Below are 144,179 nucleotides of genomic sequence, written 5' to 3'. Positions count from 1 at the left end.
AACGAAGACCAAAGTATTGCAAATGCCATTTCAAAAAATAATAATGTCGATTGGACAAGTTCATCGAAACATCGGGTACGAAAAACGGGACTTGGCACACTTTGATACAAAGGTGTGGCGACAAAAGTCGAGTTAATCAAATGTCACGGAATTCGTTGCTAGTTTGATTATTTAATTATTTGTTTGGTCGTGCATAACGATCCATAAGAATAGAATACGTGACATATTATGTTGGGTGGTAAGAGCAAAGGCAGCAATTTCTAAAATATTTATTTTTATTTATAGTCAATCTACCATTGCGTTAGAAAATACGTAACGAAGTAAACACAATCAATAAATATTTAAATATTTGTACGCGAAATTAAGAAAATTTAGCACAACATAATCTTTAATGATCTATCGGAATACTTCTACTTATTTTGTTGTCATGTCTGATTCCAGACTTTAGCGACCATCCTGTTGATTAGTTTAACTTATCCTTCCTTACGAAACACTTCTGCTGTAATTCCCGTCCATATGTGTATATTTTACATTTAAAACATCTTCCTCCGATCCATTTTTTACCGCCAATTTTACCCATTATTCAGGTATCATGTGAACGAGCTACTCCATTTTATTTTATTTTCCCCAGTTTTATGGTTGAGAGGAGATCTCGATCACGTCTAATCATTAGGAAAATTCGGTTTATCGATATTTATTTATAGGCCACTTTTTAAGCAATCTAATTGCCACTATACAGGGATTTTTGAAAGTCATCAACGGTCTTAGCAAATATTTCATCAGCATAACGAATGTTAGTAATTGTCTCCTCATTTTTTTTTTTATTTTCTAATAACCCTATAGTGCTTTTTTGAATATAGTTTCAGAGTACAAATTTAAAAAAGGAGGAGAAACAACACATCCTTGTCTGACACCTTTCTGTATTGGATTAATTTTGGTTTGATCTCCCTCAACGTTTATTATTGCTGATTGATTGCAATACAGATTTTTGAGAAGTCTTACATATCTGTCATCTAGCTAGATAGAACTTAATTCTTCTATAAAATGATTATACTTTCTAAAAATCTATAAAGCAAATGTAAACTAGTATACAAACTTCATTACGTCTCTAAAGTAGCGTTTTCATGTAGAAGAGCGCTTTTTGTGTACATGGGCCAACCTTTTCCAAACGTGTGTAAATTCTTCCTTGTTTAATTTTTAACATAATTTTTAGCCACTGACTCATTAATCTCTGCATGCTGTTAGTCACTGTATAGGTTTAAATTGTTCCTTTTTGATAAGAAAATAAATTTCGATCGCAACCAGTCGCATGGTAATTTTCCAGAGAATATATTCTATTGTGATATTTTATGAAAATGTTTCAATTTTCTTTGTTCGGATTTTTCAAAATTCTTTGAGTTTTGAATTTTTATGGTTAGTTCTTATTTGTAATAGCTTCTATGTGGTCCTCAAATAATAATTTACTATGTACTTGGTCCAAATATTTTTTCCTTTGTGTCTTTCAGGAGTGGCAATATTTGCTGTTTTATTCGTAGGTCGTAGAATATCAGTTTTACTAATATTTACTTCAAACACATGATCATTTATTAGGTATTGGCCAAGCTTTCAACAACAAAAAAAAGATTACTAATGGAAACTATAGTCCTAATAATTTTTTATTTATTTTTATCTTGAGAATAAATCTTTTATCACGCGTTAAAAGCGCCATAAACTAAATTTAATTAGTTTACGATACGGTAGTAAGTAGTAAGGCAAAGAGAGATTCACTAAAAGCATTATTAAATGCATCACAACAACCATTCTGAAAAACGGCAGTCTTATCGCTGTCGTTACACTTAGAAATTTATTCATCAATATTATACATTATTTATATTTTTTGAGACAAAAATTATTATATTTTTTTTAATTTTAAAATATACGTAAAAAAGATTAACATAGTAAAAAAACAGCTTTACATAATATCGATATACTTTACATATTTATTGAATTTTTTACCCTTTTCTCTACATTTTAAATAAGCTTAAAATATGTAGTGTTTATATGAATATATTTATGAAATTGTAGAAAATCATATTTTTCTATAAATAATTTTAAAGATATTATTTTATTTATTACAAATCTGATCATTATGAATTGTCCCAAGCAGATTGCCCCAATGCGTCATGATGGTTTTTATAGCATAGGACCAAATCTGACGGAGGCCAAAGATATTTATATACATATATTTTAAGTACATTTAGAAAAAAATATAAACTCATTTTTAGGTTTTTAACATTTATTTTCAGTGCTCAATTTATTGTCGATATTTCATCTTGCTTTCGTTATACTCATTTTTTTATTGCTTTTTGGTTTTATTATATTTGTTCACATATGAGAATATTATAAGATTTTAATAATAAGTTGGACATAATTCATTGCTTTTCTGTTTTTACGAGGGACTGGCGTATCGCTAATTCTTAAATCATTGATGATTTTTATGACCACAGCATACAACCTATATTTTGCATGTGTGCATATAAAATAAAATATAATGAAACATGTATATTTAACCATAAAGTAGAATAGAGCCTATGTATATATTTAATTAAATGGGGAGTAAAACAAATACATAATAAAATCACAAACATTGTATCGTTTAGAATGTAACGGCAATAAAGATCGAAACGACTTATTTTAATGTCTCTATTAATATTTTTTTAATTACTGATAATGATTTATTAAATGCCTTCGTTAAAAGCGATTTAACCCTTTAACAATGTTTTCTGGCTTCGCATAAAGTATAGTGTAATAAAATTGTTTATGAGTCCATGATTTATGACTTGTTTAAAATTGGCAAATAAGTTTCTTGTAGCCAATTTTGTAATATGCAAAGGGCTACCACACATTTTCCAATAGTTGAGACAGAGAAAAATCCATATTCAAAATTTTAGGTATGTCCCTTTTATATCGCAACATTGTTGGCGATTTTTCATTACAGTTTTTAACATCACTGCTCTCAAACTGTAGCTCACCATTCTTATTGACATTAACGTCCTTTATGTGGACAGGATAATTTATTGTTCAGTAAATATTTCTATAGACGACAGTGTTCCAATTAAAACGTAATATGGGCAAAGCTAAATCAATTTGGCGATTAACCGAGCCGTTATTTGTTTGCTTACAATTTAACCTTTGTTCGGATGCAAAACTCGAGCAGGATGTTGTAATTGTTCTTATGGAGATGTAATAAAGTCTCGTTTTGCATAATCGATGCATGGGTATCGAAGGATAACGAGAATGATGCCTTTATTTGCATTTAAAGGCATCCTCCGACCAATTCGAGAGATTGACTCGAATGTATTGTTTTCAGTCATAAATTAACATATAAATGTAGATTATTACTATACAACTATTATATGAGAAATAAAATGTAACGTATTAAAGCATAAACATACAAATAAAGTTTGTCCTTTAATTCTTAATTAAATGTTAATTTTTTTATTATATTATAGATACTTTGGCGTAAAATTTTAATGACAGCGACGACTCGTCATTTGTAAAAAAATATAGCGCCGAAGCTTTTAATGCCTCTTGCAATTTGCGTAGCGTAACAAAACTTCATAATGGCCACCTTTGAGATAATTATGATCTTATCTCACCGTAAATGATTGCATTTTACATCGCACTGTCAATGTTTTGGGGCCTTAATAGGCGGGGTCATCCATTACGACCATTACTCCAGAAAAAAAAACACCCAATATTACAACAACCACAATTAAATCGCGATTAGTGGCTGTCGTTTCGGTGAAGGTGCATCGATGCAAAAAAACGCCTCAGGTCTTAAACTTTCACGGATTATCATGTCTTAATGAGGACAATTGCAAATTTTCTGCAGTACAGTAGTAGTAGCATTGTTTTGTCGTTTGTAACCGGCTACTTCCGGCGCCAGTTGGGGGTCCCGGCGGTCGTAAATAAAATTATAAGGGCCACCTGAGACTGAGACCTCTGATATCTCGGTTCGATATAGAGGCACTGAGACGAGCGGAACCAAAGGGAGTTATTGTACAACACTAATAAGATTGATTTAAAATTATTGGCAAGATGTTAAGCAATGTATTAATGTTAGTGCAGTAGACTTGTTTTTAAAGAAACAGCTGCTAGTTGTCTTAGCTGCGGTACGAGTGACACCGAGCACAAATTTTTAAGTTAATTTAATCCTGCTGTGTAAAATTTATACATTCTAAAGTTAATATTGCTGTAAAATATATTTTTAATAGCAGTCTTATTTTAGCTATACCAAGTGATGTGTAGTGATTATGGCTTATGAGGCAATATTTCATAAACAATCGTGCAATGTATGGTTGCGCATTTTCATGTAATAAAATTTAACCTTTTCGATTGCTCATTGCGGGAACGACACGTTGCAGTTCTTGGCAGGTTTTTATTGATTTATTGACAACAACTCTAACCTTTAATTATTTTGCTAGAATTTAAAAAATATTGAATCTTACAGAGCGTGGATAATTAGGTAGTTAATTAAAGTTTTGATAAATTTCGATTTTGGCTTTATTTTAGTTAAATCCTTGTACGTAATTATTTGTGTTAATTATTTATTTTATTAATTTATTTAACTAATATATCTAATTGTTTATACCCTAAGCAAATATATTCACAACATACATATAAAATATAACATAGAAATTAACCGAACATAAAAAAAATACTTTATTATTATAATTTATTTCTTAATACACTAAGGTGTACCTTTATTCCATTTAGTAAACCATTCACATAACATCTTTATTTTTGCAAATTGTCTTAGGAATATTAAGATACAAATCCACACCTCCGTATAATATTCCCCTGGCCGTACTTATTAAATTATCCCATTTATAGTAATAAATCTATGTTCATCTTTGTTTCTTATTAAATAAACCGACCCCAAATAATGACTCTGAACTAAACTACAGTTGAGTTTTATTATCAGGCAGATATTATTTATTATGAGCTAGAAATATTTTATGTTGCTTTAAAGCAAGAGTTAGTTTATTTTAAAAAAGCCAGATCGTAAAAATATTTTAGGCTCGGCGGGCCAAAAAGCAAAATTGAATCGAGCTGCAAAAATTACATTTTTTTTTAAATTTCAAACGAAGTGAAAGTTTCATATATTATTACTTTTTTTTATTGTAATTGTAGTTTTAAGTTTATTTCGCTTCGAATTATATTATTTTTTGTAGCAAATAATATTTTTCATAACCATTTACCATACGAAAAAAATAGATAAGAGCAAGTTTTTTCATTGAAAATATTTTAATTGCTCCTTAAGTTCAAAAATCTCAAATAAACTTCACAAATACTAAGCTATCAAACTGTTGTATATTAAATAAGTCAGAATATTTTACTTGCATTTCCAAAAAATACGTCATAGTTAAGTTTATGAGAGCGAATACAGTTCACTATTGGGAAAACGCGTTCAATAACATATAATAGATTGAGATGTTTCCCATAAAGTACATATGATAAATAATTTTCACTAGCTTCGTATTTTTTTCAACTAAATCTTAAACTATTTCACGTATATTTTATCCAATCGAATGTAACACGTTTTAGCCTACTTCCCTTTAGAATATACTTTGTTAAAGCTGTATCAATTTATTAAAAAATTCGCATGAAATTCATGGAAGCAAATTATTTAGTCACTTTTTACAATGGGTTGATTACACGAGATAATGTAAAAATGTGGTTCAAACTATCTTATTAACTATCTGTTGTCAAAAGCCTTTAAAATTATGTATTTACTGTTACTATTTTAATCTTATTCTATAATTATACAAATTATTGACTAGTTTTCAAAAGGTTTTTGTTATAAGTTTTTTTAAATCTAATCTTAGCTTGTGGTGCAGATTAAAATAATCAAAAACAGCCAAAGTTGCCTGACTCCTCCCTTAACAATTAAAAAAATATTTGTAACGGCGTTTTTATGCTTTCATAAAATTTGCTTGGCATTAAATTTTAAAGCGTTTTAAATTAAACTGTTATTGTATTACTTAATTTTGTGCTCTCAAAACGTTATGGGTGGCTCTGAATTATGCTTTTATTTGGGCGTTATTAAATGTATAATAATGCCCTCGTTTTAAATTAAAAGATCTTTAAAAAAAAAAATTCTACAAATACTCTTCGCATTTTGTTCGAAAAGAACTGTAAATTACAATAAATATTATCAGCTCCTATTTTTTTATTTTTATTTTGAAAATAAATCTTCTATTACGCGTTAAAAGCGCCATAAACTAAATTTCATTGGTCTTTACATATACTGCGTTAAATTGTAAGGCAGTAAGAGATTCATTATTAAATGCATCACAACGACCATTAAAATGCAATGTATATTGACAAGAGACAATTTGTTAGTTGCTAAAACTCAAACCTGTTTCGCAAAATATTTCAGTAAAAAAACAGACGGTGGCAACAGTGCAAATCTCCTTTAAGCAGACTATGTGTATAAAAGCACATCCATTCGGAACTCGCTTCCGTCAACACTTCTTAAGAATTTTCACCGGAGCTTCCAATTTTAAACATATATGATTTTGATTTCGCACAATTTCAAAATTAAATAAAGCTGCACCAATGATTGACATTTAGTGATTGATATAGCAGCCGCATCTCTCTTCACGTAAAACTTTATACAGCTAGCTACGACGTCCGGAATTCAAAGTTCAACCCGATCTTAGGAGATGACTTGATTCTTGAGACACAGGCAAGGCTACATCTTTACGTATATGTATCAATAATTATTTAACATATAAATAAATTGACAATTTTTTTTGCATATTGCTGTTTTATAATAAATACGCAAAATTTACAGTCTGACACCCAGGTTTCAATACTCACATAAACAATATATCATATCTAATTAAACATAAAAATGCTTGAAAATGTTTAAAGTATTAAAATATGAAGCTAAAAGTGTTTATTGAATTTAAATATGAATCTCTAATTTAATACTTTTTCCTAACTTAGTTTGTTTGTCAATATTTAAAATGTTGATTATTGCGCAAACAAAAATTTCGCACAGGAAAATTTCACACAGCAAAAATTCTGAACATAAATGATTTTTTGTATGTCAAATATATTTTTAATTTGATTCCAAGGGTTTTATATTTTTCTTTATATTTTAAGTAAATATTTGTATAATTATCTGAAATGCAAGTATATCATACCAATGTAATTTAGTAATATAATTTTAAAATATTTTTAAAACATGATATTTTTAAATTGTTAAATAATATTGACATCTTTAATTTATACAGACATTATTTTTTTAATGATTTTGACGTATTCCTAAATATACATATAATTATTAGATATGACAGGAATTATCGCTTTTTGAAGATTTTGCTGTAAGCAATTTTAATTTGCGCAATAATCACCGAACTGTATAGATGTATATTCGTATAATTGAATAAATTTGTATATATTTTTTTCTAGATATTATTGTATGCTAATGATTTAAAACAGACAGCACTTATTGTTTTGAATCAATTTTTTTCTTTAAAAACTCTTGACTCTCGAATTAAAAATTCATTTAAATAAACCTTTAAATTTTATTATTTTGGCTAGATAACAACGTTTGCGTTTTAAAATACTCACCCATTGTCTTGGTAAATAAAAATAATTAAATAGTAATAAACCAAAATGTTGTAATTGGTTCAATATTATTTTTTATTAAATTAAAAAAAAAATATATGTAAATATTATACATTCAGATAAAATTTAACATAAGGTATAACAAACTATGTAGCAAATTTTGCGTCTATGTTTTTTTTACTGTTGACTACCAAAGATCATAAAATTCGATAATTGAACTTCAAATATGTTATTATAACGCCCAACCAATGGCAAATTTATGGTGATATCGCGCTCAGATAAACTTTTAAAAAAAAGTAACGTCGAATAATCTGATCAGATACGCGCCGGATTATAAACGACCGATTGGAAGTGTTGAAAGCGTGAATTTTGATATGAAATATACTGCGAATCGAAAGAGGGAATATAAATGTAAATTGGTTAAATGTGTTTCTTAAATTGCTCACAATAAAAACATTTTCTTATGAAGAGTGTGCATTTTTTTGTCGTATGTTGATAGGTTCACACGAGTAGTGGTATCGACGTTTTTATATGTATCTCACATATCGAATTCGACCCTTCGACTTTCCATTATCCGGAACGGTCTGGTCTACCCGAGCGTAACAATAGACTCCTTAAATTATAGATCTAGTACATGTAAATTTATTTGTAATCACCAATCATACTCACTGGACCGACTTGCTACTTGAATTCTGGTTGGAGTGCATTCATAGTGCCATGGCAGTAAATTATTTTAATCTTGCTCCTTAAAAAAATATCGTAAGAATATTTTAGGCATACTTATAATTAAATAATAACGACGATTTTCTTTACTACATTAACAATTTTCCGCAGATATACTACAGATTTACAGTTATGTCTTAAACTCATTTGTCGATGCACATCTCTATTTTTTCTATGAAATATGGAAAATAGCGCTCGTTTTTAAGTATTTCATGCATATATTGAAGTAGTTCATATTTGCCATACTTAAATAGGTCTAATGGATGTGGTGATATTTTAAAACACATCTCATTCAACTTTTGGATGATCATAATCAACCCAATTATAATTTTTTATAATGTATTATTTTAAGAACATCTCTAACGTTGCTAGTGTATTAGTTCTCATATTATATTTCTCATTTATAAAATAGTTCTCTAAGAGTTCAATCATGTCTAATATACTTATTAAATTAAATTCTGCCAAGAGATTTAGAACATATCCCACCACCCCAGCATCCCCAGGCAGTCTCACAGCCGAATCTAATATCTCAGAATACAACACATCAAATGGTTATTAAGTTCTAAGATCGAGCGCGTTCGTCGAAGCATCATCACACGAGGCGTGCTGTGTTTATGACGGGGCACCTTTTATTGGGTGTCATATAATGTACGGTTGTTATTAATACTGATTAGTCATTACCTGCGCCACGAATCACCTGTACTGATCTTTTGGATCCCTTTTGTGCTTATTATTTCAACCACTAACTAGATCCGCCTCGGGTGATACCACAGTGAAATGGAATGGTTAAGCAAGGAATGTGAAGTTGTGCAAATTGTATATAAGTACTGATGGAAAAAAGGTCCGGATATAAGTTTTATCGGTTTTTAATTGATTCAGATGAATTTGTTAATGTTTAAAACTGGTTTAAGATATTATATATTGTGCAAATTTAATTTAATTTTAATAAGAAGTGGACATAAATGGATATGGCATATTTTTTTCGATAACACCTTTTCAAATCATTAGGGCATTTATTTTGAAATATTTTTTACAATAATTAAACTAGTCTGAATGCAATGGGAAACATATTTTTAGGACTCCTGTCAGAGTTATACAATTAAAGAATTAAAAAAATACCTATTATATGAAAGAAAATTAACAATAGTAGAAGTTATTTTGTGAAATATTCTTTCTCGTGGTAAAAACTTGTCTTGCCTAACTCTTGATATACCTTAATTAATAGGTTTTTTTTAAGGATTTTTTCGTACAAAACTTAATGTTAATTAAAAAATTAGCTTTGACTCAAACTTGCTTCGGATGCAAACGTATTTATTTTTCTAAGAATAAACATAATAATTTAAGTGGTAAGCTTTTTATCCAAAATTTCCTTTTTGAATATGAAATCTAGCAATTTACTATATTTGCAAAATCCATAGATCTTTTTAATGTCATTTTTGTTGTTAAAGACAGATTAAAGAAAATATTAATCAGGGCAATGTGTTTGAATAAGCCTTACAAAAACTAATACAATATTTTTTTAAGGACCTAGAGAAATAATATTGGAGTAGAAGACACTGAAAACTATTTTTTTTTAATAAATCAGATTTAAATAAAAAATTAGCATAATATATTTGGAATAATTCTACATTTTCCGAAATATTGTATTTTTGTATTTTTGACAAAAATCATCTAAAATTTGATTAAATGTTTCACGCAGATTTATTTTTTATGAAAAACTATAGTAAGAAAATACTAATATATCAAATTCAATGATCAGTACAAATAGCCAAACTCATAAAAAAATTAAATTTGTACAAAAATAATTTTTGTAAATTTAAACTGGCATACAGATTTAAGACAATTAATATATATGATTTTGTATAATTTTTTCATATTTTCTGAAAGCTTAAATGTAGCAATGAATATTGGCACATGTTTAAAAATACCTTGAAAATAATAAATTATATTGAAAATATATTTTAATGATAGTTTAAATTTGACTAATTTATGTTATTATTAAAATAACTTAAATAAGTAGATTTTTGTATAAATTCAATCAGAATCAAATTTATTAATTTAATGAGATTTTATATTATTTATTTCACTTTTATTATTTATCTTTTACAACCAAATTATGAAATTAATCATAAGCTCAGTAATATTAAGATAAAGTTATTTATTAATTTTTAACAACCTGTTTTATTTTAAAGAAAAAAAATATTTGTATAAAATTGTCTTTAAATTTTGATTTCATTAGATAATTTTTTATTATCTCGTTTTTAAGAAATCGTTCACAAATTGTTTTGCGAAAATTTTTTTACTTTAAAGATATAACTAATTTTTTCTTTGACATAATATGCAAAACATATATTTTATTATATGTAGATAATAGATAATTTATTAGAACATAGTTTTATTGTCTTCCAATCATGATATATTTTTATTTTAATCTAAAAATTAAGAGTTAATGATATTTAATTTTTTTATAAATATTTTTTAAATACATAGTAGGAGGTTTTTAAATTTTTAATTTTTAATTTAAGCATACTTGATTCATTCATACTTGAAAAATTTAAAAAATAATATTCAAACGAATTTTAATTAAAGATATATTTTAATATATAATTAAGTTATGAGCTTTAAATTATATTATTGAAATTAAGTCGAAATAAAAATGTTTTGAACAAATAAATTGCTAGAAATATATTGATTTATAATTTAAAATTAGGTTGATTATTACATGACAAAATATCTCATTTTTGTAGGAAAAACTAATCAAAACAATTATTATATGTTTTAGTAGTAAAATTTAATAAATTATTTTTCCAAAAAAAATATTTACGTATTATCATTTTAAAGAAACACTTATTTATGAACTAAAATAAACGATAATCACTATAATAACTTAGTTTTTAAAAATTTAAACCTTCGTGAATTTAATCTATAGACATATGCTAAGATTTAGGTCTATATAATATATTTATATATTATATAGTATTTTATTTTATATTTTGCTAGAATATATTTAAATATTATGAGATAAATTGAAAAATATAGAATCTATAGTATTTTTTATTAGTGTGAATTTTTTTATATAAATTATATTATTTTATATAAAATTTGATTGATTCTTTTAATGACAAAAAAAGGAAATATAATGCTGAATTATATTCAAACTATAAATTGTGATATATTACGTTACAAATTATTAAGTTTTTAGCGCAAGTTTATTTTAATGGATCTTTAAAGAAAAAAAAGTTGCTATACATTTTTTTTAAAGTGTAATTTTACATATGCCAGAATGTTGCGCTTTTGTAGCAAAAAAGAATTCACAATTTTACTAAATGCATTTTGCGAAATCTTGAAAAATACATTATTTATAAAATATTTTATTGATACATAAAATTATACAAATAAATAATATTATTGAGGAAACTCTATTTATTTTCTACAAATATATATTTTTACCTAAACGTTCTTTCATAGTGAACCTATTATTATTTATTTCTACAAAATTCAAGTACATATAACGTATTCTTGTGAGATAAATTTGCACTTTTATAGGATATTATTACCAAATATAATATTTTTAAGGGTTGACCAAAATTAATTCATAAAATATGTGGCAATAATAATTGTTAAATATAATTTTAACAGGAAATAGCTATTATAAAATTACAAAAAAATTGTGAAGCACTAATATGTTAACTAATTATTAACATGTTTATCTTTTCAAAAGAAAAATAATTATATTAGCTTCATACTATATTGTTGTCGTTATTTTATACAATAATATTTCATTTAAAAATTCTTGGAAATAAGAAAAACTATATCAATCAAATCAAATCTCTAGGTGCGAATCGTTAATTAGTAGAGTATTAATTAAACCGCCATTGAAATGTTGTTAATGATACGAAGCGGTTCAACGGGTAGTCTCGCTGTAATTGAATCGGTTTAATCGTGTTATGGCAAAAAACTGCTGCTCTCTTTTCATTCTTTTTGACGGACCGCAAATGCCGTTCCTTCTTCTATCTGTGTTTATTATCAACTTTTGAAACTGAAGCGGTGGGCAGATGCAGACAACAAGGAGCAAATGCTTTGTGCAAGTCAGTGAGTTCCTATTAATGCGTAGTTGATTAGGGCACAGCAGGGTGTCTTCGATGGGTGCTAACATCGTTCTTGACTTGGATGATATTGGAAACTTGGTAGGTGCTTTAGATTTTCAAAAGTTAACTACTTTATCTTAGAGAATAAGTTTTTGCCATTGAATCATAAATCGTCTGTATCAATATTTTGAAAATATTGCGTAAACCCATGATGTTTTTAATTCCCATCGTGTCTGTTATTACTATAGTTACAATTTCGACGAATCACCTCTGATTAGCTCTTTTCAATTTGACGGATTAGATAGTACAAAAAAAACATTCAAAACTAAAAATAAAATAAAACCGTATTTTTATAAACAAAATTAATTGATTTCTCATATAATTTGACATTTTCTTTAAGAGCTTTTGAAAATAAAAATAAAAGTTATACTGTAAAGTAAAAAAAAGTAGTGTTTTATCTAAAATAATATGTATTTTATGGTTATGTATTTTTCTATAATTTTATGATCGAATCTTTTTGAGAGATCGACAAGCGTGTGGTTTTAAAGCATAATTTTTAACATCTTGACAGCTATCATTGCAAAGTTTTAACCATTTTCAAAGTACAATCATAGTACCCTAATTTTCAAAAAAATGTTATAACATAACAATTAAACAAGAAAATATGTTCTAAAGCACCGTCAATAGATTTATTTTAATTGCATCAATATAAACAAATTCAGCAAAAAGTTTATATAAGGGCTCTCCCTCAAGGGCTCTAATTCTTTTTTGGTTCGATAAGTACCCTGAAGCAGTCCATTAGGTTCGGTGGCCGACGCTCTATTACAAAGCGTTGTTGGTGTAATACAAAAGCACAGTCACCTGTCTTGTTACACTTTTGATTAATTTCCAATCGATTGTGTTTTGTATCACACGAGCGCTCTCTGGCTTTCCTCGCCTCCTACGACTTAACGCGCAATGATTAATGAACGATTCTTTGAACCACTGTGGAACCAGTGGCGCCGAAATCATATAATAATAAAATGTGTAACTACCAGCGGTTTTATTTAAATAAAAATCGATGAAAGATGCAGTATTAAGTTATTACTTGTACATACATAAATCACTTTATAAAAGTGAAGCTCAAAATCGTATTTAAAAAAATATGAGACTTTGCTTTCTATATATTTATAAAAGTTCATTATACTTATATTTGCCACATGAGCTATAAAATATAATAGAAAAAAGCGTTAAAAATATTAAGGGTTAGCTCAACAAATGTATAACTTATTGAGTATTTAAAAATATCGGTTTTTTGGTGGGAGTATGGGAGATCAAACATCGCGTATTGAATTCGCTTTTAAGATCAAAATCAAAAGAATATTTTTTTAAATTATATAATTCTTTAAGAGCATAATTTAAAATATTTTTTCTACTATGTAACTCTTTGATGTTCAAGGTATATTAATATAAAATACAATTGCACTTACTATAGTTTGTCTTCATTGACGATTAGCGTTACCTGTAATTGGTGCTCTCTTTGATACGTTTTCTAGGACGAAACTATAACCAATTAGTGAAAAGGTTTATCCAAACCAATGTACTGCAAATCCTTACTTATTAAACACAACCTCTATAATAAGGTAAAAATGTTTTTGTGTGCGAAACCATTGTGGTCGCTTCACGATCATTACAAAATTATACGTATAACATTACTATTTGGTGTACGAGTCAATAATATCGACGATATAAATTAAAGTACTTAACAGTTTAGTAGTTTTTAACGCTAATGGTTATTTTTAGTCTTCGTGAAGTCCCTCTTTAAATTTAGGGTGTTCTAAGATTATGTTTTCTTGTGTTTTTGTTGAGAAAAATACCTTTGATTGTCGTTTTCTACTATCCATGTACGTAAATATATTTCAAGCAGGTTCTTCAGAAACAATACACAAATGGCAAATAGTCAACGGAAAATATCAATAGAATAAAAACACAATAAAATATTTGCTTTATTTATTTAATAATTATTATTAAAAAACAAATAAAAAATCTATTATCTCCTCTTTATTGTTAGTTATGTAATTTTTTTCAAGGCAGCAGGCTTTAAAGGCTATACTATTCCGTTCTTTTTAAAGTGAAACTATGACTTTCAAAGAATTGAACCAAATACTAGAAAACTCAATAATTTTTTTTAAATCAAAATGCCGATGTTAATTAAATAAAAATACTGTTTACATTATAAAATTATTTACCCTTTACTTTTCTGTGCCTTTAAGTATTACTATTTATAAAAATATTCAGGAAAAATGTAATTTAACCTGAAACAAATATTCTACATTTTTATATTAGAAATGCAATTTATTTCTTCTTTAGTATATGATACTTAAATTCTCTCATTCACAGCAAAAAACAATTTATAAAATTTTGGCAGTCAACGTGTTAAAAAAAATTGTGCAATTGTGTAAAAAAAAATATATTGAAAACATAAAAACTATTTTTTCTATAATTTGTTTAATTAGTGTCTTCAGTAAATAACGTTTGATGGCACACCAAATATACAAAAAAAATCGGTGAAGATTGTGTTAAAATATTTAAAATATTTATTGGTTTAAATTTAAAAAAAAAAAATTTTAGTAATTTCTTTAAAAAACACTATGAAGCATATATTTTAAACTTTAAAATATATGCTTCATAGTGTTTTTTAAAGAAATTACCAAAATTCTTTTTTTTACAAATTGTGTCATATCTTATTTTTCACTGACGTCAAAAGTATAAGATTAATACACAATGCTAATAACTGTCCTTTAAACTTTATACTATTTACTAGAATTTACTTGCCTTCGATAAATAAATGTTAAGATTTTTTTGCCAAGTCATTAAATTTAGTTTTTAAAAAAGGTAACTTAAAAAAAAATGTTTTCATAAAAAATATTTTTGTGTCGTAAAAAACTTAATGTTAGGTTAAATGCACATTGACTTTAAATATCCGTTTATATTAATTATAAAATAAAATGAAAAGTTGAGAGCAAAAAAAGATTGCCTCTGTGATTTTTTTCTAATGAGTTTAGTAGTCGTAAGCTAATCTATAATATTTATATTAAATATTTATTATTCACTTTTACATGTTTCGTCTATTCAATTAGTTGTATTTTATTGCGTAACGTATTTGACATATCTCACTATGTAAAGTAAAGTTTAAATATATTTCTATTAATATTATTTAAGAAATAGCAATGGTAGTAAAAATGTTAGGATTGTGTTAATTCGTATTCTTATTAAAATTACCATTTTTATGATTTTAAAAATCTTTTAGAACAAGTTTATTTATTACGCTGACGCACGTGACGATTGGAGATTCAGACGAATTAAAAGCCACTTATCTAAAAAAATACATTTAGTGTCTATATAAACCCAAAGTCAGTGTGATGTACTTTCATGGGCTTTTTTCAAGGCCCAAATATTTGTATCGACTCGAGAGTAAAAAAGGACCAAGTGCCTAATTTATCTCAAAACGAGTATTTAAGTACGAACATAATGTACTTAACACACTTTTCTTCTGAATACACTTTCATCCGTATTTTATGTTAAAATCGTACCGAAATCACAAATTTTTAGCTGATTAAGTTATAAACGTTATACCAAAGCATTATATTGAAAAATATAACACACAACAACATAGTTTGTTTATTGCCCCCAAATCATCACATTAGCCTGAGACTTGAGAGAAGGAAAGGTCTAAGTAGTTTTCATACCTCAGAAATATAATGTATTTACCAAATCATCTGTTTGTATTAACTTCCATTGGGAAATTTCATTTATAATTTCAACCCAATGACAAAAAAACAAATACCCAGTAACAATATTGCTAAATCATTGTTATAGAAAATGTAATAGACAACAGCATATAATCCATAGTTTAGGTTCCAAATCATTGCATTGGACTGATGGTTGAGATTAGGAAAGAGCAAAAGCGCCTTATTTTTCTCCTGAAGGTTTCCTGAATGTATTTATGAAACATTCTTTTGAATAACTTATTCAAAACTTAGGACACGCCTGACCTTACCCAAAATTGCACTAAGAGTATCGACAAAGACAATATAAAAAGACCGAGAAAACAGATGCTTTACACTTCACGTTAATTCTGATGCTAAGACGTTTCGAATCCAAAAATTAAACCAATTTTTGGATTCTATTTAAGACTGACTTCTTGTTTTTACGGTCCACTTTTAATAATATATCCATGTATTGTACACTTTCTTTACATTTAGTTTTGCGAACAGAATGTTAGAATTACTTATTTTACGTTGTTACTTTTAGTCAAAATTAAGTGTTGTGTTCAAAGATTATTATAGCATATGTATCATATATTAATAGCAAATTGGCAATAATATTTTTTTAATTGAAAGTATAAAACCATAGCAAACTTTATTCTAAACATATTTTATTATCTAGTAATTTGTCATTCAAAAGCGAAAAATAGTTGTTTTTTATATGATTGATAATAATATCAATCGTATGAGAGAGATTTTTTTGATTACTAATAACAGTAGCAACACAGAATGGCTTAAAATATATCAAATTATATCGTTTAAGATAACTTGTTAAACGTTATTTTTGTATTAAATAAAAAAATGTAATGTATACAATCTTCATGTGACGTCAATGGTCATTATTTGAATTTTCCTATGTCTCTATATCTCCGACGCTCATAAATTTAATCCTAACCAGAATTACAACTACTGAAAACCATGTAACCGCGCTTCAATAAATATACATACTAAAATTTATGTAAATATTTGAACGTCTCAATTTTTGCATATTGATCAATCTGCAGCCAATACACTTTTAATGAATTCAACACATGAATCACATCACACGTATCAATGAGTAATCAATGGCTCCGCGTTATCTTTACGTCTCGACTGACTATTGAAAAAAAAAACAAGTTTCACGCCTTCACATAAAAACATATAATACAACAACACACAACAAACAGAATTTATCGAAAATTTCCAACGCATTAATTAATCGCTCAGACAAAATCGCTTAACTGGTTCTGTTACGATCGTTTCCGACGCCGTTAAAATTAATTAACCCGATGGTTAGTAAACCTTATTAATTAACACCTGTGGAATTAGCAGATACTCAAGGAGCTTTTGCCATTTTTTTCCTCAATGAATTAATGGTTTTGTGCCCATTGTAATAAACGAGCCGAGTCGATTGTAGCGGGCTACCATTCGGTTAGTCGAAGCAGGAATCCGTTTAACATTCCTAATCGAATGGCCCTTATGATTTCGATTAACTCGATTATTATATTTTAACAGGTTCCGTATGACTAAGCAGTATCGGCCCCGGCTACAAAACCGAAAGGTGTTAAATAATAGTTTTGTGCTTAAATGATTGATTAATGACTGGGATATTTTTTTGCGCTGAGTATAGTAACGATAAACATTCGGGTGTATGTGTATGTTCATACGTATTGTGTGTAATTAATTAGTAATATATGTATTTATGAGTTTAAGTCTTAGGTTTTTATTCGTTGTATATCAACTAGCATCGTACTCGTTCAAAATATAACCAACAATAAAGCATATATCTAAAAGTTAACCTAACCTAATTTTCTAACGATGCTGTGGCAATTTTAAAAAATATTTTTTTTCTTTATAAGAATGTTTTAAATACCACATTATTCTTAGAATATAAATCTGTTCTAACCTTTATGATAACACTGTTTACTTTGATTTTTTAAGACAATGTTTGTAGATGTTAGTTATGGGTGCGTCCGTAAGCTCTAAGCGTTTCCGAAATATGTTCAACTCTGGATTCCAGGCGTCAAGCTGGATCAGGGGATGCAAAGAGAGAAGCGGTGGTTGCGGTGATCTCCGATGGTCTGAATTTAAATCAGTTTTTTCTTTGCAGTTTTTACGAGCTTAATGGGTTCAAATTTGAAAGCTCTTTGAAAACTAAACTCTAAAATGTGAGTGTCAGTGTCTGAGGAAGTGATCATTGATTGCTAGCGTTTGCGTATTTATACCCTTGGCCCCATCCATACAAGATCCACCAATTACAAAAGGGTGGCTGCTAAGTTTTTTTTTTAACGCACGTGACGATCGGAAATTTGTACGTATTAAATACTACTTTAAAATAGATTTATGCAAATGATAGTCTGGGTAATAATTTTGCAAAGAATTCGAAGAAGATATTTACATCTGAAATATTATTAATATTTTTTTTTTCAATAACCAGATTAGTTTTTATTTGGCAAAATTTTAATAAAAAACAGATTTTAAGATATAATAACGCATTACCTTTTTATACCTTTTCTTAGCTTTCAAAATGAAGCATGCTAATGCATTGCGATTTTTAAAGTGTTTTTATATCTAACTTTGCTAAAAACAATCTGTAATAGTTATTTTTCTATATTTTGTGTATGGAAGAAGTGGAATTTATGATAAAGCTTATTTTAATTTTGCATTTAATTTATATGTCAATATTTTTTAGCATTGATCTAATAATAATTTAATAAATTGTAAACCAAATATCAAATCATGTGTACTGAAAATTTGTTTTTGTAAACTTGTGGCAAATGTTCTCATTTAACAAAATAAAAAACTTTCGGCTAGTCACGTTAGGAGTTTTTTTTAAGAACCTTTCCCTTCAACAAGCGCTAGTGATATAAATGGTTTTAAGCTATGCCTCAGAACAGTAGAAAGTGAATCGCCAATTAAAAACCGTTTGATAGGCCCTCAATAGAGGCCTATTAGCAGGTCAGCGCAGCAGCGAGGTAATCTTGTCTTTAGCCGGGCGTCCCCCGTCATTTACCCGTAGACGCCAAGCTCGTGATTTTGCCTTTATATCTTTGTGGTCTCAAAACATTATTTATTTTAATCAGGAAAAAGTTGCAGAAGGCCATATCTGGTTAATACAATACTTGTAATATCACGACAGTTTTTTTGTCGAAAAATTATGAATTTGTAGTGATATGCAAGTCGTGGTGCAACAAACAATAGTTCTTCTTTTTAGATTTCATTAAGTAAACGGCGTTAGATCGCAGGATAATACTGTTTGTTCTGGTGATAAAATATATTTAAAAAACTGTAGCTTCCTATGCAGAGAAAGCGGTAAGAAGAACCTTACTATTTGACCGAACTTTACCTGCTTTTTTTAACATGCTTTTTTCATTGAATCGTCTCTAGTTATGACGCAATAGATAATTTTTAATTTACAATTATACCATAGGGCTATCGATACGTAATTTTACAAAACAGTTCATATTTATTTATGAAAAAAATATTTATTTAAATTAGCGTTTGACCTCGTTATAAGAGCCTTAATTGATTCGAGCAGAGGCCCTCTTAATAAAATACTCACCAGTCCAAAACGAGATAATTTCGTAAAGCGATTATCGCTGGCGCTAACTGACCAAACTGACTAATAGCTGACCACTGGAATGACGTGTGACATCACGCGACCGAATTTCGTCTTAATTGCCCTGCCGTCCCAACCCGGCCCTGCGTCGCCTCATTAGTATTCCGGGCAAATGAGGCTGGGCGATAAATTTTATGGGCGCGGACGAATCTCTTGTTAGTTCGGTGTACGAAAACAATTATCGACCCGACGATGGTCCGTGTCTTAATTAGAAAAGTTTCTACTACGATAACGTAAAACGAAAGACCGATATGGAACAGAAAAATAAATAGATTAGAATCTGAATACGGATAAACTCTTTAATGGTCGTTAAAAAGACCAGTAATTAGAATACGATTTTATTTTGTTGTCAAAACCAAAAAAATCCGAGTAACCTTTTCGAGCGTGCTGCGCTACGACATTAAGGGTTTGAAAAAAAATATATGATGGTATAATTATTCAGTCGAATTCAATTCTAATATGCGGTCTATAAAATATAATGGTATGAGTAGATTTGTATGAATAATAAATATGACGCCTAAATCTATAAAAAAACATAATTCAGGCACGGTTGTTTTATATTACCTCGGGACCAGATTTTATTTCAGACTGCATTCTGAAAGGATGCAAGTCTGGTATTTTACAGCCTCTAAAATTTATATTTAATTTAATTTTGAGATCCTCTTGTTTTCCAGAATTGTGGAAATGTTCAAAAGTCACTCCGATTCATAAAAAGGGTCCCAAATCTTCGATTGACAATTACAGGCCAATAGCTTTGATCTCATCACCTGCAAAATTATTTGAAATTGTTTTGCATAAATACATTTTTAATCATTGCAGGTGTATGCTTCTCGACCAACAACATGATTTCCGTAAATCTCGATCCACTGTCACTAATCTAATGGTTTTGTCTAACTATGTTTCAAAATCATTGAACTCTGGTGTACAAGTGGACATCGTATACACAACGTATACGTTTTGAAAAAGCATTTGATGAAGTTAACCATGCTTTACTTGTAAAAAAGTTATCTAATTTCGGATTTTCTGAAGATCTCATAAATCTATTCTCAAATTACTTGACCAATAGATATCAATTCGTTAAGTATAATAACTCCTTTTCAGAACGATATAAGACCCCTACTGGTATACCTCAAGGATCCAATTTGGATCCATTGTTGTTTTTATTGTTCATTAATGACATAGAAACAGCAATAGAGCATTCTGATTTTTTATTATATGCAGATGACTTGAAAATTTACAAGAAAATGCATTCGATTTCTGATTCCCTCGACCTACAGGAGGATCTCAACTCTATATGGAAATGGGCTTGCTATTACCAATTGCCTTTCAGTGTAAAGAAATGTTACACAATTTCATTTTCAAGGTCATTAACGCCGGCAAAATATTCATACCATCTAGGCGGATATTTTTTGGAAAGGTTTTCTTCAACTAAGGATTTAGGAGTGACTTTCGAAGAACGTTGGAAATTTAGCCAGCACATTGCAGAGACTCATAGCAAATCCTTTAAAATGCTCGGTTTTATCTTGAGAAATGCGCGTTACTTCAGGAATACTTTAGTATTGCGCACTCTTTATTATACTCTAGTCCGCAGCATACTAGAAACTAGCTCCATCATTTGGATCCCAGGCGTAATGAATCAATGTAATGAATTGAAGCTGGAAAAAGTACAACGTAAATTTCTTCGATATTTATACTTGAAGGAATACGGGTATTATCCGTTCTAGTTTCCCAGTGCTTTTATTTTAGGAGCCCTGGGATAAGTTTCTTTGTCGACTCTCAGAAGTGTTTATGTAATTAAACACTTCTGGAAATTGCTCAAGGGCATCGTAGACAATCCTTCAGTGCTCGAGCAGCTTCAAATGTGGGCTCCTGAAGGTGGTTATAGTTCTCGGTCGCGTCCACTATTCTTGCCTGTTAAGTCTAGAACTGGAGCACTTGCCAACTCTTCTCTGGCCAAGGCTATTTATCTGCTCAATTCTGTCCATAGTAATATTGACATTTTCTCTTGCACATATGGAGTTTTGGTTCAGTTCGTATGGGACAATGCACACCTGTTGAGGTGATTTGTGTCTGTTGTTTTGTCTTGTTTATATTTGTATGTATTATGATGTATTAGTACTTTTGTCAGGTCACGATGGTTATAATTTTAATAAATAAATAAATAATAAAAAATAAAATAAAACTTTCTCAAAGTTTTTAAGTTCTTTTACTTTTAATTTGGGCTTTAAAATAAATTTAATCTGATAAAAAAAATATATTTTTTACAGTGAAGTTATGTTTGGCGTTTTAGTACATATATTTTAAATTTTGGATTTATTTTGTATTTTTTGTAAAAAGTATATTTTCAAGAAAAAAATACGATCTTTCTAATCATTTAAGTTACTATAGGTTTTGATTTTAATTAATACTACGTAAAAATATTCTAACATATTAAGGAGACGACGCAAATAAGATTTGCCTATAATTATTCATGTCTGGAATTCTCGATGGATCTTACAAAGTAGTACTGAAGAAAATCTACTTATATTATTACTCCAAAGTCGGACTGACGATTGTATGTATTATTTTCCTCAAATTTTTTCCTTTTTAACTTTAATTGACAGATTAGTTAATTATTTATAATATTTAAAAACTAAGTTTTTAAATTAGTCAATATCTTACCTTCACATTATTTAGAATCAAAATCTATAATTTTTTTTAATTTTTAAACATATTCTTTCAAACTCATGTAAAAATACTTCTTCACGCTTGTAAATCGATCTTTGGGTCCATGTCTAAGCGATGCCTCGAATAAATACAATCGTCAGAGCAGACATATGGTTATGTTGACCCGTTGTGAAATGTTTACATAAATTAAAGCACCCGTGAGCATTTTTGCTGTGTGAGTCCTACGCTCGCGGCCGAAGGCTTTATGGGTCGACGGATGATGCTTAATATATTCTACGAGTATAGGCTTTGCATGGTAGGCGAGGAAACATATTTATAACTTCATTTGTAATGACACCTCATACGAGACACGGCTTCTATATTTTAACACCTTCGCGGCCGAGGCGTAGCAATGTGTATGTCATGAAATATCATTTTGGAACTCGACACTTTGACTTGATTGTTTATGTGTTTTGCTTCTGCTCCAATGTAAGTAGTTTATGATGAGGTAATTCATTTTTTACGACTTAATTATAATATTGGATTACAAATGATGAATATGTCGATGGTTATCTTAAAATATTTATTTCATCTAAGCGTGTTTTTTTGTTAGGAAGTTCCATTTATTAGGATTATACATGTATACTCAATATAAATATTAATCAAATATATTTCGATTTGTCCTGGATAAATTTCATTTTAGTATTTTCGCATTGCCAATTCGCAGCTGATAATTGTTATCTAGTATTAAAGCTATAAGACTTATTTAGTTACAAATTGCAAAAAAAAACAGTTTTTAAAAAATTGGCGCTGGATATATTCTCAAAGGCTCTGTCGAGCTATCAAAAATATGTCGGTGAGCTACCACTATTTTACAAATTTTCATTTGTCGGCCATGCATATGTAACAATATTTTTCTCAGATAAAAATTCACTACCCATATAGCTTTATTTTGGGATGTGCCCGTGCACGTGTTGGTCGTAAGTGGCCAGTAGGCTGCCCACGCTGTTTGGCCACCGTCCATAACTTTGCACTCACCGGCGACATTATTTACTGTTAATGGGAAATTAAATTTGCCAATTCGCAGCGACATTTTAATCAACGTTTTAGGCGTGTCGGGATTGTTTTACAACTCACTCTGGGCGGACTCATCACCATATTTAATTCCGACACTCAACCTTGATATGCGCAAATAGTGCGTTAAATTAAGCAAGCTTTGCATTTTAATGGGAGTGCTTAAACGATACGTGATATGCATTTAAAGGATGCTTGAAAAGTTTAGTTACTTTTTATTTTGCAACACCAGTAATTTAAATGAGTTCTTTTTCGTCGCTTTTTCATTGCACTAGACTGAATATATTTATGAAATTATAATCATGTTTTAATTCTTCATACATTTTACTAATTTTAATTGAAGTGAGCTAATAGTATTTTTCATTAATATTAATAATTTAACTCGGTTATTTAAGCAATCGTAGACAGTTTGTGACATATGGTGGCCGATTGTCGAAAGAATATTTTACCCCTTCGGGGGCTCCTCAAGGATCCAATCTGGGACCTCTGCTTTTTGTGTTATTTAATAATGACATAAATACAGCAATTACAAATTCAAGTTTTCTTCTGTTGATGATTTAAAATTATATAAATGCATTCAATCTGTTGTGGACTCCTTCTCTCTACAAAGTGATTTAGACTCTCTTTGGAGATGGGCTTCCGTTAACCGTCTGCCCTTTAGTGTCGGAAAGTGCCATACTGTGTCATTTTCTCGATCCCATTTGCCATCAGCTTATTTCTACCATTTCGATGGTGATATTTTGACTTGAGAAACTTCGACTAAAGACCTCGGAATCACTTTCGAGAGCAAATGGAGGTTCTCTCTACACATACACAACGTCTGTGATAAATCTTCCAAGATGCTCGGCTTTGTTATGAGGAATGCCTTTCACTTTGACGATCCGTCAGTTATTCGCATCCTCTATGACACCTTAGTTCGTAGCATTCTTGAATCGGGATCTATTTTTTTGGAATACCTGAAAAGCCAAATATTCCATTTTAGTGAAAAAAATTCAAAAAAGGTATTTAAGATACCTTTACAAAAGCAGATTTGGTTATTATCCGTACAAATATCCCGGCGCCTTTCTTTTAGGAGCGTTGGGATACGATTCGCTGAGTTCTCGCAGAATGCTGTATGTCGCTAAGCATTTTTTTAAATTACTAAAAGGTGCTGTCGACAATCCAGTTATTCTCAAGGAATTCCAGTTTTGGGTTCCGGAACATTTTCGAGAATCACGATCGCGTCCTCTTTTGCTGAACGTTAGGGCTAGGACGTCCGCAATTGCCAACTCGCCTATAGCTGTAGCCATCCGGCTCCATAATACGCTGGCATTACATATTGACCTGTTTAATGTTAGCTACGAGGAGCTGATCCAGTTTGTATCATTTAATTTTGATATTTTATATTTTTTTGTTATTATATTGTTATATTTATGTATATATACGCTTTTGGTTTATAAATTTAAAATTTGTTTTCGACCATCGTGGTGCATTGGGGTAACCTGTTAGGCCACGATGGTCTTAATTTAATCTAAAAAAAAATAAAAATTTAATCCTAGTGACGGAAATACAACACAAATGAACATTCTATACATAAACAATTAGTATTTTTTTGATTATGATATTGACATGTAAAGAAAAAATCCCATCGGATGCCTCTTCAGGTTTAATTTTACAAAATCTAATTTTTTTTTTATACTGATTTACTACTTTACACGTGACGTGTATTTGTTCATTATTTAATATTTTCTTAATTATATATTAAGGTCGGTATGTATTACGTTATTAGGAACATACCAGGGAGCGTCGACTATCATTCGTAGAACCTTGTTTTGGAATCTCTGGATTATGGCGATGGTGGAAACGCAGGCAATACCCCAAATCCTGTATGTCCATACTGGTTTGATAATTGACTTGTACATTAATAACTTGTTTTCCAGTGTCATCAGAGATATTCTTCCCATTATCCAGTGCATTTTTTGAAGGTAAATTCCAAGTTGGTTCCTTTTAATAAAGTTATGTTTCGGTCCAGATATACTATAATAGTATTTGATCTTTTCTTTTTGTTGTAATATTTGATCATTTAGCGAAACATTTGAGGAGGTCTTTTTATTCAATGTGAACGTTACATAGGTTGATTTTGTCGTGTTTACTTTCATACTCTAAGATTTCATCCATTGTTCAATTTCATGAAGGTCTCTCTGGAGGTTTTCTGACGCTTTCAATGGGTCATGAAAGAGGCGATCACAGCTGTACTATCATCCGCGAATGTCGCTATTGTTGCTGAACCTATCTTTGAGAGCTCAACTGTATAAATTAGGTAGAGTACTGGTCTTAATACACTTCCCTGTGGAATTCCGGATTTAATTCTTTCAGCTCCGTGTACTCCGCGTTGACTTTCATGCGGAAGTAACTATCTCTTATGTAAGATTCTAATATTTTATAATTTGGTTCGGCGGGTTTACTTTTATCTTATAGAGCAGTCCTTCGTGCCAGAATAGTTCTAAAATCCTAATGATATCTATGAACGCAGCGGTGCAGATTTCCGATTTTATTGAATATTTTTTCTCTAAATCTCTCGATAAACCACATTTTTTCTCAGTGACTACACGTCTTACCTTATTGTATTTTCCAATTATATTCCATAAGGATTAATCATAATATTAAAAACTATTCAAGCACTCCTCTCACATGCACCTGAGCAACAAACCGAGCAACTATTAAGCTCGACATAAAAATATAAACAGTTCAAAACCCCATCTCCTCCGTTCCAGGATCATGCGTCCGACTTAATCAATTCGAATTGACTTTCTGTATGAAACGGCCGATTTAAATTGAATTTCAGGGGCATTGCGCTAGTGAGAGCCATCAAACGTCTTTGTAGAATTTATTTGTACGGTTATTGGTAGCCCAGTGACCCTCCTCGGGGCGTGATATTCCCGCCCTTAGGCATTCTTCGGACTCACTCGGGCATAAATCGGGTGTCGGGACTCAGATTGCTAATAAAAAGTTATCGCCCGATTACCATAACCGGTGGATAAGAGGTGTTTGCCAATAAATAAACAATGGCCCCGGGTGAGCGCATTGGCACGAGGTGAATCTGGCCTTTGGGATGAGCCAGTAATTGTTTCAACAATGTGTGTACCCTTCAAATTTCACTTTTCAATGATTCAAAGGAGCTAATTGAGATTATATATGTAACAATTTTAACAATTTCCTTAGGTTTTAATTTACTTCTCTTATTATTCGTTTATTTTTTAATCTTCTAACAGATTAATTATAATGTAAGCGTTTGTTATAAAAGAGTTACCTTATAAAAGACACGCCTTTTAAATTCAGACAACACATTATTAAAACCTTAAAATGTTTGGTTTTACAGCTATACTATACTATAAAAAGTTGTATAATTTTGTTTCAACTCCTTAAAGTTAAATATTTTTTTGCACTATTAGTGAATTTAGTGTTTAAGGTTTATATTTCCATATAAATATAAATAGGTTTAAATCAATATGATTTTACTTCAGACTTAATATGATTTATAAAAAATGGTTAAATAATGTTAAAATTTATTAAAATAAAACCATATATAGTAGAACTAATATTTTTTAGGTTTTAGAATAGCTTACATTTTAAATGTATATACGGGTCAAATAAATATTTTTTTACAATTTTTACCATTATAATATACGTTTGTGTTAACTGTATAATAAAAATAAAAAAAAAAGTTTGGATTTGTATTTCTCAATTAATATTTTATTTTATCTCTTTGTTGCTCAAAAAAATATTAATCTGAGAACACTAATAAAGACTTTTTCTTTTCTACTATACAACTTAGTTTTAAAAATTTGGTTAGCTGAATATTTTAATTTTAATGTATGGTATTTATTCCTATTACACTTTTTATATTAATTTAAAAATAATCTTTTGAAATAGTATTTTAAATGGTTTATTATTTTCAATAAATATTTATTGTATTCGAAATATAATCTTAAGCTTAATTTGTTCCTTTAAATACCAACCTGTTCCTTGTTTTCTGAAAATAATGTGTTTTAATTGAAATTTAATGATTTAATAAACCTGAAAAATAATGTGTATAAATATTTTAATTATTTTAGAAAATACCTAATGATATATTTTTAACCGATATATTTTTATTAATATTCTGTTTTATATACATACATATTAGAATATACACTACTCAATTTACATATTTTTTATGTGTATATTATATGTTTCTAGCATTTTTTAAATTTTGTATGTAGATATAAATGTTGCAAATTTTAAATAATATTTCTAAATCACCTAAAAATTAACAATAAATAAAATATTTTTACTCCAATATTTTTAATTTTTCGCATAAAAAATCATTTAATAAGAAACTTATTGATTTTAAAGCTATTTTTGTTGAAATTACAGATTTTAAAAACACTAAAAAAAATATATTTTTTCTTTACATTGATTTACTTTAATAATTTGTTAAGTTAAGCTTAATATATTATTTTTCTCAATTAAAATATATGTTATTTATCAACATTTTTTAAATTTAAAGTATTGATTTTTCCGATTTTTAAGTGTTATTGAAAATAAAAAAATACATATAACAATTTTACCTCTAAATTTTCTTTAAATAACTAAATCATAATGTATTTATTTTTATCTTAACTTGTTGCTTGAAATACCATTATTAATTTGTTGTTTAATAGTAAATCTAAAAACAATGAAAAATCCTTACTTTTGAATAGTTGCTGAGGCAATTATTTTTTATTATTCATACTATAATATATGTACTATTTATACTTTTAATTTAGTTTATATACTATGTTTGAGTAGTAAAATATTGTATATCAATATAACCATTGTTTATTTTTTATTAAAATTATAAAATAATTTTTAAAAGGTACCAAAAATTAACACTTTCATCTATATATTTAGAAATTTTCACATCAAAATTAAAATTCGTTTTTTAAAATTACTATTACAGCAAAAAAAATTTTTTTTTTACAGTTTAAAAATCAATGAAATTTAGTAAATTGATTTGAAGTTTTTATATTTTTTACCCATAAAAATATTGGTAATACAAAAAAACTTTTAAAGAACAGATAAGAATATTCAGCTTTTGTCAAAGAAAAATATTTATTGATTGCAATAATTTTTTTATTAACTAAAGAAAATTTGTCACGCGTATTTTTGAAACGATCAAAGTTAAACAAATATTAGTTTTAATTCTCATGACAATGGCAAAACCTATATTTTTTAACTTTAAAAGGAATAAAGTACTTTTTAAGGTTCAATATAAAATAAGAGTGATTAACATCTCTGTCATTGAATTTGAATGAAAAAATCGTAATTTCAGAAATAAAAAATAATATGAAACGGTAAATAAAGAAAATAGTCAAATAAAAAGTCGAAAACTTGACTTTCTATTTAATTAAAAATTGTTATTACTTCTTCTTAAAACAATTTTATTGAAATAAAATATTTATTTATATTTTTTTTCCTCTTTTAAAGTTATATTTTAAATCATTTAATTGTAACATTGATAGTACACATATTTTAATTTATAATTTGAGCATTGGCTAATAATCAGCATTCTTTTAATATTGATACAGAAAAAGGTATTAGTCTACTTTCTATTTCTGTAAAATAATATTATTATATATAAAAATAAAAATATATTATCGAAATGGATGTTTTGGTCGTTAGTCGTATGCTTAACTAAGCACCTAAAATAGATTAACATTATCTTAAATATATTTTTTCATCTCCTCATAGCTATCGCCGACACACGTCCTTATGTTTGGCAAGCTCGATAAAAAGCTAGATGGCTCGTGTAAGAGGAGCGTTCTCAAAGGCCAAAGGCCCTGGACGCGACGGTCAAGAATAAGGGGCGTGATCGTGACTTTCTAAGGCGCTCTAAAGCATAATTTAAATATTACTATTTCTATCGCGGCTCACTTCATACGTTACACACAATACATAATTATTCAAAACAAGTGACATGTGAAATTATCATATTTTGGCAGTTATTATATTTTTGTTGTAAAAAGATTAAAAAATACTGTAGTGTTACAAAACCTGTAACTAAAGTATGTACATATATAACCTGTCGCTGATATTCCATTTTAACCGCGTCTAAGAATGTTGGTTTTTAAGTGATTGTGCACAACCTGGATCATTGACTTATTTGTCTCAAAAGTTATGTAACCTATGTGTTTTGGTTTTATCTCAAGTATTTTACGGCAAGGCAGAGGATTTTTTTAATAATGTGCGTGTATATCGACGAGCGTATGAAAGTCACTGCTTTATGGTTCGGCTTATCTGAGTTGAGCGCCAGTCTGTGGCCGATTGGTCCCAAATTTATTATTATTCCAATGAGAGAAGTAATATGCGGTAAAACAATTTCGTGGGCTTTAAAACGGAAAAGGCGTTTTATTGACAAGCCTCAGGCGGGAAGAGAAGTAAATTATCACATCACAGATTGAGGGCCGACCTTAATTGGGAATTGTCCGAACGAATGAGCAGCCATTATTTAATTTATTGGCGTCATAAAGCTGGTAACAAGCAAGGGTCAAACACTCAATGTGTAACGGACAGGCGTAGATAGCATCTAGCCGAGGAGCAATGTCCAATCTTATTGGAGGAAGAAAAAAGAAGAGAAAAACACGATTGCCTAACCACGCAATTGAATATAATCCAGTTCATTTCGTCGGTTCGGTGCCTTCCAATTTATTACTTTTTAATAAATCACCGGTAAACAATTTATATGTATATTTTTTGTGTTACTCGACGACTGCTCTATGAGCGCTTTGAAAATTGATCTTGATCGTAAATAATTTCCAATGATATTGTCGAGGGGCATTTATCTTTTGATGACAACCAAATTATCAAAAACATTGACATGTTTTTTAAAAACTAACTAGTGGATTTAAAATTGTAGTGTGATTTATATCGACAAATATAATAACATATGCAGTGAATCGCTAGATTTTGATTAAAGAAACTGAATGATTATAAAATTTGTTACACTTCTCCAATTGTATTAACTACTTAATGTATCATCGATAATATGTTTATTTCTTTATTTATTTAAAGTAAATTTAAGCCATCGTGCTCTAATAGGCTGCCAAAAAATATTGTATTATTACAATACGCAAAAAACAGCATATTCAGGAGTAAGATATTCTTCTTAAATCATACAAATATAACTGTTTCTACTTTATATCAATATTACATGATGAAGTTAATATATGGCATTTAGTATGTTTTTTTTCCAAATAAATTTAGCTATTTTTATTAAAAAGATTTTGTCGTTTTATGATGTAATATTAAATTGATTTAATTATTGATGTAACATTAAGTGATATTTTTTTTCAAAAAATAAGGTTTTATTAAAATGAGATACAAAGTCTATTTTTACTGTGGTTTAATTAAGATGAGTAGCTTTATCTAATAACAATACTTCTTTCTGTAGCACTATCTTACTTTATTACATATAATTTTTAAATATCATTTGTGCTACGTGTTCCTTTTATTGTATTACCAAATACCATTAATTAGTTGGGATTCCGTTCAATACCTCTCCATCATTAGTCCTCCAATCAACAGTAGGTATATCCTATTTTACATTTATTTTTATTTTTATTTTACATTTGTGCAAATGATACCGCGCGATTGTGTCGACGCGTATATGACGCTGCGCGATTATGTCAGCGCGCTTATGTCGGAGCGCTTGAGTATCGTATCGAGTATCGTATATTTTGCAGTCGATTTCATAATCGCGTTTAACTTAAAACCTATTTACTACCTAATCAAGTTTATGGATTTATACCCACTAAAAGTGAAACACACATTTTACAACCGTAAATATAATGCAGAAGAAGATTTTCGTAACATATCTGTAGATAATGACTACAGCTTAATTAGTCGATCGCGCTAAAGCGTCAATGAGCCTTGTAAAACGAACCGATTCGGTTCTACTGGTCGTAGTTAAGGTTTTAATTAATTTAGCTATTTAAATTCAGTTTGGCCTCTAATGTGGCGCACCGGCCTTAAGTACACGCAATCCGGGCTCGGGTCTGTGTCACAAGGAATTTTGATGGGTGATAAAATCTGGTTTCGATTAGCGCGAGCTTTTTATGTCTCACTTAAGTGGTGAGCGCGAACGCCGTATCGGGAATGACCATAATCAACGCGGAAGAATAATATTTATACCATTTAAAGTAGGTGAGTATACTTATGTATATGTAATCTTGTCATTTTTATGGTGTTTTAGAGCATTTTGGTCTATCTGTTGTGGATTATTATAGCTTTTACTTATGCATTTATGGATCAGTAGTGAGCAATAAAATATCAATCGAGCGATACAAAAGCAGTTTTAGAACACAAATCATATCAAACGGCGGCGCTACTTAATTGTTTTATTTTTTATATTAATATATAAATATTTAAATGCAAAGCTATTTATATTTAAACCTATGCGTGTTTATACAAAGTTTTTTAAAACTGTAACGGACAGTTTGATTTAGAGCAATCGCAGCTTGAGTCAGGTTTTTTGATTTTCGCCCCTTACCAATCCTTCAATAAGGTTACGACTAGCATATGACTATTATCTGAAAGACCTGAGTTCTAATTTAATATGGACCTTAATGTTTTTTAATTTTTATCATATCTGGGAGATTATATAAATATAATTTCAATTAACGAACACAAATTATGTTTACATAGATATTCTTAATCTCAAGGATAAATATCGTTTTGATTAATTAAAATCGAGCTAGGTCATACATATTAGGTATTAATAATTCTTTAATAATAAGCTCATAGAAAATATCTTATAAATATTGTATTAAAAGTATATTAAATTTTTTACATAACACATACTATTTCATTATTGTATCATAAATCTTGATAAATATCGTTGTCTTATTTTAAATTAAAGACTGCTTTTAAAAAGTCTGTTTGATTAATTATGAATCTGATCGATCATCACAGATTAGGTTTTCTTAGATTTTTTAATCTCACGATTGTATATCGTATTGATTAGATGAAATCGAGCTAAGTCGTATTTAAAGTTCAATAGTGATGAGCTACTTTGCAGGCGTTTGTCGTTTTCAGTTGATTATTTTTTTTTAATTATGTTTATATTTTAATATAAATTGTATATTATATATGTGTGTACAATTACATATTTCTATCGTAAAAAATTGGGAATAACTGATAATAATTAATTTTTAATTAAGATATGTATTATCTATTAATTTTATAAACAATACAAATTTAAAATGTTTATAAACAATAACAATTTTTTATTTAAATTGTATAGATCTGATTTAGCACGACAACAGTCTGATTCTTTGTGGTTGATGAATCAAGTGGGTGTGTGTGTTCATTACACCTGAGGCTTAACTATTGTTTGCATTTACTTCGAGATGCAAGGCATTCTTATTTAAATAAATCTTTTTTTACGTCAAAAAGAGTAAATATAACTTAATAAAATCATGCTAAAAAAAATATTTTTGAAAGAAAATTATATTTACATTTTTGAACACATTTTGAAATCCTAGGATTTCAAACTTTTATTTCACAAGATTTAAGATTTTGCTAGATTTAATTATTATATGTAGAAATTTTTATAACATGAATAAAAAATGTTCTTAAAATATTACCGAGTAATATTTACAATTTCTCTATTTAGACCTTTTTTTAAATTAAAAAATTATCAACACAAATAAAAATCTAATAAAAATAGCTCCAAAAATATTTTTTAAAAAAAATTATAATTTTAACTTGACACATTCCAAGATTTTAAACTTTTTTATATTTTATTATTTCGTAGTTTTTTAGATATAGTCAATGAATTACTTAATAAATTTATAAATATATTCAATAAATCTAATAGCTTGCAATATATTAGTGTATTAGGTATCCCTACAATAAAAAATGTCACTTTTACTTTCTGTTGTACATTAAAATTGATTTTTCGATTCGTTTTTTATGCTTGGAGTTGCGATTATCCCTAAAAATTTTTTTTTGAAACTTATTTAATTATCATTTTATTTATTATATATAAAAAGTTGTAGTATTAGTTTTTGAATTTATTCAATGAAATTTATATATTTAAAGAAAAGTATATAATTAATGGTAACACGTTAACTGCCATAGTGTTCTCCGGTGCCCGTCACACAAGTATGACATCACGCCATAGTGTGCGCTGGTGACCGGCGCAGTTGTGTTTTGTTTGTGCCATCGGTTATTTTAATTGTAGAATCAATAAAAAAATGTGCGCTATAAATATTTATTTTTATTTTATTTTTTCTGGCTGTTTATGTGTTAAGATTAGAGATTGCAAAATATTTTCTTATTTAATAATTCTTATTATTTCTACTCGCATTAAAAAAATTTTTTTTAATATTTGACACAATTTATAGATACAATGAAATGTTTAATTTAATAACTGCTATTTTTAAAAAAACGTGCTGATGTTTAATTGAAATTTATTAATGCTTTGATTTATTAGTATGTTGCAGTTAGATTCGATATTTTTTAAATTCATAATTATTGCCTGTGTAATGTGTTTTAGAATATTTTTTTTATGAATTGCAAGATTGAAAGATTTCCTTTAAATTAATAAATTATTTAAATTGTTAAATAATAAATTACAAATTTATATAGTAATGTGAAAATTACTTTAAATGATTGCCTTAATTATTAGTATTGTCCTAAATTTCTCGCTGGAATGAAAATGGCATTTCAGCTGCATTTATTATTTTTAACCGAATATATAGCTGGTTGTTGACATTCTTGACATTCACGCAGTGAAATAACGTTTTACAATATTTTTCTACTATTTTTTAACTTAATTGTATAACAATTAACTAGAGGATATATATTTTTGAATAATAGATTATTTTTTTTAATATTAATTTTTTTTTATTTTTTATTTAATTTTTTTTTATGGCATTATTTTATCTAAAAAAATCTGGCCTAATGTCATATTTGATTCGATGTTGTATTTAAATGACTTAAATAATAGCATAGTAAGAGGCTACAGGTTCAAATCCCGGCAGTAAACTCAAATTTTTTCATAGGGGCTTAACCACCTGCACATTTTTAAATTATTTTAAGGTAACTCTAACTACCATTTGAATAGTTTAAATGAGAGATCAAAAGTTTTGATATTCAGAACATACAATACGTATATTTACACAACAATAAGATCTCATAAACAAACAATTATTAATAATTAATTTTATTTCTCGGACCACCTTATTGCACATTCATAAATAGCGCTAAAAAGGGTGTGTCAAACAATGCATTCTATCCTATGCATATTATATTTTTATACCTTTTAGTAACCAATCTCTGGAGTGACCATCTGGACTGTTTTTCTTTTAAGGCATAGACACATTTCGTGGGTGTGTCCAAGAATTAATGCAATTGTCTCGCAAATATCTTAATTTGCAATTTTTCAAAGCTGTAGTTTGTCAAAGTCACAAAAACACATAATGATAAGCTCAGCCACAGCTGACAATAATACAACTCAACACGCCACTGATGACTTTTCAACTTCCATGACCTCCCATTAAACTACTCTGTGATAGTTACATGTTTTTTATTGTATATATTGATTAAAACAATATAATATACACAAAATAGATGTCACCGACTCCCAGACTTATTTGTGTAATTGACTTACCTAGTTGGTTGACATTGGGCTGTAACGTTTTTTCATTCACCAGATTTTTATAATCAAAATTGTTAGCTTGACTCATTTTACATATAAACAAGCATTAAAAAAATCCACCGTCACCTGAATGACACTAAATCGTCACTTTGCGTAGATAAATTCAATTGATTAATGCCTCCGTCGACTGGGGCCGTTAATCACTGGCAAGAATGCCGATTTTTATGTGGATTTAAGCGTTCGCTCCTGCTGCTCTCTGTCGATATTGCTCAACGATTATACACGACGCTTTTTTGAAACAAAAGTGTTCGCGCCTTAAGTGGGCGCCTTTTTCGAAAAACAGGTTCAGGCCACGCAACTGCTCACTTCCCATACGGGTTTGTATGGTCATCGTCATCGCCTTTTATACCATACAACAGTGATTTCCAACCGGGGTTCCGCGAAACGTGGTGGTTCTATGTCATGTGCAGCGTTCCACCAATGAGTCTATCAAACTTGAATGGCATCTCTACCGTACACATTACAATTGCTTATGCTTTGGCCGCATCATTGTCTTTAAAGATTGTCACAATATAAATAAAGACATTAATGAACTTTTTTCAGAGATTCATGAAATTGACTTACTAGCTACAGTATCAAAAATGTAACTTTTAAAATGAATAAGAAGTTCCCAAATTTATTTTTAAAAAGTTAAATTTGATGACTTGAAATTATATTTCATATTTGTGTGCATTATGGAAAAGCTCTTAAATGTTTATTCTGTTTTAATTATAATATATCATTAAAATAAATGTATAGAAAATTATAAATAAAAGTTGTTCTAAATATATTTTGATTTTTATAAAATATTATGATTAATTACCTTTTATTTCAATGATATTATAAAATCTGGTAATTTAAATTGAGTTGTACCTTTTTAAGCTTATACGAAATTGTCTGAGCTATTATTTAAAAAGGTTGAAAATCACTGACATACACACAAATGTATGAAAACCCTGATGATCTTCAACCGGGCAATAAAATCCCAAGGTGTGACCACGAGTGTTTCATTAAAGCGGACTTTATTGGGACTAAACTGAGCCTAATCAGAAAAAGAAGGGTCAAGTTGTGGACGAGGTGTAGTACTATAGCAAGATGGTGGGATTATTTTCTTTATTTTATACTCATGCCTTTGACAGCCGTGGAGCTGAAATGAGCAAACAAGTGGTTAATCGGCAGATAACCGACCGGATTCAAGTAAAGTTATTTGCGAGCTTTACGAAGGCTTAAACTGTAAATTATCACTATAATGTATACTATTTAGAATAATAAATCTGCAAATAATATTTTTCATTTTAAATCAGATATTTTTATGCATATTGTACCCGTAAAAAATTTAAAAAAGTAATGTAGTATACTCGAAAATTAAATTTATTTAGAATAATTATTATTATGCATCGCAAAAATAAAAATATTTTAATGCTAAGTAATTTATTTATTATTTTTATTTTTTTTTAATTTCAAGCAACTCAATTAAAAATATTTACAAATATTTCAGCATTAAATTGAGAACGCTTTGACGCTTTATATTTACACGAAGCATTCAAAGCCAATAAAAATTTACACCATAAATGAGTTTCTTTCCACCGAATACTTACCGAAAAAGCAATACGTATGTTAATAAGGAGCACACACATATTCATAACAGCATAAAATAATAAAAATAAAGTAAGTTATCGAGTGGAGTGAAAAGTTCGCGTTTTTTAAAGCGCGCCTTAATAGAGCCATTGCGGAAAATTGTCATCCGTGGATCTTGGTATGCGAAACGCAGGCAGCAGCGTTTCTCAAAATGAAATAAAATCGCGGGCCGGTTAAAGACGAGTAATAAAACCGATAATAAAATTATCTTATTTATGTCCCTGCGCGTGACGGCGAGCCGCGAGAATATAAGAGAGCCAATACAAATGCCATTCGCGTGTCCTGTGCCACCAAATAAAGTTGTTTAGGTTAATTATTTGTTTTCGAGATCTTGCTCTTTATCTCACTGTTATGACCGTACGGTGGACTCAACAGAAAGTCGATGGGAAATACAGTAAAACTATTTAAACATAACTAGTAGAATTTTGTAAGCTCAAAATTTAAAAAATAATTGTTAATATTGGGAAATGGCAAGAGCAAAAGTATGAATCCTTTAAAATAGTAATGATGGTTTCTCAAATTTTGTAGTTAAGCATTTTTTTTAAAGACAATTTTATTCAGCGCCTTTTACTGGAAATGTGGTAAATGTGGTATTTTTTCTCAGCTATCCTGTAACCGAAGTCGTAAAGCTTATTGTGGCAATCAATACTATATAAAGTCGATTATAATGAAAGGTCAAGTCGCTATAATTTAATGATTCCATTTAGTTATAAAAAATCAAAGTTCTTCATTAAAATAAAAATGAAATATTAATGTATTTGTGATTAATTATACCATTTCAAAAACTAGTAAGAAGCCTATTTTTTAGGTTTAATTTTTTTTTAAAAAAGTATAAAATAATCTGTTTAATTTGTGCAATAATTAATAATAAAAAATAATAATAATCTTAAATAAAAATAATGCACCTGATTTCTATATTATCAATTTGTATATTTTCAGATTTGTTGCAGCATTCTGTCAGCAGTAGTGTTCAATCTCTGCAGTCAACTATTTGCAGTAAGTCCCTCTTTTTACTTAAAATATTTTTAAGGTCCTCGTTATTCCTCTTCTCACTTTAAATACTAAAAAAAAAAATTAACCCAATAGTTTCCTTGTCATAATATGTATATATTATACGCTTTAGTATAATTCGAAAGTATTTGTCATTATAACAACAACTCTAGGTATCTTTTTATTTTGATTTGAATTATCACCTTTTTCATTGAATTACAGTTCTTCATCATTAAATACTTAAGGAATAGATCTAAAAATTTAATACTATTTAAGGTATCTAATAGATATGTTTGAATCGTATAGCAGTGGCGTAGCTAGAGTATGTGCCGCCCAGGGCGATCCTTAAAATTGCCGCCCCCCCCCCATACATTTTTTGCAGATTCATAAAATCAGCATTTCTTAAAACAATAAATTAGTATTTGTGGATTTATACATGTTTTAGTGCATTCAGGGTTAAGAACCGCACTAGACGATCCCATGCGAATATGCCGCCCCCAAGCAAGTGCCACCCGGGGCGGCCCGCCCCCTCCGCTCCCCCATAGCTACGCCACTGTCTTATGGTAAAATTTAAAAGACATAATTATCATATTTTTTACTGAAATTTAAAGTTTAGTTTATTTTCTTACATCTATGTTTATTAGTCTTATTAAATTTGTTTTAAAAATCTAGCAATTACGCTATGTAAATAATAAATTATTTATGTTTTTAAAAAGCTCTAAGTGCTAAATATAATATAGATAGCTGATATTTCTACTTCTATGAACACATGAAAACTTTCAGTCTTCGTCATATTCAATATGAAGCTATCTGAAAAATATACCATTTCATGCACGGCTTTTAATTTTGATAGCTTTAATTACGTATTTTTATGAGCGATTAGTCTTTTGGAAATATAAAATTTTACATCAACTTACTTTAGCATTTTATTAATGCCAACTCTTTTTTTTTGTGTCTCAGTGTCAAACCGGCAACGTCACAATGAGCGCGGACAAATGGGCGTGCGTCAAAAGAACGCTGCATTATAAGCGCTGCGTAATAAGAGCGTTTACCAAAGTAGCGCTTAAAACATTAATCGCTTAATTAACAAAAATATATTATCTAATATTCGTACTTAGCCGACATTCACGATAAAGTGTAGTTGTCTAAAATAAATGAAAAAAGGTCTGGCGGGCCATATACCTGCCCTATAACTTCATTGCAAGCCGAGTCGAAAATTATTTGTCAATTTAATAAAACATTACAGAACAAATCTAATGATAAATTTAAATTCAATGTTTCATTTTAGTACAAAATATATGTATATGGGGAACTATACTTTAATAATTATTAAATTTTAAAGTTTTCATTGACTAATTATATTAATCGTCATTACGCTCTGGCCCATAAAATACTAATCTCGTGAATTTTTATTCCTTGTAAATTTCTCACTATTTACATATGTTTTTTATACTTAAATCCTAGAATATTCATTACTTGATTTTGTCCAAGTATTTTTGCGCTCTTATGACGTGCTCTCTTTTGTCTAACGCTCATTTGACGCACGCTATTTTGTTACAGCGCTACTTTGATAAACGCTCTTATGATGCAGCGCTTATAATGCAGCGCTCATATGACGGCGCTCATTTGATGCACGCTCTTTTGACCGGCTGCCTATCAAACCATATCAACAACAAGAACTTATATAGAGGCGTAACTAAGTTTTTGAAGTTATTTTGAATTTTTAAATACTGCTTTAGTTTTAAAATTGTTTAATAATGCTAACTTAATAACTAAAAATAAGTAGTCTTTTTAGAACAAAAATTTAATAAGTAGCACAAACCTAAAATATATATATATATAATTAATGTGCAGACATACACACAAAAATTGGCTTACTCTCATTTTTAGTAAAATATATGTTGATATAAAATAAAATATATTCACCAACAAAGTATATCATTTGGGTAATAAAAGTGTATATTTGCAACTAACTTCGTTACTAACTGTTTTTTCTCAAGTTAAATTCTTTATTAGTTTATTAACAAACATTATCTTTTAACAGTTTGGCATATAAAGTTTTTTTGCAACAATATTTTGTGATCAAACTATATCAATATTTTTTCGATTTCGCACTTATTTCGATAGCTCATATTTTTCCGTTTTGCTATTATTATTTGTGATGCATATTCTAATTGTAATCCAGACGATTCTCTTATTCTGAAAAAGACGAAACAAAAAAGGGTTGTATTTAGAATAGGGTGCACTATATTAGTGCAAGTGTTAAGGAAGTATTTAGGCGAGAATGCTACATTTTTTTATAATATAAGTGATAGAAACGTTTATATGAGGGTATTGAAAACGTTAAAGAGGACCTAGCACATTCACGGTCATTTTACCATATCCGTTTCCTATTAGTTTTAAGCTATTTACGTAATAAAAATAACATTAAAAGGATTTTTTTTTAGATCATAGATCAAAGAAAAATATCCGAGTGAGATGAAGACTCTATCAATTAGTGCATTCCACAAATGTTTTGCGTATTGGAAAAGACGCTGTTGTATACTTGATGAGCATTTCAAAGGCACTTCGCCAATTTGTCTCAATCCGTATATAGGCGAAGGCGTCACTTTTGCGCCGCGCACTACGCGATAATCCAGCCTCATTTGTACTTGGCCAATAAGCATCGGCCGCGTATCGGCGCATTTTGTGAGTGACGATGGCCGATTATCTGACATGTCAGCGAGGCGAGAAGCCGATGGCCGGCCCTAATTATTTCTGTCAAACAGGGCCCAGGGCCGGAGCCCTTCGCTGCTCGCTAACGGCCTGCGAGATTTATGGCCGCATCGTCAGCGAGTCACCAGCAAGCCTTGTTTCTTGTTTTGAACGCGTTAAGATAACGCCTCTGTGATTGTCCAGTGGCGGAGGTAAAGAGGTGCAATGATCTTTATTAAATTAAAAATAATGCTCATATCCTTATACTCACTCTATAGTATATTCAAGAATTTTTCGATGGAGTTTTGCTCTATTTTGTACCAAATTATGTTTTTCTTATATTGTAGTAGTTTGAATTCATTAGAGGAAAAATTGCCTATAAAATACATTACTCTTGCTCTTTTAAAACATACAAAATTACTTAATAAAATTATAAAAAGCTTTAAAAATATTAAATAATAAAAGTATTTGCATGTATAGAATATGAATAGTTTCGTAGAATCTACATTTACTTAGTAATATAATTTGACAATTCAGTAGAGAAATGTGTCTTTTTGCTGTTATTTTTAAGGACAGTTGTGTTATAAAAGAAACTGTAGAATTAAAAGTCTTTGCCCTAAAAAAAAGGAGGCGTCAAAGTAAATACGCATGTTGAGATATCTGGCAATAGTTTAGAAGCATTATCTGTTTCTATGAGCTGTATTCAACATCAATAATTGGCTGCAATGATGTTTTTAAAAGTCGTAATGACTTGCAATAATAGCTTATAAAATTTATAGGCTTATTTGAACTCAAGATAAGTGAGTTTACGCAGATTATTGACCAATACGACTCTTAGAAGATCGAGAAAAGAGCCGTTTTTCATTTTTATGTCAGGCCAAGTTTTTTTGGGCAGTCATAGGAATAAAAATAAAATTGAAAATATTTAATATAAATTTACAGTAATTTTATCAAAAAGTGTCTAAATATTTTTATATAATAATTCTTCCATTTATAAAAGTGCTATATTTTTTTATTGTAATATAATACAACTATATTTTTTTTAGTATGCCTCTTCTAACATATACTGTTTTTTTTTGTTCTTATCGAGTATGTTACTTTCCATGTAACTTTTCCTTGTCATGTCATTTTAATATCACCTGTTGTCTCTTATACATCGCAAAATTTTCTCCTTCTTGATCTTGATTTCTTAAGAAATATTAGCTCTATTTTTTCTATATTTATCAATACAATATGTGCGTTTTTAATCGAGTTTATCGATTAAATCCACATTAGTGTACTACCTAATTGTTATTGTGTACACAATAACGTTTTCTTAGAAAGAGATACTTTATTTCTAGTACAATTCTTAACGATATAGGTTTGTTATGATAATATTCATTGCTATAAATTATAAACGCACCTGTATATAAAAAATAATTAAACGCGTAAAGAAAACGCAAATATCTTGTTTCAAAATCATTTTATTTTTAAAGATATGTATTGTTTCAAGGAAAGTCTTCCCTTTCGTGCTAAATTTTTTTTTCATTTTTTTTAAAAAATTTTCGCATTCTTTAGTCACTATTATTTACTAAGAAATATAGAAAAAAAATATTCAAAAAAAAGTAATTAGAATTTACTGGCATCTATACTTCCCACTGACACTTGGTAGAGTATAGTTCGGGACAAACAAGAAGGTGAAACGTGTTAGTGTTGGTGAATCTGTGAGGATATCCGTACTAGTCCTTCTTGATTGGTTTGTATACATGTATTTGCAACGAAAATAATGATTTATTGTCGTAAAATGCATTGTATTGGTTGACGAGTTGTCGTTTGGGCGAAACTTAACTTAGGACGAGGCGGTCAATTGTTTTGTAAAGAAAATACAGAGTGTTTAGAAAGTATGTAGATATGGCGGAATACAATAAGAAGCGTATTTTAAGGTAGTGCCTAAAATACGCATAACAGTTATGCAGCAGGTAGTCGCCGTGACAAAACTGGGGATCAACCCAGCTTACAAAATTGTTCAGAATTACAAAACTAACGAAAACCAAATAGTTTTAATAAATCAGTGATAAGAAGATGTATTCACAATAAATAAAAGAATTTAAATTAAAAAATAACATAAATAAAAATTAACAGAAATATTTAAATTTTCAATGAAAAGCGAAATATCTTTTTTTATATTCTAATTTTTAAGTTTATTTTACGATTTTGTAAAAACAACAATAATCTAAAATTATTTATTAAACGCTTTTCTCTAAGTATTAGTAGGTAAAAAATAATATAAAATAAATTAATAAAAAACTGTTAAACACTCGATATACACCCTGTGACTAATACAGACGCATTTCACCTTCTTGCTTGTCCCGGACTATACTTATTGTGCATAAAGAAGAAAAACTTTTTTTTTTTAAGAAATTAATTTATTTTAAGTAAAAGAACAATATTATTAAGGTAAAAATAAAAATGAAATCATTTCTTATGAAAAGGATCAAAATATGTACACATGCATTTAGTATGTTTCGCCTTCTTTTTACTCTACAAAGTCTACACCTTCTATAAGTTTCACTTTTTAGAGGCATATGTTTACCTACAGATTCTAGGGGTATATTCTCTAGTACTCAGGCATTATTAGCCAAAAAACTTGATGGTCTGCCACGGCGTTTCAGCGAATAAAACTTGCCGATCAACTGATTTGCTAGAGATATCCTAAAGGCTAATTCTAAATTCAGATCAAATCACCCCTAATCTATGTAACACACAGTAAAAAAAATGTCTTTATAACTCAAATCGACGGTCAAAATCTTTATTGTCCTTAAAATTTTAAAGTTTTGTTACAAATTCAGCTTATCTCACACACGACACTCGAAATAATATAACCCGTGTTATTTTAAACTCAACTGCCACTTTTAAGTTCAATCGATGAAGTAGGTAAATGTTTTATTGTAATACCCAATAATAATTCTAGATGGCAGTAGTGAATAAAATTGGGAAACGTAATTCCCACTGATCTTTTTAGGGCAATTTCGAAAGTGGGAAACCGTATTCCCACTGGGCACGAAAGGGTTAAATGCAATAAGTGACTCATCGACCCTAATATTTTTTCCTGGTATGTAAATAGGCATTTCTTTTTTTATTTAATTTACGGTTTGAAGTAATATAAAAAAAATAATATTACAAAATTAATGATTTTTTTAATTAAATAAAACATTTTTCCGTACTAATTACTCTATAAAATTGAGTTTAAATGCTTAATTTTCTAAAAAAATAAATGTTTAGGTTTTGTATTGATACCCTGATTTAAGAGAAAAAAAATTGAATTTATTTAGAATTTATTTCAATCCAATGTTACAATTACAATTAAAAATAAAACTTTTCCTTCTATTTTAAAGTAATATAATTATAAATTAAAGTTTCATCGAAGTGTGATGTGGTTTTTACCACCGCGAGCCGCCACTGTCTCGCAAGGCCACTTAGATGCGATACCGTCCTACATATTGCAGGACACTGGCCCATTCAACACGGTATAAAGAGATCGAGCTCTACAAGAGTCCAGCGTTCGCAGTAAAAACCAAACTTTGTCACAGATACCACTTTATCGATACCCTTTTATCGGCCCGGTTCGTACCGGTCTAATTCGAAACCTTTTCTTTTAATTTTTTTTATTTTCGATTTATTACCGATTCGTAACATTTACCGAATAATCGTTAAACTTTTACAATTATACGTATATGTGTATTTACGATCGGTGGACATGAGTGTGGGATACAGAACTAAAATGACATAAAGACAAGGGGAAAAAAGATAACCGGAACCGGGCCGGCAGCGATAGAGGAGAATAAATTGATCTTGCCCATTCGACGATAAAAATGAGCGTAAAACGGATTGATGGATAGGAGCTGCGAATGTTTCCGGTTTATTGGATTTTGGGATCGTGGGATAAATTATGCGTCTATTGGTTTCATAGTAATAATTTTATATATACGATTATTTTATCTTTATTTTTAAGCAAATATATGTATTCAGGTTATTGTTAAAACATCTTCTAAAATTTCTCTAGAATTTAAACCATGACTTTAATTTTTGGCAATTTTTATTCTAAGAAATATATAAATACATATTTCAATAAACTTATCAACGAAAACGTATTCAACAAAGCCTCTAAGATTTTAGGATTTAATATGGAGCTCAAGTGCAGTGTGCTCATTGTATAATCATCAAGTGGACAGTACTTTTGAACATGCTTCTTTGGTCCAATTGCCAAATAATGCAAGCGACTCACTTTTAATAAATTATTTTTTTTATTATTAAAATATAAATATTTTCCATTTTTATTTTCCACAATTTTTTTATGGAATATGATTCCATTGAGTCGCATTGACAAGTTTATTTGAGAAAGTTTTGGACAACCAATGAGCTATCTAGCTATCTGTTAAATCTGGATACATTGTGATCTGTCCATTTATGTTTATATTACAAATATTTGTATACATACAAAGCTTTTTTGTGCAGTGCATAAATAAAAATGTGGTGATTTGGCAAGTTCGCATTTTTTAAATATCTAATTATGTTCAATGTAATTTTCTATTAAAGAAATTGGTACTATTGAATATCAATGGTAATCCCATCACCTTTTAAAGTCAACATTGAAAAATTGGTCCATCGAACCCAGGAGCGTGGGATGGTGGGAAACGGGGTGCCAGTTACATCGAAAACCGCATCGGACCCCTATTCAAATTTATTGTTATTGTTGGCGAACGTTGTATCGGACAACTTTATCAAGCTCGACAACAGTGAGATGCCGGACGCTAAAAGAGCAAAAGAGAAACACCAAACAAGAATATCTCCATCTCGTTCGCTGAGAAACTAGCAATTTGTTAATGATATCCGCCTACCTCTCCACGGAGCGTGCAGTTAGCGCTTCGCGCTCTTTTGTTCTTTGCTTCGTGTTTTCTATCTTATATTATTTTATTCCATGTTTTGATCGCGATTGACTCATATTTATTGCCATCTCTCGCGCACATGATTCGAGCGCTTTTTATGATCATTCGTATATGACCCTTTGATGATTATATGGCGAGAGTCGTTTAGTTTTAATAAAACTTTATGACCTGGATAATGAGGCTTTGATTCAAATAATTTATGTTTAATATATGATGCAAATGAGCTGGTGAAGATGTTTTACCAGTTTTATTGAGCTTTTTAATAAATATTTTAAATCAACATGTTTAACAATAGCCAAGCATAACATAAGTTTTATATCTATATTTCTTCAAATCTTCAAATAAAAATATTTTGAGTTTTTTTTGTACTGTTTCTGATGACAAACATTTTTTTTGTATTAGGATTAAATTTATTAATTTATATAAAAATATGCTAGAGACTATGATTTTTATAATATTAACTTTTAGAAGAAGTTATGCTCAAAGTGATTTCACCATTGCAATCCAAATGCATCTATGAATAATTTGTAAATAATTTAAAAATTAAAATTTTTATTTAAATCTAAAGATATAACATTCTCTCACCTTTCGTTTATTTTTAAATTTACTTAGCATTACATGTTGTAGGCTTTGATTCAGAATATTCTGGTAGCCGTCTTGTCACATCATCTCCATTTATTTTATTTTTGGTTTAGAAAGTGTTGCACCAATCAAAATTATGTATCATTAAAAATGTGTTGAGAGCCATTGGTATTACGTGAATTACTATAGTGAACAATTATGTAAATACTATTAACAAGGCATGGAGTGAATGTTTTTTTTTCCCTGCTAGTTATCTCAACACCTGTAGGATGTACAGTATATACTCTTAATAAGTAATACAAAAATATTTGATACAAACCTAATTTTTGTGTTTAAAAAACTATTCCGCTGTAAATTAATTTAAATAAAAATATTTGTCTGTCAATTGCTATTAGTCCTATACATTGATAATACAGTAAGAACCATAATGCCATTTAATTATCGATTATAAATAATAAACGTTGAAGGCTCGTATAACTACTTAAATGCAGTGTGAATATACACATATGTTATTTATTCAAATTAGAACCATTAAACGCTTCTTGGAGCGGATACGCTCGCGCAAGAAAGTCGTTAGTTTTGTGACAAAACACATTTTCGTGCCCGACAATGATTGTTGGTTTTTGATTAATTAATTGATACGACACTGTAAATTCATTTATATCGCTGAGACGCGTGATTAATCAAATACCGGTATATCCACGAAGCAATAACGATGTTTTAAACGGTCTCAAACATATATACATATATTCAATTAAAATTAATTTAATATTACATTTAAAGTAAAAAAATAAAAAATAAAATAGTTAAAATTTAAAAAGCACAAAGCTTACTTTAACCCTATGGACGCGTCAATCAAAAATATTAAAATAATATTTTAAGTATATTCACCAAAATAAGTTTTTCTTGAAAATATTTTTTTAATAAAAGAGATTATTAAGTATTTTAATTTTAATTAATTATTTAGATAAGTACGGTTTTATTTTGAGAGTATTTTTTAATATTTAATAACTGTTGGAAAAGTGTATTACTAGTGTTACTCCTTATTTATAAGCTGCATAAGCTTATATGCTACTAGTAGCTCGCAATCTTCTACTTGATTTTACTTTTAGTTATTTTATTACTATTTATTACATAAAGAAAACCATGATGTGTGAACGCCAATAACACAATAAAAGATTATAAATGTATTATAAAGGTGAAATGCCGTTTTGTTGCCTCGTTCACGATTGACTCTTTATTGGTTTATGATCCAATTAAAACCCGATCAAGAGTTAAACTCGCTCTGTGCGCATGCGTAACGCCTTGTTAACTTTCAACCGTTTTAATTCCGATAAAATCGTCGTTTTTGACTTCTAAAGATTTTTATTATTGTATAATAATTCAACTTGTTAGACGAATTTATATATTTTAAAGAAAAAGTATATAAATGTGCATAGCTAAATAAATATTAAAAATCTAGTGACTAAAAATACTGCAAGCTAAAATGTTTAATTTATTAAGATTAAATATTTGGCAAAAAAAAATTATCATGTCATTTTAAGATTTTTCCTTAACTACAGTCAGTACCTTATTTATATTTTTCTTTAACTACAGTCATTTATCTTTCAATTATGAATTTTTTTGGTTTATATAATAATGCAAAGAATACACTCTTGTGTATTATCTGTATCCTTATATACATACACTATTTTTGGAAGGTAAATTAAAAAAAGCAAACACGCAATCGGATATCATAGAAATGCTTGGAAACAAAGCCGTTGAAAAACAAAGACATTTAAAGTTTAGGTTTCCGCAGCAGTTCTTTAGTTAGTCATCCTGCATAAATATTTATGACAGAAATGATATCACGTCATATTTCCGTCGGAAAAATGCGCCGAATGCAAATACGCACCAGCAGATGTTTTCTTTACGGCGATGACTTTGGAAATGTATAGTATATAGGTGCCCACTTGTATCGGTGTTTTTCTTTAGTCTTTGATTGATGACAAGCCGACAGAACAAAACGACGGTCGCGAAAGGGGGAAGTCTGGTATAAGGATTTTTTTTTATTTTATAATTTATTGATGCGCGGTTAACCGGCACTTTGGCAATGAAACGTGAAAAACTTGGCAAAACTATATTTATAGAATGGCGCGTGTCTTTTATATCATAAAAAAATATTAAGTCGTTCTTATTGATACAAATGAAAATTAATGCAAATTGTTCGCGTTGATTAAATCAAACAAAATTGATCGACCACATTAAAAAATCTATAAAAAACAATCTGAAGAATGTTAATTATGAAAATCATTATCATGTGACTACTTAGGACTCAAACCAATAACCTTCAGATTATTACACTGGTCTATTGTACTGTCCATGAAAAATAATACCATAACGTAAAAATGTTCACAACCGCCATCCATCGTCATCTCAAAACTTTTTCTTCAACACCTGCCGATTGAAAAATGAGATTGCATCACTTCCTCTTTCGTCTTCCTGTTTCTCTTTCAATTTTTTACCTCAATCCCATACACAATCATCAATATCGTCGAAAATTCATAAGCAACGCGATAAAAAGCCATTTCCTTCGATTATTGTCATAATGTTCACTAAGTGGGAGTATCCGCAAAGGTTTTCGGAGACCACCGAAAAAATCTTGCGGACGTGAGCGTGTAGGAATTAATTAAAAGTACGGTAATATCGCCATAAGAGGAAACAAAGGGTAAAAAATCGCGTGAAGCAATGATGATGCAATTATTTAGAGTTAATTGGTGGAATGCCCTGCCGCATCCGATCATCGTTGCAATCAGAACGAAGAATTCCACGGTCAGGCACTGATCAATATTCCGCGTGGGTCTGGTGGTCAAATATGGAAGTGAGGAAACCGGTCATTAACACAACAGACAAAAACCCTTTACGATATAAATGTACACATAGGGCTGCTATATTTTCTCAACCAAAATCAGGACTAAATAACGCTCTACCTTGAAGGATGGCTCTTGATGAAAATATCATGCCAACTTCTTTTATTCCTTTTAATCTGACAATATTACAAACTTTTAATGAGAACATTTACCGAAAATAATCGTACTTGTATTTAAGCAGTGATCATCCACCAACTTATCAAAATGACGTTTCACGAATTTCCTTCCCTTGTTTTCATCTCTACTAATTTAGATTTTCATGATGCATACATAATTCTATGTTTTTATTTCAATAGCATTTTTTTGTGATAACTTTGATGAACTCTTTATTTCTGTTAATATTTTAATTTTTTTTACACGATATTTATTCGTGATAATTAAAAAAACAGGGTAAATCAAATCTGTAATGATCAATTAAAATAAAAAATATGTTTAAAATAATCCACAAGGTATTTAAAAATATTAGGGTTCATATGGAATTTGAACATAGGTGTTTTAGGTATTAATCATCGACTTACCACTAGTTCATTAGAAAAATTGGTTTTTCTGCATCAATAATGAAATTTTAGCTTCATATCGCAAACTTATATATTAGAAATTATTTTTTGGCACTAAGCTAAAATACTGTTGCTTTCATGCACGTGCTTAGTATAGTGATTATATTGTGATACTTTTGACTTAGTAGCTTTTATTAATAAATTAAACTTTTTCAAAATAGAATAAATACGAATTTCTAAAAAAATATAAGAACATTATTCATATTTGTTTTGACTTAGGCATAAATCAATAGTTATTGACAAATATTTGTTTTGTGTATTTGACTCACACAAATATAAATGTCTTTACAAATTCAAGTAACAATATGATGTCATATTCTCAACGTTCGCAGCATTTTACAGTACTTCAAATCAGAACGGCAAATAGTTTAGGTTCATATTTGCATATAAACTAATAATAATATATGATCCTTTGATTGCCGAAATTTAATATTGCATTTTGCTACTTGAAAAATAATTACAAGATCTAATTTTATCATTAAGAATCAGATTATAAGGTTATTTGGTTTTTACTTCAAAAATCTCTCACAAACATTATTCACATCTGTTTTTACTTAAGCATAAAGCTATGTTTATTGCCAAACCATTTGATTCACACATATATAAAAGTAATTTTAAAAATTTAGGCATAAATAATATGTTACATTCTCAACGTTCGCAGCATTTTATATGGACGATTAAAGGAATGGTAAAATGTATTGTTTATATTAGGTATAAATACCGTTATTTTAATTTAAAAAAAATACTTTAAACCAGAACGACGAAAAGTTTTAGTTTACATTTGCCTTTAAACCAATAAAAATATATGGCCTTAACCCTTTAATTGCCCAAATCTACTTCAGTAAAAATTACCGAATATATCTTTAAATATCATCAGATACATTTAAAATGATTTTTAAGTATTATCTTTAGGGGATTCTTACATTTTCACTAACATATATTTTGTATTTTATTGTAATACATTGATATTTATATAGTAAGCTCGAATAGCTCGGTAGTCAAAGGGCTAAGTGGCTTAGAATTTATATAATATTGTCTTTATTTGAATCGGCACAATTTTTTCTTTCATTAATATTTTAAAAATTCAAGGCTTAAATTATTTTGTTATTGAAAATAAAATAGTAAGTTTTATTGAAATATATTATTTAATAATCTTTGGTCAGGAGTATATTAATTAAATTGTTTATTTAATTAAAGGTATGCTTAAGTACCATTAAAATAAAATATTTGCATATGTAGTTAAATATTTACTGTCATTTTTATAAATAATATAATCCTGACTTATATTTTTGTGTTTTTAAGTAAACAATTAAATATTTTTTTAAAAGAAAAGTAACAATAAAATAATGTAAATAACCCAATAATCAGCTTTTGCAAAAATATATTTTTAAGAAATAGATAGAATAAAACCATTAGTTTTCTGTGAGGATTCAGATAGTTAATAACTTTAATTTTAAAAAATCTCAATGTTAAAGATTACGTTATTTTTAAATAATTTTTCATATTATTTTTAATATAAATAGTACGTTTTTAACATGATGGTTGTTCATTTATCATAAAAATAATACTTACTATTTTTTATACTGTAGACTTTGATGTTTGATGACAAGAAAATGATGTAGTTTTTAACTGTCATATTGCAATATTTTTAAACATTGCAAGCAATTTAATAATTTTAACTCTCACTGCTTTTTAATAAAATTAAAATTATTCATTTAAAAATAACACCTTTATACTTTTCATTTTCTTTTTACATATCCTATTATTAAATCTGATGCAAAAAATAATGAAAAATATGTATTTTAAATTAAAAATTATGTTTTAGAAATACTATTAAACAAATCTTTTGAAGATATTTAAAAAAAATTAACAATATCAATATTTGTACAATCTTAAATATCATTTGATAAAAGCTTTTACTTTACTCTGCCTGGGATTTGGAAATCATCTATGACATTTATATTTTAAATAGTTGTGTGGCCTTAAAAATTCTAGATCTAATAAACTGATAAAATTTGATAACATCTATGCTCACCAAACTAGAGTATTCGTGGCTCTAAAAAACTAATAAGAGTATTGTTGTATACTTATTTTATTTAAATCCGCAATGTTGATTGTTGCTTTATTAATTAAAAAAATAATAATTAAAAGTCAGTCTTATTTTGTGAATTATTTATTCATTAACTATTCGTGTTTCGCTATTCATGTATATATATTTATGTTTGCAAATAAAAAAATATATATAATATAATAAATACACAATTAAAGCGAACGTATAATAACGTAAATTATATTTATCAATTTAACATAATGTTTATACAAAATTATTTCAAAATAAAAAAATGGACGGACATATGATAATAGTAGTATATATTCACATTTTTACAACAACAAATAATATTTACATAATAGTGTACAGGAACATTTCATATGTTTGCGTACATTAAGCGTTATTACGACATACAACAATCTTTGTGACCTTAACAATGTAAAACGTCAGAATTGATCAAATTTGTTCTAAACATACACGTGAGCTTATCACACTATAACACTTGTTCGAATACTGATTTGAAAACACTGTCAACGATCGTGTTTGGTCAACTGTAGCGGCTGACAACTTTGAGACTGTTCAACAGTTCTTTCGTCTGCCTCGACGGGCGAATGCGATCTGGATCTGTCGTATCTTCTGTCATAGTTATTCCTCTCCCTAGATCTCGCTTCTTCGCAATCCGACTCATCGTTGACGTTGATCTCTTCGTCCGAGTCCGACGAGGTGTATCCTCTCGATAGGTGGTCAGATCTGGCGAAGAGGTGCGATGCCGAATGAGGTATCAGGGCTTTGAAAGCGCTGTTCTCGCCTCCCATCTGAAGCAGAGAGTTAGCTTGGGAGCCAGGGGCGGAAACGTGGGGGACTGCGGCCGGGGACTGCGCCCTCGCGTGCGGTGAGCCCCTCTTCAGGAGGCTCATGCGCTGGTGTCTCCGCCACTTGGCGCGTCTGTTGGAAAACCAAACCTGTCAGTCAATATGCGAATTAGTTTGGTTGTATGGCGTTTTGCTAATAAATGGTGGGTAGGGATGTGGACGTGGGTCAAAAAGCTAATGTTTGGTACGTAATAGATGAGATAATCACCTGAACTCGGGCTTCGGATAAAGAGGTCTTGGAGGCCAGTCGCTCTCTGGTAGACACGCATGGGTAGTGCGATTTTTCGAATTCTTTCTCTAGTTCTTCAAGCTGGTCGGGGCTGAAAGTGGTCCTGTTCCTTCGGAACTTGGGTTGTTCTCCGTCTAAAGATCCTGTGTCGTCACCGTCTACATCTGTTCAAAAATAATATAATATGAAACCTAAGCAAACTTTGACCTAATATAAAATACATTTAAATTATTGCTTATGATATGTAATATATTAAGCAGTTCATATAAACATGTTTTTAATCTGAATTTTTACTTTTTGACTAATATTAGTCAAATATTCCGAGTAAGAAATGTTACAAAAATTTTTGTCAGGATTATATTTGTATAGTATTTAATTATATATGTTACAGTATTAGTTATATTTATATGATCATTTATGTGAAATTAAATTTTATCAGTAAATATATTTCTACTGGCAAAAATATTATTTAACTGATGTGCGCTAGTGAAATTATATACTTATAATTATATTCTTAGCGGTCATTAAACTCAGTTTGACAAAATTTAGGTTAGCTTTAGGTTTAAACAGCAAATAGATTCTTTGCAGCTGTCAAATTAAGTTACAAAAACCGTATAGTGAACCGCTAGTGAAATTTTAAATTAATTGATTGATACATTATCTCCGGTTTTGTTAATGAAATTGTATTTCTACTAGTGAAAATATAAAAATACACTTTCACTATAATTATTTTTTATTGAAAAATATATTTTTTTCGTAATGGGCGATATATAATTTTTACCCAATAATTACTTGCATATATTTAATTGGTTAAATGTTTGACTACTAATATGTTTTCTTTTGGCACATACAGTTTTGATTAATGAAAATAATTTTAATAAATATTTAAAATGTGGATAAAATTTGTATGTTATTATATAAAATAACATATTAAGATACTTTTTCTAGCGATTCTCATACAAAAAACATAAAATCGAGTACAAACGATTGAAAATCTTATTGCGTAAATTATTAAAAGCATTATATTCCAATATAATTATTTATAAAAAACGGGACTAGTTCTATTTGTGTAATATTTAAAAATAGTTCTATGTGTGTAATATTTAAGGGTAACTGTTTATTTACTAATTGCTATTTTATTAAAAAAAAATGAGAGAATTTATTAGCAAAAAAAAATTGAGAGTTTTAAAATTAACGAATAAGTATTCATTGATATATATCACGTTATTTATAATTTGTAGTAAAACTTTAAGTCTTAACTAAAGCTAAGATATAATATGATTTACGATTAGCAATAGAATTAATATAAGCAGTTATAACAAAAATACTTATGACTACCAATAAGAGCAGATTTTATGTGACACAATAATATTATTTTCTAGTAGTAGTTTTTGTAGCGATTTTTGTACAAAAATTTGTTAAAAATTATTTTAATAAATGACATTTTAATTAGAAACTAAATAAGTCTTATTTAAAAAAATCATATAAATAAACTTTTAGGCAAAAAAAAATAATCAAATTTAAGCTTCGAGAAAAACTAAAAAAAAAATTAGAAATGATGAAAATAATCTTATGGTAGATAATACATAAAAAATTAAATTAAAAATACATTTTATTTATTTCTACAATTTTTTTTATTATTTTTAATGGATTTAAATATATATACTTTGCATCATTGACGATAAAAATGTGATTTTTAAAATAAAAACATGATTTTTAAACCCTGATGTTTATTTGATAATTAGTCATTTTGTTAATGTCATATAACAAAATTAATATTTGTTGTTAAATTTATATCTTGATAAATAGAATTTCTCACTTTGCACAAAATAATTGAAAACAACTATAACAAAGATTTTTTTGTAACTATAGACTACAAAACCATATTTTATGCATCACTATATTATAAGTTGTATAATTTTTTTATATATACAAGTGATTCACTGATAAAATTTCTATACAAAAAAAATCAAGCACTAAAATCAGTTTCATTATTGTTAAATTTGGTTCGCTTCATAATGTGTTATAATTAATAATAAAAATAAGATTTTTAGAGACGGAAATCAGTTGCATAGCTAATTTATATGAGGAGAAATTTATTTGCAAAATAATATTTAAGTACAAAAAAACATTCAGGCAAAAACTGGTAGTAATATTAAAATCAAATTACTCACTTTGTGATTAAAATAATGACAAAAATATCAGCTCTAAGTTATCTACAGATTTTTTGCATTACAACAATATTAAATAGCATTATTTTGTAAAACTCGAAAATAGTTCGTTATAATTATTGAAAATAAATATTACGTAGCTGATTTCTATGTAGACTTGCCTGTTTATTTACTAAACAGTGTTTTTGTCAAAAATAATTTTGTTAAATCCCAAAATTTTAACTTAGTAGCAGTAAAACTCGTATTTTTATTTAATTCCCAATAAATAAAAATTCATAGTTTGCGATATAAATAACAAGAACCACTTTAAAGAATTATTTTTTTGCTGATTACTTTCCACAGAAGTATCATTACAATAGCAAATATTAAAATGTTGTAAGACATAAAATGAAAATAGGCAAAAATTTACTAGAAAGTCATAATTAAATATGTTTTTTGAAACCAAGTTTTTGCATTATTTTGCGACGAATAAAATATCAGAAATAAAACAGGATCATATTAGAAAAAATTTCTTTACGCAGGCATTAAACATTTTTTTTAAATAAGTAAAATAATTATGCTTATATCAGCGTCTCAATTTATGCAAAATATTTTTGGATTAACTAAAAAATAAAGTATAAGTTAATTATCCATATTTTGATTCTCAATGTATTATGTTATATGTAGAAATCGATAGTTCTTTTACTAAATATAAATATATTTAAAAAGTTTTTAAATTATGTGTATATAATGCTTTTAAAATAATATTAAAGTCTATGGTTTTGGAATAACATAATTCATTTTTGATGGATCTATTGCTTACCTATGAGTCCTCTTCCCGGCGAAGTCAAGAATCCTCCAGTTACATCATGGTGTAAATGATGTTGAGTAGAACCAGGTGGACTAGGGGGTGTTCTATGCAGTGGTGGTAAAGCAGGACCCCAAGCAGCAGCAGCTCCCCATGGGAAAGCAGCACCATACGGAGGAGGTGGAGCGTAAAGTCCATAACCAGCAGCTCTAGCAAACTCTGCGGCAGCTCTCTCAGCAGCTCTGTTTCTCAAAATTCGATTGATTGAAGAAACGCTCGGGGCCGTGGCGTTGGTGCAAACACCTACAACAAAAATATTAATCCTTTACAAAGCTGCCGACACTCATAGTTACAATCCGTCATCGAACGTTTGACAGGTCAAGGGTTTCCTGGAAACTGGGCGGCTTTCAACGTGATCGTCTCGAAGAGTTCAACGAATCCTGATCAATTAACGTCTCACGGATCTGTTCTATGTAAGGGTTATGATTCCAGGAAACTGGGAAGCGCCGGTCCCTGTGATCAGATAGAAAATCTGACAGGAGGCGCTCTATGAGCGCTCCCGTTATGAGCTTTCAATTTTGACGTGGACGTGTTAACGTGCGAGCTTTTGAAATAATGACCCGTTACTTTGTATCACTTATGAAGGGTGTGCACGTGTGATATTTATATTTTTTATTCTATGTCTATTTTATAAAAAAAAATAATGTTAATATACTATCATTGGATATGGCTTAAGAATAATTTAAGTTAAACCACATTATTTAAATCGGCAATGAAGGGCAATCACCTTTTTTTTAGTCGATAGACCGATTCATTTCCGTATCATCACGCAATTGTCGATTGACACGCCAAATTGCTATTGTTCGATCGAAATCGAACACGTAATTAAGTCGAGCTTTTAATTTCGAGAGTTCAGTTTTAAACGAGCGAAATTAATTTAGTTTCCACAATCGATCACAATCGACAATTTCCACGAAACGCTTCCTATGGCCACAAAGACCTTTTTCATGGGTCGTAATTAATCTGCGTGACTTTTAACAAATTTTCAACGGGCATCGGCGGTTAACGTGTTGATTATTTTTATTATTATTAATTACCGCAACAATTGAACCACGCGTGTATATTTTTTACAAGTGCATTATGTTTTAGGCATATGCTTAAAAGTGTCAAAAGGAATATAAAAATATATAAGGAAGTAATTTTAGATTTTAATTTATGTTTTATACTAATTTTTCCTATACTTACGTTTTGTAAATATACTTTTAAAGTCAAAAATTAAATATTTACAGTAAAAATTATTAGAGGAATAGATGTTTTTTAGATGGTTTTAATAGAGCCATAGATAATATAATATTAAAATATTTTTTCAATTAATTAAATAATATGTATTATAATATACGTAAATATAGATATGAATCCATGAATTATCATAATGTACTTTGTTTTATAATATTTTTAACTTTTAACACCGCAAAAAATCAACAATGCACATTTTTTTAAGTTCATAAAACGCTTTACGCCTAATTAAAGCCAACCCAATTCAAGGTAGATCAATTTGAAAACCACAAAATCTTCATAAGCGTGTTTTTTGCTTCAACATTCGCCATTTTGGTCGATTCGTTTTCGCAAATCGAGTGAAACGAACAATCGCCAAGAGATGGATGTTTTTTACTGTCGCCATTGTTTTTTGCGCCTAATATGTTATATATAACAACAACGAAAAAAACACATATCGAATTCACAGGTTGGGTTATTTGAACAAAAGGTTGATTTTTTCCATTCAGTTTTTAAATCGGACAGGTAGATGTATAAAAAAAGGATGCCTTCCGTGCAAGGATCATCGTCCCGGCGAAACAAGGTATTTATATTACCTTTTCGGGTCGGAAGAACAATAAAAGAGTGTTTATCTACCATCTACATTTTATTTCACACGTGATCCGTAAAACACAATCAATCACAAGTCATCAACTCTTGTCAATATCCATTGTAGAGATATGCCTCTATAAGAAAAGAGCAAACAACGTATTATGTTGTATTGTATGTTTTTAAATAAACCCTTCTATGATTACGCAACCTATATTTTAATTAAAAATAACGCATTGTTATCATTGAAAATTGTATAAATTTAATACAAAATATCAAATTACTAGTAACATTATATTATAAATACATAATAAACTTATTTTTATTATGATAAAGTGATAATAAGTGCCTGTAATAAAATTGACCATTTTAAATAATTAGAATATTATTATATTCATTATTAATCTTTAGTTGTAACATGTCAGGCACTGGCCCAATGCATTACCACTCTTCAATTACAAACAACCACTAAGTAAATAATTAAATTAATATTTATTAAATATTATTACAGCATACAATTAATTTATGTAAATCTGCATGAACTTGTAGTATTTTAATTTCAATTATTCATTACAATATTCATCCGTGAGCTTAGTAAAATCGAGGAAAAATTAATCTGTAACGATCGATCTGAATTATAATTATATAATAATCACTAATTCTGATTTCTAAGACACGAATGAAATTGCAATGCACTAGAATTTATAATATTAGTCATCGACTGGTTGAGACTGGAATATTAGTCAGCCACTGGTCTAATTTGCTATTTATTTTGCAAGGCTTGCACTTTTTTATGTATATAATTATTAATCTAATACGTAAAGGTAAGCGCTGATTTTAAATATCATTAGACTGTCCTTTATCTACTGAGCTTTTTTAGCTTAAAACCTCAATATCGATATTTCCCAAAAGAATTGATTCATTCAAAAATAATGGCGTAGGTTTTGGCGATTCTCATTAAAACACAAAAGCCAAATATCAAATTTCAGTAACCAAAGTGAATACGATTGTTAAAAGTTCCCTTTTTTTAATTTTCAACTATTCACAAAAAGATTTATTCAATTCTTACATTCAATATATTTATAAAAAGTGGTTAAATTATTGATTTATCGATTTATAAAATCGAAATATTATTTGAACACATATTATATATCAAAATTAAGGGTTGATAAATGGCTATAAAAACTATATGCAGACTCAAATATTTTATGCGGATTTTTACTTTCTATATAATAAATTAATGCAAATTTGCTTTTTTAATTTTTAACTATTCACAAATATACTAATTTACTCAAAATATTTTTAGAACGTAGTTAGAGCATTGCATTAACGTACTAAAATATTATTTTATTACATTTTATATATCAATATTAAGTTATAAAAACTATACGCATACTCGAATATTTTATACGAATTTTTAAATTCTGTATAATAAATTAATGACTATATTTATTTTTAATCGTTTACAAATTTCTAGAATGTGGTTAGAGCATTGCAATAACGCTTTATACTATATAAGCATTTAAAATCATATTTAAACATATATTATGTAGAAAAATTGAGCTACTAAAGGGTTGATAAATGGGTATATTAGCTATATGCAGACTCAAATATTTTATACAAATTTTTACTTCTGTATAATAAATTAATGAAAATGGTTGTACAAATTTTGCGTTTTTTAAATTTTAACTGTTCACAAGTATACTCATTGCTTTAACATATTTCTTAAAAGTAGTTAGCGCATCGCATTAACGGATTTTAATATATTAACATTCCTAATATTATTTAAATGCATATTATATATTAAAATTTAGCTAATAAATGTTTGATAAATGGTTAATAAAACTATACACATGCTCAATTATTTATACTGAATAATAAACTATTTACAAATATACTTATTGATATTTTAAAATTGACTCAATATATTTTTAAGGAGTTGTTAAAGTATTGCATTTGAAATATTACTTCGCTACGATACCATCGTTTTTTCTTGTTGATCCAAATCTTTCTTTAGCCTTAGTAATTCCAATTGAAATTCCGATGATTGTTATAGTTTCTTAGTCTGGTTCAAACCACATTTCATAAATAATTGTTCACATTTGTTTAAACATTCACATAAAGTTCAGTAAAGGACGCCTATGGGAACAATCAACAATGAACATAAACACTATTCTTTAAAGGAATGCTAACATGTGTTGATTCCTATTTGAAGATTCACTAAGAATGTATATATCCAACAGATGTTTACATGCATATGTAAATACAATACACTGCCCTGTAAATTCAATAGATTTTAAATCAATATTGTATTATAATATCAATATTGCATTGTATTTATATTTATTATTTTTTAATTAATATTGAGATAAAGATTATATATTCTATTCAAGTGCATGACTGTGCATGGTATAGACATATTTTAAAACACCCTGTATTATGTACGGCGTCGGCGCAATTTGATCGTAAATAAAGATGGCGTTTCTAATGCGCCGGATGTCGTGGTTATTGTCGGCCACCTCCCGTGACCACTATTGTCCAATAAGATGTCAAATTTTGACGCCCCTCCCACGTGTTCATTGGACGCTTACTGACACGCTTTAACCTTTCACTCCTCGCTGATTCCCCATGTAACATATATACATACATACATTCAAATAGGGTTAGGAGGATCAATAGCGGTAATCAAATATTTTTGGACATTGTTTTAAAAACAAAGCTTGTGTCATCAGCATAGCATAACTAGATTTTGTAACAAAAATTCATATTTCAAGTGAAATTTTAAAATAGAAATACTTTATATTTTTATTAAAAATATATTTCAATCAAATTGTGAATGTTATATTATACTTTAACGCATATATTTAGAATTAAATAAAATAAATGAAAGCACAAAATAGCTACATTTTTATTATTAAATCGTGATATTACAAATTTAGTATATATTTAAATTAATATTGTAGAAAGATTTCCGTACATTTTAGAGCATCATATTAGCGCCTATCAGCTAAATTATATTTTTGCTAGTAAAAATATAAAATACTATATTCTACTAGTGAAAATGTATTCCGATATGATTTTACTTAAATGACGTATTTTAAAAAATATTTTCGGGATAGATTCGAGATTGTTTTTTTCTAGATTTTTTCTGTAGAAATAAGTTCATGAAACTAAGTATATTATTTATTAATTTTGCTGCATTAGATCTAGTGTTCAAATTACTGATAATATAATCCATAAAAACATAAAAATTTTATAATTCAGCTTGTGCTGTTGTTGATTTTTTGTTATTTCTTATTCGATCTGAAAATTCAGATAGAATACTCAAATTTACTGCTACTAATCTACATTTGTTAAATATTTCCTCTCATGTGTAATATTTTTTAAACGTTCAGAAAGCAATAGAGTCAACAATAATTTGCAAACAAATTTTAAGCCGCGTCAAAAAACTACAATCTGTAACTTTGAATAATAATGTTTATTCTAAAAATACTACCTAGAAAGTGGATACCTTTGAAGGCAATGTTCCGCTTCTTTTATTTATTGTATAATATGTATAAAAATGGGCTTAAGGAACTTATACCTGTAATACATCAGTGTATGAGTACATCTCAAACAACAGTAGTTTAGTTTAGATTCATTATTTGAGGTCGGTTTTTACTTTTTTTGTAAATATATTATTGCTATGATTTTTAGGACTTTGTCCCGGGAATTTGTCCCCTCTCGGCGGGTCTAGTCATTGTCAGTTCCATTCAAACTACAATAGAGTTATGAAAAACATGTTTATAGCATTTCAAACGGAAATAGTTGAAAAGTGTATGTCAGGCTTATTCGGTGATTTTATTTATATTATATTCTATCAACTCACTGTAACATCTACAGATATTAGAGTAAAATAGATATGGACCTTAAGCTTAAATTTACTTAAAAAATGCAAGTTTATTTTTATGGTAAAAACAATATTGTTATTATCAGTCAAAGAACTATATATTAAATTACAACTTATATTCACAAATATAATATATACATTTTTAGAATTTATTTTCAATACAGAATTTATTTCTGTTTGATACAAACTAAAAAATTAACCTTTATTGAACTTTAACCTTTTTCTTTTTATTCAATACATTTAAAAATAACGCATTGAACACATTAACATAGCTAGAAGGTGGGCAGAACGCCCCGGGCGGCACTTGCTTGGGGTCGGCATTTACGCAATAAAGTGTGTTTTTTTTAAAAATATATATCCAATATTTGAAAGCAATAAACAACAGTTTAAAAAATTATTTTAAAAAACTATTTTTGTTTTAAAAAACTATTTTTGGCCAGCATAAAATTTTTACCTGTTTCTTAAAACAGATGTTCCATATTAATAAATAAAATATTTATATGCCTGATAATCGTGTTTCATCAAACTATGTTTATTAAATATCTTGCACATTTTTTTACACGTAAAATGTGTAGGGTATGTATCGTAGCTGAGAGGGGGCTCAAAAAGAGTAGCTCCTGAAAGTTTTTTTATTAGATTATTGTATGTGAGGAGGATTGTACAGTCAATAGAATCTGTATTCTTAAGTATGAAATAGTTTGATGGGAGTGTAGGGCTTATTTGACATATGAAATGCTTTTGTAAAATGCTGCTTACTGACTGTAATTTCTAAGCGGAGAATTTTATTATAGTTTTGCTCCCCAAGCTTAAATCTACTAACAAAATTACAGCTATAGTATTTATGGTTTGCTGAAATTGTTTTCCTTAGAGCAATTTCAAACAGAATAAGTCTTGAAATTTAACTTTGGGCACAACATTTTTACAATAGACTAATCTTATTATTAATTAAAGAACAATATTACATACTAATAGGAAGAAACGATTAATAATCAAATTTTAAAATACATGAATTACAATTATTTTGCTAGGTTTAAGTTTAACTTTTTATTTATATTGTTTTTATTGTTAGTGGAATATAAATAGAAAAAATATTATATGCATTTATTAAGAAATGTTAATTACTGTAATAGTAGTCTTAATCAGTATTTAGAGTGGTTTAACTATTTGTACATTTCTCACTTCAATGATTGAAACATCTACTTTTTATTCATTATTAAGGCTTGCTATACATATTAGATAATTAGAATCGGAATAAATAAAATGATGGATTTATTTCACCTATTAAACCAAAATAAAAAATACAATTTTATTACATAAAAAAGTATCTGAAATATCAGTATATTTGTAGATCAACAATATTATAAATTCATTATTCTAATATCGCATCATTGCAGATATCTAACACAACTTCTGCTAAGGGTAAACCAGTGCAGCAGAGCCTTCTATAAATATCGAAACCACTTGCTGCATCTCGTGTTGAATTAACAAAAATTATTCTAAATTACACCAGCAGCAATCTTAAGCCTCGATTCTCTCATACATCGTTTCGGCACGATTTACGAGCTTTTCTCGCTACTTATGGTAATGGTATGGGAAAGCCCCTCGGCCCTTGGCCGATAATGAAAATAGACTTGTTCTCATATCAATCACACACACAATTTGCAATGCGACAGGTGTGCCGGTAATAAAATTATCCGAAGCGATAAACGACACCATTGTGCGAATAAGACGCCTACCGTAGCCCGAGGCACCGACACGCTCAAAAGGGACGCTGTCTCTTAAAAAGCGATAAATCATCGCCAGCATCACCCCTCGGCGGGATGAGATCGATGCTGTTTGAAAAGTGGATATACGGATACGTGGCGGGCTTACCAACCGCAACGGGAGCAGTTTAATGTCTCTGAGATTGATGGTTGATCGTTGGTCTTGTAAGGATGTGAGTATCATGCTGGTTATACTGATCATGTCATTGTCACTAGAGCTGACAGTCTTGAGAATCTTATAAATAATACAAAATATATTTAAATCTATACCTTAAGTGTAATTTACTAGTTATTTTATGTAACGTGTATTTTCGCATTTATTAAAACTAAGAAATATATTAAGATATGATGTTAAATTTGGTTTAAAGCAAATTGCTAATATTCTTAAATACTGTATCAATATAAAATCGCTGAAGTGGAGAATATATAAATCAAAATTAGCTTACCCTTTGTACTTTATATATATTTATATATGTATGTACATATATATTATTAAAGGGTCGCGAATGCATAACGGTTTTATGAAAGGTTTTGCATGTGTAAAATTATATTTGCTATACACGTTTCAGAATGTGATAAGTTAGGAGCCAGAGGCTCTTTATCTCGTGTAATACGTGACTTTTACTACATATGAGATATTTTCTTGCAGTTATAATATTGTAATTATCATGTGAATAAAGCAGACATATTTCAGTTATTTAATTTGATAATAATTACACGCGAAGTGACTATGGATATTTCTTTATAGTGCATTAAAATAATATTTATAAAATTAACATTGCAATGTTATAAATAATAAATAGCTAGATAGTTTCTCAAACATTTTATGCGTTAATTAATAATTATAGTATCAAGGAATCCCGCCTCCATGTTAATACACGCATTAATAATATAATTATAGCGTTACATCTACAAGACTCTTGATTCAATTGAACGCATCTATTGTTGTGTTATTTCACGCGCATGCGCGGTGAAGCTCTCGCAGTAATAGCAAATTATAATAATTTTTCACGCGATTGCGGATGCTTCTTCCAAAAGAGTCGCAAAAATAAATTAGTCGATCATTGAACATGTTCCGTTTCGAAAGCAATGTCCGAGCGTGCACGAAGACTGTCGTTTCAGTAATTGTTATAACGAAAAAAGAGACGGGATCTTGATGGCTGGCACGACACGAAAAATGGTTCCCGATGAGGTAAAAGTAAAATAATATACGATAATATTATGCATTAGGAAAAAATCTGATCCATTATAATAATAACGATGGTGGTTATAATTTGTATACGTTTATTATCTCTCGGCGTTACTGGATTGATAAGTTGTATAATAATTCGTTTATGACATGACACAGTCATTCACGTGTGCATGTTTCTATGTTGTTTTTTGTTTTCCCAGTTCATGGTATTGGAAACAAAGTAATTTTAATTTAAAAAATACATTGTTGATGTTATGAAAGGGTTATTATAAAATAGTTATATGTATACTATATTTTTTACACCATTAATTTGTATGCAATTTAATCTATTTTTGTCCGCAATATTGTTTTTAAATTTAGTTTTGCATGAAAAAATGCTATTTATGTATTTTTTAAATATCTAGTTCTTTATTTTAGACATTCAGAATTCCTTATAGATTATTAAATATAGAAATTTTGACTGTAGCTATACAAAAACTAAGATTACGGCCATTACCATTTTATATTTTCTTCGTAACAATTTTAACTAACTATAGGATAAAATAACAATAGGATAGAAGGTATTATTGATTGTTTAAATTACTTAAAAATTATAAGCGCAATACAATTAATTACATTTTGATTGCATTATTTAAATTTAATTTTATTGAGAGTAATGAACTTAATAATTAAAAATTATATTTCTATTGTGTGATATTAAATATTTTAATTTGTAACATATTTATGTATATTATAATAAATATAAAAATTAATTTATTGTGTTTTTTAAGAAAAAATGTAATAAATTTTATTTTATGGATTGTAAAAATTATTTAATTTTAATAAATACAAATTTAAAGATATTATTCAAGCGTAAGTTATTAAAATTTTATTTTTTATTTTAGATAAAGTATTTAATGCTCATGAAAATTGGCAAATTTTAGTAATTGTTTTAATCAATAATTAATGGCTATATAATATTTTTTTTGCGATATAAATATGATTGATTTATTGTTCAAAATATCTTTGAATGTGTTTTATTGAATATTGATATTTTAATATTGAAGCATAATATATAAAAGGATCAGTATTTTTGCCTGATTGAGCTCAGTGCTTTAATTTTTCGGTCACTTTTTTAAATTAATAGTAAGTAACATAAATATATAGTCAGTAGTTAAATGAACTTGCGTAACTTGCTGATTTTACTTTTTTTTAATATATGACTTTTTTGATTGTCTTACATAGTAAAATAATTTTTTTAGTATAAAATATATATTTTTGAGATATGAGTATACAATAAACTATAATTTTTTAATTTATAGAATATTGCCAAAATATAATTAGATAAATGCGAAAAAAATATTTTAAAATGACTGTTGCTTTTTTATGTCAACATTTTTAATATATCTTGGTAAAATGCTAACATATAATAGGATTATTATTTTTGTCTGATTGAGCTTAGTACTTTAATTTTAATAAATAGTCAGTAACATAAATATAGTCAGTAGTTAAATGATAATGTCATACTGATTTTAATTATTTTTTTATATAATGAGTATTTTAATTGTCTCAAATATTGATATATTAATAAAGAACGATAGTATTTAATAGGAATGATATAGTATTTTTGTCTAAATTTGCGTACTTTAATTCGACGAAAACTTTTTTTAATAAATAGTCAGTAAAATTTATTTTTAAACTTATTTCCGGGATTTTTAAAAAAATGGTATTTTTAATTTTGTTTAACAGTATGAAAATTAATGACTATAAATATATATTATTTGTAATAAATATTTATTAAAAAATTAATTTTAAAATTTACATTGAAATATATGAAAAATATCTTTGGATATGCTTTATTGTTTAAGCATTTTTTTATATTTTAGACAGTAACTTGATTATATTTTCAATCGTAATATATATTAAATTTTTAATCTATAATTAAAAATAACTAACATTTTATTTAATAATATAAACTTCTTTGTTAAAGGTCAGTATTTTTGTCTGATTACGCTTAGTACTATTATTTTACAGTCAGTAAAATAAATATAGAGTCGGTAGTTAAATTATGAACTACAAAATCAAATTTCATTGTCAAACATATTTTAATTTTTTTTATAGAATGACTTTTTTGATTGTCTCAAATAGTATAATAAATTTCTGGTTATAAAATATTTATTTTTTAAATATGAGCAAGGAATAAAATACAGATTTTAAATTTAAGGAATATTGCCATAGTATGATTAGATGAATGAGAAAAAAATATTTTAATGTGTGTGTTTTTAATATTTTTATTAGTATTTAAATGATTTTTTAGTGGTTAGTTATATTGAATTGTGAATAATATTGTCGCTTTTATTGGATCAGTTCTTTTTATATTTTTATCAATACTATATTGATTTTTTTATTAGTGAAATATAATAAATCTTGAGTTTTTATTCAATATTGATATATTAACAAAGAACAATAATATGTATTAGGAATGATAAAGACATGTATTTAGAGGATGATTATTTTTGTACTTGTTTTAATAAATAATCAGTTTAATTTATTTTCGAACTAATTTCAAGGCTTTTTAAAAGAATGTCATTTTAAATTACGTTAAGCAGTATAGTAATTGCGAATTATAAATATAAATTATTTTCGATAAATATTTATTAATTTATATTACTTTAAAATTAATATATACAGATGAATAAAAAAAATAACCTTGAATGTTTATTAGGCTTTATTAGACAAACTATTTTTGAATTTATTTTTAGGTCAGTAACTTGATTATATTTTCACTCTTAAAATATATAATTAATTAATAATAAGAAATAATATTATTTAATGGTAGTAATATAAACCTGTTTTTTAAGGGTCAGTATTTTAGTCGAATTTTTCTTAGTACTTTAATTAGTCGTTTCGTAGTTTTAATAAACAAATAGTAACATAAATTAAATATTCTATTAATAAAAGGCAAACTAGCGTAAATGTAATTTAATGTCGAACTGACTTTATTGTTTTTTTTTAGTAAAGACATTTTTCAATTAATCTATTAGTTTAATATATATATATATATATTAGTTTATATATTATATATACAAATAAATTGGTAACATTAAATATATATCAAAATCAAAGTGTATTTAAAATTTTACTTGGAATTTTTAGTATTGTTTGGTTGATAATTTTTGATAAATATAGGACAAAGACTAATTTAAAATATAGTTTATTTTATATTTGCATAAATTATATATAGATGGAATAATAAACTAGGATTTGTTTCACAAGAATGAGGTTGTAAGCATATCCGTTATACTAGCAAATTTTATGTATAACATATCTACAAATCTTTTCATAGAATCTCCAAAAAAATGGATGAAGAACGGATGCTATTACTTTCTTATTAAACAAAAACATTTGTATTTTAAAATTAAAATATATCAAGTGAGTCACAGATAAATTTTAGGAAAAATATTCTTTACCAAAACTATGAATTGCGTTAGGAATTATATGGTAGATCAATAAATTTATGAAAACATTTATTTATAAGCAAAATCATTTTGCACTAAAGTTACTAAAAGTACAATGTCTAAAATTCTCAAATACTTATAAATTAACATATACATTAGCTCACATATTTTTTGAAATATATATAAATATAATTAAAAATATTTATAGAAACGATTTATTTTTGGCTTATATTAGAGTCGTGAGCATTGTTACCGAGTTAATCGTCAGATCGCCGATGGCGTGCGGTTGTCGCGGTTAACGTGCGAGTTAGAGGCCGCGACTTAATTAGACTTTAATTTTCTTAACAGCAAACTCTTGGTTATTGTCGGGGCAGAACACAAAAGTGCGCTTCAATCGACCAATTTGGAGTTGCACCCGTGGGAGATTCGAATCACCGACGGCGACCGTCGTGGTGTCACGCAATGGCGACATACCGATCAAATATTATACCTAAGTATTGAAAAATATACATGTGACTTGAGTTCGACATGCAAGGAAAATTAGTTACATTTAGATCAATTTTATTTATATTTAAATTAAAATGCATGAACGATGTTTTATACGGATTTTTAGTATGTGTTTTTTTTATGGAGCGCAAATTTTATTTTTGAACAATTATTCTATTCCTTGAAAAGTATTTTTAATTTACATCTAATGATTGATTTTAGTATGTAATGATACATATTATATTTTAATATAATTTAAGTAATTTGAATATTAAAAATTAATGGAATAAGTTAATATATTATATTCACAAAAAATTCCCAATACTTAATATATGTACATATAGTGATAAAGTGATGATTAAATTTAATTATAAATTTATCACTATGTATACATATATTAAGTATATCTCATATTGATCACTATAATAATGTAAAAAAAATTGATTTGCTCTTTCAAGACAAAAAAAGGTATTATATTGTCTCATTTGACCATTGAATAATAGTTTAATACCTATTCGCAATGAAGTCGTTAAAATTATTTTTAAAAATATTGAAAATATGAAAATGAAAATTATTTTTTAAATTGTCGTTTTTGTAGTATAAACTAATTTAAAAAAAAATAATTATATTATTTTGCCTCAAAAACATTATTAAAGCAAATATTTTTTTTAGATGATCTGCTTAATTTAAAAAAACTAAGATTAAGTTACACCGTTGAAAGATATAGAAAAGTAAAAAATAAATATAAGTTTTGCGTGATTATTGTGTTGATTTTAGTAGCTCATTATTTCTTAACTTCTTACATAACCCAAAGAACATATTGAAAATTAGTCAAAGATTATTTGTGGACTTGTCACCATAATCTCCGCCGATTCGTTAAGTCAATTACATACGGCACTGAAATAATGTAAAAGTACAGTAATCGGATTACAGTATCAAATGGTAACCTAATGCGTCGCCGAAAAAGTACGCATCAAGTTTTAAGCTTAATCTCGTTAACATTTTACGCGCAAGGTGCTTAATGACCTACTTAACCGTTCGATCTACTTATAGCGTAATGTTCAGTGGACATTTCCCTGGCTTTTCGTATTTTAGCTGAGATGTTTATTTTTAAATGTAAAATAATACGCATGTCTTAAAAAAAATGACAATTATAATTTCTATAATTAACTTTACCTTCACCCGGCCCTCAAATCGAGTCCCTCGGGTCTTTTTCGATATATATTTAATATGTTCGTGTATTTTTAATAAAGCAATTACTAAACCACAAAATATTATTTAAAACGTATCTTGTAATCAATTTTATATTTGCGTTTCTACCCCACCTCAAAACTATTTTTGAGGAAATCTTACTGTTCCCAGGAAAATTTTAAACTAGTTCCACATACAAAGGAGACTCACCTTCCGATATGAGCCGCTCCCTGATCTCCCACGCGAATATCGTAGGGTTCTCCCTTTTGTATTGTTCGATCTTAGACACGACCGCAGGGGTCGCCACTTTTGGTTTGCTGCCGCCGATGAGACCCGGAGGCCTTAAGGTGCCTGCAAAAGTAAAATATAAATATTTAAATACACCCATCAAAGCTTATTATTTATTATGTTTGATTGTATTATCTATATCGTGTTATCGTTTAGTTATGTGGAGAGAGAGATTCATGACGGTTTCGGGGTCGATAATTGCCGTGCACGCGTTTGCATTAATATTCATTAAGAAAATAAACAAAGTACAGTGTGAGTAATAAATAATGTGAATTGGGTCCGCCCTTTACAGAAGCGTCAACGGCGGGTGTTGACTCGGATAAAAAAGGTTGGTGATCGCTTATCGGGTAGGGCACACCCTCGGGATAAATCCTTTGCGCGCTCGCGTTTGAATGATATTGTTTTATTGGGTTTGAATATATTTTTAAGTGTATATACAGGTAAAGAAATATTATTATACATTTTTATGGTAAATATGCTAAGAAAACATCTTTCACAAAGCACTGTTAAACCTAGCCCTACTAATGTGTATTGAAATATCTGTATTTTTAATAAATTATATTTTATGTAATCCAATAACAGTAAGAGATAAAAATTTGTTGTGATAATTTTGAGTTAATTCTGGCAGCACGATAGACTAGTAAAAATTATACTAAATAAATGTAAAGTCTAGGTGCTTTTTTATTTCTTTCTTGTATTAAAGATTGATTGATTATTTTCTAATTATAATTTTGATTGATTATTACAGTTTAAGTTTTCATAAGTTTCTTTCACAAATAAATATTGTGAAAAAATATTAAAACATATTTAAACTATGTCGTACATAATGACATCTAATGATAGTAAACTGTAATAATAATTTATAATTAATAAAATATGTCACTGATTCAAAGATTTTAATTTCTGTTTGCTATCCCACTATTTATTTATTAGTTGTTAATTGTATTCACTTTGATGTTACGCTTTATCATAACACCTGGAAATTAACAATAAATAAATTACCTAACTTTGCTTTTAATAGAGAAATATGTCATTCAGTAAATTTGGGGATAATAAAAAAAATAGCATGAAAACTTATGTTCCCTTTGCACATATGATACAAAAGGTCGGTTAATGGACAACATCTTAATTATATTTATAAGGTAGATAGTATTATTTTAACAGTAAAAAAATTGATTTAGAATTTTATTTGGTTAACTTTATGTTAGTACAACTTTTATGCAAATAGTAAAAATCAATAATAAAAAAATTTTAGTGCAATATGAATATTATATTTGCTTTAACTTTATTAAATTTGTTTTTATTATTATTTTTAATGCTTAGCAGACTTAGATAGTAGATATGCTTATTGTGCAAACAGGAGGATGCCAAGAACCCTAATTTATTGACTATTCATTTATAAATACTTGTTCTTAGCTACTGTTTTATATCATAATGATTTTTAAAGTTTGTAGCATAAAGGAATTCAGAGTAATCAATAACAGCTTAAATAGCTATGTAAACCTTTCGCAAAAATAGAAAAATATTTTTTTTATCACCTTCCTGTAATAATTTTATATACAAAATTACAATCGTGAAATTAGGATGACAGCTTTATTTATTTTGGAACAAACGATTTTTGCTTTTTATTTTATACGTATATGCTAGATCAAATACTATATTCTAGTTCTGGAAACTGTATAATGGTTTTATTAATGTCATTTAAATCTAGACTGAGATATATACGTTTTGTTAAGTATTTTCTCTAAGCTCAAATATTACTATAATTAATAACTTTAAACAGCTTAAAATTTGAGCATTGGTTTAAGGTAGATGAATAAAATAATACCATATAATAATAAAGTTTATATCTGTGAGTAACATATAAATTAAAAGATATATTTTGCAAAAAATAAAGAGGGAAATGGTTTAAAAATAGACCAAGGAAAAAAATTGCTCATATGCGAGATTTAGAGACTTATTTAAAACATTTTTCTAAAATAAAATATATTTGCTTTTTGAATATCCAAATTGAAATCTCAGCACCCATTAAGTAGTAATGATCATCTTTAAAAAAATATATTGATAAGAAAAACATCAGAAGTTCTCAAATATTCGTTATTTTTATTTTTAGAATTTAAAAATACAGACTAAATAATAATTCACAATTATAATTAGACGTAAACTACACTTCTTAAATTGATTGATAATATCTAGGCTATTTAGTAATTTGTATTGCCAATAAATTAATATCAATAATATCAATGCTTACATAATAAAAAAAATTACGTTTATATAAATAGCTTAAAGAAATTTAATTTATTACATCTTATATTTAATGTGAGTACTTCAATATAATTATTAAACTAAAATTATTTCAATAAATAAAATAATTTATATTGTCACAATAAAATTATTATAATTAATAATGCTTAATAATAATTCTAGAGTTAAAAAAACGATTATTTATGCAATGATGTTGCTCTTTAATAAGTTTTTAAAGGTCGTTTTCATCTATATAAATCATAAATAAAGATATTGTTATAAGAATTTGTAAACCATTTAAAAATAATATATTTTTTTTTAGAAAATGTCATTAAACATAGCACTCTAATTCTTCTTATGAATGTAAATTAACTATACTACTATCTTTATTATAATTTGAAGTAATACAATAACTTGTTTAGTAGTATTAAATTTACTTAAGTTTTATTTAATTTTTTATTGCACTAAAATTGCATAGTAATTAAAGTTAACGCCTTACTAAAATTCATACAATATGCAAAGATTTTATGAACCATAATTATTTATTAAAATATGGTTGTTAAATCTATAAAATTTAATAATACAAGATTATTATTTATCTATTGTATAAGACTTTATAGTTGTGTAAATAAGAAAATAATGTTAAAATTACACTCTCTTTCATAAACACTGCATTTACAATGTCTAATTAAACTTTTATAAAATCTACCTATATTTCTTTATAACTACCGTTAATATTATGATTTATAATTCACTAAATAATTATTTGTTATTATTTTATTGCAAAATCTCAAATACAAAATTGATTTATTGTCTAAACCACGTTTAAAAAATCGATTATGTAATGATACGTTACAGACAAACCCACAATCTGGCACTCGAGCCACAGATTGACACCTCGTCGGTCCGTCACACTTGACTAACAATCACCATTTTTATTATATACGTATAATATTCATCAATCGATCCGTTGGCTCTTTTGCAAGTCATTTTTTTTATGAAATGAAAAAAAACTCAAGAGCAAGGGACTAGTTTTGCACCTTATCTAAAAGCCTCGATGGTAATTGGTTACGGGCATGCGATTATTTTTATGTCCGATTTAATTATTGGTAGATGATTGCTGCCAGCAATTTAACCATCAATCATCAAGGGAATACACGAGGAGAAACTCGCTCTTGACTTCACAAACCGACTCTTCGTATTATATGTGTGTGCGCGCGGAAAAAAATGGTTCGAATCCACTTACATAACGAGAGAATGCGAAGCGTGCGAAACTTGTAATCGATACGCGCAAATAATTTTATTGATTCAATTAAATTTTAATTTAATTAAAATTATTTTTTAAATAAAAATAGTTTTCGATATCTGAATTTATCAACTTACTATCTGATCCTTGAATCATAAAGACGGAAGGGTCAAGACTTAGATGTGAATGTGGGCGGTAATCGATTTGATTTATTTAACTTTTAGTGTAATTTAGTTTGTTGTTAGTTATTATTATAATTATCTTATATATATAAAAAAAAGATATGTTGATGCTTATCAAACTGCGACAAGCTTAAAAGTTAACCCTTTAAAGCATAATTTGAGAACGTTTTAAATTTAAATTTATTTTATGCAAAATTATTTTCTTATTGTTTTTGGTTTTTATTATGTTTATTTAATGCTACAAATCATATTTAAATTTAATAAAAATATTTGTAGCTTGATGTTTATATTAATAATAAGTGTCAACATTTCATTTTTAGTTTTTAAAAATCACAAAAAAAAGCTCAGGTTTTTTTTATGTATTGTAATTATTTGTAATTATTAAAAAAATACTTTTTGTTATTTCAAACCAGTTTTTCTTTTAAACGATAGTTTTTATAGAACAATTTAAGATATAATTTGTACTATTTATTTTCACAATATTTTATAATTAGGGTTTTAATTTAAATTGAAGAAAAATTATTTCAATTTAAATTAAAGTAAAAAAATCCTTAATTTTTAAATGTTATTGTATTTTTAGTTTGGTAATATAAATATTTTACAAATCTACCCATTTAAATAAATATAAATTTATTACTTAGATATTTTAAGAGTAGTAAAAATAACAAACATTTATTTAATCGTTCTTGTAATTTAAATTCCACGTAAATTTTTAAGCAATTTATGCTCATATTTGTTTTCGACTCCTACCTCTCTTACGAAAGATTATAACCATTAAACTATTGTGCGCTCTTTGGAATGTTAATGCGGTGATTTTGCACATTAGCCTTAAGCTACGCATTTTTTTACATATACATTTACACATATTAATACAAATAAAAGCGACGAGTGGTGCATGTTCTTATATTAAATAATTATGAAAAAAATAATTAATTTATTATATAATATTAATTGTAATTCAAAATAATTATTAAATTATTCTATTGTTATAAATAATAATATACTAATAAACATTATATTGAATTTAAAGTTAGGTTAAATATAAATTTTCGGGTTTGTGTTCTCCCTACTCGTTGATATCTAATGCAATAAATAGCATTGTATCGGGAATTTGTGGATTCTACCTATTAATAAATTAAATAAAGTTAAAAATAATAATTTTCATGTTTTCTAAAATTAATTTGAATAATAATATATTTTAATTAATTAAAATTAAATCGACTTATAAATTATTTATAACCAGGTTTGTCACTTTTCTGCTCATTAATATCAAACAAAAATCTGCATTGTTACATTGCGTTATAATAACACAAGTTGTTTTATTTATGGCTTAAATAATTTAAATTTTTTCTCATTCATAACAACCATCTGTTTATATATTCAATCATTCAGAAATATGAATGAAACCACCTTTGTCCAAAAACGATCGAATTCAAGTTCAAAACTTGTGTGTTCAGCTGTAGTTTTATTAATTCATGTTTGCGTAATAGTGCTTCGATTGCGTTAAACTATACAATAGCTTCTAAAGCAACTGGAATAGCTATATTTATATGCCTTTGCAATTACTAAAGTTACGAGTGAGCAATTTGCGAAGCAATAAATACTCAGACTGTGCACAATTATTATTGTAATTGAAAATTTGCATGTGCCGCTTGTTGCGATTATTTATTGCGTCCGAAGCAGTAACGATGTCAAATCGTTCTCTTCGATTGATATGATTTGTATAGTTGGCTTGGCTTGCATTTGTCGCCGTTAAACGTCAGTTATTATGTGTATTTCTAACTACTATTGAGCAGTTTGTAATTACACGCAGTGGCTGTAAATTGTCTGTAAAGTATATTTATTATTTATTTAAATCTTTATAATTTAAAATAAAAATATATATTAACACTTATTAAATAATCTGTGGTTCTAGGATCATTTTTATTTTTATGTTTATGTGTTAATGCACAATTGACATCTGACTTAGATTCACAAGTAAAACTATAATATTGTAAATCATAGAAAGGCTTTAAAAAACATTTACGAAATTCTCAATAGTAACTGCAATATATATGATATGCAATTATAGTAAATTGCAGTCTGTCTTTCTATCCTGACATTTAGAAAATAATCTACAATATTAATAAATCTCACGTGGATAAGCAATTTATGAGGACAACTATAAATAAATTATTTTTATCTTTAATCCTTAAGTCGATCTCTCCGTTATCAATTTATTAAAATGTTTCTTCTGCATTTTCCATTTCTTCCTTAAATATTGTAATTTTCAAGTCTTAGTAAATAATAAGTTTTTGAATCACAAAATTATTTCTATGTTAAATTTGCTTTCTGATTCTCAGAGATGAATACTGTATATTAAAATTGACTTAAGAATGGATTACTACACAAGCAACTTATTCTCTACTTTAGTCAGTTTGAAGGTTTTGCTCATTAGTCAGTAATATTTATTCAAAATGAGTCTTAGCTGCTTTCTTTTACTTTAAATTGAGTCGAATTGTATCCTTAAATACATTACACCTTCCAATTGTGGTATTATCAGACTTTCTCACGGTAAACGAAATATGAACAAATTTAACTCTTATGATTTTACTCTCCAAATATGTTGCCATTCTTATATTTTTTGTAGAGGTTTTCTTAGAGATAAATGAACGCTGTATCCGGTTTCTCATGGGTAGCCATAATAACTGTGTCGTCAGTAAAGGTTATGCCGGTAGTCCTGTTTATAGTTGGAAAGTCTGTTGTATATATTAAGTGTGGTATTGGTTCTAGTACACTGCTCTAATGTACTCCAGATTTTATTAAACAGACGGAGGATTTTTAATTTACATAAAATTATTAAGAAATCTTTCGCTTAGATATGAATTTATTATTTTATGTAGTGCCTTTTTAATTTTATATTTGAATCGCATATGCCACACTTTATCGAAAGCTTGACTTAAATTAAGGAAAGAAAATGAGCGATCTTCCGCTTTTGTAGATTTTTAATAATATTGTTTGACATTCAATTGTGCCGTTTTCTTGCAGAAAGCCAAATTCATGGCTTGGGATTATTTCTCGTTTTTGTAGTATTAGATTTATTAAAATAGGTCAAAAACTATTTCGTCTTCTGAAACATTTTCTGGTTTTAAAATGAGAATAACCTGTGCTATCTTCAGTTGAAAATGTTTATAAATATTTATATTCTTTAATCACCTTTTTTGTCACTAAAATAGGTAATTTTTTATTTTTTTAGAAATTACTGTATTTTTTCTTCTTTATTTTATAGACATAATGTTGGAATTGGTTCGAAAACCTTAGTTAGATGATCAGATACTGCGGTGGCTTTATTTTTATTATTTCTTGCCCATTTTACATTTTCCAGTTTAATGGGTGGTATGTTCAGGTGTGATTGTTTGATTTTTTGTTGTATTACAGATAGAGTGGCATTAGTTGCAGTTAATTTCTTTAAAAATTACTTCTTTATGTCACTTACGATTTGTTTTAACTATTTTTTAGACATACACTTTGGTTTTAATGATTGTTACCCTTCTTAGTTTCTGCATTTTATAAAATACTAATTTATTTCCAAAAAAATTGTGGTAATTCAAGAATATATTAATTAACTCATCATGATTTAAATAAAAATAATTTGGTCCATCTTGTCTTGCTAAATATATATTTTTCGACTGACGATATATTTTAATCGGTTTAAGTCGGTGATCATCTTAAAATAAACCTATGTTGTGTATTTTTATTAATAAATATTGCCCTTTAGTTTTATGAAATATGTATATTTAATATTACATACAAAAATTGTATAATGCTTTATTTTTAGCGCAATTTTATAGTAAAGCATTTTAAAGTACTCTTATATACACAACCTTTTTAAGACTTCTATTCTTTATTGATTCACCTAAGATGTTAATAAAAAAATATTTATTAATGTAAAGCTGGTTTGCAGCAAAATATTGTACAGAAAATATTTAATTAAATAATTTTAAATATAGGTGTAGGGAAGAAATGGCGTATTTTAATGTAGCTTATTATTATTAAAATAAATATAAAAATAAATTAAACGCGTCATTTTAAACAATGGCGCAGTTAAATGTAGCCTCTAAATAAAAATATAGTTTTTGTTGCCTTTTGTAAGTCTGGCTTAAATTAGAGTAACTGTATTGCATATAAATATTAGTAGTCTTTAAAAATGTTTTTTTTTAAATAAATGTAAGAAGTTTTGCAAAAATAAAAAATTGTATCTTTCCTAAAAATAATAACGTAAGTTTGTATACTTTAAAAATATTGTCAATTGAAAAAAAATACGTTATTGCCTGTATTTAATTATAAATATGGTTCAGTTGGGGTTTTAAAAGTAGCTCTAAGTCATAAAATAATATCTGTTTTAATTTTATTTTAATTTTTTTATTACAAAACTGACAAAGGTGGCTATTACTTTACCTAAAATATTTATACTATATTATAGTGTTGGAAATTTTAAATGAAAATTGATATCAGTAAATTAAGTTAAAACATATTATACAGAATATATCCGAATTAATGTATATAAACAAATCCCGACAATAATTGTGTCGAAAAAATTATTTATAGCGTTTCTTTTATGAGAACCATTGAGTGAACGATAAATAAGTTTCTATTGAAACTACAACAAAAAACATAAAATTCAAAAACACTAAAAGCTGAAATTTCCAATTAGTCTACAAACATGGTAAAAAAATTTGATGCCTTCATACTTCATTACCCAGCAATAGAATATTTTTATATCAATAAAATTCATTGCCAAAATTAGGTCATCACTAAGTGATCGATCAGCGAACGTTTTGAATTTTCTCAAAACATATTTCCTAAAGAAAAACACCGAATAAAATGTTAGTGAATTTATTAATTTTATATAAAAAAAATTCGTTATCACTAAATGATTGATCAGTGGGCGTTTTGTGGTTTTTTTATTACATCTCATAAAAAAGAACACCAAATAAATTTTAGTAAATTTAGTTATATTTTTTTATTATATCCTGATGATGTATAAATACATCAATTGGTCCATCTTGAGTTTTACTAAATTTATTAGGACGTTTTTTGACTAAGCAAGACCTATCAATTAAATGTTGGAATATAGTTCATTTTGTAAAATTATTAATAAATACAAATAGAAAGTATGTATTTTACTATCGTATAGATATAGAAGTTTATTATTAATAAATTCAATTTAATAATTCTACATATTTACTAAAAATTATAATCTTAGAATAAATTATAAATAAATGTAAAAAATTAATATTTTTTTTAATATGACGATAATATATTGAATACGACGATTCGAACCTTATTTTATCAAATATATATCAAAAGATATTTTTTTTAATTTTCACATTTATATTAAATGTTTAATAAAAGATTCCTCTTTCTTGATATTTGGACATTGAAGTATGCCACTGAGACATATATTTTTTCTGCATCAAATTACTTTTAATGACATCATCAGCGTTCATAATTTATTTCGCCGAAAACTCCACACCCCCACACATACCCGCCACTGCGCACGGCTCCTGAGAAAAGCGGTGAAACGGGCGCGTAATTAACATTTCATGCACGTAAGTGCATAGTTATGCACAACCTTTTATACGTTATGTTACCGATTATCCGACAATTTCCGAGGCAATTTTCGCAGGCGTTCGCGCATGGGCGTGCCTGCGTGCATACGCACACGAACATCGCTCATGATGGCACAAATTTTATATGGCAACACCTCAACACACTTTTCCAACATTTTCCCTGTTCAAACCTATTACGTGTGATATTTCCCCATTCGTTCCATCAATCAATCAAATCAGCTTTCGATTTATAGACACTGCATGTTTGTGGATTACTAAATTTTTTTGGTATGAAGTTATTTAATAATTTTTTTGTAGAACGATGACGACAAGATTCTCGTCTAGTATTTATTAATCGTCATGGTCGCGTAAATGTAAGAAGGTAGCGTGTACTAGTAGAAAATTCTAAATAGCTTGTTCCTATCTACCGGTTGATAAAGAAAATTTCATATCATATAAAGGGTTTATACTCTAGTCGCTATTGCGTATGGAACAATATAATTCACGATGGCAGTATTATTGCCTGGATTGTCAAACTAAAGAAGAGTGGAATGAGCATAGTGATAGGAACAGATGCGCATGCATACTATAATATCTTTGTAATTATCGTTTTAAATATTAATTTACTATGCAGAATTGCTATTTTTACTTAAGTAGTTCATTGTAACTAGTGATAAATAAAGAATGTTACCGTTCCATTTGTACATTTTTACATCTAGATACGTTCTAAATTTGACCTTAATCTACAGTAGCTTATGTATATATTGTATATAATAAAATATTGAATTAATAACATTGCAGTTAATTTGTAATAAGAAATACAAGCTAGTCTAGATTAATGATATTATCAATCAAATGTTGTAGTATTTTTATAATTATAATCAGATTTTGATGACCATAACTCAAATAATTGTAAATATATATGATTTTTAGTCATCTAAATTGAGTGGCATTTTTATTGATTTTATTTATATAAGGTAAATTATAGCAATAATTTATTTATTGTTATCAATAAAATGTGACCTTAAAAGTCACTTTTTATTGACATTATTTATATATAGTAAAACCCCTGATTATTACATCCATATATTATATAAAATAATAATATTGCCTTGATTTATAATATCTTAATATATGTTATTATCCAATTAGTTTTATACACTAAAATATAAAATTTTAATTTATATACATTTATTAAAGAAAACTAGGTTTAAATTAAATTATATAAAAAAAAAATATTTTAAAAATGCTCATTGTACATGTCACTAAATAATAGCTGCTTTATTTATATTTTATATAAATAATTGCTAAGAATATTTTTATTTTTATTGCTATTTTTTTTTTTGTATACTTTTATTAAAAAAATATTAGTAAATTTAATAATATAATATTATATTTTGGTATAACTAATAATTTACCATATTACATTTTTTAACAATTATAGCAATTGATACCAGAGATAAAAAAATGTTTTTGCATTATATTCTTTATCCAAGAAATGTATGTCACTAATCACAGTAGTTCACAACCTTTTTTACAGTAGTTTCTTGACAATCTCTTAGAGCTCTAAAATATATCTTACAAATAATCAATTTTATAGTTGCTGTTACTTAAAACTTATTTTATATAAGAAATAAGTATGAAAGAAAAGCTTACATATGTTTTGTGTTTATTGTACGTTTCACAAAGGTATTTAATAAAAAAACAATGTAATAATTGGGTTTATATGTACATATAGTTATATTCAAAACGCAAGAAACACTGCTTGTTGTAAGGTAAATTTATGTAATTGTTTTAATTTGAATAAAAAAAGTTTTCCTAATCAATTGATGAAAATAAGAAAAGGCGCATTGTCAAAAAATTGCTTACATTTTTTGGCAATTTTTTTCAATTCAGCTTTTGAAGCTCAGAATGCAACTTATACTTATGTATTAGAAATATATTACCTGTCTAAATGTACAAAAAAACGATTCGTGTTAGTTCTCTAAATAGTTCACTATTTATGTGCAAAATGTAAGCACATCAGATTGTCCATTTCCAGTACATAAAATCTATTTGGTATAGAGCTATTCTGAAGTATTGATATGAAATTGCTTATATTCAGCTAGTTTGAAAAACTTAATTTGCTGAAAAATTTATAATAAATATGCAAACAAAAAAAGTTAAAAAAGTATGGTTACAGTGTCTAATAATTATTTTTTTACTTCCTGGCTAAAGCCATTCACCTGGGTATTTATTAATTCGTTCTCCCTTTTATTTATTTATTTCTTAGGGCAAAAAAAAAAAAAACTATTTGTAAGATTTTCTGTAATTTAACCCATAGAAAAAGACATACTTCATGTCTTTGGATTTCATGCTCAAAATTGTTATACCATTGCAGTTAACAGACTATATAGATACTAAAAAAAATACAAAATATTATTTTATTTTATAAGATCAGCCACAGCAAAAGTCGTGTTACCTTTTTCAAAACCAAAATGATTTAAATTTATTAAATAGGGATTGACCTGTATTTATTAAATAAAAATTGGGTATAATTATATAACCAAAGAAATATATTTAAAATTATTATTTAAAACCATTTCGAACAAATGGAAAGAAATATTAGCTCGTCTTAAATATAAATAATAACAATGAAAGAGAGATAAAAAATTGAGGTTGCGGCTCAATAATTGCAGTAGTATTATATAATATTATATGGTTTCTCTTTTAATACATTCGTAAGCCACCGGAAACACTACTCTTTGTGTGGAAAGGAAACGCGATAGACGTGCGAAGGCATTTTTAATCCTTTAAAACTAATTGCCAAAAGTGGCTACGTGGGTGTTTTACCTTCAAAGCGTTAATATATTTCACGGGTGTGTTCAAAAAGCGATGCAATTGGAACACTAACATCCTCATCCGAATTAAAAATATAAAATATGCGTGATTTGCTAATTTGAGGGCAGATGGAAAACTATTCTTTGTTTGGAAAGGAAGCGCGATAGAAAATGCATTTTTTTCAGAATAAAAATGACTTTAGTTATTTTTACCATATTAAAACTAATCCCCAAAAGTGGCTACCTTGTAGTTTTCCATTTAAAGTGTAAATATATTTATTCGTATATACTATTTTTAATTTATTATTTGTCATGTCGTAAATATTAGTTATTGAAAATTCTTCATTAATGAGCTACTTTAGCTCATATGTATTAAACAGCAACAAAAATAACCACGTGTGTGAAAGCAATTAAAAAGTTTTGGATCACTTAAAACATACACAAAAGTAATGAGTTTCGCAGAACTAAATTAAAAAGTTTTTAACCTTATAAAAACGACCCATTTAATTATCGTATTATAATATGCGACAAGTGGTATTTACTATGTTTAAACAAAAATGAAAGTCTAAAGAATTTTTCTAAAGAAAACTTAGTTTTTAGCGATGGGTATAATTCACCTGCCGAAATCATTTTTTTGCAGCTTAAATCATTACAACTGTAAATTAGTGTCAAGAACTAAGTGCACTAATATCGGTGACTGATTTCCGCACTTATTAATCGTAAAATACAATGCGCACAAATTAAAATATTTAATTCATTTAAAAAACCTATCTGCCATCTCGTTAGAAGATCACTTGCTTTAGCGATTCTTTAACATTTTTTAAACAATCAATTAGCTGCCTAAATCGCAACCAAAATAAAAAAAATGTATCGATTTAATTAGTGCTGATAAAATGTATTTATTTATCATTAAGTTGTACATATGATTTTCATATATCAATATGTATAATATATATATATTACTACACCACTGACGTTATTATATTTTATTTAAAAGAAAAATGTATATGCTCACGAAACGCATTTGCACGACTGACGTTTTGTCCGTTTTACAACGAAACGTGAATTTGTGCTTACCCAACAAATATTAAACGTAGCGTGACACATACACAACACGATATAATATATTTTTAAGATAATAATAAAATTATTATTAATTGCTAATTAATATGTACATATATGTTTGATGCAAATGTATCAAGAACATGTAGTGATACTTTTAATTAAATAAAAAATCATAAGACCTGCAGATACGCATGCTAGATGATTTTAAAAGTTATATTATTATTCATTAGGATAGTACCTAATGCTGAAACGGCCCTGTGTATTATTGCACGCGTGTGTGCGTCTGGTGTCAGGACTTAATAATAATTGCTCGTATTATTGGTGAGCGCCCGGAGCGATAAAGCCATGGTCAACTGTGTTCAACACGCACACCAATTACGACACAAAAGTCATCCGTTTGCATTCATTATGGCGAGAGTACACCGTAATCCAGGGGTGCTTTTGCCGTCATAGGAGTTTCAATTTCACAAAAAATGGCGCCAAAGGTAATCGATTCCAGACAAAGTAGTAAAAAAATTAAATACAACAAACATTGATGAACATTATTTTTTGTTACATATATTTGACTTTCTGTCAAATATATGTAACATAAAATAATAAACATTAGAAAAATAAAATAAACCTTATAGTAATAATAAGACAAGTAGTAATGAAAAAAATCGTAAAAATACAAAAAGGGCCTACTAATTTTATTTATGTATTGAAAGCAGGATATATTTAATTATTTTATATTATTAATTAAATTTAAGTTTAAGTAAAGACGTAGTCACTGATTCTAAAGATTAAATCGCCTCATGTTTTTATTTTTATTTCTCCAAATTATGGTGTATTAAATAAATTAAAACAACAATTAGTGTCTGTTAATTTAACAAAAATCTGCTTAAACTCTGAATAGCGAAATTTCTATCGAGCTCTTAAGTTTTTTATAATCATCTGAAATGTCGAAACCTATATTGGTTTGAAAAGTCGAAGCTTGAAAGGAGCATTCACTTAGATTGTGATATGCATCGAAAATAATTGACACATTTTTTTTAACCAATTGTTTAAAAATTAGAGGTTTTTATTTTTAACATTTCGCTAATATCGTCCGAGTCATCTTTTAATCTTGAATCATTGTAATTTGTAGTAAATAATATTGTAATTTGTAGTCTTGACTATAATACCCATCGAAAAAAAATGTTGTTTAATATAAAGTATTATAATATTAATATATACAATATAATGTACACCCATTCTTCGATTTACGCGGTCAAGAAAAATGTATTTTTTTTTATATGGCCAGAAGTGGTTGCAAAATATTTATATTGTCGTAACATCCAGAAATAGGGATTTTTCTCAAATTAAAAGACTTAAATATAAATGATATCGAAGAATTGTTTACTGATGAGGTGATAATCGAAGATGCTTAGCATATTCTAATATCTGAATCAGATAATGAAATCACTGAAAGTGAAAATAAATATATCAAACCAGCATTATTTATTAAAAAAAATTAGATGAAGCTCTCTAGACAGCCAGAAAATTAAAAAAACATTCAAATATGGAACGCGTGCTCAAATTCTAAAGAGACTTACAAAATACTTGTGTACAGTATGAAAATGTGAATACACAGTATAAAGAAATATGAAGAATTTATGAAAAATAACTACTCAAGATAACATGACCAGTTCTTCTAATGATGATTTCGAACCAGTTATGAAGAAAAGTTTAAAAGCAATAATGTGATGTTTTATAAAAAAATATTATGATAAACATACTCATTACGTATTACATGTATCTACTACAATTTTTAAAATACAACTAAAATTATTTTTTTATATTTATAATGAACTGTATCTTTTTGCGCAGATTTTTCGGATTGAATAGGAAATCAATGACTTCATTATTTACGCAGTTTTTATATATAATGGTACTAATCTTATGATTTTGTATGAGTTCCTTACGCTGTTTCCATTTACGCGTAGTTTGCGAAAAACGTATTTATTGCGTAAATCGGGGGATGGGTGTACTGATATATAATAAAAAAAATATTTTAATAACTTTTATACCAAGTTTTTAATTAAAAAGAGTCAAAGCAATAGTTAAAAGTTATAAAAAAATTCTATATTTGTTAGCAAAGAAAAATAAGCTTTCTAATTAATAAATAAATTGTAATTTAACTAAGCTTTTAATGAGTAATAAAATATATTTTATTTAAAATAAAATTCACTAGCTCTTCGTTTCATGGTCTTGCAAATTGGCAAAAATTTCTAAACCGTAATTATATTTATTTATTAATTCCTTATTTTCATAATGTTGCATATTTGCAACATACTGTTTTGTAGTAAAATTTTTAGAATTTGACTTTCAATATATTTTTTATTATTATTATTTCGTTGTTATATTAAGTAATATTTAAGCTTTAATATTTTTTTCCACGATAAAAATCATAAAATGAAGGGTTAATTTTCTATATTCGTGTGTTTATAATTCATTAAAAAAATATGTTTAATATAAATATATAACGATAACAAATATTTATCTAAAATATAAATTAGTATAATTATGTTTTTATTGTTTTTATTAATATGTAAAGCAATATATACTAAACTATAACATGTTTATACAATTTAAATACAAATATTTTTAGCTTATAAATATATTTTACAGCTGGTTTTAATATTTATTTATTAGGCAAATATAACCTCAAAAATGGTTTCTTACAAGTTATTTTAATTAATAGTTACTAAACATTTTTAATCGCTCACTTTTTTATATTTAATTTTTTTTAATTAACTTAGACAAATTGTGTTAATGGTTAATTGATAAAACTTTATAAATAATAGTTGAAATTATTATCTTAGATAAAATCAAATTTGTAAATATTTACCAACTATTTATTAAATACATAGCACATGAGGAATATCATGGCATTGTTTTTATTTACCCTAATTAAATATAAAATCTTAATCATTTTAATATAAAAAATTAAAAATTGCTTCAAATGATTTTTTTTAAAAATCAAGGAAGAGGTTTTAAAAGTTTTTTTTATTGTTAGCTGAAAAATTAAATACACGAAAAAGTTTATATGTTTAATTTACATAATTTTACAATAATCATAATTAAATATTTTTAAGGCATAAAATTAGGTACATAATTTTCCTCTTTATCATAAATAAAAAAAGACTTTAACTTATGAACTTTTTTACAGATATTTTTGTGTGTTTCGTATTTACAGTTTATTCATATTGTAATAATAATAAAATCAACTATCGCAAGCTCATTAAAAACAAGCTTCAGAAATAAATTTTAATAAGTCTTTAAGTAATTATCTTTTTTTTATTTCATGACTTTGAAGTCATATTTGGTGTACTTAAATCTTAAATTGTAAAACATTTACTGTATAATAGCAAAATTGTAACTATATGCAATAAATCAAGCGACTCTAATTTTATTATCGAGTAGGTATTCGATGCGTTCTCCATATGTGACACAAATTAAAGATAATGCACCACATAAGTGCATAATTACATTGTTGGCTTGATTAACTGTCCATTTTGCGGTTTCGCGTGCGTCTAAGCATCGCCTCGAAGAATTAAATCGCCACACCGTCAAATTCCGACCCTTCAAAGGGTTCAAAGATTCATTGTCATGCAAATTGAACACTTCCTACCCTCTGAATAGCAACTTTTGATAGATTCTATAATATATAATTTGCCTCAGTCTTGTTACGTTAACGACTTTTTCCCATTCATAGAAACCCTCTTTGCCACGCTTTGTGAGTCGCATTAATCAATTATGTCATTTAGGCATCAGCCAGTATCAACTATTTGGACACAAAGTAATTTACACTCGAACGGCGCTTATTGATCGGTCATCTCGATAATGGATCCGACTGCCAAGCTACCGAACGATTTTTTTTCTTCTCTAACTCCCAAACGTGTCCGTGGCTTCAAACACTTCTTAGAAATCGGCAAATTGATTCTTACTGTTCTCTTTCAACGCCTCCGTATCTCGTTTCAAATGATAAAAATCCATTTATTTAGAGTAATTGGATCGATACTCGGATCCATGACATGTTTCGTGAGAACGAACGTAGCTCTTGTAAGAAAGAATAAAAAACAGTTAATATTCGTATTCTGCTTCTGCAGAAGAGTTTAAGCAGGTGACGAATTATTATAAGAGAACGTCACGCAAATGATATTTTCGAGCTGCGAAAACGAAGACCAAATGCTTTATTTTTACTCTACTGAGGTGAACCAATTTGTGGTCAGTTGTGTCACGTGATGTGTGACTTTCGAAGCTCACGAATGCATATTTAAAGTACATATGCATATTTCTAGGGCAATTGCTCAATAGTTTAAGTAGAATTAGAAGCACGAGCTTAAAATAATCTAATCGGTAAAAGCTGTAAACTTGTTAAATTTATATTTTTATAATCTAATTATATTTTTTGAATAGATAAAATCACAACACAAAGTAAGGCTATTTTAATATGAATTTGGTTTAATTCTATGTTTAATTTAGTTTAGTTATGTTAGTAAAATATATAATATGTCTTTGTTTTTATATATTTGAGATAGCAAAATTAATGATTACTTTATATATATAGTGTATATATAACTCCAATCGATCTTCACAGATGAGGTTTACCTAGATTTTCCTAATATCACGGATCAATATTGTTAAAAGCTAGGTCGTACATATTAGGTATAGAAAATTTTCTATTAATAAACTACTTAAGCTCATAGATGTTTTTAAGGTATTTAAAAAAAACATAATATAACGTTAATATACAAAAAAATGATAAGTTCCATTTGGTAAGCCTATATTAAAAACTAAAAGTATGATAACATTAACTTAGAAAAAGTATTAAAAAAATCCACAATTATGTTTGTAGATAAGTATGGATTATTTCATTTTTATTAATAGTATTTTCACTATTGAAACATGTTCATATTAAAATATGGATTTATATTATGAAATTCTATTACATCAAAATATTGTTTAATATTGCATATTATACAAAATTATTGTATTTATATCTACAGATTTTTTGTTTTATAATATTTAGGGCAAAAGTGTAAAATTAATATTATTTTGTGGTTCTTTATCTGTTTTTTGGCCTTGCATTTATAATTTTTTTTTCGTTGTGTCGTTTTTCTAAAAGACTAAAGTAACGTTCATTACAAAATTATAAATACAAATAAAGACATGGTTATTGCTTTAAGATAAAAAAAAGTTTTTAGTTACTAATTAGTTTTCAAGAGAAAATTAGAATGTGAGATACAATAATTAACATAACATATAATATAAAAACTGTAGGTTTGTAGTATTTTGTATGTATTTTATATGGCGCCTTATTACTTTTAAATTAAATTCCAGTACTTCCAAATATTACTTATTATTGCAAAGTACTTTGCACTAATACAAGTATTTTTAATAGACTCTAAAGTGATACTTATTAATACACTTTGTATGAAAATATACAGAATATTTCATTCTTAAAACTTTGATTATTAAGAATTTTTTAGTTTAAAAGAAAAAATTATAAAAATAAAATAAAAGTCATAGTTATAACAAGAGAGGATGAATTAAGTAAAAATACAGAATTTTAGTATTAGTATTTATTAAAATACTTAGTTTTTAGATATGATATTAAAAAAATGTTTATGGAAATCTATATAAAAAAACCAATAATTTTGTTGTTCTGCAGAATTTTTTGCTATAAAGCATTTTGATGCAATATAATGTGATATACTCGTAATTTTGTGGCTATTTCTATGTATTAAATTTATTTTTATGTACTCATATTTTATAGTCATATTTAAAAATATATTTTTTATAATATAGACATATATATAAATATATTTTTATTAAAGACTAAACTTAATACCCTATTTGTTATTTTTTAAAAATTTAATTAATATAAGGGATCATTTATTTATAACATAATATAATAACAAACAGTGTTTTATTTTTATTTAGAATTTACATATATCTCATTCTAAACAAACTATTTTTATTATTATGTAGTTATAATCTTCTAATATTAAATTAAATAATATCATCATTTAATAAATCAATACTATTTTCATGATTTATCATAATATTATATATATACATAAATTATATTGTACTTTTACCACCTTTCTAAAATACTCCATTTATTATGTTATTAAACGTTTTTTAGAATTGCACAATATTTTTTAATACTATTTATTTTATCATTAATATATATTATAAATCATAATGTTACTGATTTAAACCTCTATGGTAATTCATGAGAATTGATTGTCCCTTTTAAATATATATATATACATTATTTAACCATTAGCTTAAGTCATTAACAAGCAATTAAAGACTATATTACTGATAACTATGCTCTCCAGTTTTGATAAAATTATACACTAGTTTATGATTTCAAAAGCTATCTTGAACTATAATCTAAGCAGTCATTGTATAATTAAAATGGTTTACTTGCTTATAACTTTTCGAGAACTGTTCCAGCATATTGTGTACATAGAATATATTTCTTATGGGCAAAGCTTTTTAAATGTATTGCTTACATTCAAAAGCTTAAAATACATTTATTGGGTTTATACACTGAAAATCAGTATTACATTGAGTAAATATTTTGTTATCTAAAGCTGTGTTATTGATATGTTAGAAAAAAAGCGACTTTCCCATCACCGTCACCAAATCAGTGATTTGCCTTATTGCATATTATTGTTTAGTATACCATTGTAAAATTAAATAGCAGTTTTAATTGTATTTAATAAGACATATTTATATACATACACAATATTAACCCACACCTGTACACCTCGCTTAAAATTCAATATACCGAAACAAGTCATTGTGTCGACACTCGATATTTTGACGCATCGCTAATATTACTCTCGCACACACTTATAAATATCTTCAATGAGAAAGAGAGAAGAAAAAAACGTTTCGAACATTGTTCACAAATTTTGTAACCGAATATGGCGGCCGTCTGTGCGTCCGTTAGACGCGCGTCACACGCGGTTTCAGTTGGCCGCCGCCGTCAAAAATGCAAATGGCGCCCGGTGGCCATATGCAATTAGACGGCGCGCTTGTGTTTTGTGTCGAAAACACACAATGGGAAATAGTATTTAATTGGTGAAATGCAAAAAGAGATCGACGCGGGGATAATCGCGGTTCAGAGTGCGGCGAAACAATGGCGTGTACCGTTACGATAGGAAATCGACTGCAAATGAGGCGAGTGCCGATCGCAATGGCGGCCGGCGCCATTGTTTTTGATAAAAAAAACTTATATCATCATAATTGTACTCAGATTTTTTTAAACATATATTTTTAAAGCATATGAATAGAATTGACTCTATCTTTCATATAAAAAATAGCAAATTCTTAGGTTGTTTTACAGTTGATACAATTTTAAATTACTTGGATATTGAAAAATTAACTCTGTAAAATTTTATCATAATATTTTAGCAATGTAAGTCAAAAAATCACATAATCTCACCTCAAAGTCCGTATTAATGTTTTGAATAGTTCTTCAGTATGTTTGATAGCATGTCCTTACTAGTATAAAAATTCAGACAACTCATTCATGATGTCATAAGGAAAAGGGCCAGTTACATCACGTATACTATTAAATCTTTTTGCCGTGTTGTTTTGTATTTTTTTTTATAGTTAACTATTTTTATATTTTTTTTAAATTTAATTTTAAGCAGTTGAGCTATTTTTTAAACTATGTGCTGCAGAACACTAATGTTCCGCGAACAAATTATTAACATGTTAGACTTTATATGGTAATATGGTTTATAGTAATATATTTTCGTACTCAGTGCCAACGTAACAGCCGACTGTCGACTGACTGACACATCTACACTTAAAAATAAAATTATATATAACGTGTGGTTTCTTTAAAATCTAATAATACAATAATAGTGTCAAATAAAAATAGACCAAGGCGGAAGTACGATAAAAATTATTAAAATTTTAGATTCATGTTTATTTGCAATTCAGATACACCTGATGCAATGTGTGTTTTATCATAAGTTCTTTGGCTTTAGCTCAACTTTGTATTTATGCTGATCAAAGAAAAAGATATGCATTTTTAATAGAAAAATTGACTCATTGAAAAAGTCTGCACATTAAATAATTATAATTGCTAAAACTAAAAATGAAAATACAATATCTTATCGCGTAAGTGACCACATAGATTGCTTTTATATTTCTAAAATTTTACATTATAAATTTAGCTAAATGTATAACATTTGACTAGCTCTACCAGCTTTAATACCTTAAAGTTTGAAAACCTAATGAAGTGTTTTTTTGTTAGTGTGCTGTGAAAAATCATAGTTATTAATTTTTACATAATTATTATTTCAATTGATTAATGAAAAATCAATTTTCTAAGATTTTGCTTAATCTCATGGATTATTATCATATGAATAATTAAATTTAAATCGGGCATAAAATATCTGAGACCTCATTTCTTTAAATTTCTATCGTGTCTGGATAATCGTAATTAATACCAATTTAACAACATAAAAAAAATATTGCAATCATTTTTTAATTTTACGAATAAAAATTGTGATATATTATTAAAATAAAATTGGGATAAATCGTACATAGTGACATCTACCTTTAGATCGTAAGTTATGAATAGTTTATATTTAAAGGATACGTAATATATTGTAGCATGTCCTCGGAATTTCATTAACGCAACACCGTCAGCCTTTAATGCTATAGCACATTATAAATAATTACACGACGCTTAGCATAAACACTGCGATTATTAACACTAATTTACGTAGAAGGAAAAAAACATAGATCGATATCGGAAAAATGTCTTCATCTGTGATAATAACGCCATAGTATCAACATTCGAAGCATAGGTGGCAATCGTACTATGAGCAACCCGATAACTAATAGCCGTTTACGTGTTGGTAATTGTGTTTCCACCGAGACGAGTTTCTCAAATAATAAGCGCAGATCTCATTTCAATTTCTCGCCGAGGCGGTTAGTTAATTGCACGTGTAATTAATGAAAATTGGGACCGTTTTACATGGTAGTTCGCGCCTTAGGAGCTAAACGCGTAACCATAACCGTTCGTGTAAAGAGACTATTTTAATTTGTCGCCTCGTAACCGTTTCAAGTTTGTTTGTAGTCTGCCAACAATCTGTTATTATTGTGGTGTTGTACAATACAATTGCGCGTTATGCTTAAGAATCGTAATGTAGCAAGCGATTTATGAAAAAAGTTTATAGACCATATCAATGAAACTCGTGTTTTACTTTTTTTATATATGTACAATTAAATTTAATATTTAAGAACTACATATAAAGATAAAGTGATTTACAGTAACATGATCTTTATTTTATTATGTGCAAATTTAATACATTATTACATTGTATCTATTTTGTGATTGGTTCAGTCCATAGTTTAGAGTAGATAAATGTCATATACTAACATTTCTGAATAAATCTATATTTTAATTTATTTCAAATTGCTTTCATTATTATTATGCTAAAGTTATATGACTTTAAATTAGATTTTTTGTAATAATCTATTGGTATATCAAGTTATAGTATTTTAAATTAAAAGAATTATAAGTGTGAAAAGTTCTATCTAAAAATTATTCTACAAAAGTTTTTGGGTAAATTTGAATGTGAATTTTAACTGTTACATCTGTGATGCATCTAAATAATAGATTTTTGCTTAATATTTTATAAATTAAAAAAAAATAAAAAATAAAATAGCAAATTTAAATAAATATTTACCACATTAAAATGTGGATATTTTCTATTAAATGTCAAAATTAGTTACATTTAAAATCACGTAAAAATAATTTAGCATTCTGGTTTTTCGATATTTTTATTATAAATTTTAATACTGGCTATATACAGTTTTTTTAACTTTTTATTTTAGCATATTTCAGTAGCTTGTTTTTGGCTATCAGCACGTCGCTGCTTAGTTTATTCAGCGGTATCATTGCTACGTACTGCAGTATAGCACTTGATCGGTCGTCAACGCACCGCTGTTTAGTTTATCAAAAATAAAAATTCATAAAATGGTCGATATATGAACCAAAGAGCTTTCTCAACGACGTATTTTGATGCTAAGGATGATTTTATTATAAATAGGTATTGAATTATAGACCGTAATGTATCAAAATTGGTCGATATATCGACCGATTTCGGCCTTTGGGCGCTATAGGGCTAAGGGGGTTCTTGTTACATATGTACAGAAACGTGTATTTTCTGATTTATTAAGATTATAATAATACAGTAAAAAATTGTTATTATCTTAATTTAATTGATAAGTATAGGACTAAATGCTCGTTGAAGGGATAAAACAAACTAGTTTCTGCATAATGACGTAAGTTAATTGTAAGCTGTAATATTACTTCATATAAAAAAAAATACATATAACTCATTTACAGACTTTTTTCTTGCTTGTTAAAGTCATTTAAAAACAAGCATTAGCGAAAAAGTTTAGGTTACACTAAGTGTATTTGAAATTAAGACATGTTTTTTTGATAATTTTATAATATACAAGGTTATAAATGTTATTTTAATTATACAGTATATTATTGTTTAAATCTGTATAAAGTTTATAAAAATGCTCTTTAAAGAGCATGATGATTTGTTATAGTGAGAGTAATTGATATTAGCGTCATGTTTCAAAAGAATTTTGACCTTTTATATTTATATTTAGGTTGTAGAAAAAATTGACAATAAAATCTGTTGCTCTTTTACATTTTTTTAAATTTCGAACAAGATAAATATAAAAAAAACCTCTTTGTATTATTGATAAAATGAGATTTAAATTCGCTGAATAGCTGTTTGAAGAGCCAATACATGTTTGGAATCTACCAATTTTCACGCAGATTCTGTTTATTTCAAAGCAAAGACATGGCTGATTAAAGTAGTTCGGAAAACCTTTAACAATTTTTCGCCATTCAAATACTTTTGACCTTTACTAAAATACGCAAGCTTTCAAGAAAGCTTGCATATTTTAAAGCATCTGACAAGGACCTATATTTTCTTATGTAGCGGTAATAAAAATGCAGTAGTTGTAACACATTTAAAAATATTTGTATATTTTTTTTTTAAAAAAACAGCTCAATATTTTATTTATGTGCATTAAATTGTAATCCCAAGAATAGTCGGATTTTTTATTTTATTTTTTCCTACAAATATTTGCAATTATCATATCGGATATTTTAGCTCACATTTAATATGTACATGTAACTTTTATTGCCTTAATTTTTGTTTAAATGTGATTTATTTATTAGATAGATATATTTTTTAAGTTCTAAAAAAATCCAAATTCATGTTATATGATAGCAATACATATAAACAATTGTCAAGACCGTGACCATAAAATGCCATTTTCATGTTATTATGGTAACGTTTTTTTATTCCAAAAAATACCAAAATCAAAGAGCATACGTATGATTAAAAACAATGGACCATACATCTCCATGTAGTTAACTATCTAACTACCTAACAAATCGTTCCCATTCAACTTTTTTTGATAATCACATAGGAAGAGTCGAGTTGTTTAAATTAGATTCTCATACAAATACACGTGACACACATACAACCACGTGCTTTTTTTATTCTTTGATATATAATAAAAAGAGAACTGCACGCAGAAGAAAATAAACGTTTTCGATAATTATTCCCGTATATGCGTATTCATTCTGTACACATGTTTCCACGCCGTTAGCCGCATTAAGTTATATGCAAAAGTATTCCACATTCGCTTGAGTTTTTGTTCCGTCATTCACCGATGCAGAAATAACCAACATTTTTTTCGCTATCAAGGAAATCGATCTTGAAAATTTCGTTATGCGAGGAGACGTGTAATTTGGCGTTTTTCCGCTATTCGATTCACGTTCGTTTCAATGCAACGATTAATTTGGCTTATCCACCAATCTCACAATGGTTTAATACGAAGAAAACGATTTTAATAATTTGTGGTTGTTTATTTATAATGATATGGGGCAATAAAGTATGCTAATTTAATGTTACGTTCCATATTTATGTTCAAAGACATTTCATTGTTTTTATAGAATGATCTATAGTAAAACTTTAGGTACATTTATTATATAAACATTTAATAAAAACACATTAAGATAAGTTTTCCTTGCATATGATATATATTTCATTGTACCACTTTTTATTTTTATTTTGATTCAAAATTACAAATAGAAAAATAATTTATATATTTTTTATTATTTTATAATGTAATACGCTGTGTTATCGTATTGTGTGTCCACAACTTTAGTTGCTAATTAAAATATAATAAAACTGTAAAGAAATATATCTATGAGGTCCAGAATTTTTTTCAAAAAAGGAGCCGCGTCAAAAAACTACAATCTGTCCTTTTGAATAATAATGTTTATCGTGAAAGTATTACCTAGATATAAGTAGGTGCTTTTGAAGGCAATGTTCCGCTTCTTTTATTTTTTGTATACTATGAATAAAAGGGCTAAAGGAACTTATACCTAAAATATATCAGTATATAGGTACAGTCCGTCCAAGATATGAACGCTCATCGTCACAGTATTGGTGAGAAAATATAATAGGGTGACCATGTGAAAATACAAGTGCAATTAATTTTTACTTTTTTAATTTAATTTGTTGATTTTAAAGTGTAAAATATCACTTATTTATAAACATATTTAATTCGAAAACATGAGAGCAGTTTTGGTATTACTCTCCAGGTTGAATATCTGTTCAATATAATATTTTTAAAAAAGACCAATAGAATATTACAGGAATTGTTTTATTGATTACAAAATACCACACCATGACAATAATTTATAATAAAAATATAACACATTATAATTTTTAATTCAATTTTCAACGTATGGTCACCTTACCCTTAAAACATCCCTGATTTAGTATTGGTAATGTTCTCCTATCGGTGTAAAGAAATTCGCGGAAAACTGTGTATGTATGCATGCATGCGTACACGAACCCTTATTTCCAACACAACGATGATGAGCGTTAACATCTTGGATGGACTATACATCTCAACTGTAGTTTAGTTCAGATTCATTATTTGAGGTGGGTTTTAACTTTTTTCATGAATAAATTCTTGCTATGATTTTTTCTTCGGGAGTTTTTCCCCTCTCGAAATCTGAGAATTCAAGTAAGACAATCAAAGGAAAGCTTTGAAGACAAAACATGATTTCAAAACAATCTTATAATAGTTAATATAATAAATGTATGTAAATGTGTGCCACCTCTTTTTCCAACATGTCACTGCAATTATATTAAATTCAGTAATTTGCTTGAAATCCGTTGAAAACGCCATAAAGTAATCTTCAATCTTTTCGTGCCACATTATCCATTCGCCTGTGTGTAATTACGCGTAAAGGGTATATCGCGAATAATATGCAAAAATCGCTCATTATGTAGATAGCGGAAAAGACAGCGAAACGTTTCGTTGCAAAAGACGTCTCCACATCCGAGGAGAGTTCGTCTTCTTCTTCTTCTTTCAACATTTTGACGGGAACAATGGGACTGTAAATCGCTTAACCGACCCAAGTACGTTCACACAGTCAGACGTCGGCAACTGTCGATCGGCGAAAGAGTAACGACGGCGGAATTCGATTACGCGACAGCTGTCACAATGGAGATGTGTTTGATGGGCGGACGCGCTCGTTGTGTGCGATTTTCAATGAAAAAACATGAAAAAATAAGGTAAAAAGTTTTCTGTCAGTGAAAAAAATGGAGACCTTCCAAACAAAAGTCAATATTAAAATGACGAACTCACTGCTTCTATATAATATATTTTAAATAATAATATTATAATATATATATATAATGATTCAAAACAAATAGCAGCAATTTAAATTATTTAAAAGTTATAAATTTTTAATTGCAAACCAGGTAAACACAATCAACAACCACTAATATTGTAAAACTTGACTGAAATCATAGCCTCTAATTTATTGATTTTATTATAAAATTATAAACTATTATTAAGGCGTATTAATAAATGTCACTACGCACAAAACAGCTCGATTTTATTTTAATTATTTATCAGTAAGATTAAGAAAATTTATAAAATTATGTGGTCCACCTTGAATCATATCTAAATTATAACACTTTTTTAACCCATTAAGAGACCATCCCAAATTAATTTCACCGCTCGACACCGAATTGTATAAACACAAAGCGAGCTCATTTTCAAATTGAAAAATAAATTAAACTAGATCGATACACACAATACGAATCGTCACGAACGTTACAATGCAACCGTTTAAGCGCCCGATCGTAGGACCCAGATACGGCAACGATTCCCAGTTATTAATTTATATTTATTTATGATTATTTTTTTCGGACAATGATAGACTCGAGGCTAAACGCGTTACGCGCGTTCACACGGGAAAAGCAATAGTCAAAAGTTTCAGTAGATATACGAATACATTAGCCTTTGGGCTAAACTTCATATGGTACCGATAAGCAACCATCGGTAGCCGAACGGTGGACTCTAATTACGGATTCGTTAATTTGCTTCACTTTATCTGTCGGTTATATCTATTCGGTGTGTAGTAAATCACATTGGGGAAATGGGACGGTTGCCCGGGGACACTGGAGTTGTGGGAATCGAGTCAAAGGTAGTGATTAGTGTTTTTTACCAGTAGTGGCCAAAAGATCGATCGGAATCGGTTTGTGGGAGTCGTCGCCTCGTTTGCCGAGTCCGAAAAAATTAACGATCCGGATTGTATCGGAAAATCAGAGCCGCGGGTGCTTAAGCGGTTAGGAGCTTTCGTGTGTAGTAAGTTGTGCTTTCAACGCGGCTCGAATCGATACCGTACGAAGAATGACCAAAGGCAATGTTTGGTGAAAGTTTTATTGTTTGTCACTAGTAAAATATCGGTTAATAAAATCATGATAAATTTTCATTAATATATATTTTTTTTAAACATTTTTAACGAAAATTTATAAACATGTGTTTATATAGCTGATGTATATAGATTTTATATGACAATACACTAAAGTGACTATTGTTTTATTAATTTAATGAATAAATCCTTGTTGAGTTAAAAATTTATTAAACAGTATTTAGGACAGCATTCACTTCTGAGAAAATCAACAGTATTGGGTGAATAAAAACATACAATTTTTATTTGTTGATTACATATAAAATATGCTCATTATACAGAGTTAAAATTGTATTATATTTATTTGAGACTGAAAAACTAATTTATATTTTTAAAATCGCTAGAGTACGCTCGAGATAAGGATGCCGGTTTGTTATTGTGTGTGTGTACATGTATATGAGAGGGAGAAGCGATGTAGCGTGTACTTCGTTGTCTCGCTTTCTCTTTTAAGGACAGTCGCTGATTCGTCAACGCTGGTATTTGTCATTAAAGTGCAGTGTGGCACAGAAGTTTGATCTTCTCTAGTAATTTATTTTAAATAATTTTGTGTTGATATTGGTTTAACCCAGATATGCCCACTGTCCCATGGGTAGGTCACTAAACTCGTGCCACTGTTTTTTATTTATAAATGAAATTTTAAGAGAACAAAATTTCTTGGACATATTTGAGTTAATTGATATCAAGGCTTCAAATATACGCTGTAAGTTATTCGTTCTCTTACCCATGGATTAAAATATTTTAATTATTTTTCCATTAATCCGTACGTTGTTGGTTTTTTTACACTATTCTCTGTAAGGCTTAAAAAAGGTATTATTCTTATCGTTGCACCAATGATAATTTTTTAATTTATTCAATGGATTCTAATGATTTAATAGAGTCGTCGAGCCATTAAACAATCTGCGAATAATTTGCTTTTGAAGAATAGCTAAAGACTTCATTATTTTTTTGACTAGTGAAAGATTTTGAATTTTGCAAATATTTTATTAATGACATCAATGTCTGGTTTCTTTGATTATATAATATATTTTTAATTGTCCGTTGAAATTTCCAACTCAGCTCAGATGTATGTATGTTAAATAAACATATATTTTCTTTTAAAACAAAAAAAAAATATTCTGAGCGAAATTGTTTTGAACCACACAGTTCACGCACACAATAACAAACCGGAATCCTTATCCTGAGCGTACTCTACACAAGTTGTTATTTTCTTCCAAATTATTGTAACAATGTAAAAATTAAACTTTTGTTTTGAGTGTATAGTTTTTTATTGGTTTAAGCTACCCGTGATATTATATTAATACTTTGAGTAGTGTGTTAATTCATACATATTTATTAATTGGGTAGTATAAACCAAGGAGAGAGTTAATTTTACGTATTCTTCTATATTTATTTTTTTATTATTATTTCATATTGCATTTATACTAAATTATAGAAAAAAGTTGTATTGCTTTGATTAATTTTGGTACTTACACATTTCTTTTATTAAATTTCTTAATGTAACATATTTATTATGTATTATTCGGCTTTTGTGGATTATTTTTATATCAATACAGAAGCTTTTAATATTTTTTATAAAATTAATAAAAAATATAAAGTATCATATACAAGCGTTAAAGTAATGCTCGTTGAATATTTTTTTGGTTAACGATTAAACCGACAACCAGTCAAGATGATCTCGATACATATAACCTATGATGGTAAAGTGTTAATATCAACATCACTTACCTAATAATTTGGTCACCGCCCCCTGCTGAGTCAGCATATGCTGAGCGAGATCGTAATGACGTAAGCCGAATCTAGAAAGTTCTAAGAGGCGATGCTGAGAAAGGAGCCCGGCTAGAGGCAGGCTCGGGGGTGCAGCACCCGCGGCCCCTGCCCCCGCTCCGTACACGTCGCGAAGTCCGCCGGCTGATGGGGGTACACCCACTGAAAATAAAAAAAAATAAAAAATATATTAATACATATTTTTAATCATTATTATGTATAGTTTTATCTGTATTGTGAGGGGAGACTTAAAATATTTCTTAAAAACACCTATAAACTATTTCGATTCAGAGATTATTTTGTTATTTAAAAACCCTTAAATACTGATTCAGTAATGCTACGAGCGAATGTGTTATAGAAGACATAAATAACTGATGGAACACTGAAGTGTATTGCATTCTTTACAACGAAGTTTACATGTAAATATAACCTTCATAATTTACCAAAACTAGTTAGATATTCAGAGAATTTTATCCGTAGTTTCTCTAGCTAAAATGTTTCTTTCATGATTGTGAAAATAATCTGATACAATATGGCACTTTATAACACTAAAGGGCAGACTGTTTACAAAAGTTCATTACTGTACAAAGAAAGAGTCTGCAACATATCGAATGCATCTAAACAATTTTAAATCATCGGCATTAAGAAGAAAACTGGAATTAGTAGAGCAAACCCGGGCCCTGGTAAAACAATGATTCTTATACCTGAAATACATCATTTAGATTCATTATTTGAGGTCGATTTTTATTTTTTTTATAAATATATTCTTGCTATGATTTTTTTCCAGAGTCGGGCCCTTCAAGAAGAACGGCTCCGGGAATTTGTCCCCTCTTTCCCTCTCTCTTCAGGCCTGCCAGTCGTATTAAAATCATTTATAAAAGAGCAGAGGGTCTAAATTTCACCCTTAAAGAAATATTATTGTAAAACCCATGCAGTTGATCCAACAAAACTTGCTTAAAGTGATTAAAGACGTAACTTTTTGATGATTATTTATACATGATTTAAGTATGTTTAATTCGACTTTCTCAGTGAATAATGCATATGTATATATTTTATACAAATCCACATCGCTTAGTCTTTTTAACTATTAAAAAAAACACCTACTCTTCTTCAACTTTCCATCGTATAACGTTACCTAATTCGTATTATATCTTTTTTGTCAGCGTTTTGATTAATTAAAGCGCTCGTGACCTTAAGTATTGAATTACTCGCGCCGCCACTGGTTTGCGATCCTAATGCACCACATACATATATGACTCACTATATTAATTCCGGCATATTAAATTTAAATCACGATTTCACTCAACCGCACATTCTAAATCGTTTAATTGAAGGACTCTGCATAACCCTAATGACAGAGGCAAACTTTCCTACTTACTCCGCGGTGGGTAGTGGAGGTGACTTCTATGTTATCATTTAGGTCTACGTCTAACGGATAGTTATACCGTGATTTGTTATTATGCCTAAACAATGACTAATTTTTCAGATTTTCTATAAAGAGTCTATAATCTAGTAATTAGAGTGATTGTGGTTATGCACTTCAGTGGAAATCTGAGATTTTATGTTTTGTGTTTTATTATAGGCCAGCGAATCGTTCTTTAGCTCATTAGATTCTAAGGGTAATTTTTAGATTTAAATTATTCAATTCACTAGACAGGTATCAATTCAGATTGACTATTATATTGTGCAACAAGTGTTTTGCTACAAATAAAATATTACATAATTTGTAAGTAATGTCCCGATAATTTTAAATGTGTATTTATCTATAAATAATTGTTTAATATAGATTTAAATACATAGTATTATTTATCTGTGTATATTTAAATAATTTTAAAATAAATTATATATATAAAATGTACTATCAAATTATTGGTTCTGCGTCAAAAGCAAAAAAAATATTTAGCTGACTAAAACTCTAGCCGATCATTGATTTTATTATTTATTAAATATTACATTTTGTATATTTTTATATAATTTATTTTTAGAAAAACAATTTTTTTTTAATATGTATGCTGTAATTTAACACATAAAATATTTTAATGCTTATGTGTTGAATAAAATAGTGTAAAGTATGTTACATACAGTAAACGTGAATTAAAAGTTAAAATATATTCTCACTTTAGTGCAATCGTATCGGAATACATTGTCAACATTAGATACATATTTTTACTAGTAAAAATATAATTTCACTGACATGAGCTAGTAAAATTAAATATGGCTCTAAAATGTACGTTACCAACGAATTTCATTTCTTAAAATAGTTAAACAAAAAATAGTAAAAAATATTAATAGTTAAACAATTAATAGTAAAACGACATATCTGCTAAATGTTTCAATTTAAACCTAATCCAAACGAATTAACCAAACTTAACCTAACCTAATTACTTTCATTCGACGTAGTTATGTTTGTTTTAATTAATTTAAATTAGGTTTAGGTTTCAACAGCAAGTGGTCGTTTTGCAACTGTTAAATTAAGTTTAACGATACACTACCTGTTAAGGCCAAAATGTTTCAATAGTATGCGTAAAAATACATGTTCACTAACCTAATTAGTGAAATTATATTTCTACTTGTGAACATACAACTTCAATGAAAAATCACTGTCATATATATATCGCTAAATTTTTTACATTATTACCATCAATTTTATTACATATTTTGCTAAATCATAAAAAATAAAAAATTTTAAATCTAAATTAATACAACAATTCTTGTTTTTAATCACTTTTCTTTACAATGAAATTGCTGTTTCGTGATTCGAAAATATCCAGTATTTATATTGATTTATTAGAACAAAATTTAAGATGATGTTATTAAACGACTCATTTGACTCTTACTTTACCACGATAATATACATAGAATTTTTAACAAATTATAAATAATATATTAAAAAAATTATATAAAAAATATTATAAATCAATGTTATTAAAAGACCAAAAATAAATAATAAAAATTGTAAAAATATATAGTGTATATTATTTGTTATTAAAATTATTAAGCACCACCCTCGATCTTCTTTTAATTTAAGAAAAAAAATATATTAATAATTGTTTAAAACACGACGCCCAACATTTTCCTGCTAATATTTTATTTCTGATTTATTAAAAAAATATTGTTTAGTATTAAAAATAAATAATTGAAGTTAATAATAAGATGTTAGTTATATGATCATAAAAACCAGTTTTTGCCTGCAAAGCGCGTATTTATGAACCCGTAGCGCAAAAAAAGATTTAGTTAATTTTTATTATTAGTGTTTTGAAGATATTGGAAATGATTTAATAATATTTTATACAATGATTTTTTCAAAATTAATAAAAAAAAAATATGCTAAAATATATAAAATATGCTTTAGAAACATAACGTTTTGTAATTATTGCCTATTTTAACATATAAATATAATAGTTAAACTATATAGTATTTTTAAATTATAAATTGTACAGGTTTACTATAGTGGAGTAGATAAATATCTAACAACTTATAAAATCAACTACAACCGTTAAAAATCATATTTAAAAAAATATTAAACAATATTTTGTATAATATTTATTTTCGTATCAAGAAGTGAGATTTATTTTTACATATTATATTACTGTATTAATAATAATAAAATACAATTAACAGTGACAAAATATTTTAGTAATAGAAATTTTGGCAAAAAGTAGCGAAAACAAAATTCTTTCTAATTAAACTGTGTTTTTTGTATTTTTTTTATTTTTTCAGATTATTTAAATATAATTACTTTTTATTTCTGAATTGTTGTAACATCAATTTTATTTAATTTAAATTGGGCTATTGAATTAAAGTTTGGAACTATCTAATGAAAAAAGGTACAAAAAGGTGATAAGAAGTATTTGAATATGCTTTTACTATATACTGTTTAACCCTTTAAACGCGGAAATCTACTAAAGTCACCCAATTGATTTTTTTATCTCTTTACGCAAAAATCAAAAATAAATAAAAATTAAGAAATAAGAACATTTAAACACAGTATCAAAAAAAAATCTGCATTTTTAAAAAAAAAAACAATTTTATATTTATTATTGAATAACGCGTATAAAGGGTTAAGGAATTAACATGTAATGTTTATTCTAAAAAAATCGTATTGAGGAATGAATTTTAAAGATGTGGAAAATTATAAATGCAGGTCCTTCTTTAGTTGATAACGTGCAACTGAATGCTTTAGTCAAATCAGAACCACGCACGACAAAAATGATAAGCAATATAATTCTTGATCTTGTAAAAATGCTTGGAAAGTAAAAAAACTTCAAAAATTGATGCCACATTAAAACAATCGATCTGCATTATAGTGTGATACAACTAAAGCTTTTACATAATTATTTTGTGTAGTCAAAATTGTATCAAACGAAAATTATGAAACTGTTTTTGAGACTGCCGGTAGAATGCACTACATTTTTATATATCCTGGCAAAACCTGAGAGTTGTAGTCAATAAATCAAAAATATCTCGTCTTTAACAACCAAGCTACTGCCGAAAGTGTATTTAACGATTTTATAAAATCTAGAACTTGACAAAAAGCATTCATCAACCAACAAAAAAATATTTTCCTAATATATATAAAAATAATTATTTGATCGATTTGCATTTAGATCACTCTACTACTGAGCTGAAGTATTTTAAATATCAGTGTCACTGGTCATGTTATGTGATTTTAATGATACATTGGAGTTCATAACAAGCGGTCATTGACGATTCGTACTCTGGGTACCTTGGGGATCGCTTCTTTGTACATTAGCGCACCGCTGATGCGCATTTGAATACAAGTTGGCGACCACTGGCGAATGAGGGTAATTTGGCTAATGCATTAGGACATGCCCGTTCCGGGAATCCCGCTGCATACGTACAATAATTACAGCCAAGAATTATTACTGGCTCGTTGACATAACCAGGACTTTATAATTCACGGTTAATGCGCAACTGACCATTATGTGCCATCGGTTTTTAGTCTCATGTCGTGTTTGCCTTTTCTGCCACCAATAATTAACTAAGAAAAACGCATGCATTTTGCCATGCATTATTTCATTATAAAACCTCTGCTATGTGATTTGCAGCTGTGGACTTATGAGCTTTGAATTTATTCGTGAAATACTCAAGAGAAGCTCGTCAATGTCTCTTTAGCGAGTAATTCATAATACTTAAGCCGTAGCTAATGTATTTGCAATCGATTTTTTTTTATTTATTAAATATGTATATAATCCAATATAGTAAAATTAATAAGTATTTTTTACTAATAGAGAATTTTAGGATTAAAACAAATTAACAGAATTTCCTCTTTAAATGATTCATTTATATATTTTTCAAGGGCTTAAAAATTCTGATTTAAATCATTTATATATTATATACTAGAAAAAAGTACAACAATATAAATGATCAAATCAAGCAATTGGATATTGAAAACTTAATTAATGACTATTAAATTTATGTTGTCCGATTGGAATCTTATTAACGGAAGCATTTCCTTAGTGTTAACTTGTTAGCGATGCCGGGGAGATAACCATCGCCAAGGACCCCGTTTTATAGCACACTTAGCACTTAATCAATTAGCAATTACAAGGTCTGACCTCCTGCGGAAGAGCCCCCTCGACGAAGCCAGCTTTATCATCGATTAAAAGGCATGTTTGTAATATTAATCGGCATTTATGTCGCATTAAAGCCTGAATCTAATTATGATGTAAACAGGTGGTGATTCGTACTTTATAAAAAAGTATAACATGATATGCCTTTGTAATTTTACATACATTTAAACACATGATTACATTACTTGCTAAAAATACAAAATATTTTTTCTACAAAGATAATATCATTTTGATACTTTATCACTATTTTATAAACTACTGATAAATTAATTAAATATTTATTATGGAAATATTGTAGTAAAATTCTATTTGTAGAGTACGCTCGGAATAAGGATGCCGGTTTGTTATTGTGTGCGTACATGTATATGAGGGGGAGAAGCGATGTAGCGTGTACTTCGTTGTCTCGCTTTCTCTTTTAAGGACAGTCGCTGATTCGTCAACGCTGGTATTCGTCATTAAAGTTCAGTGTGGCACAGAAGTTCGATCTTCTCCAGTAATTTATTTTAAATAATTTTGTGTTGATATTGGTTTAACCCAGATATGCCCACTGTCCCATGGGTAGGTCACTAAACTCGTACCACTGTTTTTTATTTATAAATGAAATTTTAAGTGAACAAAATTTCTTGGACATATTTGGGTTAATTGCTATCAAGGCTTCAAATATACACTGTAAGTTATTCGTTCTCTTACCCGTGGATTAAAATATTTTAATTATTTTTTCATTAATCCGTACGTTGTTGGTTTTTTTACACTATTCTCTGTAAGGCTTAAAAAACTTATTATTCTTATCGTTGCACCAATGATAATTTTTTAATTTATTCAATGGATTCTAATGATTTAATAGAGTCGTCGAGCCATTAAAAAATCTGCAACTAATTATTTTCCCCATTTTATTTTTTTTTTGCTTTTGAAGAATAGCTAAAGACTTCATTATTTTTTTGACTAGTGAAAGATTTTGAATTTTGCAAATATTTAATTAATTACAACAATGTCTGGTTTCTTCGATTATATAATATATTTTTAATTGTCCGTTGAAATTTCCAACTTAGCTTAGATGTATGTATGTTAAATAAACATATATTTTATTTTAAAATAAAAAAAATAAATATTCTGAGCGAAATTGTTTTGAGCCACACAGTTCACGCACACAATAACAAACCGGAATCCTTATCCCGAGCGTACTCTAACCTATTAAAAACCCATTAAATATTTTTCTTATAATTTAAAAAATCTGATATCGATATTTTAAAATATCTTGTAAAAATTACTGGTATTATTTGCGTTGCCAAAATGTTTTGTCATTCAAAAATATAAATATTACTTAGCTATATATATTATCTGGTATATATAATTGTTCTTAGAATTATTATAGTTGTGGCAAACCCCTATGCAGAATATATAAAGTCGTATTATTATTCATCATTATATTAACAAAATAACTTTTTTTTTAAGCGCGGTAAATACATTATGTTTGTGCAAAATTAAAAAAAGTACACTTAAGTTATTCCCATGAAAATGCCGAAAGACATTTTCGATGAAACATTGAGAAGAAAGCCTTAATTAAACACATAGAAAGAGTACCATAATGAGTAATTTCATAGTAAAAATGAAATTCTTTTAAAATTCATAATTTAATTTAAAAGCTTTAAATAAATAGTAAATAATGTAGTATGTCATAATGTTTTATTATTTTTTATTAAAAAAATAATAAGTATTTTTTAACAAAAGTGTGAAAATAAATCTTATAGATAAATATATTATTACCACTAAACTTTTAATGTAAGTTTACTTATCTCTGTAGAAAAAATAGTGCAAGTTTGTTGTTATTTATTTTCTGTAATTGCACTTATTAAAGTAGACAAGTGCCATTCAAATTGGATTAATAGACTTATTGCCTCTTTTTAGGGTTATATAAAGATCCAAATCGATTATCCAAGGCACAAGTCCCCATGAGGGTTATAAAGCAAATACAATTGATTCGTCCCACGGGCTGACACGAGCCCCCGGGCCGCATCCTGACAGATGTCGGCCAGTCTCTAAAAAAATGTGATTGAACACCGCTAAAGACCCGAGACGCTCAAAGGCGACTTTTGTTCTTTTTTATCGTATCTCTCGTTCGATGGGTTCGAATCCGCCTCACCTGCGCGCACCTTGAATGCAAATAAACCGGCCGAAGTAAAAAAATGTCGGATTTGGCTTCTGGACGGTTGTCATTAACCCGAATTGCGAAAAAATAGCGGGGAAGTGTTCGGTTTTTGGTCAAAAACCGCGAAAGCCAGCTTAACGGTAACTGTTTCGGGCTTCAAGGACATGCGATATTTTGAAGAGTCCTTTGAGGCAATGTGGCGATACACCTGTGTTTTTTGCGTGTCGCGAATGTACAGATTGGCCGGAAAGTTGTAAATGATTATCGCAAATTAAACTGTTTATCGCGTGATTATGAAGCAGTAAAATTGTAACATAATAAATATTTTATGATGCAGCAATAATATCAGGAATGTTAGGCCATATTTTACGTAATAAATTTTGAGATAATAAAATCAGAACATAGAGGAAAATTAAAATTGAATATAGCATCCAACAAATCCTTTTCTTTATGTAAATAGTATAGTTTAAAATAAATATTCATAAATAAATCATTATTATTAAAAAAATAACAGATATTTTATACTTAGTGATAATCAATAAAACCATTGAAATAATATATTTCAGGCGAATCGGAAATTGCTTGGAAACTTTTGTTACCACTCTGTATCCATAGCTATTGTCAAAACGGTAGACGAAGTTTAGTCGGCGAATCAAAACACCGGGCGGTCACAAAAAAACGTGCACATGTAAGTGACGCTTCGCCGCTTTGTGCGTCGCCAGTTATGAATAATTCAGGACGATTGTCCTGAGACGCGTGACCCCTGCGAATTGGCCAGGACTCATTTCGGACCTTGTGGCAAAACACGATTCGTCGGATGGATAATGGTAATTAATCGATATGCGTGTTTTGCCAACGTTTTGCAAGTGTTTTATTGTTATTGTGAGTAGAACGCCTGCAGCAAAAGTTAGTAAAAGTTGATTTGATTTGTTAGGTTGTTGACAATATGATTAGTTGTCGATTTTTTAGATTGTCTAATTGAAACGAGTAGTAAATTAAAGTAAAATAATCGTGGGTGTGTGTATCCATTAATATTTCAAATACAGTGGGAAATAATTTTTTTATTACTTCTTGTATTTACAATACATTTTTTGTACTTATTTATACATTTGTTGCATATATTGTTTTAAAAGTATACTTTAATAAGTATACATTTAAAGTTTATAAGAGCTTAATATATGTTAAGTATAAAAAATAATAATAAAGTATTAAATACATATAAGATATTCTGTATGAGCTGAAGTAGCTCATCAATTCGATATTCATCTGTGAGATTAGGAAAATCTTGGTTAACCTAATCTGTGATAATCGATCGGAATTAAAATCTTATAATAATCACTAATTCTGATCTCTAGACATAATAAAAAATTGAAGAAAACTAGGGTCCATATGGGATTCAACCCCAGATCTTTAGTGTAATTGTCAACCGTGCTGGTTATTGTAAGTATAGTTTGATTTATAAACTATATCAGTAAAAAAAGAACAGCGTAAAATTGTATCCTAATTTTTTCGTAAAAGCAGATTTTGTCCGTTTTTTTATAATATGTATACAGAGTTAGGAACAAAATTTAGCTTGAGATGGTGATCCTCAAGATGATGAGTATGTTATACAAAAATTTAATTTTTCAATTGCCGGTAAATTAAACATATTTTTTTTTTAATAATTACAATAGCTTTAAAACATATATAATTATCAATTAAAAAAAATATTTTTAAATATGTTTGGGTTGTCAATATTCTTACAATTTCCAAAGAATATTCAACAAACATATAAAGGTTATATACGATAATCTAATTTTAAGAAAAAAATAATTATAATTGAAAACAGATAAAATATTATTTTAATATATTTAAAACTTGTAACATACTTTTAAATAATTTTATTTAACTTTAATAAATAGTTATTTTAGATACAGTTAATGTCTGTATAGCAATATTTTTTTGCGCATTTTACTTATTTAAAAATAAAATTCTGATTTGATATTATATACACATTAAAGATCTGAGTATTAAAATAGAATATTAGACCAAATTTGATGACAAATTGTAAAACCTAGTTTTTATGATTCCATAGATAATTGCCGGCTTAGCTCTAGTGAAGGCTACTATCGTAAAAATGTTAACAACCAGTTATATTAGGTTGAAAATATTTTGCGGGTGAATTGAGCATATTAATAATTAATACGGTTATTCTCAAAGAAAAATTTTTAATTTGATCTGGGTGATTAGCAATTTTTTATTACACATTACATAAAACAGTTTAAAAAAATCTAACTGTAAGACGCCATAACAGGCATATTTGATGTTACCATCGAAGTGACTGACGGCGTTTACGAAATTTTTGTCAAAAAATTTTGCCAGGCACCGGTGCATACCATGGCGCAATGCTAAATTTGTGTTCTGGGCATCGGTAAACACAATGACAATTAACGTTTTAAAACTATTAATTTTTTTATACAAATTAATCAAAAAATTTTCGCTGCGCTAACACTTAAAAAAATATAAATTATATTTTCAAAATTATCGCAAACAATAAATTACCTTTGCTATTTTTTTCAAAAGAGGATAATGTTTTTTTGTAAAATTCAAATTTTTTTTAAAATGTGGAAAATTTTTATACAATAAAGTTTTTAAAAAATTAAAAAATATGGAATATAACATAAAAACCGCAAAATAAAATCAAAACTTCTATTCTTTACTATGCACATTTTTATACTTCCTTATTAGTACAAATAATCTGCAGTCATTGTTATTTTCATACAAACGACAATAATAAAGTTGTTGAAAACAGACAAAAGCAATGGTTACTATTGACTGTGATTTCTGAACACAGTAATATTTAAAAAGTATAATTGTATGAAATATTAAACAAAAATTTCCACAAAAAATAAAACTTTAGTCTTAATAGTTTGTTGCGAACAGAAGGACTTTTGCAATCAAAAAGTAACTTTAGACTTATAGTTCTAATAACTAAAAATTCGGCAAATACAAGAGAAATCAACATTGTTTTTTATAACTTTTATAATCATTTTCTAGTTTAAAAGAAAATTAAATTAAATTAATAAGACATACAAAAACCTTTTACAAAGTTAAAAATGCAAGAAATTAAATTCAAAATTAAATAATTTTTAATTATTAAGATCAATACATTACTAATTATTTAGGAAAAATTTCAAGCTACTAAAATTAAGCTTATGCTTTTTAAAAAATAATAGTTTGAGGCTTTAGTAAATAGTGTGAGATTTGTTTAATGTTCAAACATATCCAAATATATTTTTTATTTATTGGTAAAGGTTTATTTAATTTTTTAATTTGATTATATTAATTTTGAATTTATAATTTTATATATATATTTAACTTTATGTTTTTAAACTAGTATTTTATAATTATTTTTTAGAAATTTTAATGCAATAAACTTTTTAAAACAAAACTGAAATTAATAATAAAAATGTAGGGTTTATTTGTATTGTTTTTTAGTTTCTTGGCTATCTAATAAGTAGATCAAAATTAGTGATTAACCAAACGAACCCTTTAAATTATTTTTTTGCAATCTGAGGATTATATTTTCACTTTAAAAAAAATGTATGTCGTTGTCGTTGCTAAATATTTTGATATCTTAATAACACTGCCTTAAAATTTTCTAAGAAAATATTATCTCATATATACTATATATATATATAGTTTTGAAAAAGCAATAAGGAAGACACATTTATCATTGTCTTATGGCACATTACAATATTATAATTATAAGCTTCATTCAATAAAAAATACAATTTAATAAATGTAATAAATTCTCAAACTTTTTGTTGCTATGCCTACTATTAGGTGTTGGTGGTCACTTAAATTTTATTGGTTAATTAAATAATTAATTAAATTAAAATATTTTATTTACCAGAATTAAAAAAATCTGATTCGCACTCATATTGAGAAAACTGGTTTATTGTCGGTGCATTTTATAATTTCAAGGCATTTTAAAAATTTTCCGTAAATCACCGACGGGTTACATTCGTCACCATCGTTGGTGATTCGAGTCGAGTTCTCTTCGGTCGAATTAAGCTCCGACAACAATCTTGATCGGCTACCACATTCTCGATTCGCAATCGTATCAAAAATGCAGCAACGATTTGTCAAAATACGAACGGCAAGTTTTTGCAAGCGCCAAGCGGCGAGCATTGCGATCGCGAAAATGACAACACACCATCCATAATACATAAGACTATTATATCGTAAAAGGATATCGATAAGATCGGCTTCTCAACTTTTGAGGAAGATTAAAAAATAGCATTCAGAAAATTTTTGATGTTTGGAAGAAGATACTAAACATATATCTATACCAGTGGTCAGAAAGTCAGAAAGACTATATATATATATATATATATACCCTAGTGTATTAAGTTTTTTTAAATTTCCCTTATATCACGGATGAATAATTAAAATAAAGTCGAACTAAATTTTACATAGTAACATCTATTGATTTTTAGCTGTAATAATAATTTATAATTAATAAAATATATTTCACAGACTTTGATTTCAGTCTGGTGTTCCACTAATTTCTTGCTAGTTATTGATCGGGTTTAGCACATTTTAATGCAGTGGATTAATTCTTCTGTTAAAATGGAAGACATACAATAAATAAATTAATTCACACTACTATTATAAATATAAATGCTATTTAATGACGTGAAAATAGATAATCTTATTGTGTTAAAAGTAGTAAATTTTAATTTTTTTTAAATATCTGCTGTAAGGATTATTGCAAAAGTATTTTTTTATTTACAGTAGAAGTTCAAATCAGGACGGAAAAACAGATTATTAAACAATAAAAAAATATTTGCTTTAATGTCCAATGATTTCCATTAGCACTGCTTAAAAATATTAAGAAATCATTATTAAAAATCAGTTATTTAATAATATTAGACTAAAAGGACAGTATAAGCAAAACGTTTATGACGTTGGAATCCATAAATTTGTTTCAAAATATTTCACAGTAAAATTTTATTTGGACGTTGTATCTTTAAATCTATTTCTTGTTTACATATTTTTAATTATTATTAGAATTTAGTAGATTTCAGTGAATATGTACTAATATTTTACTGTTTATTTTACTTGAAATAAATTTAGTCTAAATAAAAAAAAAACACCAATACAATAATATTAAAAGATTGTCGCTTTATATACTTTGCATTAGTGTATGTAGATTAAAAGTCAAATTGATATAAAATATGTAACATATCCAGATAACATTTTTTTAAGTAGAAGCAAAAAAGCTTTGTTCGATAATATTTATATTTCGATAATATTTATAAAATACATTTTTTATTACTAATAAAAAAAAAAAATATTTTTATATATATATATATTTCATGAATTTAGTTTTTTATTAAATTTATTTATTACCAACTAATAAAATATAACATAAGTAAAATAAAGAATTCATATTTAATAATATAGTTTAGATCTTTATTAATATGAAATAAAAATTTTGGGTTACAAAAAAAAAATAAAAATATTTTAACTAAGACAGCAAGGTTAATATTTAACAAAAAACATATTAAATTTTGTATTCACTATACATATAATTTAATTTTTTTAAATATATCAATGCGGTAAATTTCACAGTTTGACATTCACTGAATAAGTCGAATACATTTACACAATACAACAGCGAAATGCTGTCATGATTGAACATAATTGATTTTATCTGTTTTCATGAATTATAAATAATAAATTGCAGTAATATTTGTGTGAGGAGAATAATTTTTATTATTATTTTGCTTTAAATAAGAAAAATAAAAATTCTTAAAATAATAAAAAAAATAAGATTTATTTAAATATACTTGTCCATTTAATTGGTTTAATATGGAATTAATATTACATATAAATATTTTAGTATAATATTATAATTAAAACATTATATTTTATTAAAAAAAAAAATAACATTGATTATTTAACTAATATTATTAAGATGCTGAAGCTCTAATTTTAAATGTATTATTTACTATAATATAATAAGAACTCTACATATATATATTATAATATTAAACTTACACTATTATAAAAATTATATACTATTTAATTTAAATTTTAAATCCCTGCTGATTCAGAAATATGACCGGGAACTCTTTTGCAATCGCTTTAACAAAAACTCATGACATATGACAGTCTTATATAGGATAAATGGAATATATTACATTAATGACGAAACGTAAACATAATTTACTAACAATTGATCTTAGAACTAAGTGATATTGTATTAATAAATAAAATAGTTATCCATAGCTAGATACAATAATATGAAAAACCATTAAAATTTCAATTTGTTTTAAATGGACTAATAAATTATTTTAACGACCGAAACATGGTAATCTATTTCTAAATATGTATAATTAATATATAATACATTAAGTAAATAAATAAAACCGAACATTTCCTAACTATTTAATAGATATGTATATTAAATATAAATAATTCATTCTAAAATTAGTAATATTACGTTTCGATCTAACCCTTATATGCCCGATACCGTAATCACAACCCTCGTTAATTACAGGCATACATATGATATCTAATAATTTATTCGCGAAACTTCGAATGGCAATTACTTTGGCGGACATGAGCAATAATTTCGCACCGAGACGAGAAAAACTAGTCTTGGCAACGTAAATGATAGTCATCATCGTGATTTTAAAAAGGTTGTCGCGCACCTTCGATTAAGGAATTTATCGATCTCGTTGCAAAAAAATCAATGAAATAGCCAACCATCCAATCTTGGATGTTTTAATTGGTTCACGCCGTTGTGCCTATCATGAGGCGAGAAAAAAACCATAAACAATATACTTTGCGAGTGTGTATATTTGCTTAACGTATAATGAAGCAACGTGCCTGGAATGCTTATTAATTAATTTTATATTACGTTTTTTAAATATTTTTTTACGCTTTAGAAACACTTGTGCACATTTATTTTTTAATTATCAAAACGCCTGTTTAAAAAGATTGGCATATGATAATGATTGAAGCTAGTAAAAATTTAATGAATCAATAAAATTCATTGATTTCTTAACATTCTTTATATGGTCAAAATTCAGACCAGAGATATTTACAATTTTGCCAAAATATATCACAAATGTGAAGAAGCAATTATATTGAATCTACGAGAAAATGCTATGGTTTTTATTGTGGTGATTGTTGATATAAAAATATATTATTTATTTTATGGTTGTGGTTATTCACGAGCAAACTGAGAGGTAATGAGTCGAATGGGTCTTTTGAGAATACTTTCAGTAGTACGATAATGTCGACCCCTCGGGGAGCAAAAATGAAATATTATATGACAGAATGACGTCCCGAATGCCTCCTGCAGAGTGTAGGCATAACCAGAGGTCTGTATTTTGGAGTAAGGTCACGAAATACAAAGGTGTATAATAATAATTTTATGTGCCTACCGGTCGTAACCTTTTTAGTATTCTATACAATTTAACAATATATAAAATTTAAACATCTTAGTATGACTAAGTAATAATTAAATATAATTTAATTTTATCAAGGAACGGAAAATTTATTTAGGTATTTAAATAGACAAATATTCGTGACATTTTAATTTTTGTTAAAATTGGCATGCAATAATTATGAAATAAATTTTACATTAAAATATGCGATTTAACTGATTGATAAATTTATAATTTTATTATACAAATTAAAACATTAGTAGAATAAAACTAAAAATTTTGCTCATTGGGCAAGATAAATATTAGGGATATTAACAACTTTTAAACAACAGAATTTTTTCACAAAAAGCCGGTAAACCTATGAATACGGCTATTAAATTATAATAACGACAATACATAAAATAACATATTTTAATAATAAGTTCTTGTGAAAATATGTGCGTTTTTACAAAAATAAAAATTTCTGGTGAAATACTAATATATAGTTAAAATTTTATAAAAAATCGATTAAAATATACCTAACTATTTTTTTTTAAATCTATATAAATAAATAATGTGAACTCTATTTTAATACTGATTGAGATAAAAATGTCTTACATAATTAAATAACATTATTATTATTGATAAATTGTGTTTTAATATTTTTTTATTAAATATTATCTCATAATATGCCAATAAAAATATAAACAAGCTTAATTCTATTTGATTGCTGACTGACTCCTTCAAAAACTGGTGTTAATTGAATAACTGGTAATTAAATGTTTTATGTAGTTAAAGTTTATTGGACTACACAAGACTAATAATAATTATTGTTAGTAATCTATATTTTATATCATTTTATTTTTATTTAATATGAATAACAATTTATCAATACAATATTAATTATAGGGTAAAAAAGTTGAATTGCTGTTAATTTAATGAATGGTAATTAAATTAAATTTCAAGTTTAATTCAATTGTATTATCATTTTTGATAAACCAAATAAAATATAAAAAACCTAGCTTTATTTTAATACTGACTAACTCATTTAAAACACACTTATGTTATTTTAATAATTATAAACTAAATAAAGTTTATATATAATATATTATGATTAATTAAAAACTTTGTTATGTTTCTTATATTTTCATATAATAAAATTACTTATGTGGATTTAATAAGCAAAAATTTAAATTATTGAAATAAGAATTCATAAACATGATTTTTATTTATTATTATTTCTATTTTGAATTTAAATTAATTAAATATGAATAAAGATGTGAATCATTAATTACTCTAATAGAAATGTGTTTAAAATTTGTCATACAAATATTTGATGCCAAAAAATATATTATTTATTGAACGTTAAGGAGTGATTATATTAGATTTATTTATTTTTAACCTTATGTTGTTCTTATTTCAAGATTTAATTTTATTAATTATGTTGAAATAGTAGTAAGACTGATCAATGAATGCTACATATATTTAAAATTAAAACAAATTTGATTTTTAAGAAGTATATTTAGAATGATTTATTGTAAAAAATAATATAATTTAATAAATGGTATCAAAATAAAATTAGTAAATACAGGACAAACATAAAAAGTATATTTTTTTAAATTAATTTAAATAATATAGTAAATTTAAATAGTAAATAATACATTTTTAAAACCTATGATTTATTCGATTAATATATGTACATATAAATTAACTATGCAAAAATCAATACATGACAGAATTATTCAGCTACACTTAAAATATTATTTATTTACAAGAGAGGATAAGATAAATAAACATATATTAGTATTTTAAATAAAAATTAGTGTAGATTTATTAAAATGTTTTAATATAGGGATATTTATTCATTCAAATTAGATTATGAATTATTACTAGTATATCAAAAAAAAAACCAGAAAAATACAGAGCTAATAATTGGAATAATTTAAGAAAAAATCTGTATAACACTTAAGTATATAGTTCAATTTTATTATCATTATTGATACACTATGTTTTATAATATTTTATTTTTAATAATTATTATATTATAATACAATTTGACAATATTCTTTTTTAATACTGACTCATTTTTTTAGAACTCTTTCTACTAATGTGAATTTAATAAATGTTACGAATATTTGTTTTTACCTAAGATAATGAATCATTACCGGTATTATAAAAAATACGAGGAATAGATGTACAGAACTATAAATATTATAAATATAAATCTGCAAAACATTAAAAAAGTAATTCTGTTCAAAGGTAAAAAAAATAATCAAGACAGAAAGAGTAGATAAACTTATTAAACATTATGTTATTTAATCTATATTCAACAATAGTGCTGAAAAATCAAAGAGTTATATTAATCGACATTGTAATCAAATTGAACTATTAAATAATCGACTATAAACAATTTAAAAATATAAATGTCAATATTTTTCTTAAGTAAATCATATTAAAAAAAATTGCTTATAAATATATTTTAAAGTAGTATTTTTAATTAAAAAATATTTGAGGATATGTTGATTTTTTTATGTTGAGAAATAATGAGGGGTATGTACAAACATAGTACAAATCAATTGACGGAAAAATTATATAATTTTCAATTTATTAAAATAAAAGTAAATAAACAAAAATAAAAATGAATATGATAAAACAAATTCCATATGAACTATTCCGGATTGTCCGTGAACTATTTTATTGCTCAATGAACTATATAGTACACTTTGGTGGGAAGTTTAAAAAATAAAAAAATAGCATAAGCGACGGCTCATTGCTTCCTGCATCTCACCTGCGCTCATAGACGACATCGAGGGCGGCGGCGCTTGGGGGCCCGCCGGGGGCTCCATCTTCCAGGGGGCGCAGCACGACGCCGGCGAGAACTCGCTCACGCTCGCGCTCGCGCTCGACGATATTAACATGTTAACGTCCGAGTCTCAACAGTACGTCACCACGGTCGCGATCGGCAACTGCGCACCGAGCATCGTCACCGAGCGGCGATCCGCGTAGCACTAATCGATCACGAGACTTCCTGGTGCCGACCCGGCGCCGAGTGAGCCGAGCGGCTGCCCATAGGCAGCTTCCCTGGGCACTGCCCACCCGGCGTCTGCGTCCCGCTCGGACGAAAGCTCGAGCCGGGTCGAGCTGCTCGCGCGCAGAAATCGCTTAGCCTCAGCGCTTTCCAAACTGCGGCCCGCGGCCAACTATCACTCGTGGAAAATATCAGAACATTCGCCATGTAACATATGTTAAAATTTATATTTTTCTTCACTTTGGTCGATTTGGCAGGGCACCGGTGCTCACCATGGCACATACTTGTGTGCCAGTTGGCAGACCATGGCATCTTACGTGCTAAATACTATAAAAATGTTCATGATTATTCTAATAAACACTTTGAGTATAGCGTGTCAAAATAAGTGTGTCTTCCTGAAAATTATATCATGAAAATTTATTGTAAAAGTACTAAATCCAAAATTTTTTGTTTCCAGAAAATTTGCCGATTTTTCGAAAATTTTCAATATGATCGTTTACGTTAAAAATTAAATTTAAAAGAGTATTTTTTTAATGTTTTATAAAAACTGTACTTTTTATATCGCTGCAAAAAAAATAGTAGGTGTTTGAAAATATTCACGCTTAAAAGTTTTTAATAAAGGTTGAAAGTATTTGAATTTAAAAAAATTGTCCACGTGGGAATTGACAGATTTCAAAAATATATGAGGGTTGCGCCATAAAATTTTCCTGTTAATAAACTTTAATCTCGTTCTCGAACTCTCGTTCTCGTTCTCGTTCTCGTTCTCGTTTTTTTAGTGTTGCTGCAGAAGCGGCAACACTGTATTTAATGCTTATTTCCTACATTACTAAACTGTTCTTATTAAAAATACAGTCACAAAATTGTTTACGTTTAGTAAAAATGCTTAATACTGCATTTTTTTTATATTGATGTTGACTATGCAATTATAAAACAATTTTATTCGATTTATTTTAATTTTATAAATGTGAGATTTTCATGACTTGTGTTGAAAGCAAAGTTGCTTGAGTATTTTTTTATCTAAGAGTAGATATTTTCTGCTTTTAGTGACATAAAAATTATGCAAATTTAACCCTTTATGTGCCGAAGTAACTTGGCGTAATATACGACCGTAATACCAGCCATTGTTATACAAAATTAAAAAGGCACAAGTTTGTTGCGATAGCCCTAGCGATGTTAAAAAGATAATATTTAATTTTCGTCATTTTATAAAAGCTATAGAGTGGGGGTAATTTTAAACATTTCTCTATAAACGGTTCTATATACCTAATGTAATATCATTTCAAAGCATAAATAAGAGTTATGGCGAAAGCTTTGTAGGAATCTTGTGGCAATATTAAGAAACTTTTTTACAATTACTTTATATTTTGGAGATATAAGATTTTCATATATTATGTTCAAATTACTATTAATTGAATTATGTTTATCCTAAAGAAGAATTTTGCCTATTTATACACATTTACATTGTTTTTAACAATATGGCAATAGTTTTAAACAAAGAAAAGGAAAATAGTCCATAATTTAATTACCAGAGAATTTAGTAATTTCTAAGAAATTAAAAATTGCTAAAAAAAAGTGGAAAATATCCAAATATTTTTCAAATGATTAAAAAGTTTATTTCAATACAAAATACAAGATGTACACATAAATTAATCATTTAACTAGTTAAATGCCAGAAAGGCAAAAGGGTAGGCCAAAAAAGTTTGATTTGTTTTAATTGTGCACATTGATATCGGAATAGCACAGTTTTAAGTCCTGGACTAATAACTTAGAAGCAACGGGTTCAGATTTTTTTTTCAGCAGCGGACTCGATATTTTATTTATAAAAATTCGTTATGATTAAAAATCGATCCCAGCTGCAAAAAATATATTTATTGTAAAATATAATATTCATATTAGTTTATAAATAATTATTATATTGATGTCTAAGATTTACAGGCGTTTTTTCTAGTGGTTAATATTTATTTAAATGGATTCTTTATGTCTAAATGATTTTACCAGTTAACAGTAGTGTAGCAGGTTCTTTTTTTCTGAAGCCGGAGTGGGCTTCAGTATTTTTTTAAAACTCACTATCTCAGAGTTCCGAATCCATTTAAAAAAATATTTTTTTTACTGTTCACTTCCTGCGCTTATTGTAAAAATACAAAAAAAACTATTAGTTGCTCCATCTCTATATGACTTTTACACAAACCATTAACGGTTTTTTAACCGACTTCAAATATTTTTATATATCAATGTATTAGAATTTAAATTTTTGCAGTTGGTAGGTACTGATTATATATCATGACTATGATCTGTGTTATTAGCATGACTTTTTTGTATACTTAAGTGTTTAAGCTTTTGTGAGATTAAGAAAGTGAATAAAAAAATTTACTTTAATTTTGTTAATTGCGATATTTATTGCTTTGGATTTAAGCAATAATTTAGCAAAATAGCACAGTTACATTATGTTTAACCCTTGAAAATATTTTACTAACACGCGAAAACGCGTAAACGGACCATAATGTGCTATCTTCATTATGTAAAAAAATTAAAGTGGTTGTCTTTTATAAGTCACAGATATAATTTATGATATTTCTTTAAGGCGAAAATCCTAAAAAGTGTTGCTATGCAACATAAATTGAAATATTCAAGTTTATTTAAGCATGTATATGTTACTAGTGTGTCACGAAATTAGTCATGCTTATGTTTCTTTTATATGTAATGTTATATGTGTATAAAAATCTCGGTCCGCGGTCTGAAAATGCTTGGGAAGCGCTGTCTTAGCCAGCCACTGTCCCCGCCTGAAATACGCCCATCCGACTTCCACCTGTTTTGTGTACCCATGAACGAAAGAGACGGGTGTATGTGCGTCAGGTGTGCTTTTGTAGGAAGCGGTTATGAGAACGGTTACGGTAGTCGAACACGAATGACCTTTTACGGAGAACATGGGGGAACTCTTTGTTATAGGTTGTCTCTTTCTCAGCAATTGGAGGTGAGGTGAGAGAGAATAGCTGCTCTAGTTTGATCGTGATTTTGTGGGCGAATAGCTTCTGAATGGCAGATAGTGTGGTGGCTTTTCGGTGAAGTGGTGGTTACGTCATATTGGGTGGACTTTTTTCTTTATTCACGGAGTTTTCCTAAATTCTGCAGATTTGAGCTATGTGTTATATAGTAATTGTATTGTTAGTGATAGTCATTGACGATAGAACGTCATTAATTAGACGTTTTCAGTAATTATAATACTAACTCTTTCCTTCCTGAATATATAATATATCTAAAGAACTGGATAATAATCTGTTAATATGAAAATATTGATTTTTTGCTCCACATTTTATAGTCTCTGATATTTAATCATATACAGTAGAAATGTAAAACTAGGTTGTGTTTTGTGTTAAAGTTTTAGTGTGTTATGTGTTATGTGTTAGGTTCATTTAGGTACATAATATGTAAAAAAAACTATTCTATTACACTTACAATGTTAACATTAACGCCTTCAAGTTTTATAATACAAAGTTCGTTTATCTAGCATTTATTTACTTATTAATATATAGTTTTAGATTTTTTTTAAATTTATAATTATAGGACAAGGTTAATATTTAACCCTTTAAACGACAGCGACTTTTCGTTAGTCACCTGTTATTTCTATTTACGGGTCAGTAGCTCTTTCTAAAAAAATATATAAAACATTTGGTTTACTGATAAATGAAGGTAGATAATTAAAAACAATTGTAAATAATTTGTTAACTTGTTTTAAAAAAATAATTTGTATTCTTCTTAAAAAAATCAACAAATGTCGCATTGGTTGCAAAATTCGCTGGTGTTTAAGTAATCAAAGAACAAAGTTGTCAACTGATTTTTTAAGTCTAGTAATTATATAATATGTTAATTTTAACTTCACTAAGTTTAACTCATATGTGATAACGTAATTAAAAAAATAGAAATTACCATTTTAATTTAAAAATAAAGGCAGATTTTAATTGCAATAAAATCGATTGAATAATATATAGAAAAAACGCTTAAAATAAAATTATATACATTGATATTTGCGAATAAAAACTAATAAATATTCTATAGAAACGAATAATTTTTTTAACATACGAATTAAAATTGAAAATTTAATTTATTATTAAATTTTCAGTTGAAAATGTAGGAACGCAATAAAATATATAGATAAATACTTAAATAATAATATATTTTTTTTAGATTCAAGATTTATTTAAAAAAAATGCATGTTTTTGTCAGAATTTTGAACTGATTTTTTACCAATCTTAAAAAAGAGCGAAGGACTTACTTTTAAAAATTATAAATCAAATTGTCTTATTAGATGTAAATCATTTAAATTCAGAAAAAAAAATATTATATGTAGTTTTTAATTATACATTTTAATTTTTTGATTTAAAAATGTTTTCTAGCTATGTACATTAAAAATACAGCTTTTTAGAATATACAGTTAGATATAATATAAAGATTATTTTTATCTGATTGATTAATAAGACATTTTTAGAAAGTATCATAAAATCTTAAATCATTTAACTATTTGTATTTTTTTAAATTTAATTATGATTTAACTTTCTCTTTCCCAAATTAATTAGTCACTCATTTAAAAAATCTGAGTGAATACATTTCAATTTTTTAGCGTTTTCGCTGCCGACTTATACGATACACAAATACGACACTGCTCTCAACTTTTCCATCCAAGGTCAAAGGTTTTAAAGAACCACAACTTGACCTCGCAACATTATATACTACCACTACGTGATTTATTATTATTAATCTGCTCATCCGTTTGTTCGCCTCGCGCGCATATAAATATCTCTCTCAGCGTTATAAATAATTAAAATGTATGCATACACACACGCTCCGACCAAAGATATGAACCGAGAGATCCTGTTTCCAAAACCACGTAATGGACGTAGGTGTGAGTGAGGTAGTCCAAGGATATAAACACGGACCCCTTTCTCAGATTGTGGTGAGTTGGTAGCGTTTTAGCATTTATCATCCTGTGGCAGGTGACAAGATAGCCGCCGCTGGTTTAAAACAAACACTCCTACCACTCGCACAACTGGAAAATAGGTACCTATAACAACGCATATTGGGAATGGTGTTTTCTTTTTGAGAATTCACACACAAAGAGGATTAGTAATAGCTTTTTTGCGACGACACTTGGTATCTTTAAAAAAAGATTATAAACAAGATCGACTCCGAATGCGCTGAATGGTTTCTTAATGAGACTTTGATTTATTATGATTAGATTATTATTTTGTAAATATTTGTATACTTAACTTATCAATAATATTTTAAAGAAACTTTTCTTTTTTACATGTTGAAATTATATAAGGAAATGAAGAGAACATTAATGAATCGGACTCGAAGCATAATATTACTAAACATCAAAGCTTCGGTCTATTAAATCTGCCTTATGCCGATGTTTAAAAGAAAGAACACATGTAGATAAATGTAGATAAATAAAAGATGATTATATATAGTCTTATAATAATGTACGAACTTTTTATAAGGTTTTACTTTTTTTTATAAAAAGTAAATAGTTGGAATAATATTTAGTAGTACTTATTAAGAATCATTTGAACCCTTTGAGTAGTGAGTTAATTTATAAACATTTGATCATTTATTAGTATACACTTTACGTATATTTTCTTAATTATTTCTGGTATTTATTTATTATTATTTAATATTGAATTCGTACTATATAATAATAAAAAAATCAGTGATTCTATTTTTCATCTATAATTCGGCTTTGTGGATTTTTTTATAAAAATACAGAAGCTTTTAATATTTTTTATAAAATTATTATAAAAATATTTTTTGGTATGTATATTTATTTCGTACTCCTTAATTTGTTGGTATTATTTTGTATAAAAATCATTTACAAAAAAAAAATTTTATAGTTTTTTTTTTAGTTATATATGTAAATGTGAAACAGTGAAAGATCGACCGCCGTACATGTATGGCGATACTCCTTAAAGAACTAAGAAGTGTTGAATATAAATAATTACACAAAAACCTTTTATAAATATTTTACAAGATCTTCTTGAGAACACTTGATGACAAAAATACCAAAAAAATGCATAGTACAAAAAATTGTATAAAATCGCCTTTTTATTATTTTCACCTTATATATATATATGTGTTTTTTTAATAGATTTTTAGTGTTATATTAATGTATATAACCTTAATATAAAAACTCACACAGTTATAATTAATATATTTTTACCATATATTACATTAATACTAATTGTATACAAATATTTATTTTAATTCGGAAATGCTCTTATTCCTCTGCTCTAAGACTTAGAATATTTTTATTTTATTAATTTATTTAGCTTTATAGCTAATTTTTTATGTATATTATTTAAAAATAAAATAGTTTTGTAACAGGAAAAATGAGATAAACCTGTTTTATCTTACATATAAATAACTCAAAATCTCTACAGAACATATTTTATTATTTTAATTCATACACCATTATTTATAATTTTAACCACTCAAGTTCTAGTTAAATACATTTGCCATATTATTAATAAAATATTTTTATCTATCACTTGCAAATTAGTACATATAACGAGAGTTATTAATATAATATTTTGAGGCATATATTTATAAAATATAAATAGTAATTTTTATAGTTTAAATTTAATAAAAATATTTTTCCTGAGTATATTTCGGACTGAAAAATTAGAACTTTATTTATTTAAGTGAGTATAAATAATTAAAATTTAATTTTAAAACAGATATTCCTTACACCCATCTAACCATAGTATTATATATAAATTTATTAAACACACGTTTATTACAAAATTGAGAATATAATAAATTTGATACAGTAAAATTAACTGGTTTTTAACCATTTATTCACAAACTAATAATAGTAAAACATAATTAAAAATATTAAAATTGCTTATTAAAATTATTAAGCCTAAAACTAATAATTTAACTAAAATTTTTAGCTACCTAAAAAAATATTGCTATAACTTTTTCTTACATATACTTCATTAAAAGCAATTTTAGATTTAAACATATATAATATTTTATATATGTCATATATGATAAATAAATTAAAAAATATTATTAAACTTACCCATGATGGTATTTATTTTTTCAATTAAATGTACCAGTACCTATCTATATATCGATACATATATTTTCATATCAAAGTGTCTATTTTTTTTCACAGGTGCAAGTCACGTTCACAATATCCTTATCGAAACTGGTGCAATGTAATGTATACGAGCAGTGTGAGAATATTTCGAACACATTATGCCCTATACAATTGTTAAACGGACGTACTGTGTATTTTAATACTATTTGGCGTGTATTGACCCATAATTATATTTTTTGTTCGTCCGTGTATAACCACGTATTCATATTATGATAGACAATTTTTTTCACCTATAATTCTGGCGGAAATAAAACTTTTATAATAAGATTTTTTGCATATAAATTACGGGGCGTGTGAGTTAAAACAACCATTAATTGCATTATTTAGTAAGTATTTAATTTAACAACAAGTATGGTTTACATCATAGTATAAATTGTAAACAATGATTCTTCATATTTATATTCTACCGTAAAAAATGGTATTTATTAGATAGTTCATTGAAGATGTATCGCATGAAAGTCAATCGCCCTCATCGAAAAAGAGATACTGCATCAAGTTTAAATCTTGCTAAGCGAACAGTATATCATGCCGTTTAAGATGACCTTTACACGAGTAGATAAACTAAATGCTATATGGATGTTAAGCATATTCCCCAATCTGAGTTTTTAGAGTTGATTAAATTATCCAATAAAATACATAGCTCAACCATAAAATTGGTAAATACATAAGTATAGTTTCTGAATAAGTTATTAATGTAAGACTAGAGTACTATATATAAAAAAATACATTTATTAAATATAAAAAAATTGAAAATAACATTTTTTTTACAAACATGTTTATTTTTATATTTAAAATCTAACCTCGGTTCAAGAAAATTTTGTAAATTTTTTTTTTTACTTTAAGGCTTATTATTATATTATTCTTAAAAGTTTATTACAACAATACAACTCAGACTTTCTCATTTATCAATTTTTTTTATTCTCCACTAGCAGAAAAAGTTAGATAAAGAAACTAGAAATAAAAACACGGTTCTTAAATAAAACGTTGAAATGTCGCGTTGCACATAAGTGACATATTTCTATTAAAAACTGTCATAATACTTTAAAAGCATAATATAATCAATTAGTTGCATTTTTCACAATAAATCGTTCTTTCGCTTATAGAAAACATCGATGCTTATGATATTTTTTTGTTGAATGCATATGAGAATTTTCGATAAAATCAAAATAAAATCGAACTTGCTTGATTTTAATTAATCATAACGATATTCATCTGTGAGGTTAGTAAAATCTAGGTAAACTTTATTTGTAATAATCGATCAAAATTATAATTGTATAAAAGACATTAATTTCGATCTCCCAGACACGATTAAAATTAAAAATGTTCATATAGCATTCGAGCCCAGGTCTTTCAGGTCAATATTTACAGACTTATACCAATCGTTCATCATGCCATTGCATGCATCAACCATTGACATATTGACAACCATTAAAAAAATTGGTTATTAATATGCGTTTGTTAGTATTGGATATTATAATAAGTAAATCTGCCAGATTTTTTATAAGTCATCAAAATAAGTCCAGTTTATTCGTATTTTTAAATTGGAAAATTATAAAATATTACTTAAGCATTTTATAAATGCCTAAAAACTACTAGTAAAAATCAAAGGACGCTCTCTAAATATCTCTAGTACAAAAAAATATTAAGCCAACCTAATAAATATTTAATATGCCGTGTCTTTGAAACAATCTCTAATAGTCATTGTTTTTTTCGAAAATATTATCAACGCTACGAAAACTATTCGCGATCCGGAAGCACCTTCATCTCGCTCGCTTTTCGCCACACTTTTAAATTTTCTCACCATTGCCCGTGTATAGTGAAAAACATATTTTTCACTGTCGCCTCGTTTGAACGCAGTAGCAATTATTCCAAAAACATATTTTTCCCCGACGACGGATCAAAGCGTTGCTCATCAGTTACGGCCACCCACGGCGAGCTGTTCAAAAGGAACGCTGCCACAATGGACATTAGCATTTGAAAAAGTATTCAAATTCAAAATAAAATTTATTTCGAAATTACCAAATCACCAAAGAGCGTTCTCGTTTGAAACGCGGCTACCGTGCGTACGGCGCATTAGTTACGTTTACGGAGGTACCGTTACAAAAAAAACAATCCCAAAGCGAGAAAAGCCTTTTAAACAACGCACAAAACTCAATGTGTGGTAGTGGTCATAGTTGATGGTTCAAATTCAGGGACTCACATATAATAGTCGATCTTCATCATACGACATAAAAAAAACGGTATACCGCAAGAAAGATAATTTGGGCCGTTTCTGTCAATAAAAATATGCTTTTTTTCTTAATTCTCTAATGATTGCCATTTTAACTAGTTTTTAATTTCAAATCAATTGCTCATACTAAAAACAGTATAAATATTTACATAAATTAAAAATTAAACTCATAGACAACCTTCAAGATTTTTTTTAAATTCTTAGCCCGAAATTATTAGCTTAAAAATATTTTTATGAAAAGTAAATGTGTCTATAATATTTTTTAAATATTATTATTATAGTAGACATTGATTTATTAAAAAAAACACAAGCTATTTATATGCAAAAAATATGTGGGGGCGTATTTATATAATTATCACTAATTCTGATCTCCTAGATATGAAATTAAAACACTATTGGTTTCGAACCCATGTCTTTTCTGATGGTTATAATACATAGTACTGCTATTGTTATTCCGAATAATAATATAAAATACTTCGGTACTAAAAATATTAAGGGCAAACTCAACAAAAGTATGTTTCAAAAGAAACTAACATTACCTCTTAACTAGCTGGGTATTTTAATAAATACAAATATATTTTAAATACATATTAATTTATCAAAATCAAATACTAGTAAGTGTTTCAAATTCATTCGCCATAACGCAGTGTAGCTTATTTTTTATTTTTAGGTATTTACGGATTTATTCTAAAATCTACTCTGTGTTACTCCTTGATATTTAAGTATTTTTATTTAAAAAAATAAAAATAAACGTTGTATAGTTATTTTTTACTATTTTAACTGATCTTAAGAGTATATAACTACAACAAAACCAAACATAAAATACAATACAAGCTTAAAATACAAATTTATTTGGGTTTTCCATATACCTAGATTCAATATGCTCCCATCTACATAAGCAAATATAAACCGTTGTTCGCTTACATTGCACAGCGTGAATGACAATAAGATAGTAAAGCAATTTCCATGGAAGAGTCCAATAACCTACAGCAAACATACAAATTACAGGTGCCAAATTTGATTGACAATGCTTGTTCTGAAATGAAGTGTTAACAAAGCGTTGCTTAAACCAATATTTTTACATTAACGTCCAAATTGGGGTTTCTATTGTAGTTCTTGAACTTTTTCAAGGTTACCTTAAACAATTAACCAAGGTTCAAACTGAAAACTTTCATAAATCGCTACTTTGTGAAAATGATGTGCGTATTGTATTATTTTTTTTAATTATATGAAATGTATAAGAGAGAATCAGTATATTTATAAATTTCACGAACTATACTCAGCTGCTTTAAACTTATTTTTAAACTGACACAATATTTATGAAAAATATGATGGGATATATCTGTTTCTATAAAACTTTTTTTGTAAAATATACATTAAATTAATTTATTAGCCAACTTGTTTTAAAATCACTAGTATTTAAAAAAATAAAAATTCAGTTAAAAAACCATAGAGCAAAAAGTACTATAGATAAAAAGTTTTATAATGGAAACTAATACATAATTAAAACATTTTACTTATTTTTGTTGTAAGTGTGTGTTTATATAGTACATATATAATATGTTTCTTCTTATGATATATAACTATGGTTTTTATAAAAATTTACTGTTTAGTTTTAACCAAATTTATATAAAATTAGCTTTATTAGCCATATTGTTACAGTGGCGATAATTTCCAAAATTAAAGAAAAAATAATCAAAATAAAATTTTAGAGATAAACGTAAAGTAGTAAAAAATATTTTCAATTTTTTTATAATATATTCATTGGCTAAAAATATTTGGTAAATTTTGTGAAAGATTTTAAAATCAAATCATTTTTATATACATTTATCTACCTGATTCTTGCGGCCTATATCGACAATAATTTTTTTTCTTAGATCATAAAAAAACTAAACATTTCTATATATATATTTTTTTATGGTTAGTTACAGAATAATAATATAAATTTAGAGCTCTTTAAAATAATAAATATAATATTTATTAGCTTATAGTATTATATTTTATAGTTAATATTTTTTTAAAGAACTCTGCTATATTTTCTAATAGCTAGTCTATTTATACACATTTATTTAGTTAAAATTGTTGAAACTTTATATACTGTTTGTTAATGAAGTGCAAATTGCGTTTATATTTTACATTGATTTTTATAGATTCTGTTCTTAATTTTTTTATTGAAATAAAAATATATATTGTTAAAGTCTGTAGAAATATGTAGAATAAAAAATATGTAGAAATAAATATTTTAATACAATTTCGTAATATAAAATAATATTTGTAGCAAATATTTAATACTTATAAATACATAATATGCTTAGGCATTGGAGTAATAACACTCACTATAGGAGTAAAATAAATTTTATAATAATATATAAAGTAAAATAAAAATATTCAAGTACTCACGCATTCCGCAGCCAAACGCCCCTACCCCTTCCACAAAATAAATATCAATCCACCGACCACCACAAGATTGATAAAGGGCGCGTGTCACATAACGATAACCATAATGGCGAACGACGCAAAAAAAATATGATAAATAATAAATGTCGAAAGGACGCAAAAGTCGCACTATGATAGCCGACACGAGCACGCTGTCGAAGTAAAAGCCGAAGGGAGGGGCGAAAGCTACCATTGGTCTCTGTCAACTGCCACTCGCGCAATTCGCCCAATGGGGGATCATGAATATTGTAAGACACGCCCACTATGACTCGAAATCGATTACGGTGCTTTTGCGAGACGCGAATTTTCCGCAAGACGCCTGCTTTTTATTATTGTTATTATTTCTTATCTATTATAGTATATATTAAAGACTGAAAAGAAAATTAGATTAATACACTGAAAATCGATTCATGTATTATATCAATGAAAATTTCTGATTAGAATAAATCTGGTTAGAAGAAAAAAGATTATGCAGGGAAAGTATAAATATTTATCATTTTTGATAATTATTCGTAAGCAGATTATAAAAATCACGAGTATGATAAGAGCAAATGCATCTCTGCCAATTCCATCCACTCTCCGATCATAAGACTGGACGGCGTATTACACATTTTTATTTTCGAAATTTTTTTTTATTGTCTTGCTTAAATTGCCTTTTTCAATGTCCAGTCTTAAGTTATTATAAAATTTACTTCTTATGCAATTCTTCTGATTTTTTTCAATGGAAGTATCAAAAATTTTAGGAACTAGTAATTTAAAAGAAATCATTGAGTTGATAAATGTAATGATCAAAATATTCATTTTGTTCAATTTAATGATCTTGGTCTAAGACCAAGTAAGATTAGCGATGATACACGAATGATATTAGTAAATCAAGGTGCTTCTGTGGTTCAGCATCCAGATTAAAATCTTAGTGACAAGATTTTTGAGGGTGCATTACTTAAAAGACGATTCAGTATATAGCATATTCAAGCTTTCATGTAGTAAAAGGAATTAAAAATTATAATTTTGCATGGAGCAACAATTAAATTGTTGGAATTCCTCGAGAAAAGCACCCTTAAGTTGTTTAAATAAATGCTAAGCGATAGACAACTTCAAGCGAAAGTGAATCGTATCCCAGCGCTCCTTAAAGAAAGGTATCTCAAGAACCTTTTCTGAACTTTTTAGATTGAATGATAGTGTTTCGTTATTCGGGAATTTCATATTATAGATCCCGATTCAAAAATGCTACAAACTAATGTGTCATAGAGGATGACAGATTGTCAAAGTAAAATGCATTCCTCATAACAAATCTGAGCATCTTTGAAGATCTATTACAGACGTCATTTACATGTGGAGAGAATCTCCACTTGCTCTCAAAAGTGATTCCGAGATCTTTAGTGGAAGTTCTCTAGTCAAAATGTTCCCACCGAGATCGTAGGAATAAAATGATTGCAAACAGGATTGATAAAATGACAAAGTAAAGAACTTTTCGACACTAAAGGGCAGACAGTTAATAAAAGTCTACCTTCATAAAAAATCTAAATCCCTCTGTAGAAGAAATTCGCAACAGATCGAATGCATGTATACTATTTCAATTAATCTACATACAGAAGAAAAGAGAGTTAAATCATAAGCAGTTGAGGTCTGAAATTTTTTTACTAATAACCCATGTCAAACCCTGTCGAAGGCCTTCTCAAAATCCGTATATACAGGGCCGCCGAGAGCGAACCCGGGCCCTGGGAAAACGATGATTCCGGGCCTCATGACAAAAAATGGCATTTTATATATTTTTTACCATCGTAAAATATTTTCTTGAATAAATAATATTAGGTATTAGTTAACTCTTTCTATGCTACAAATAAATATAAAAATTAGTCATCGTTGCAACATATTTTCTAATATAATATTTTATGCAAAATATTTTAATTATGTATTAAAAATATTTATTTTAAATATTTACATAAAAATTAGTTGTGTTTTTTTGCTTCTCAGTGAATTTCCAGTCCAGGTCAAAAGCAATAAAATCATGTAATCGCGGTATAGACGATCAATTATCAAGCGTTTATATAAAGACTTTTTATAAGAATCGAATAAAACACATCTAAACCGAATTTTGGCCAATAGGAGAGCGCAAAAAACAATTATCCCTTCTCAGAAGTCAAAAATCCACGTCAAAAGCAATAAAATCGTGCCGTCGCCGTAGCAGTGGAAACGCTCGTTACCGAGCGTTCCCACTGCGACGGCGCCGACACGATTTTATTGCTTTTGACGTGAATTTTTGCCTTTTGAGAAGTGATAATTGTTTTTGCGCTCTCCTATTGACCAAAATTCTGTTTGAAAATACTTTGATTTGCCCTTTTATATTACAAATCCTTAGTAATATCAGTAAGGATAGCTTTCATATTTTTAAAATATAGTGAACGTTTCGCAACTGTCAAATTGACTTTCATGGACATTTTAGAGCAGCATATTAGCGCCAGTTATATTATATTTTTTCTAGTACTAATATATATTTACTGGTGAAAATATGCTTAGACTTAACTAGTGAACATATAACTTTACCAAAAAATACATATTTGCTATAAAATTTATACATCGGATGTAAATAAATAATGATAAATGTAATCATATATATTATTACTACATATAGAAAATATGAAATCATATAATTTTACTAGCACCTGTTAGATAATTTATATTTTCACTACTAAAAATATATATTTACTGGTGAAAATGTATTCCGAGATGATTTTACTGAAATGATATATTTTAAAAAATATTTCTGGGATAGATTTGAGACTGCTTTTTCAAGATTTTATTTAAGGAATATGCACATGAAACTGAATTTATTATTTATTTATTTTGCTGCATAAAATAAAGTTGTCAAATTACGGATATTACAATTTATAAAAATATTATATTTATATAATTCAGCTGGTGCTGTTGATGATTTTTCGTTATTTCTATGGTTTTTCTTAGGTATTCGATCTGAATTTTCAGGTTGTATACCTAAACTTACTGCTACTAATTTACATTTGTTGATTATTTCTCCCCATGTCTAATATTTTTAAATCGTGCCAAAAGCAATAAAGGTATCGATAATTTGCAAACAAATTTTAATACAAACAGAGCCGCGTCAGAAAGTACCTTGAAAGTGGTTGCTTTTGAAGGCAATGTTCCACTCCTTTTATTTATTGTATGTATAAAAAAGGCTATAGAAACTTATACCTAAAATACAACACTACATACAGCTCGACCAACTGTAGTTTAGTTGAGATTCATTATTTGAAGTCGATTTTTACTTTTTTTATGAATATATTCGAGTTGGACAACTTAAGGAGAATGTTTAAACGTTTAAAAAACAATAAATTCAACAATAATTCACAAACAAATTTTAATGCAAACGGAGCGGCTTAAGAAAACTACAATCTGTCCATTTGAATAATAATGTGGGTAATAGTGTGGGTGCTTTTGAAGGCAATGTTCCGTTCTTTTTATTTATTGTATACTATGTATAAAAAGGATAAACGAATTTTTACCTTAAATACATTACAAGCAACTGTTCAGATTATATACATTATTTGAGGTCAGTTTTTAGTTTTTTTATAAATATATTCTTGCTATGAACTTTTCCAGAGTTGGGCCCCCTCAATGAAAACGGGCCACTGGAATTTCTGCGTATATATATATATATATATAATGTATATACGATAAAATATATTATTTTATATATGTTTTAGAAATCATAAGATCTATATTTTGTTATAGCATCACTGTAGTTTTATGTTTAATATTTAAACTTAAGCACCTATAATTTATTTTATTATTTTTCTTGCGCATTGATTGAATCATGCCTTTTTGGGTCACACAAATGTGTTATGTCAATAACACATTTGTGTGATCGAACGTGAACGTTATTTTCATTACCATTCACAACTCAACTTGCTTTTCCATAACTATAACTCGAATTAAAATCGAGCGAGAACTGATTAAAATTCAAGAAACTACCGACACGCCATGGCCTCATCGCTTATGCATCGCCATACCATACCAACGGCTCGTATATCTATAGATATCCGGGCGCTGTGCTACGGCGTAGCTACTCGCCCACAGTGGCTCTACGATTTCCTGTTTCCTCGGCTTTCTGGCCGGCTCGCGATTTGCTTAATTCCCTGCTCTTTCGATTACAAAGGGCAATCCCCTATTCCTTAATAAATATTCATGCGGAATTATTCAGCAGCGCTGTAGGGGGCTGCACGCCACGTACACCCAAACCCCCTCAAAACATATCGCAATGGAAATTACGCACTTAATATTTTATAACGCCGAATCTGATTCTTTGAACGGCCGAATCGAAAAGGTACTCTTGCCTAATTGCCCATACGGTGGCGGGTGGGTAGGTATATCGTGCGTGAGTTATACGTGTATCTACAAATACTTGGGTATGTGCTTTGGGTTTTTTTCCGCCTTGGTTACTGCCAGTCTCGTAAAACACAACAATGAGTTTTGGAATAATTTGAATTTTAAGCAGTGGCGGAGCGAAAAAGAAAATAGTGTGTGTGAGAAAGAAAAAAGACAGAGGTAGTCGAGCGCAAGATGTTTGGGTTTCAGATTGTAGAATAATTGTTTAATTTCCTTAATATAATTTAAGGAATTAGAGCGATATCAAACCTTATTTAGGTGATAGTATTTTATTCATTTTGCAGTTCATACCTGCTTATCTATATTTGGTGCATGTTTGTATTGACAAAATTTACATTTGTTAAAAAAGTTAATTTTTTGTATTGATTTGCTTGGCCCTCGCTAATAGGTTTGGATTAAGCGATGTTTATTTTATTATTAGCACGTTTCTTAAGGATTCTTTGAGCTTTGAGTTACCTACGCAATTTTTGCAGACCAAATTTTTCATTTTAGTACTATGTGTGCAATATAAAGCGACATACGTTTCAGTACAATTAATGCAAACAGAAATTGTTCTGAAAATTATGGCCAAATGCTTAAAAAATTAATCTATGGTATTGCAAAATTTTTTTAAGACCAAAAACAAAAATATGTCACGGTTAAGTAAAAGGCTACTGTTTTTAAATGTTTCTGGAAAAATTTTGATTCAGACTCAGATTTAAAAATATATTTGTTTATATAATAAACGATAAATAGCATTAAAAAACACACATTTTTTTAGATATATAAAATGGCTGCTAATGCAATGCAAATGGCAAATGCTTTTAAATTTGTGTGAAGTAATTTTTTTTTATTACATAAGTACAATAAACAGATTTTAATATATTTTAGATATGGAATGTATTTTTTAGAGAATAATCCAATTATGGATTTTCTGAAAACCACTCTTGCCTGTGCTTTATGGTTGAATTGATTTTCTGTCTTTCCTTGTGATAGATTGCAAAAGGAGCATATCGTGTTAGGTTACATTTCAAGACAATATTTCTGAATAAATTGCCATTACCGCCGCTTCCCTGATTTTATTGTTCACATTGGTTAAGTCTCGTGCGAGCGTTTACAAGAAAATTTATTCACTTCGGTGGAACGTTCACCCACCTCGGAGCTACTACGTTCACAAAATATAAATCAAATAAAATCTAATTTTAATATTTTTAAAACTAAATTTAAAAGTACTTTCAATATTATATTATAATATTAAAAAGCAATAACAAATATTTAATCAGTGATTTTTTTATTTAAATATTAGTTCCACTGTTTTGACGAGCAGAGTATACAGATTGTCTGGTATACGCTTTCCGAAACAAAGGTGTAATTAAAAGCGGTGCTCTACTTGATAACTCTGTATGCTTTTTAATCACACTGTTAGAAATTCAGAATTGTATAATATTAAACGTTTCTAATTAAATAGCGATAAAACGTATCTATTACCTTTATGAATAGCTCAGTTATAATATATTGAATCTCCAATTGTCACCTTACTACTTTTAATGTAATTATTTGCTTACAAATTTTCAAGTAAAATTTTCTTAAATTTTTAAATTATTAACATTTTGTGTGTTATTTCAATTTTTTATTATGATTTTATACGTAGTGTATCAAAATGCTTTAAAATAAGCCTAAAATTTGTAATAAAAACATTTTGCACATACGCAAAATTTTTTTGCGTATGTGCAAAATATATTTGGATTAACATTTATATAGGTGTACAAATAAAAATATACTATACTTTAATATAGAAAAATACAATTAATTAAAATTACACTTAACAATAATAATATTTATATCAAAATAGTTCAACTTTAAATTTATAATAAATTGAAAAGCTCTCTGATATTAATTTTTTTATCGTAAAAAAAAATTTATTACAATTTTTAATTTTGTAAAAAAAGTTTGCAATTAATTCTAATTATATTTAATAGCTTTCATTAATTTTATGAATGAAATATAAAAAAATATTTATTTTTTAATATATTTTTTTAATAGAAAAATTTATTTTGTGGAAGGAAAATTAAACAATATATTTGATTTTATTAAAAAAGTTTATAAGTATAAAACGCACGAGCGTGTTTCTTAATTAAACAAATCTTTTGTAGGCGATCTCTTTTGCAACTCAGTTTAAATAGTATTTCTTATAACATTTATTATATTTCTATAATATTATTACGGTAAAAGATATTTTACATTTCGACGCTTATTAATTTTGCAGCGTAATTTCTATCTAATTAAGCACAATTTGAAGTATCTAAGGGGCGGTATCGACAGTCCGCTAGTGCTCGGAGACTTTAGAGGGCCAACTGCGAGCTTTAAATGGCCATAGACACTCTAGGATATAGAAAGTCGCGATCGCGTCCCTTATTCTTGCCTGTCACGGCTTGACAATGCTCCTTTTATTCAATCCAACCAGATTATCAACGAGCTTGTCAAACATGTTTTTAGTGATAACTATGAAAAGCGGAAAAATATATGAGATAGTGTTTATATGTTTTAGGTTTGTACTATATTTATTATTTGACACATATCCATCATGACGCATTGGAGAAACCTGTCCTAATGATCAGATTTGTAATCGAAAAAAAAATTTAAACTTAAATAACTATTAGTAAAAATATTGGATTCAGAAATCTTATTTTCTCGTGTTTTCATTTTATATTTCCTTTGTATTATTTTTAATATCTTACACCAATATTGCAAAAATCATAAACCTTTTTCAAATTACAGTAAAGTGACATTTTTTTTAAAAATATTGTATAGCATTATCAAAAAAATAAAAATTTTCGCTTTTTTAAATCCAGCGGTATTACAGAAAACATATTTTAAACATCGTATTGTAAATCTGGGTTACACTACTTAGATTTAACCCTTACAAAGAGAAATATTTTTTTCTCTGCTTTCTGCTTTCAAGAAAAATGGGAGTTTTCGTTTTTATAGTTCTAAGCCATGCAGATATCTTCATTAGAAAATAAAATGTATGAATTTAAGAAAAAAATTTTTTTGGGTACACTCGGTATTTCTTTTTGTAATACCGGTACCTAATACCGATAATGAATTTTTGCTCTAATACTGGTATTGTTATCCTTATAAGCAACGTATATTTGCTGCTATTTCCTTGATTTTCTTTCGTTTTCTTAAGATTCAGTTCCAGTTAACCCAAATTAACTGTATTTCTAAAATATAAATTATATTTTATTGGCTTTAATCTAATATAAATTATTTACTAAAGCGCATAAAGACTTAATCTATATTAAAAAAAAATATCTGTGTGTTTGTTTGTTTGTCTATCACAAGAACTCATCCCAAACGATGAACAGTGGCAATGGGATATTTGGACATTTCATTCTAGCTGCCATTTTTATGGCAATTGTGCTATTTTCAATTATTGTTCATATTTTAAAGCTTAGCTTAATAGTGACGTGCTGGCGACCAATGACGAGCCAATGAAACCACTGAAAAAACTGAACAGCGACGTAACTAAAAATATTATGTATAGTATAGGATTAAGAAATATAAATATAATGAGTAAAGAATGAGTTTTGATGAAAAATTTTATACAAATAAAAAATCAGTAATTATTTTATTAAAATTAAACATATTAAGATCTTCATTGTAGTACTAAAAAGTATATAAAAATATATTCAACTACAACTATTACCTGATTTATAAAAAAAAAAAATTCTGTTGAAAACCATATTTTTTTATTATTATTATTTACGATCTCAATTTAAGTACTTTTTTATATTATAGCATACATACCTTAATTTATAGTCATACTCGACGGAGTTTCGGCCACGGTTCCCGCTCATACCCTGACTACTGACCGCTAGCATGACCACGCATACGACATTAACCCCGATTTATATTATTATGCAAATTTTCTTATTGTAGCCGCAGGTAACTCGAGCACTACATTTTCCTCTTATCTTGAGCAGTTATGCTAATTTTCCCGGAATGGGTCGTTTTCGATCCTCCCACAATTTGAAACACCAACCTCGAAAATGGGCGTCGCCTTTTCTAACGTAACAACAATTTCACACACACAAAAAATAATGTTACTAACATAAAATGTAAACCTCGATACACTATAAAAAAATTAATAACGTCGTACTTAAACCTTTTATGGTAAAAATTGTAATACGAATAATAACTGTGAAAAAGCGATTAAAAAAAACAATAGTAATAATTTGCTAGTGAGCTTATTTAATTCCTTGTCGTGACTCGCATGCTAAGGATGAGACTCTTTTCACTGACTCTTGAAACATTATTTCTTCACCACTTCAGACACGCAGCTGCTTGATGTACACATGGTAGAGGAAAATCCGTAAGCATCCTGATATTTTTCTTCTTCAATCCCTCTCAATCTTTCTAGAATGAATCACGCATAGGTTTTATACATATATCAAACAGCCCTTAAAATGTTATTATAGTTTTGTTAGTACAACGTCTTTCAGGAAACATGCTTCTTGAGATGTTTCTTCAATACCACATTTCAAATTCAAATCGATAGTTATTATAGATTTTTTAACTATATCACACAAACATGTGTAATTAATTTTATTTCAATTATTAAATCATGTAACTAAATTTGTTTTTACTATTAAAAAAAATCATTGATTCTTAAATAGTATTTTTTTCTTATAACCCATACTTAACAGCTTTTCTAAAATTCATAAGAAAGCAAACATCGATCGTTGTTGTATGTGTAGAAAGTGTATATTTATATTAACTCCTGTGTTGTATAAAGCGGTATTGTCCAGTCCTTTGCGACCGCCCAGTTCGAATTAATTTCACATAATAGCACACATCAAAGGGGGTTAATTTTACAAAATTTACATTTAAAGCACCGTTTAACGGGCACGCGTTTTTAGCGCGATATCACCGTTGGAAAATTATTACCGCAATTTATTCCCCACGACCCCCTCCACTATTCTCTATATACAACTAATCATAGCCACGCCCTTTGAGTATAAATATTTTTTATGAAAAAATATTTTTTATATGCATGTATAGCACGAAAAGTTCCCAGCGCTTTATTATAATAATAAAAATTTACAATGTTGCGACGTAATTTATGACGCTGTGCTTCTAAAACGCGAGCGGCGCTAATGTACCCATTTTGTTATAATAAAATGAGATTTAAACGATTTTTCTTTTATGATCCTCGTTCCTTTTTATTATTTGACTTGATGTAATATACAATGGTAAAATTAAGTATATTACCCAATTTTAATTATTAATTTAAGTAAAAGTAGGAAATTCAATTTTGCTTTAAGAAAGATTTGAACGGTAAAAAGATTGATAAAGCCCAACACAAATACTTTTTTGATTTTAGACATATCGATTTAATATCTTTTATATAAACGCCTAAGAGCTCAACCGCATATTTGTTGTAACGTCACAATCAACTAGGAGTTAAAAATTTTTAATCAAATAAAATTAAGTAAATAAATAATACATATATCATATCATCATATAATTGTTATTTTTATATGCTTCTTATGGTTCTTATCTGCTCTTTTAAAATTTCATAACACATATTTTACTACTTATTATATTATTTAAAATTTTATAATTTTATTGTAGCAAATTGTAACCGCAGAATGAGTTATTTTTTACTCATGCGAAGCTACGAAAATAAAATAAAAATAAATAAACAAATAATATTTTTAAGATTAAGGTTGTAATAGCATAGTCCGTAAGATTAATACTGGTATCACAGAGGTCACGGGTTTTTCTCGATTTTTAATGTATATTAATGTGCTATTATTAAAAACCGACCCTAGCTGCATCTATTGATTATAAATTAAAATATACATAATAATCAGGGCTGTGAAGTCGGAGTCGGAGTTGGAGTTGGAGTCGTGGAGTCGTGGTGTTTTGGCCGGAGTTGGAGTCGTGAAAAATGAGCGACTCCGAGCATTTTTTAAATTATGAAATTTATGAATTTTTAATTGCGTAATAATGAATGTGTATAGTGTATGAATATTAAACGTGTAGAAAAACACCAAAAATACCTGATAAAATTAAACTTTTTTGAGTCGGAGTCGAAGTCAGAGTCGGAGTCGGAGTGGAGTCGTGTTGTTGGTAAATATCGGAATAAGAGTCGGAGTCGAAATCGTGTTTTTTTTTAACGACTCCACAGCCCTGAGAATAATTGATCTAAACATAAGTCTGGTTGTTAATAATTACTTGCAGGAATTTATTAAGTGTGATTGACATACCTATATGGTACAGATTTACCCCGTTATAACGCATTGGAATTTTGTATGTCAGGTTGCAACGAAAAATTAAAATAAATAAAGTAACTATGAATTGTGATTTTAAAATTAAAAGTGTAATTTTAATTAAATAATTATATTGGGAAGTTTTTAAAATTATTAGTATACTTGCCCAAATTGATATACCTTTACATAATGACGTCACGAATATTATAGTAGGTATTGAATTGATGCGATTTGTATTTCTTGTACTAATTTCGTCAAGAAAGAGTTGTCTTGTATAATATTGGGTGGTGGTATACCTCGCATAAATATTTAAATAAAAGAATATGTTGCCCCTCCTCTCTCCATTTTGCGTTTAAAGTCAAAGTTCTACGCTCGTTTTATGCATATAATATTTTTTTAGAAAAAAGTGACTACAATAATATAATTGTAAATGTTGTACATTGCCGATAATTATCATATTTTTGTGTATTGTATTTCAATATTTTGCTAAAATTATTTTATTAAAATAAATTCTCATATTGGTGTTAAATGCTTTTATAAAGCTACAAGTGAGAGTTAGAAAAACAATTACAAGGTTTAAATATAATTTATAGAAGAAAAAGCGAATATTTATTATGTGGTGATCGTTGCTTTGTCAAAGGAGATAACGACATTTTTTGGACCCACTTAATAAAAATCCTAAAAAGATATTTTTAAGAAATATAAAAACATTGGTCTATAGAAAGAAATTTCAGTGTTTCATACGTTTATAAAATATTTCAACTAACTAACTCCTTCCACCAGGTGTCAGGAATATTAACTAGTTTTAGCAGTCAATCAGAAAGTATAACTTGTAGTGTTTCTGGACCTGAAGGTGGAGTTTCGTATTCTTTTGCTTCATTGAAGATATAATATATAGCGCAATATTTGTGAGTGACGTTCCTATCACAAAAGAAAAGCTGATTGAGATTAATCTAAAACAATTTTAAAACAAAGCTTATTGATAAGTAAATGACAATTACTTAGTTTAAGATGTATTTAAGTTTATAAATTTGACGATTTTTTTATTTAATTTAATTTTAAATATCATATAAATATGATATTTAATACCTTACTGTATTTTTTTAAGCAAAAAAATATAGATAACCCATAAGTAGAGTTTGATCTTTTCTTAATGTCTTTGATAAGTGAATTTAAATTAAACACCAAACATTTTTTTTTATTTCATTAGACACACCATACAATACTTTTAATAATGATATCTAATTATGAAAAAACAACAAATAAACTTATCTTATTTTTTTTGGTAAAATAATCCTTCATAAAAAATATTTATAAATTAATAATAAGATTTTTTTCTCATACAATATAACTTTTGATAAAAACACAACCAAGTTGCCAAACATATGTTAAGTAAGAAATTAGTTGATATATTAAGGCAAATTAATTTTTTTATTACTTTATAATACTTTTATGCTATGCCGTAGCGTCGACTCCATGAAACATTTTTTGAAAATCTGTCAATTCACGGCGACTTTAGATTGTATTAAAGAGTCACGATCGCGTCCCTTATTCTTACCCGTTGTTACACGGACGTCAGAGCTTGAGATTGATTCTCTTGCACGAGCCATTCAGCTTCTCAATAAGTTTGCTTAACACATAGCTATAATGAGCTGAAAAAATATGTGGAATGGTGCTCATTAATCATAGGTTTTCACCATATATAATTTTATATAAATTTAATGGTGTAATTTTTGTTTGTATAATGACCTTCATGGCGCGTTGGAAAAACCTGACATTATAATCAGATTTATAGTAAAAAATTAAAATAAATAATTAATTTTCATTTTGTCTTTAAATTATTATATCTTACAATACATAGTAATACAACATTTAAACTCATATATACATAGCATGTATTATATTGGATTTATTAAAAACACTGTAGTGATATTTTCTGTATTAAATTTTAAATATTTATTAAAATAAATATCTTAAAATTCAGGTTAAACTTATTTGGATTTTTTATCACATCAAAAGCCGCTCAAATTATTACCCATAACTTATTGTTGTTTAACGTCATTATGCCACCCCAATTTCAAAGAAGAAAAAAGAAACATAATAAAAATCCCACATAACATATCATTAGCCAATTGAACGTTCGTGCAACAAAAACTAATATGTCTTTTATGCGACTATGTTTTTTTTTTAAATTTACAAATACGCTATATTACATTATATATAAAAAAAGTTAACCGGCGTGCGGTTTCGCAGTTTTGTAGTGCCGTAACGGGTTATTTGGGCTAAGCAACAAAGGCTTTGCTTTTTTATCACCTCACGCCATTTGAATGTAATATAAAATGCCGTCACGTGATCTCACGTGAAGGTGTGATGTTTGATTTAAAAGTTTTCAATAGTCGAAAACCGCAACGAGCACACAATGGTATCAACCCTTCTTTAAAGGGCAGAAGACGGATTGGCAATTATATTCGCATTGACGGTTTGATTGGTCGATTCATCTGCCAGTCAAATGTAGATCATGATGTAACATTTTGAAAGGACCATCGAGATCAAAGGTCTGACCGCATCAAAAGCGGTTTTCGTAATAACTCTGTTTATGCCTCTATTATTGCGAAAAATATACACTTTTGAATATGCAACATATGTGGAATCTTGCTATGATTAATATTTAACATTTTTTTTACTTTTCTTTAACTCTTTCAACTGCTTTCCTCTAGGGAGACAAAATGTAATACTTTTTATTTTTTAATAACATATTGAAATATGGCTATACGTTTTGTGTAATAGTAATAATAATATACATATGTATGTGTGAAATATATTTTTTATTCAATTAAATTTACAAGAAAAAAATAATGTTTTAATTACATTTGTGTAGAAGCTTTATAATAATAGTTAGTCGTTCACATTGACACACTGTTTTTAGCCCTGTGGCATTTCTTTGCCAATTCATCTTTAATATTACTTATTAATATTTTTATTTAAATTACCACCATATATATAAAACACTATATCCATACTTATTTATACGACTATAAAACAATCACAATTAAAAAACAACGGCGCGTAACTGTTCCACATTGTTAGCAAAGTCTATCGTGAACATATTTTTTTCTTTAGCTATAAGATTTTTTTCCAGACTCTTACACTAGTAGAACACAGTTATTAATCAGCATGATGACAGGCCTTCGATTCGGATCCGAAAAAACGGCCCAAAAGAAGAGCATTCATAGAATCCATCCATTGGAACTAATGCATGTGATGTCGTGGACGTGTGTGATACACATTTAGAATTTTTCGGCTACGAAAACAAATACGCGTGAGAATGCATTGTTCGGAGCGGAATTTGACATTTGAGAAACACTGGTGTATAATTATCATCGAACGGGTTCGAAAAAACACGCATAATATATACATATGAAAGCGGTAACGGTTATTGTCATTATCGTCATCGTTTTGATTTCTTCGCTTCGGTCATTTTTAGACCCAAGATTAAAATACAATTAGATGTATAAGATCTGAGATGACACAGTTATATTTAGATTGTTAAATAATATTGCTACTTTTAATTATTTATTTTAAATAAAATGTCACCCTAATGCGTCATGATAGGAAAAAAACGATACATAGTAATATTATAATATAAGTAAAATAAAAATAATATTTTATAAGAAAGAAAAAAATCATAAAATATTTAAATTAAATTATACAATCTAGACCAGCTCCTCGTAACTGACATTAAACAGATCAATGTGCAATGCCAGCGTAAGGAGCCAGATGGCAACAGCTATTGGCGAGTTGACTAATGCAGACGTTCTGATTAACGGGCATCAGAAAAAAGTGGTACCAGTAATACCGGTATTGTGGTAAAAATTAACCTTCGCTACTAACAGTATTACAATATAAAATACCGGTATTACTAAAACAATTATATTTAGCGGCA

At 27.7% G+C, this 144,179-nt stretch overlaps 1 protein-coding gene across 2 annotated transcripts; it reads right to left on the bottom strand.

Annotated features, from left to right (window-relative positions):
• Positions 1 to 51,711: 51,711 nt before the first annotated feature.
• LOC148233509 (paired box protein Pax-6-like) lies at positions 51,712 to 117,830 on the bottom strand. Of its 2 annotated transcripts, none has more exons than XM_088189677.1 (6): positions 117,514 to 117,830; positions 99,523 to 99,723; positions 69,695 to 69,835; positions 55,679 to 55,966; positions 52,685 to 52,869; positions 51,712 to 52,566 (listed from the first exon to the last, which is right to left on the bottom strand). In XM_088189677.1, exons 1-6 carry the CDS (start codon positions 117,641 to 117,643, stop codon positions 52,135 to 52,137), a joined length of 1,377 nt encoding a protein of 458 aa, XP_088045803.1. In that variant the 5' UTR covers positions 117,644 to 117,830; the 3' UTR covers positions 51,712 to 52,134. The 2 variants fall into 2 exon arrangements, with proteins under 2 accessions (XP_088045803.1, XP_088045804.1); XM_088189678.1 differs by having other exon boundaries at positions 52,300 to 52,549.
• Positions 117,831 to 144,179: the final 26,349 nt, after the last annotated feature.

The sequence above is a fragment of the Plectrocnemia conspersa genome, unplaced genomic scaffold (assembly GCF_051122295.1).
Source record: "Plectrocnemia conspersa isolate PC_06_02 unplaced genomic scaffold, ASM5112229v1 ptg000008l, whole genome shotgun sequence".
NCBI lineage: Eukaryota > Metazoa > Arthropoda > Insecta > Trichoptera > Polycentropodidae > Plectrocnemia > Plectrocnemia conspersa.
This window is presented reverse-complemented; position numbering and strand designations above follow the sequence as displayed.

What these genes read in the sequence shown, in the direction of transcription:
- LOC148233509 (XM_088189677.1), bottom strand. Translation starts at nt 117,643, where the DNA reads ATGTTAATATCGTCGAGCGCGAGCGCGAGCGTGAGCGAGTTCTCGCCG. An exon ending in GGCGGTGACCAAATTATTAG is followed by an intron (nt 69,836 to 99,522) that starts GTAAGTGATGTT and finishes TTACTTTTGCAG; the next exon opens with GCACCTTAAGGCCTCCGGGT. An exon ending in GGAGCGGCTCATATCGGAAG is followed by an intron (nt 55,967 to 69,694) that starts GTGAGTCTCCTT and finishes TTTTTGTTGTAG; the next exon opens with GTGTTTGCACCAACGCCACG.